Below are 132,459 nucleotides of genomic sequence, written 5' to 3'. Positions count from 1 at the left end.
TTGATCAACTCCTAGTCATCAAAGATGCAGATTAATTTCAGAGTGCCATGAACTGACTGTGCATCAGTCGCTGCGAGGTGCATTCAGGGACCGTCGTAAATGTGCAATACAGCCCTATCATGGCATTTTTCTTTGAATCAAGAGAATCAAAATACAGTCAGTGGCCACATCAAGAATGTTTTCTAAAAACATCTGTAATTTAGCATATTTACTTGCCCCTGAGATGTTATTGGGGGACAAAAGCAAAAAAAAATAATCGCAACTTTCACCGCAATTTTTTTCAAAAAGCTGTCGCAAATTCAGGCTTTTTGGGACGCAACAATCACAAAAAAATCCCGCGAAATCCTGGAGGGACTGAATATTCATTCACTTATTAAAAATCCAAGAGTTAAAGCTGGGGTTGGTAGTCAGATTTAGATACACTTTTTGTTATACTGGCAAAAATGAACTTTCTCTCCCGATGGCAATCAATACATAATGTGTTCTTTAAAAAAGAGCAGGAAAAAAAGCTGCTATCTACAGCCGCTGTAAACCTGGGAAAACACCAACTAATCCCTGCCATCAAGAGCCAACCTATAAAACCAATCAAATCCCGTCCTGCCGTTCTGCCCGCCTCCTGCGCGTACATTTCATGTTTGTTTGTGTTTTTAACTTTCACTATGATAATGTTTTGGTGTTTTCTTACCGCTGAGTGAGACATGAGTTGACGTAGTGCAAAACAATGTGCTGAGGACCAGTCAGTCATGATCATATGGTCGCAAAACAGCGGCGCTTGTGCATGTGAGCGGCCGGCTGCGTCGTTTTGGAGGAGCTCCAAGGGGAGGGGTGGAGGGATTAGATGGAGTCCTGAGGTAATGCTACATTCAAATTCATGCTAGTTTTCCGTGACTACCAACTCTAGCTTTAATACGAATATTATCTAATTTCAAAAGTTTAACTTTTCATCGTTTTACCGGTGCCTGGATGGAGGCTAAAGAGCGGGTTAAAGCTGTTCTCTAACTGCATGAAGTAGCAGAAGAAGAAGAAAAGCATTAGCGACAGCTGCTGGAAATCTGTGTGTAGTGGTGTGAGATTCAGAAATGGAGAAACTGCAGAAACTGAGCATGGCTGTAAACATACACGCCACACTGCTGCATCACAGAAACACCGGCATAAAGGTCGAGATCATAGACGGTATATTTATTGGATGTAGTATCCGTGACGTCACACATCTGTTCCTGAAGCGCTGTTTTGAAGCCAATCGTCGGCAGGTGCCATATTTGAAATGCTGAACTCAAACTTCTGTCGAGTTATTGTGAAGTAAAGAGGCGGGCTTTGAGCTTCCCCGTCAACAGCTAGTGTTCCCGCCTGTCAGTCATGTCCTTAAATGGGCAAAACTCGTAAACATGTTTATTATTGCTGTAAAGATCGTCTTTTTTGAATTGCTGTGAATGTGGTTTCCAGTGTTTCTGCAGCCAGCCTCAAGCAGATTCTCCATGAACTGCAGTTTATAAAACTTCCGCCTGGGCTCCATATTTTGAGACCGGAGGTTGTCGCTTGGTTGAGACAGACACTGCCAGTGCTCACTACTAGCAGCACCTTGCCCAGGTAGTGGTTAATGCGACTGCAACACAAACGGACTGTAATCGCTGAATCGATGCCAATGATTATCAGTATTATTTTAGCTTGAAATGCCCATCCCTAGTAGTTGATCGTTTTTTATTAATAACAATAGTTGTCCTTTAGCTTTGTAATAACTCAATCAGATACTTTGATTTTTTTTTTAAATTTTATTACTCAAACAAAACTCCGATTTACAAAAGTATTCCACAGCTACTCCACTCGTGGTTTAACTCACAAGTTTCCCAAACACTGACGCCACGGATACAGTGATATCTCATGTTTTAATGTGGCATTCATCAAACTTAAATTATGAAGTGCAGTTTTACAACAGCTGCAAAAAGGACATGTGAACTTGAAACAGGAAAAAAAACTGTCAATACATACACTGACCTCTGACTCTGCAGAGAGAAGCTCAGGAATCCATGCCTGAACACTTAGGAGACAGTCTGTCACGAGCCTGAAACTCAAAGCCAGTCTTTCTGATCACGTTTCTTCTACACGAGGTGTTAGAGGAGTCGTCTCACAGCTTGAAACCAGAGTGAAGAGCCACAACTCCACCAGTGAGGTTGTAGTATTGCACAGTGTAGAAACCTGCATCCTCAATCATTCCTTTAAACTCCTCCTGCACGGAAAGAGAAGAACAGACAAAAGAGAAAAAGGTGCTGTGGTCAGCGTTGTGTTCAGAGCATCTAATGATTGAAAGTAATTCTAGGAAGACTGCCGAACCAGCAGATGTATGGTTGAAGATGTCTCCATGGATGAGGACTTAGTGGACGTTTCTAACTCTTGTCTAGCCATTAAATCATTAATGGGGTTGATTGTTGAAACACTACAGCCTTTTTTTACAGAGAGAGACTGCAAGAGTGACATAAAGAAGCTCCAACATGTCCCATGAAGACATCTCCATTAGTAAATACAGAATATAGCTCATGGGGATAAAGTTAAAGTTCTATTTCTTCTCACCTGATCCGGGAACTTGCGGATGCTTTCTACCAGATACTGGTAAGATTTCCAGTCTCCTGCAATCACCTCTCCCAAAACTGGGATCATCTGGAAACTATAAGCGTCATAAAGCCTGAAACAAAAAAACAGATAGAAGTGATCAGGAAGGCAAACAGACGATTTCCCAACGCAGGAAACTCCAGCTAAACCCCAATTTATCAAGACTGTACACACACAGGCTGTCTCACTTAACCAAGCTCATGTTTGTGTATGTTGTTTGGAAATCTTCAGCTGGACTGATATCAGCCTCAGACTATCTGCTGCCTGTAGCTGACAGGTTTCTCTGCACCGTCTTCTGAAAGAGTTTGAGTTTCAAAACCAGAAGAGGGCAGTGTTCTTCAAAACTACACAGCAAAGGTTGCTGAGTTTCTGACGGATGTTTCAATATAAGTACATCTTTTTATATTTCTTTAAGGAGGAGCATTTCATTTTAGCAATTTCTTTTTTTTTTTTAAACAGTCCGTGAAACCCTTTGAGCCACAGCACTTCACAAGAAAGACAATCTGATACATTTCACGACGCTACAAAATCGACTGTGATACTTCAGGAGCAACAAGAGGCTCCAAATCCAGAATATGTCGTCAGGTGTGAGCACTCCTTCTCACCTTGCCAACATGGGATTCGTCACTTTGCTGAACTCTAAGCACATGAACCTGCCGCCAGGCTTCAGGACCCGCAGAGCCTCCTGCAGTGCCTGAACAAAACAGAGAAATCACACGGGCTGTTTTTGAAACCGCCTACTATACCAGCAGTACGTACTGATCTGGGGGAAATTCAGTATGTAGCATGTGAACAAGAGCAAAATCTGCAGTATGCCAAAACTACCCGGATGCCCTACTGATTCAGGAAAATGTCTCAGTATGCAGTGGACCAGTTTCCCTTGCATACTGTTTCCCATAATGCACAGCTCTAACGTTCTCCTTAGAGAACAGACCCTACAAAACAGTCATACCACATACTAAATTCAAACGAATGTACGCCATACTACATTTGTAGATGGTATGCAGTAGGCGGATTCAAAAACAGCCACCTGAGAATAATCAAGCATTTTCATTGATATACACTACCAGTCAAAAGTTTGGAAACACCTTCTCATTCAAGGGTTTGTATTTATTTTAATTATTTGAAACACTGTAGATTAATACCAAAGACATCTAAACCAGCGGTGTCAAACATAAGGCCCGTGGGCCAAAACCAGCCCGCCAGAGGCTCCAATCCGGCCCGAGGAACGACTTTGTAAAGTGAAAAAATGACACAGAACTGTACTATTTTAAATTTGTTCTCTGGGGGTCGCATAAAATCATAGTGCTGACGGAGCGCACCTGTAATGGAGCTTTTTTTTCAGGACTTTTTATCCAAAGTAAGAAAATAGATTACTTGCTGTTTGCATAATCTGGATGAGATTCATAAAGACTTTTTAGAGCACTAAAATGATCCACTAACTACTAACACTAGCACTACACCCCTGCATACAACACTGTCCAGCAAGCAAACTGTTCCTGCTGGAGCTGAGGGGTCCAGAATAATCAACTTTACCTTCTTCATTATTATAATCTCTGTTCTTTTGATGTTAACATTACAGTCTGAGTCAGGTGACTAGGAAACCTGTGTGTTTGGTGTGTGGGCAGCAGGTTTCAGGGTTAAAGAGGGAAATATTCGGCCCACTATGAGACTCATCATAGCAAAAAATACAACAGCTCTTTTTGTAGAAAGATAGTTCATTAAATGTGAACATTTTCAGAATGTACTTGTACTTTTTTGCGCTAAAACAAAGAGAAACATTTGGAGTTTTCATTATTTATAGGTTATCATGTTATGATTTTACTGGTCCGGCCCACTTCACATCAACTTGGGCTGTATGTGGCCCCTGAAATTAAATGAGTTTGAAGCCCCTGATCTAAACTATGAAAGAACATATATGGAATTATTTAATATCAAAAAAGTGTTAAACAAAGCAGAATGTGTTTTATATTTTAGATTCTGTAAAGTAGCCCCCTTTTTCCTTCATGACAGCTTTCCACACTCTTGGTATTCTCTCAGTCTGCTTCATGAAGTGGTCTCCTGGAATGGTTTCTAATTAACATGAGCCTTGTCAAGAGTTCATTTGTAGAATGACTTGCCTTCTTAATGTGTTTGAGACCATCAGTTGTGTTGTTCAGAGGTAGGGTTAGTACACAATGGGTTGACCTATTTGACTACTATTGTAATCCAGATTATGGCAAAACCAGATTATTTCATAGTTTTGATGTCTTCTACAAAAAACATTGAATAAGAAGGTGTGTCCAAACTTCTGACTGGTAGTGTAGATGAGAACAAACAAAATTGCAGCTCTGAAGAAATTCATCCATTTGCTAAAAATGTGTTCAACTGTGAGCTGCTGTCATGAACGTCCAGGAGCAGAAGGTGGAAGCATCAAGTGTAAGACAAACTGTTGATTACTTTTTAAAGGATGTAAAACTTTTCCATCTCATTCTGCAAACTGATTTGAATGATTTATCACAAAGTATTTAAAAGTGCAGCAGTTTCACTTTTTCATGTTGCTACCTCTTATTTGAAAAGTGAAATCTGAGTGCTTTTTTGGGACTTCTTATTTACTAACTTCAATGATTAACCTGCATCAAGTTCTCAAGAATCAATCTTGGGTTCATGTATTGTGTCTTTTTCCTTATTTATAACTGAACAACATAAAAGGAAGACTGTTGTTACAAAAACCTGACAAACTGATAACAGTTCAGAGGCTGAGAAAAGTAAACATGTAGCTGCATGCGTTTTCAATAAATGCCGTGCTCACTTTAAACTCTGTTCCACAAGGAGGCTGAGATCACTGAATCAGGAGTGTGTTTATGTTCATGAGACTATTCAAATATATCAGGTATTATTATTTGGGGGGGGAGCTTACCTGATCTATGTGTGTGACGTTTCGAATGCCAAAGGCGATGGTATAAATATCAAACTGGTCATCGTCAAAGGGCAGCTCCTCTGCGTCTCCAACCACCCACGACAGACCTGACACACACACAAACACACACACACCACAAGTTTGCAATTTAAGTAAGACACGTGAGGTTAAGCACCTTTACAGCCCAGATGTGCTGTCCTCAAGCGTGAAGTCATGACACCCTCTCTACTTTTAAGGATAGGCTTCAATCTTTCCTTTTTGATAAAGCTTATAGTTAGAGCTGGCTCAGGCTTGGACCAGGTCTTAGTTATGCTGCTATAGGCTTAAACTGCTGGGGGACTGACAAACTGAGATCCTATCTCTCCCCTTTCTCTGCCCATTGGTTACTTTAACTCTCCTTGTCCCATTAAAGTTACTAACCATAGACCTTTCGGGAGTCCCTTAGCTCCCTTGTCTCGTAGGTTCCTCTGAGTCGCTGCTGTGGACATGCTAGACTCCAGCTGCTACTATTATCAGTCTCGCCACTGTCATCTCTCTCTCTCTTAATCTCCTCTACCCCTCTTTCAACCCCAACTCAGTCTCAGCAGATGTGTGTCTAACATGAGTCTGGTCCTGCTGGAGGTTTCTGCCTGTTAAAGGAAGTTTGTCCTTGCTGCTGTAACTTGCTAAATGCTGCAAAGTGCTCTGTTGCATGATAAGAAATATCTGGTTCACTGACCAGTGACAGTGAGCATGTTTTTATTCTGTGTTATTTTAACTGCTTTGATTGACTCTGGCTGAGGTTTGTTACCTAGTTCTGCAGGCAGGGATCAGAAACCTGGATAAAACTTCCTCATGCTACAGTATCTATAAGATCTGTACAAATAATTTAAGTACATTGTGTTGTTTTCTTAAAGCAATGATAAGAGTAACTCCAGGCTCATGTGCCTGCTGGATCTTGACATGATGATCATGAACAGGGGACCCACAAACCTCATCTTATTGAATGTAAACATGCCTAACAAGAACCCCCAGTTAAGAAAAACAGGGATCTGTGCATCTTACTTCAGTCTGACAGTAAACGACTCACCAGCGCTGACCCCCATGCCGTCAGCTTTCTGCTTTCCCACTTTCAGCATCTCCTTGTTGATGTCACAAACCACAGCACTGGATTCCTGGGACTCAATCACATCCTCAGAGGAGTAATTCGAGGAAATGTCCTCCCATGATGGCGTCTGCATGGACCTGGCGGCACGCCTCTGCTGCCGCTCCTGCTGGGAGCGAACATACTCCAGAAATCGGAAGGCAATGTCACCTGAGGAGGAGCATCATCACAGACCAAAGAAATGTTACACACACACACACATCAGGCTGCTGAATTATAAGTTGCTGAAGAGGTGCACAAAAAAACGCTTTACCTGTTCCTCCTGCAACATCCAGAAGCCGCACCCCAGGCTGTGGGTGCATGACGTGCAGCAGCATGTCCTTCCACAGACGATGAACCCCCAGACTCATGGCATCGTTCATGACGTCATACTTCTCTGCCACATTCTCAAACACCTTATAGACTGAGAGAGCAAAGAGGGAGGAGAGAAATCATCATGAATTAGGTTTTTATTGCACTTAAGACAACTCAAATATTCTAGAGCACTCAGGTTTTCATGTATAGATGTTTACATAGTTTTCTAATGATGCATTTTTTTGAAATATGCTGATTTTCTCAATTAAATTCTACTTTTATTTTTTAATACTTTCTTGTGTCAATATTATACATACATGAGATACATTTTTTTACAGGTTCAAACCTTTTTAACACAATATTTTGTTTGAAATGTTGTGACCCTCCACCCATATAATTCAGAAAGTAAATTATATAAAAATGTTTTTAAAAAAAGAGAAAGAAAAGGAAACGAAAGGGGGAAAAATGTTAATTATAATCAAAACTAAGATTAAAAAAATACATAAATACATGAATAAATAACCAAAAATAAATTTAAAAAAAAGATATAGGGATACGAGATGTGGAGGCTGTAACAAAACAACAAACACGCTGTAAAGAAGAATTAATGTTAACATCAGTGTGTTTCATAACCAGCAAAAAACTCCTCACAGGAGCTTTAACTTAGATTACTGCATTTTTTTTAATTAATCACTACCAGCTAACTTGATTACATACTCTTTAAATATAATGAGATTTTTTTTTTTTTTTTTTTAAGGGATTAGTAATTTTTTTATTTTGACTAATTTAACAATGGCCTGCCTGAATTGCCAGTCAGACTCAAGATAGTCAAACAAACTTGTATTATGTAAATGGAGGCGTGGTCTTTACAGTGTGCATGCACCATAGACTGTATGCACAAGGAAAGGACGGATTTAGATTCCTACCATGACTCGATGCTATTATAACTGAAAACGAGTCAGCATCAGTCTGACAATATCAGAGGATGTGTATAAAATGCATATTGTGGTCTTCCTTAAAAAATGTGTATATTTTTATATATTTTGTATTTTCTGTGCTTACCTTTGAAAACTATTCTGCTGGAATAAAACGATGTAACGCATCACAATTCATTGCATTCGCCTCTTTAATTCAGTGTACCTGTATTACCCCAGATATGACCTGTCATAGTGTAAATCCTGCTGTACTTGAGCCCACAGAGCAGAGCTGCACTGTAACACCAGCTCACCTTTCTTCGCCTTCTCCGTCTCTGGCACCGTTTCGAATCCAAAGTGTGTGTTTCTGTCTCCGGCTGCATCACTGAAACACCGACAGACCGACGGACCCCGACAGGAACCGGACCGGGCTGAGAGTCCTGCAGGGGGTCCGGTAATATTTCCATGAGACAGACGTATCACCCTCCGGACCAGCAGTCTGATGGACGCGGCCATGTTGACTGATTATACAACTGTGCGACAACGTGACGTCATAAAAAGGCGACAGGAACATGTTTTAACCCTTGATAAGTCAGAGAAGGTAGAAGCAGTTAAAGCCTACTGTGTATAAGATAAGTAAAAGTTGTATTTTCGAGTTGTTGTTTTATTCCAGTTTCAAGTCCAATGCAAATTTACAAAGAATTAAAACACTTGTACTAAGTTGGAGGCAAATAAGTTGGAGGTGGGTGAGAGGAGGATGTTAGCCAAGCTGACATCCATCATGGACAATCCCTCTCACCCCCTCCTGCATGAGACTGTGGGGGTCCCTGAGCAGCTCCTTCAGCAGCAGACTGCGACTCTCACCCTGCAGGACGGAGCGCTACCGCAGGTCCTTCATCCCATCTGCAATCAGACTGTTTCACACCAGCACTGCTGTGTCCCGTTAATCTGCTGTTCTCATCTTTCATTACACTACATGGAAGTTACTATGTGACTTGACACATTCACAAATAACTACTGTATCCATCTGAATGGCAATGCTCTTCATACTGTGTATGTTTGTTTTTAAATAACCTGGTGCAATTTTTATCGTGCAATAACTTACCTTATCTATCAGATAGAACTGTACATAGTGTGTATATATCTGTAATAGTTGCCATATTTTATATTATTTTTACTTTATTTTATTTCATTCTATTCTATTTTATTCTATTTAATTTTATTTTACCCTTGTCATTGCTATTATTGCTGTTATTATATTTTTTAACTATGTTAGTACATTGTTGTATTCCCCTGTCCTGTGTTGTAAGCTGCTGTAACAAAAGAAATTTCCCCCAACGGGGGACAAATAAAGTATATCTTATCTTATCTTAAATTTAGATTTTGGGTAACAAAATGACTTTAGAAAACACTTTAACAAAATCAGAAACACTTCTACAAGCGGTGAGACAATTTTACCTGTCCAGAAACAAAATTAAAAACAGCAGATTGTACCAGAAAAAGGAATGTGTTATTGATTTTCAAAATAAAAGACGTCTGTAATATGAAAATGTGCAACAGTCAGAGAATTCATATATATTTGCAGTGGCAGTTCTGGGGAGGGGCCAACAGGGGCCAGTGCCCCTGTGACACTGAACCTGGACCCCCCCTATGGCCCCCCCTCCACACCAGACAAATGTTTTACAATAAAAAAAGCTTTGAGCACTAAGGGACTCATGTTGAGTCTAAACAGCCAAACAGCTGCTGTCAGTCTGCATTTTGATAAAGTACACAGTAGTATATATGTCTAGTATAAAGGGATGCACTGATGTTTTGCCAGTTTGTTCTGAGCCGGTCCTCGCCCTTCTCAGTCTCTTTTGTCAGGGTTGAATGTGTCCCTCTGACAACACCCTTGGCCCCAGCCTGCCCCCCCGAGTAAAATTGGTCTAGAACCGCCACTGCATATTTGACGTCAACAGCCCTGTTTCCAGCCCCAAATCTACCATATGGGCAATATGGGCACGTGCCCAGGGGCCCCTGAGCACGTAAGAGCCCTCCGCGATGGGAGTGGGGGGGAAAAAAGGTGCATTTTCATCCTATCAGATGGCTAAAAAAAAAGTGATGACTAATTAGCAAACTGCAATGCACTTTAAAGGTTGTAATAAATAAGTTTCTCATGAAAAGTCTGTATTCAAAATGTAATTCATTTAACCTGACCCACTATCAGTTAAGATGTTTGAATGTGTGTTAGAGTAAAAGAGGGCGTTGCAAAACAAAGTGGAGACAGAGGATGAGCAGCTAACTGATGATTGCATCTGTGTGTGTGTGTGTGTGTGTGTGTGTGTGTGTGTGTGCATGTGTGTGTGTGCGTGTGCATGTGCGTGTGCGAGTTGTACATGAGCCTCAGTGCCCCGGGGCCCCTGGGGTTACTAATCCGGCCCTGCCTGTCTCCACTAAAATATTTTGATTCAGACTGATAAGAGAACACCTCAAAATGTGTTCCTGCTAATTACAGCTATGTCTTATTTGGAATTTCAAAATAAAAACCACTGACAATTTAGCATATAATTTACTTAATTTATGCTTTATTATTTATTCATTTAGAAAATCATCGGTACATTGCTTTTCCGTCAGATTCTGCCATTTGTAATTTTGTTTTTAGACTTGTAAAAATGTTCATGTTGTTTGTAAAATTGTCTCACTGCTTGTAAAAGATAGATATGAAAATTTTAAAAACTGCGAGGCCAAGATTATGGCTATTCAAATTCTCATTTAACCTTTATTCATTGATAAATTAATGTTTACCTTGCCAATGTCTTCCCAAGAAATGAAATATATTATTGCATCACATTCATCAACATGTTTTCTTTCTTCAGTGTCATACTTAAAGGTAGAAACCTGAGGGGCGCTGGTGGCCTAATGGTCCAAGCACCCCACATATAGGGGCTATAGTCCTTGTCGCAGAGGTCGCCAGCTCGATTCCCGGCTGTGACCTTGCTTCATGTCTTCCCCACTCTTCTCCTCACATTTCCTGTCTATCTGCAGCTGTCCTGTCAATAAAGGCAAAAAAAGCCCCAAAAAAACATAACATTAAAGAAAACTGTAGCATTAACAACCAACCTGCTCTACCACCTGAGCTACAGCCTACAACATTACCAAACTGTGAAAAGCTGCAAGTCCTCAACATATGAGACACTGGACATTTTTGCATTTTAATGACTAAATTGATACATAATTATCTGAATGGCTCCTGATTATTTTCAGCACTTTAATCATCAGTCTTGAATGCAGAGGTGAAAAGGTTGTGTGTGTGTGTGTATAAACAGCTTTCAGCAGCATTAAGCTACAATAATACAAGCAAAATCTGCAGCATTAAACAGGCCAATGCATGCACTCAGAAAACACTGAAGGGCATGAGAGTGTTTTAATTGCAGCAGGGTCACAGGCAATATCGCAGAGTGAGGTGGATCAAATCAGACAAGTTCCTGCACAGCCTGTAAACCTCATCCACACAAATCTTTTTCAAATCCATCAAGGGAAACCAGCCTCTTTTTTCCCCCCTAACTGCTCCTCTCTCCTAATCCACCTGACTTCAGTACCCTGAGTGCACAAAGTGGCAGGTATTGTCTTCCATTCTTCTCACTTTCTCATTCTGACAGTAACCAGACACTGCCACCTATTGTCCCTTTGTTGCCTCGATTACTGGTTGACTGGGGTTCAGAGGCTTCAGCTTACATCGCTCTCTTTTTCTTGGCTATGGGAAGTTTGACCAGAGGGGGGTCTGCAGGCCGAGGCTTTTTCACGGGGACCCAGGGGAGTGGTGATAAGGCGCCAAGTGTAGTTAAGGATTAATGTTACAGCTGCACAATTGCTATTGAGAGGAAAAAACATTTTGGGGTCAGAGGGAGGGTGTGTAGAAGGCCACACAGATTTGATATCAGTCTGTGAACCTTTGAGGATGGCTTCTCAAAACCTCAACTGAAAAACATGACATTCATAATCAACAGTACCTTTAATAAATCAGTCAGTGAACATTTAAGAAATGCTTTTTGTCGTTTCTGGCACGTGAATGTTATTTTAGAAAGCAATAGGAGCACAACAGGCACCAAGCATTGCTATTGGGGTACTTGAGGACATGTGCTCAAACATTTTCCACCAGTAGAGGGAGTAAGAGGATAATTTCAAACACTGTGTGTATGGTTTCCTCTACTTGAATGTGTTTATATCTCAAACGAGATGATTTTATCAGACCTCTTAAATCATCCTAACAGTCACCTCTTTATTCTGTAAGAGATTACACTTCATAAAGGAGTATTAGCATAATGCTGTAGCTGTGCATAATGTTATGGTGTACTTTGCAGAGCTGTAATTTTCAAAGCACTGTGTTGTCAGTCTAAAGTCTCTTAAAGCCCCCCCACTGACCTTTGTTGTGTTTCACAGTTTCAGTGAACTTGATGAAATTTGTCTTTTACATGAAATTCACTAAGTTTGGATTGAAAAGATTTCTCAACACACTCTTTCTTTATATAAATAATGAAGTGCAGTAAATGAAAAGCAATCTTTAAAACAATGCTGAGACAGAGAAGCTTTGTGCTTTATCATTGTTTGATTTTTTTTAGACTCACTGGAGAGTTAGCATGAAACTGAAGGACAATTTGTTTGGAGTTTGTTGAATAATGCATTGACTCAGAGTTGAGTCTTGGTCAGTCAACAAAAATATGAAACTTTCTCTGTGATAAACAACTTGATTTCTCTTAATCTGAGGCTGCAAAACTCTCCTCTGACCTGTCTAAGTGCACAGGGGCGGAGCCAAAGCTTTTTGACTGAGGTGGCAAAACTGGGGCACCAACTTTCATAGGGTGGTATGAAATATGATGCAAAAATGTACATATGAAAGAGTATTTACTGAAACTACAGATATTGAAGTGTCGTAATATTCCTGTGTATATTTGTTAACTTTAAAATCCATTATCTTGACTGCTTATCCCAATAGGGGTCACGGGGGGCTGGAGCCTATCCCAGCTGGCTTCAGGCAGAAGGCAGGGTACACCCTGGACAGGTCGCCAGCCCATCACAGGGCTAACACAGAGAGACAGACAACCATTCATGCACACACTCACACCTACAGGCAATTTAGAGTGATTAATTAACCTGTTGAGCATGTCTTTGGACTGTGGGAGGCAGCCAGAGTACCCGGAGAGAACCCACGCATGCACGGGGAGAACATGCAAACTCCACGCCGGGGATTCGAACCAAGAACCTTTCAGCTGTGAGGCAACAGCGCTACCCACTGCACCACCACGCAGCCTCATCTCAATCAATCAATCAACCTTTATTTATATATAGCACCAAATCCCAACAAATATTATCTGAAGACTCTTTACAAACAGAGCAGGTCCAGACCGTACTCTATGTTCTATTATTAACAAAGACCCAACATCAAGACAGGATAAGATCCAGTCCCCTCTTACAGACAGGACTCAGTCTGATCTCATCTTAATCCACCATGAGCAGAGCACTTTGCAGCATTTAGCAAGTTACAGCGGCAAGGACAAACTTCCTTTAACAGGCAGAAACCCTCCAGCAGTCTGGTTTCAGCTCTGGTATGGGGCCGACTAGTCTGAAAAATAAAAACAGACTATTGTGAAGACATGCAGCAGGGTTGTGGGCACATCCCTGCCTGACATGTCAAGCCTTCATCGAGGCAGGACTGTTGGAGGAAGCCAGAGTACCCTGAGAGAAACCATGCATGCACGGGGAGAACATGCGAACTCCAAACAGAAAGGCACCTGCCCGGCTGGGGATTCGAACCAGTAACCTTCTAGCTGTGAGGCAACAGCACTACCCACTGCACCAACTTTAAAATCTAATACAACAAAATGTCAACATGTAAATCTTCCTGACTAAAATATATAAAAACTGAAAAAGATTTGTCCCCAAAGTCACAAGTTAAAGTGTTTACAAAAGAGAAGGTGCTGCTGTTACATGCAAGGAAAACTACCAGCAGCCTGTTGGGACCAAGCAGCAACCTCCAGCTGTGAGAGTTGAAGCCAATGCAGAAGTGTTAAAAACTGCAGTTCCTCGAGTGTCTACTTGAGGCTGGCTCTGGAAGAACCGGAACCACATACACACCCATTGTAAAAGAGCCGATCTTTACAGCAGAAATTAACATGTTTACATCCTGGTACAAAAAACGAGTGCAGTCTGGATAGCTCATTCCTCGATCGGCACACACTGTACAGGGGGTGGATTTTTTCATAACTCTGCAGTTTAGAAGATATTAAGGTTACGAGTTTTCCATAATGAGAGGCAGAGCTGATTTGACTGACAGGCGAGAACACTGTAGCTGTTGGCTAGGAGGCTCAAAGCCCGCCTCTTTACCTCACACTAGCTTGACAGAAGTTAGGTTGACTTCAGTAACACATGGCACCCACAGACGATTGGTTTCAAAACAACTCTTCAGAAACAGATGGGTGACGTCACAGATATTATGTCCATTTATTACAGAGTCTATGGTTGTGACACAGCCTCTGACCCCCCTGACATGGCCAGAGAGACAATCATTCATGGTGTAGGACTTTGGAGCTGCTGCTACTTTTGGGGATGGCTGAGGGGTTTGGCCACCATGATCTGTCTCTGAGAATACAGCACATCAGGTTCCATGTAGTCAAATTATTGAGGATGAGGATGATAATTCAGTTGCTGATTTAACAAAATAATAACTGTCATGGTGTGCACTATCCTTGACACAGCAGTGATGTTAAAAATCAAAGATATGCTGTGTTATTGCTTTGTACAGCATCTAGATTCTCAGTGGTAGCCTATCTGTAAATACTGGAACACAGGCCGGCTGTGGAGATTCTGATTTGTTTTTTGACTCTTCCTTCTCTTCACAGCAGTACCTGGGCCGGGCAGAAAAATCTCCTTCCTGTAATCAAAAGAGCCTGCAGAGAGAACGGAAAAACCTGACAGTCCTCAGCGTGTGAGATGACACTGATACAATAGGAAAAACAACACATCAAACTTACATCAAATAATGCTGGTGTGTATGACAAATGAAAGATAACAGGGTAAATTATGGGGTGTGGGAAATTAAAATAGTTTCTATCTGAGTGTTTAAATGCAACATTAGAAATATCATGCATTACATTGTTTTGTTTCATTTTAAGTTGCAGCCAGTGTAGTTGGCACAACTACTGCTGTTGCAACACTGTGTCTATGAACAATATATCTGATTATATCCTCCAATGGCTGATGAAAAATCAATCAATCAATCAATCAATCAATCAATCAATCAATCAATCAATCAATCAATCAATCAATCAATCAATCAATCAATCAATCAATCAATCAATCAACCAATCAATCAATCTTTATTTATTTAGCGCCAAATCAAAACAAACGTTATCTCAAGACGCTTTTACAAACAGAGCAGGTGTAGACCGTACTCTATGTTCTATTATTAACAAAGACCCAACATCAAGACAGGATCAGATCCAGTCCCATCTTACAGACAGGACTCAGTCTGATCTCATCTTAATCCACCATGAGCAGAGCACTTTGCAGCATTTAGCAAGTTACAGTGGCAAGGACAAACTTCCTTTAACAGGCAGAAACCTCCAGCAGGACCAGACTTGGCTAAGACTGAGGTGGGGTTGGAAAGAGGAACAGGGGAGATGAAGAGAGTAAGAGAGAGAGATAGAGAGAGAGAGAGAGAGAGAGAGAGAGAGAGAGAGAGAGAGAGAGAGAGAGACAGAGAGAGAGAGAGAGAGAGAGAGAGACAGAGAGAGAGAGAGACAGAGAGATGAGGTGGATAGTAGTAGACTGTAAGAAGTTACAGTGGCAAGGACAAACTTCCTTTAACAGGCAGAAACCTCCAGCAGGACCAGACTCATGTTAGACACACATCTGCTGAGACTGAGTTGGAGTTGGAAAGATGGTTAGGGGGAGATAAAGAGCGAGGGGGAGTTGATAGTGGTGAGATGGATTGTAATAGTAGTTGCCGCTTGAGTCTGGCATGTCCACAGCAGCAGGCTGTCTAAGGCAGCGATCCAGAGGAACCTACGAGACAAGGGAGCTCAGGGACTCCAGAAAGGTCTATGGTTAGTAACTTTAAAGGGACAGTGAGAGCTAAAGTAAGTGATAGGCAGAAAGAGGGGAGAGATAGGATCCCAGTTTGTCAGTCCCCCAGCAGTTTCAGCCTATAGCAGGATAACTATAAGCTGGTCCAGACCTGAACTAGCTCTAACTATAAGCTTTATAAAAAAGGAAAGTTTGAAGCCTATTCTTAAAAGTAGAGAGGTTGTCATGACATCACGCTTGAGGACAGCACACCTGGAACTGCATTGAAGACAGATTAATTCGATTTTTTATTGTCTGAAATTTATCTTTTTCTTCAGCGACTCAGAGGAACCTACAAGACAAGGGAGCTCAGGGACCCCAGAAAGGTCTATAGTTAGTACCGTGAATGGCACAGGGAGAGTTAAAGTAAGTGATGGAGTGGGCAGCATAACTAAGAGCTGGTCCAAGCCTCAGCCAGCTCTAACTATAAGCTTTTTTATGTAATTTTGGGGTTGGCAGTAGCTCAGTCCACAGGGACTTGGCTTGGGAACCGAAGGGTTGTTGGTTCGAGCTCCAGCATGGACGAAGTTTAGCAAGTGGACTGGTGGCTGGAGAGGTGCTGGTTCACTTGCCTGGGCACTGCCGAGGTGCCCTTGAGCAAGGCACCAAATCCCTAACTGCTTGGGGTGTGCTGGTTGATGGGAGTATCCTCACTCTGACATCTCTCCCTAAGCATGTTCACTGCATGTGTGTGCAGTTGTATGTATATACCCCAAAAAAAAAGCTGTATGTGTAGCATGTCCAAAAATAGCATGAGTGAAAAAATTGAATTTCCCCCCTAGGGATCAATAAAGAACCTTTCTTCTTCTTTCTTCTTATCAAAAGCTTTCTATGCCGTGAAGCTCTGTGTTGATACTGATGCCACAGTGAAATGCTGTGTTTGAGACCATCTTCAGGATAACTTGATGTTGAAACAAGTTCTGCAAAAAGTTTTTTAAAGTCAAATGTGATCTAGTCAGAAGCATTAAAGGTTCTCAGGGAACTATTTGGGACATTTGAAAGCCTAACAGACAAACTATTTGTTAGGAAACACTGTAGATCCATCAAAATACAACCTAAATAAATGATAAATTGGTTTATGATTAGTGTTTCAATTTAGTGACTCATCTATGAATTGTATTTTAAAACACTGAAGGTGAAATCAGCAACAGTAACCTTACATGTCATTGTTTTCTTTTCCTTAGTCTTGCAAAGACCTGCCTGATGTCTAACTTTAAAACATGCAGAGATCGCATGACTTGGCAAAAAGGTCTCTGAGTGCTCACTGTATAATCCCAGTAGTCAGAAGTTCCATTCAGCTGATAAAATGCTGACGTATCAAATAACTTCTCCCATATGATACATATACCTTGACATTTCAGTAAGCTCATAGCAGCTTTCTTTGTTATTATCACAGGTGTTGATATGACGTGAACCAACACGAATCAAAGATGCAGTTAAAATTGATTCATGTTTGTTGGAATCTTATAAAGGGCGGCATTCTTGTACAGCAAAACTAATAAAAAGTGGTTTCCTGCCTTACATCATGGTTTGAGCTGATTGTTAAGATGATTTACCCGTGAGCAGTAACTCTTGCCTGTATTGATGAATGAAAACGGTCTCCCAACTTGTTTGTAATAGTTTATAGTGACATATAAAGTGTCTGGAACCTAATAGTAAAGCATTTATACATCCTTTATAAGGTTAGTCTTATTGTAAAGTGGTACCAGTAAACCTCATTATTGCAAATGCACATCTGTCGGCGTGTGTTTATGAAGCACTTGCAAACATTTTAGAGGATTATTTTGCTTCGCCACGGAGACCCAGCCATCTTGCCAACAAACAGCGAGCACATGCCGCTGCATTTTCTCGGAAAGACGAAAGAAAGAGTCCATAAACTGTTCTGGAGCGAGCGAAGGATGAAAGAAACACCTTTCATGAATTAAGAAATCATCACTGCAAACATCTGAGTGTTCCTGCTTATTACACGTCCTTCCCTGTTTGTTTTCTTCCTCATGGTGTTCCAGTTGTAAAGCTAAACTCCTGCTGTTTCCCTCTAAAATGTGCAGGTTGCATGCTTGACCTCATCCCGGAGGGGAACCAATAGGTTACACATGGCGCTCCAAATCCTTGCTCCGTGTGTGTGCATCTCCACACAGTCTGGGAGTCATTTCACATATCTGATAAGTATTTAACTCTGCAGGGAAAAAAGGGGAGTCAAAGGGGGTGCAGATGTCCCACCATGCAAACACCATGGGCTGGTTTAAGATGGAAAACTATACGGGATTAGCTTGATCTGGGTTTTGTGGTTTCATGGCCCATATGCTTCTCAGCCACTTGAGGACGTAATATTGTGTGCAATTGTTGAATAACTGGATTTTTATTGAGTAGAAGGAATAAAACTCAAGAACAACACCAGCTTAAGAAACATGCATACAGTGTTTATTTTGCAACCAGGACACATTAAATAAAACTACAAAGATACTTCACTTATACAAAAGATAGATTATATCCCATTCACATACAAAATAACAATAATTTACTGTATAAATTAAACATTTCACTATTTTTGCTATTTACAATTTCATGAAAAAAAAAACAATGTTTTGACCCCTCCAGATCATTTCCCACAGGGTTTCTCGTGTTGTTTTCACACCATTGAGCACTCCATAAACTTCAGTTTTTGGGTGAGGGACTTTTTCCACAGCTCAGGAGATAGTGTAGAGTTTTCCGATTGAATGCAGGACGGGACAGAAAATGTGAGTTTGCATAATTCACTGGGCTATCCAAACAAACATGGGCCTTGTTAGATTTGAACTGTCAGATTTCGTTAGCTTGTGTTTGATTTGGACGCACATTAATTTGCCATCGCTCTAACATCCAGGCACTCGTTTCTCCCCTTCTCTCTCTCCCTCTCTCTCTGTACGCATGGCCTGCTCTGAACATCACAGACCCAGGGGCATGTGCTCTTGTCTTGCAATAATTAACATAAGTTACAGTTGAGCAGGCGGGCAGTGTATGACAGAGTCACAATTTGATAAACTTCTATTTGGTGGGAAGTTTTACCTTGTGGAGCGTCAAATTAAACTATCTTTTGAAAAAATATAAATCTTCTGATTGAACGTTTCTGTGCGGGCATCATGGGTAAAACTAAACCTTTTGTCTCAAGTGCTCAGGTTGCTGCCTAAAGTTTTTTCACCATCACAAAATGCAAAAATCTTTAAGTACTGTTTCGTTCTGTAAGTGGAATTGTGTTTAAGTGCATTGATGTAAGTACAAATGCAAGAACGATGATGTTTCTGTGAGAGTTTTTGTTGTTGAACTCCTGCTCCTGGAAAAGCCAATTGCTATGCCAATGGTGGACCAGGAGAGTTTGACCTTTCACAAGTCGTTTAAATGCCACAGCCATGCACAGAAAAACCATCACAGCTGCAAAACTGCTGTCAGGTTGAGCACAGCACCGCTGACTCTCCTTTATAAATCTGTCTTGGTTTATTGTTGGCGTTCAACCTTTTGGCCCGAAATCAAGGTGACATGTTAAAGCTTCCAGGTCTGAAGCGTCTCATTGAGTTTCGGCGATTTATTGCTGTCTCAGGAAGGAAAAAACTCTATCCCACATTTGAGCCAAGTTGACGAAAGCACTTTGACGGATCTCTCGTATGCTAGGCCGAGACACAAAATGAAAGAGAGGACATATACATCACCCCCACACTGAATTACATAATATACAATAATATTCACCCCTCCCTTGTAATCAAAAGACAACTTAATGTGAACAATATGTTCCGTAAATGTCCAAGACTACACATAAAACGCACAGAAAATCAAACAAACATTTATTTTAAAGCCTTGTCTACAACGTGGAGAGCTAGAGTCCAAAAAAAGCTATGTGTTCCTTATTGGAACAAAAAATGAATCATCTAGTGTTCACCCTGTAATAAAAATTTAAAATATCCAGAGTGGAGAGGTGTTCAGTTGAGTGTGCTATGTTTGAAAAAAACTAACAATAAATGTTTTCCATCACTGTACAAAATGTGGCATCATTTTTTTCCTTTACATCTCAGTGGTGGAAATCCTGTTTTCTGGACTGAAACTCTTCACCACCACACTGATTCTAAAGAAGAGCAGACTCCTGTGAGGGACCCCAGTCCCAGCTTTGTCAGAGAAACAGATGTGAGGAATCTGAGACAAGCAAAAGAGGAGATCCTTAAGGCACTTGAACACCATCAAACCGGAAAGACTCCCACCCACAACCGAGCAGAAAAAGCCCTCAGATCTTCCCAAGCCTCCCTAAATGGCAGTTTGTCTGCAAACTGCACCACCCAACCCCCCGAGTGAACGACGCTGCTTCTCCTCTGCATCCGAATCCACATGAGCGCTGAGTGATAGAGTGGGCGAGCGCACTCTCTTTTATCTCTGATCTTTTTTTTTTTTTTTACATCAAGTCGAGTGATTCATCCCCAAAGTGCTGTGATATCTAGCATCATGTGACGTTTCCATGTCCTGTTGCCCTCTCTGTAGAAAGCTAACTGTGGCGTGAAACACAACAAAAAGAGACTTTGCATATGGAATCAAAAAGACAAATAAATACACGACTCTTTGGATGGGAGGGTTCTGGTTTTTGGCTGCAAGAGTTCAAAGTCCATATGAGGCAGATTGAAGAGTTATATAAAACTGTTAATGTGAGTGTGTGTGTGTGTGTGTGTGTGTGTGTGTGTGGGTATATCAAAGACTCCATTTCTTCATCCTCTTCTTGATACTGAAAATGATTACCAGTGACTGTGAAGCACCAGAAAGAGGCAAACCCAAGTGTCTCACACTAAAGAACAGAGAGTGAACTGAGCTGCATCCAGCTATGTTGTGTTTTCTCTGGTGAGCCTGCAGTCTGGAGGGTTTTTCTGGAGGTATGTTGAGTGTTTGGGACATCTGTGGGTGATGGAAATCGAGCCTTGCTGAAGCAGCAAAGCTTCCCGCATGTTAAAAGCGTCCTTGAATCGTTGTCAGAGCTGCAGATCTTCCTCCGTCTACTTCTTTGCTCTCCTCTCCCACATTAAGTTCTCTGACAGCCCTGCCTGCCCTCCCTCCTCTTTGTTGCAGAGTGGGATGGGAGGGTGCAGCCACTCTGGCTCACGACGGGCCATTTAGTAGCAGTCACTCAGTCAGTTGTCATTAGCCACTCAGTTGTTGGCTTGTTAGCATAGCGCCTCGTAGAGTTTCATTGTCTGAGGGGCCTAGCATCTGACGGCCCTCATACAGAGAAGTTGTTGGCGGCGGTAGCATTCGGTTAACAGTGAGCGCAGGAGTGGCGCTAGTTACCCACCAGGGGGCTGAGGTCTCCATGGTGGTTCTTTAGCTTCTTCTTGAAGAGGGAGATGGTGGAGGGTCGGTACAGGATGATCCAAGGCTCAGAGGATGCTGTGCTCTGGCTGCAGCTGTCGGAACCGCTCACCGTTGGGATGTTCGGGGACCTGAGAGTGAAAATAGAGAGAGGCAAGGAAGAAAAAGACAGAAAGATGTAAAATATGAAAGAGGACAGAGAGGAGTGGGGGAAGAAAGATTATTTAGAAAGGAGCCTTCTAAATGTTTAGCCCTAATTTTGTCCTCATCCATGTTTTGTTTAATGAAATCACAAACTTATAACATTGCATGACACTGCAAAGACGTAATTGAACATTTATTTGATGCTTGGTTCATCACACATGCATACAATCTCTAAAAAATAGTATGGGAGGTAGAGCCTCAAGTTATCAGAACCCTCTCCTTTGGAATCATCTACCAGTCAGGGTCCGGGAGGCAGAAACCCTCTCTACTTTTAAGATTAGGCTTCAAACTTTCCTTTTTTCCTTTTTTTCAGGCTTGGACCAGCTCTTAGTTATGCTGCTATAGGCTTAGACTGCTGGGGGAACTGACACACTGGGATCCTGCCTCTTCTCTGTCTGCCTGTCTCTTACTTTAACTCTTCCTGTCCCATTATAGTTAGTAACCATAGACCTTTCTGGAGTCCCTGAGCTCCCTTGTCTCGTAGGTTCCTCTGGATCTCTGCCATAGACGGCCCGCTGCTATGGACGTGCCAGACTCCAGCTGATACAACTACGACTGTCCCTCTAATCACTATCATCTCTCTCTCTCTTCATCTCCATCTATCCCTCTTTCCAATCCCAACTCAGTCTCAGCAGATCTGTCTACCATGAGTCTGGTCCTGCTGGAGGTTTCTGCCTGTTAAAGGAAGTTTGTCCTTGCCACTGTAACTTGCTAAATGCTGCAAAGTGCTCTGCTCATGGTGGATTAAGATGAGATCAGACTGAGTCCTGTCTGTAAGATGGGACTGGATCTTATCCTGTCTTGATGTTGGGTCTTTGTTAATAATAGAACATAGAGTACAGTGTAGACCTGCTCTGTTTGTCAAAGCGTCATGAGATGGCATTTGTTGTGATTTGGCGCCTTATAAATAAAGATTGATGGATTGATTGACATGCCTCAAACACCCTCCTACTTACTTGACTGTGATGTGCAGCAGCAGCTTTGCCACCATGGCTATGACTGTCAGTATGAGGAGAGCGGCCAGAGCGTAAATGGTCCACACTGCAGAGAGGAGACGACAAAGTAACAAGACATCAGATATCAAATCACACTTATGAAAACAAACTGAAGCAGACTGAGAGGATTAGCAAGCGAAGAATTATTCAAGCACTGCTAGGACACCTGTTAGCAGCAATCAGCCAGCAAATTGTCAAGAAATGGTGTTGCTTTATCACTGCACATCTGTTCTGTTCAGGCTGAGAAATACATCTGATGGCCTTCAGAGACAGAGCGCTCAGAGTTTGGAAGGAATTATATACAAAGGAAGCAAAAAGCAGAGAACACGTCAGTCCACCTGCGTAGCTCTGACAAGAGGCCTGATTGTGATCAGCAGGGAGACCTAAAGTAACTTCCGTTATCTGAGTCACTGACAGGAGAAAAAAACCTCATCTCGCAGCATATGTGCGATCACAGGGAGTCACTCTGGGCTGAAGCCTCGAGAAGCTTCTCATCAAACTCCGATTATTTTTTACTTTCAGAGAAATCAGGTCATGCTCAGTGGGAGCTGTAGCCGAGAAACCTGCTACGACATCCCTGCAGAGGTAGAGAGAGGTGCAGAGGGAGCTGAGTAACATGGGTGTTAACATACTAGCGCTGTGGCCGGTGGTCTCGCCGCGTCCAGCCCACTGACCTGGCATGTTGTGCTCCGGTTTACCGGGGCTGGACGTGATCACATAGAGGATTTGGGAGGAGCGTCCGTTGGAGGTGCTGTTGGATCTCTCTGTGACGCCGCCAGCTAGCTGAGGCCCCGCCGTGCTCGACACGTCTTCTCCTTCGTCCTCGTCGTCACCCTCAGACTCAATCATTTGGCTTCTCTGAGCTGTGGGGAAAAAAAACATGAATGCAAAGTGATTTAGACGGCTGGTTGGTACAAAGTAACGGATTATTACTCTCTCACTAGAGCTACAAAGTCAAACACCGTTGGACCCCCTGCACTCAGGCAGGTGCCGCAGGTCACCAATAACACCTGCAGTAGTAATATTTATTGCTACAGCACTTTCACCACACTCTTTACCTTATTATTTATTCATATATTATGTGTGATGATGCTATTTATGTTATATTTTAGCATTTCATCCATGTGACTGCATTTAACATTTGATGCTAATGTATCAATTTTACTTCTATGCTCTAATCAGGACTAGGAATCTTGTTCTCACTGGATCCTCCTGTCGTACAATGACAGTAAATCCCTTTCAATTCAACTCAGGAGTTAAGCTTTCTGACCTTTTCAAAGCAAAGTGTGCTTTTTAAAAAAAATCTCTCCACCTTTGGATTCACTTTATCTGACAACAATAAAGATTTTTCACCATTTGAGAGGGACTGAAGAAATGCAGAGAACACAAGTGAAGCTGTTGTTTCATGCATGACTCCCGTTAGTACATGATCTACTTGGTAAGCAGCAATAATGAAACATTAATTGAACAATTTGGGTTTATTGTTCACTATTTTAACTACTTGTTCTTTGTTGCATATCTAATTATTACAAGGTTACAGCTAGGGATGTTCCAAAGCAACTTATGTTCAGACTGTTTAAATGTAAATGTAAATTTGGACTGACACACTCATCTAAAGGTTAGTAAACATTCAGAAAACAGTCAAATAATTTAGCACAATTTATTAGGGAGCTGTTTGCCTAGCGGTCTAAGTGTGCACCCCATGTACTGAGGCTATAGTCCACATTAGGGCTGTCAACGAATATTCTAAATTCAAATATATATTCGAATATTAAAAAAAAACGGAGATTCGATTGTGAAAATTAATATTCGACTGTGGAAAAAAAACCACATCAGCGGCTGCTTTGCGAGTGGGCGCACTGCATGACAGTTCAGGGACAGGTCACAGGAGTTGCACACGCACAGCATTAAGCAGACGGCAGAGAGAAATCCTTCCGTCTCCCGATCCTCAGTGCGCTCTGAACGCGTCTTTTCCTCCGTTTGGAACATAGTGAATAAAAAGAGATTGGGCCTCTTCACATGTGGACTGTCTTGTGTTTTGGGCAAATAACCTGTCAGGCCTAAGACCCTACATTAACAGTGGACTAAAAGAGCCCAACAACAAGCGCCAAGAATGTAAGTGGACTACTTTTTCGTTTTTAACTTCAATTAATGTTAACAATATTTGCTTCAATCACTGAATGAAGCCTGCCTATATTAGGGACAAGAGTCAGGACCTTTAATTGCTCGCACAAGTCTTGTTCAGCTCTCACTCAGCGCATTGCGCACAGAGAGGGGAGGGGGGCGAGCGAGCGAGAGGTCAACAGTCTTAAAAGTGTTACGGTACAGACCATTAGGTCATTTACTTGTTTTGTAATGTGTAGGTATGTTTTAGGCATGTAGTTATGTCTCCTTGTATTAGTTTGTCCACCTGTTATTGACATAATGCGCAAATATAGATATTCGAATGGTTCGAACCTATGGGATTTTTTAAAGCGAATATTCGAATGTCATTTTGGAGCAATTTTGACAGCCCTAGTCCTCGTTGCAGTGGTGGCGAGTTCAACTAATGACCTCGACCATTTGCTGCATGTCTTCCCCTTAGACTGTGTAATTAATGGATGTAGTATCCGTGATGTCACCCATCTGTTTCTGAAACGCTGTTTTGAAGCAAATGGTCGTCATATTGTAAATACTGAACTCAACCTAACTGCTGTCGAGCTAGTGTGAGGTAAAGAGGCAGGCTTTGAGCCTCATCAATAACAGCTACAGTGTTCCCGCCTGTCAATCAAGTCAGCTGTGCCTCTCATAATGGCAAACTCTTAATCTTAATATCTTTGAAACTGCAGCGTTATGTAACAATTCAACCACTGTGTGCCAATTGAAAAATGAACTATCCAGACTAAACTCGTTTTTTGTACCAGGCTGTAAACATGTTTATTTCAGATGTAAAGATCATCTTTTTTTAATTGCCGTGTACGTGGTTTCCAGTACTCCTGGAGCCAGCCTCAAGTGGACACACGAGGAACTGCAGTTTTTAACACTTCTGCATTGGCTTCAATTCTCGTACCAGAAGGCTGATGCTTGGTCCTCCCTCACTCTCTGCTCCCAGCATTTCCAGTCTCTCTAACCTGAGATCAGGTCTCCTGACTCAGTGAGCTCTTTTAAATCCCTTCTTAAAACGTACTTTTATCGCAGAGCCTTCCCGGATTTTATCTGAATTTTATTTGACTTTATTTTATTTTAACCGTCTTAAGAAATATATTTTGAAAGAATTTTATTCCTTTAGAGTTCTTTTAAGGGAATTTTATGTCTTTTAAAATATGTTTTATTTCTTTATCTTGACTTGTCAATCAATCAATCAATCTTTATTTGTTTAGCACCAAATCACAACAAACGTTATCTCCAGAAGCTTTTACAAACATAGGAGGTCTAGACCACTCTATGTCAAATTATGAACAGAGACCCAACTTCAAGACAGGGTAAGACTCAATCTGACCCCACCTTAATCCATCATGAGCATTGCACATCGCAGTATTTAGCTAGTTACAGTGGTGAGGAAAAACTTCCTTTTAACAGGCAGAAACCTCAGGCAGAACCAGACTCATGTTAGACAGCCGTCATGCCTCGACTGAGTTGGGTCTGGAAAGACAGATAGAGGGGAGTAAGAGAGAGAGGTGATAGTGATGAGACGAGTCGTAGAAGCTGTTGCCGCTGGAGTCCAGCACGTCCGTATCAGCTGGAGTCCAGGTCGTCCGCAGCAGGAGGACGTCTACGGCAGCTCAGAGGAATCTACAAACAATGGAGCTCAGGGACTCCAGAAAGGTCTTGTGTGTTTTTATGATCTGCCTGTTTTATTTGCTACCCATGTAAAGCACGTTGTAACCTGGTTTTGAAAGGTGCTCTACAAATACAATTATTATTATTATTATTATTATTATTATTATCCAATAAAGGCAAAAATGCTCAAAAATAGAACTTTTTTTTAACACAACGTATGAAACACAGCAGAGTCTGCTAGTGAACAATGTCAAACTAGTTAGCCGACTATGGCTAACGTTAGCAGAGATAGCACCCACCAGCCTTTGGTCCTACTTTGGGATTAATTCCACATACTTTTACTGGTTACACATTGCTCTGGTCGAGTAGTTATATGCCAGTTTAACCAGACACAGTCAAGAAACCACCTAGTAAGCTAGGGTTCATTTCCTCTGGAGTCCCTCAAGTCCTACAAGGACTCATTTTGACCTTGTGTGCTCAAGATAACTCTTGTGTGCACAGATGGTAACTTGTGCGCACAAGATATGGACTTCAAGAGCTCCATAGTAACTTGCATGATAAAGAAATAGATACAACTGTTCTTGTTAATAAAGTTTCGTGACACTGTGACACAACAACTCTTTAAACCGTGATTAATTCTACATTTAACAGGCTTTCAGCATCGAGGGACAGGAGTGGTGATTCGTCCGTTCTCTGAGCCGGAGCAAAAGGTCAGCCATGTTGTTGTAATCTCGACTAGTTGAGTACACACATCACTTAACGCCCCTTTAATGACTCCCCCGGGTAAGATGGGCTGTGGCAGCGAGCATGCAGTAATAGGATACATCATGTTGATCATGTTGTTGAAAGTATACACAGAGTCACGAGCCAATATTTAATACTCACAGCGTTTTTTAAGAAACAGAACTACTTTGTAAAAACACTCAAGCGTGCTGTAAACATGTGGTGTTGAGAGCTTTTTTCTCTGCTTCAGCCATGATTCAAAAAGTGTTTGCAATAAATTCTGTTTGTTTTAAGCCCCTCACAGAACCAGATGGGCCGAGTTTGCTTCATAAAGCTACAGAGCCAGAGAGCGTGCACTGTTTCAACTAATTTATGTGTTTCCAGTGGAAAGCAATATCCTAAATAAGATCTTCTCTGCCTTTCATTTACTTCTCCAAAACAAAGGTGTGATTTATTTAAAGTCACAGTATGATTTTGATCTGTTTCCTTCTGCTATGAAACACTGCTCCCAGGAAATAAACCAAGGAATGCATCACCCTGATATTTATGTGCCTCACATGACTTTTTCATTATTTTTCTTACATCTCAATTTCCAGTAAGGCTTATTGAAGAGAAGCAACTCAGAAATATATCAAAAATTCATATGCTTTCCAAATTTGTCTCAAAAACATTTAAAGAACAATTGAGGTGTTTGTGTCTCTTTCAACTGTGACAGGTGGGCATGAAGCAGAAAGAGATATGTTTATGCACTAAAACCAAACTATAAGTATGCAGGGAGCTGAAGGCAGCTCAGATGACTCACTTTAACACACTAGAAGACTTTGAAACAAACTTTAAAAAGACAAACTCCCTAGCTTACAACATTTTTGCAACAGGCTGCAGGATTGTGCAAATCAAAGGGTATCTTAAGCGATCACTACTTGAAAGAAAAAAACCTACATTCATGTTGAGATTAACGCTGCATTCATGTGGTGTCAGACACGTCAGAAAAAACGAATCATCCGAGTTTGAAAATGCACATGAACGCCTGCTGAAGCTGGAATAATAACATCAGACTTCCACCAGACCTGTGCTCTCTGGTCTGTCAACACCCTCCGGTTGCATTTTGAGAACGCAGCATGGAGTAGGACTGCCGGACAGCTGGACAAAAATAGAAGGCTTACGGCCAAATTCCACCAGATCCGTTTCCGGTCCGTCTCCGATCCGTCACGGCACCCAATCTGAGTTTCTATTCTAGTCAATGTGTTAACTTCCACTGGATCCGCTCCGTTTCTCTCCGGCTGCGTCTCTGATCCAGCACGCTGGAAAGCAATGGATCAGATACACAAGACTTCTATTTCTGCCGGATGCTGGAGCACAACGCATCAATCTCAACAGAGCAGATGGAGCGGGACAGGAAGTCAGGCACCAAAACAAAATGAAAACATACGGTTAATTTTCAGAATAAAACACTGTGTTATCACACAGGACTTCCACCAGATCCGGATCCCGTCTGTCTCTGATCCGCTGCGGTCCTGATCCGTGCTCTCTCGTCCGTCAGCTGGAGTCATCTGACCAAGGTTTTCCCACAGCAATCACTGAATCAAGGATTCTCCTCCTCCTCTCCTCATCCATGTTGTCTTTCTGGTCCTCTGAAAACCTCTGACCTGTTGACTCTAGGCCTGGATCCGCTCATCATGACGGTTTGTTGTTGTAGTTAAGTGAAATACGATCTGGTGATAACACAGAGTGTTTTATTCTGAAAATTAACCGGATGTTTTCATTTTGTTTTGGTGCCTGACTTCCTGTCCCGCTCCATCTGCTCTGTGAGATTGATGCGTCGTGCTCCGACAGAAATAGAAGTCTTGCGTATCTGATCCAGAGGGCTCCAACCTGCCAGATCAAAGACACAGCTGGAACATTATGGAGCTGATCCAGTGGAAGTTAACACATTGACTAGAATAGAAACCTATCAGATCCAGTGACGTGACGGATCAGAGACGGACCGGACATGGATCTGGTGGAATTTGATGACAGGGGGCCAGGCCTGGAGTCAACAGGTCAGAGGTTTTCAGAGGACCAGAAAGACAACATGGATGAGGAGAGGAGGAGGAGAATCTTTGATTCAGTAATTACAGTGGGAAAACCTTGGTCACATGGATCCAGCTGTCCGGTGGTCCTGCTCTGTGCTCTGTTCTGAAAACGCACCTGGTGAGTGTTGATGGACGAGAGAGCACGGAGCCGGACCGCAGCGGATTGGAGACGGACCGGACTGGGATCTGGTGAAAGTCCTGTGTCACATATCTGATCCGGATCAGATATGTGACACAGGACTTTCACCAGATCCCAGTCTGGTCCGTCAGAGACGCAGCCGGAAGCAACGGAGAAAATCCAGTGGAAGTTCACACATTGACTAGAATAGAAACCTATCAACTCTGGTGCCGTGACAGATCAGAGACGGACCGGACACGGATCTGGTGGAATTTGGATGCAACTTGGAAACTTGGGCAAGAATTTGGGGCCTGACTTACCGACTTCATGCTCTGTAACATCTTGCCTTGGATGTAAATATCACAGAGGCGTAAAGGGGCAAAGTCATCCTGCCCCTGACCAGGCAGCGTAGGTAGGACAGAGGTGAAATGGCCAAGACCAGACCATTGCAAAAGTGCAGACAGGGCAGAACAGCGCTTTGTGAGTGTGTGAGAGAGAAACACTCTTGCTCTGTTACTGATTCACTGTAAAAGTACAAAGGCTGAGCTTCTTTATGGCGATGCTGCAGACTCGCATTTCACAAATAGGCTTGTGTTTAAGTCATTACTCTTCATATTTAGATGATTGAAGACAAAAAATTGAATAACATGCATGAGGTAGTCAAGAAAAAGACTGGTTTAAGGCAGCCTGGGCTGAGTTTTAAGATCCCCTTACCAAAACAACAAACAGCAACATACCTAAACTCCAACTAAACTCTAGTGATTTCATCTGTCCCTAACAGCGAAGTCACAAATTTAATGCAATGCAATAAATGTTTGAAAATAGAGTGAAATTTATTTTGAATCACGTTTTGTTCATTTCAGCACACCACAGCTGAGGCGTGGCAGTGTTTTCCTGCTCCCTGCTGCCAGCATGATGGATAATAACAACAACATGGTGCTTTTTGAATGTCACATTTCACCTCTCAAAACTCCCTGACAGCTCGGTTATAAAATCAAAAATAATATGCACTTTGGGCTAAACTGAGTTAAGTATCACCCAAGCACTTCAAGTCTGAGCTTACCACCAATGAGCTGAGCATACAGGTGCAGCTAGCTAGATCGATGTCAGCAGGAAACCGCATCACAAAAACCAGCAGAGTAGTTTTTAAGCGTGTGTGAATCTCATAATTTCTGGGGTTTTTTTTTTTTTAAAGTTATATTTTTGCCTTTATTGTATAGGACAGCTGAAGAGAGACAGGAAATGTGGGGAGTAGAGAGAGGGGGAAGACATGCAGGAGATGGTCGACTGGCCAGGAATCGAACTGGCGACCCCTGTGACGAGGACTGTAGCCTCTGTACCTGGGGCGCTTAGACCGCTAGGCAACCAGCGCCTCCATAATTTCTGTTTTGACCTGCTGGGACTACGGATGAAAATTAGCCTTCTGGCTTCTGGCATATTTACATTGATGCAACGCTGAAATGTTCATTAATGTGCACTGTCCCTTTAAATAAATAAATAAGAATAAATAAATAAATTGCCACAGACCTGAGGATGAAACTAAACTGAAGAAGTTAAAGGTGACACATCACGCTTTTTTCATCAATACATATTGGTCTAAGAGGTCCCCAAAACATGTCTTTAAAGTTTATGCTCAAAAAAACACTTTGAAATCAGATTTTGGTCTGCCTGAAAAGCCCTCTTCTTCAGTCCTCCTCAGAACACTCTGTTTTCCCTCTGACCCCGCCCCCTCAGGAAGTGGATGTGGGTCGGCTCTCCAGCACATTGATCTAATGTTTACATGTTGGCTGAATATACACGGCTGCTCAGAGATCGCGTTACTTCAACCCTCTGAATTTGATCCAGAATCTGATCCTGACGCCTGTAGCAGGACCTTTCTGAAGGATTGGTCACAGATTTAGTGTTTCTTGTTGTTTTATTTATCAGTATGTCGACGTGTGTCTTGGGACACAGCTACGAACATGTAGCTATGTGGCTATGCTAACAAGCGCTAGCACTTATCCATGATAAATAAAAATCATCCACTAGATCTTCAAATCTGCAGACGTGGGGAGTAAAACCAACCTCTGCCAGAAAGGCAGCAGGACCTTTTATGAAGGATTGGTCACAGATTTAGTGTTTCTTGTTGTTTTATTTGTCAGTATGTCGACGTGTGTCTTGGTACACAGCTACAGCTACAGCTACAGCTACAGCTACAGCTACAGCTACAGCTACAGCTACGGACATGTAGCTATGTGGCTATGCTAATTAGCACTAGCACTTATCCATGACAAATAAAAATCATCCACTAGATCTTCAAATCTGCAGACGTGGGGAGCAAAACCGACCTTTGTGTTTATTAAGACAGCCTACAACTAGCATGCCTCCCTCCTAAGCTCCTTGTTAGCACACATTTGTGCAGGTAATGAAAAACAGGGGAGGGATTCAGTATTATTTTATACAGTCTATGGGCTGAACAAGCTCCGAGCTCTGACTCCCTGACACACCGGATATTGTTGTTACGTAACAAAAACACTGAAGTCTGAAATGGCTCGTTTCAGCACACATTTACAGAAAGGTGGAGAAATCAGAACAGGGGCAGAATGGATTTTTTTCATTCTCGGGGGGTTTGTAGACATGCCAGGGAAACATATTTCAGGTAGAGAACCATTAAAAAGTCCATTTTGCATGATATGTCACCTTTAAGGGCAGTCAACACTGTGGATGACTTGTTCTCAGGTTTGCAAGTCGTTTCATGCTTACAAGGTTCCCTTTTTATTTCACATTCATTAACAGAGATCAGTCAGCCAGTATCTAAAGACAAAGTAAGCTCATTCTTGAAACATGGTGTCATCCATCCCAGCAGAGCACACCCCACTTCTTTTCTTGAACACACTTTCTTCATTTTGGAGGATTCATACGCTCCTATGATGAAATCCTGACGAGCTGCACCCAGAACGGCCTCTAAACACTATTTGATCCAGGCCTCTTCCACTCTTCCATGAATGGTGGTTGGATCTTGAAACAGCGTGGGATCTTTTTTTTTTTTTTTTCTCTTCATAAAATTACTCAACCTGACTGTGATGTTCCCACAACTCCCCACATGTTCCCCATTTGCAAACAAAATACCACACTTCAAACCCGGGCTCAGCTCTGCCGTCTCTGTCATCTGCGAGCGTTTATCCTGAAATTACCGTTTCGACCACTCAGTGTGCCACGGAAGATCTGCTGTGTACTTAAAGCTGATACCCGTTATAACCGTCGTCTTCTTCTCTCAGTTTCAACCTTTTTCTTTCTGAATTTGTGTAACTTTTTATTTTCCTCCTGTCTGTGAAAAAAAAAACCGTATTAAATCAGAGGTTGACCTTTTCTTATATTACTTCTCAGATTTCATTTCGTGGCTACATGACGCCTCACGCAAAAGCAAGAAGCAAGAAGCAGTGCAGAGAGGACCGTGTCTATCCAGAGGTGAAGAGAGTTTTGACCTTTGAATATTGTTTTTACTGTAATGCCAGCAGGCAAGAAATATAACAAATGGAGGCAGAGAGGGAGGAGCGGGGACAGATCACCTCCCGGTGTAACGAGCTGTGAGCTTGAATGTCACCTACACTGAATTATGTCAGGTCGTGCTTCTGCCTCCTGAAATTAATCTATTAAATCATTTCTGGTGCATTCAGACACTAAGAAAACAAGCAGAGGACAGCTTTTCTTTCTTCACTTTGGTCTTATCACATTAGTCTGGCATTAGAAAATAATCTGCTACAAAGTCTTGGTTTAGTTTGCCTACATGTCTGCTCAACACTGGAATCACGCTATCAGAGGGTGCAAAGCATCATATCACAGCATTTGGTATGTAGGTGGCATAAAACTTGCTGTGCAATTCCCTGAGCAACACTCTAGTGGAGCAGAGCAGCCTGCTGCAGTTTGATAAGGGAGCGAGTTCCTAGAAAAACAAAACATTATTTAAATATGCAGTATCACCCTGGGGCTGTGAGACATCGACCAGCAAATGAAAAGCGAAAAAAGGGCCTGCCAGTGGTGTGACAACTGCCGCGCCTGAGCCAACAACCGGGGCTGCTATGCAAAACTCCAACATGCAGCCAGCAAGTCGGCACGCACCTGATCATGCAAATGAGGCTCTAGGTGGGTTTGAGGCGACGCACAACCTCCGGCGCTGGAAAATTGAGCCAACAATGGTGTGCTAGATCCTGAAGTGGCCACTTGAGGCTCACTCCAAGGGCAAATCAATTCCCATTTGGCCCCATATAAAATACTCAATTCTACAACAGAATGAACACGTTTCCAGGTGGGAATAAAAAATTGAAAGCTGAATGAATGTTGAATTTTTTATAATCTTGCCTATTTAAATGAACTTTACGTCTAAATTTAGGCCTACATTATCCAATTTAGTAATTTTTTTAGGACAGCTGAGGAGAGACAGGAAAAGTGGGGAGTGGATAGTGGAGGAGGACATGCAGGAAATGGTTGCAGCCTGGAGTTGAACCTCTGCAATAGCTTCTGTATGTGGGGAGCTTGGACCACTAGGCCACCAGCGCCCCTCCAATTTAGTTCTTCAGCCAAGGATTTGTTGTTTGTGCCTTTTGCAGATTCTTAAGCAGATATCAGTAAAATATTTTGATCTGCTTGGTGGTTTATTTTACTGCTAAGCTGTCCCAAAAGTCTACCTCCATTACATTTATCTTATCTTTGTATTTTGTGTATTAGGTATATGTCTCTGTACTCACCATACCTAGCTTGTCACCTGTTCAGTGCTTCTAATAAATGAATCTGCTTGTAGCGTATTATGCATGTAAGTCAGAAGTGTCACTGGCTACTCCTTGCAGAAAAATAAGCTGGCTGTAGTGATGAAAATAGATATTTTTAAATTACCAGGTACATATGTGAAGCTCTCGCAAGCTCCCAAACTTCAACAGGCTCTCTTAGGTTTTATATTCTGAACAACTCCGGTCACATTTCATCATAATTCTGATTTAATTCTGTGGGAAACTGTTGTAACTTGCTGTGAAGCTCTGATTTCTTGGCGTTTGCAATACCCTCTCGCTTCTCTAGTACCACTTTTTGTCACCTCCGGCCTAGAAAACAAAATAGGCTACGGCCAAAATGATAAACTCAGGTCTTAAAAAAGGCAGTGGATTAAATTGGTGACACCATAATGGCTATTCCTTTATTTTACAGCATAGTTTGAGTGGGTTTTGTTGATTTTGTTGTCATTAAAATCCATCCAGCAAGTGAACTCTTACCTTGGTACAGCAGAGCGAACCCCTGAGCCTGGTTGGTGCGGTCTGAGAAGAAGTAAAGGATGACAAAGTCGCCCGTGATGTTCACCGCCTCCCCCGGCGGGCTGCGCCAGTCAAAGCGTGCCAACACCTGGTTGGTGTAACCATCCAGTAGCTCCACCATGTCCGTCTGGTCCGAGATGTCAAAGAAGGTGAAGTTGAAGAGGATGGCTGAGGCTCCGGGGACCTGGATGGTCCAGTAGCAAACACGACCAGGGCTGTACTTGTCGGGGAAGTCAGGAGAGTAGATGACTCCTGTTGGGGCGGAATAGTTTCCACCACAGGCCCCGACTCGGGCTGAAGGAGAGAGCGTAAAATAGAGGAGAAATAGTCAGTGGAGGTTTGCAAAAAAGCTCAGATGTTGCTCAGATTTGTAAGATTTTGAGTCTAAGTGTGTTATTTTTGGTGGTTTGTTCCAGGCTTATATGGATATCATGTTGAAATATGATGCTACAATAAGGAAGCACCAATTTGATGTATCCTATTGGCCACAACACTGGCTTTATGGGAGTTTGGGAGTCAGAAGTGGTAAAGAAAAAGCTGGAGGACAGTTAGAGAATCAGAAATAGACAAGCTTTTCAAGTGCAGCTTTAACACAAATGCATTTATTATATCTTAAATATAGTTAACTCCAGTTTGAAGTGTTTGTTTACATGATTGTGTAAGGCCTTTGGACTGATTACTGCTGTGTGTAAGAAAGGAGGGGTGCAGATGATAAGTAAATGTACTGCTGTGCCTTCTGGTGCTGAACCGGAGCCTGATCCAACAAAACTTATTTGATTAAAGGTGTTAACATGACTAACAGATTAACAGACCTGTTCCCAGCTTAGGTTATTACCCAATGTCGGCTCAGCGCACAGATGTGTTTATCAAAGTGCATGATCTAATATTACTCTGTAAATACTCAAATTAAAGTCAGAGATCAGAACCAGTCCAAAAGCAGCGCCTGTTAACACACTTACTGTCAAAGATGATGACCCAGCCGTCTCCACCGCAGGGCTGGGTGTGGTCGCCGAAGCAAACATGGTTACACTCCATGCTGGGTGACTCGCCGTGGTCACGCAGGTCCCCCTCGTTGCCACAGAAACAAGCATATCCTGACTCCATGCCAGCGAGCTGAAAAAACACCGAAAGGGGTTATGCAAATCATTGCATCAGCAATTCAAAAACAAACTTTGGGTAACGCCTTCCCTAACGCTGTTTATTATGAATCCATTTTACCCGGGAGCTGGAGAGACAAACACAGAGGGAATCAGTACAGCTACCGGGAACTTTGGCTGTTCTGTCATCACTTCTAAAAGATTAAAAATGGCTCCTTTTCCACATCCTTTTATACTGACAAATACAAGCAAGTTTAAAGGTTGGGTTTCATTAATTATTTTGATTTAAACTAGTGTTTGAATCACATGTTTTTTAATCCCAGTCCCCACTCTCACATTCTCACAGACTTTGTGGCATGATCCCCCGAAGTGTTTGAGTGCTTCTGGATGTCCAGCATACAAATCATCAAGTGTGTGAGGGCTCCAATGAGCACTCTATGGCCAAATCTCAATGCCCTCCCTGAACCCTGAACCCTAAACCCTTCCTGAATTAAATTACGTCACCTGCAAAAGGATTGAGGGCAGGAGGCTGCGAGGGCTCAAAACTGTTGAACTGAGAATGGGACAGCACTTTGCGACTTCTCACATAACCTGGATGATGTCACGTATCTCACCTTAGCTGCGTTAGAAAGTTTTATTGCACAATTCTTATTTTCCTCAAATTCAAGGCGCTTAAAGGACAGACTGACTGTCATGTGATCCAGGCTCATACTGTACAGACTGCTTAACCACAACGTGTAAAATATGTAAATATATCACTAAAAATATATAAATTATACTGTATTTGCACATATGTGAAGATAAATACATTTAGGCTTATTCATTTTCTACATTTATACTTACAGGGAAACTTTTTTAAAACGCCAACATTGGTTGTATCTTCCTGCTTCTTGTTTGCCATTGCACTTTTTTTTAATTTCATGTTACGGCCTAAGTTTACCCTTCCATCAGAATCCGAATCCGAATCAGAAATACTTTATTTACTGCAACTCTCTACTGGCAGGCCCTCCCTGCATGCACAGTCAAACCTCTGCAAATGATCCAGAACGCAGCAGCAGCACGTCTGGTCTTCAACCAGCCTAAGACAGCTCATGTCACTCCCCTGCTCATTTCGCTACACTGGCTTCCAGTTGCCGCTTGCATCAGATACAAAACTCTAATCAGGACTTACAAAGCAGTCACCAAAACCGCTCCAGTTTACCTGGAACCCCTCATCCAGGTCTACTGCCCTTCTCGCCCGCTACGCTCAGCCTCTGAAAAGCACCTAGTGCTTCCAGCACACAAGGCCTCAAAATCACTAGCTCGACTCTTCTCTTCTGTTGCCCCTAAATGGTGGAATGAATTGGCCAACTCCATTCGATCTGCAGAGTCCCTCTCTACTTTCAAAAGACAGCTAAAGACCCAGCTCTTTAAGAAGCACTATGCACTTAGCTAGACTGTTCTCCACTGTTGTCCCCAGTGGCAGATCATGTCGTCCAGCTACAATTGACTCACACTGTCCTGCTCTACTCTGGGAATCTGTGTTCAGCTCTTGAGTGACCCAGCACTTGGTACTTTGGTCATTATTGTGGTGATGTTAATTGCTGCTGATGATAATGGAAAGTCTTAAATGGTTTGGTTGCTTCATTGTATCCCGGGGAGGGGGGGAAATTCAGTCATTACAGCATGAGCATTACATGCTTGCGGGCTGCCCCTGTGAATCCTGTGTTTCACGTCACAATGCTATGAACCATGGGTAATTCCCTTACTTGAAGTCTGCAAAAATGCCCACTTAAAGAAAGGGGGCATAAATGGCTCAAAAAGTCTGAGAGAGATCCCTCACACACTTGAAGATTTGTCAGTGGGACAGCCCTAATCCCTCACAAACTTAGTGGGAACGCGCCTCAAAGTCAGTGAGTGTCTGAGTGTGGACATTGAGATTGGGCCTAAAATGCCAAATTACACTCTCCATGAGTGTCCACATTTTTGCAGACTTTGCTGAGGGACTTACCCAGAGTTCATTGCAACATGAGTATCCAGCCCTCTACTAAATGCAAACAAATGTTTGTAAATAGAATTAGGATTCAATAAAGTGTTAACAAGAAACCTACAGGTAAACAACGCCAACATGGACTTCATTTATGAGCATGTGACGAGTATACTAGACTGTATGAAGCTATCATGGGTGAATCCAGAGCTTTTAGAGCTCCCCCTGGTGACTGGCTGCAGCATAGGTCTTAAACCCCGCCTCCTCCATTATAACAGACGAGACATGGGTCAAACTGGGACAGAAAAATAATCCTCAAACATAGCAGTTAGGTCTTCTCATGCATATTTATGTCTAACTGTTTATTGTTCTGAGAAACCGAAGGGGGAATGACCTATGGGAAAGGGCCACTGGCTGGATACGAACCCGGGCCAATCGCTTCATGGGCGCGCAACTTAGCCATTAGTCCAAGTCCGCACCCTGAGAAGCCAAGTTTTAATTGGATATTTGATGCTAAAATGTGGTGACATGACGTCATGATTGACAGCTCTGCATTCTTTATCCGATTAGCAGAGTAGAGGGAGAACACAGGGGTCATTGAACTTTCCAAAACTGTGAGTGTCCGCTTCAAATGAACACAAGAATCTGTTCTGCTGTGGACTGTACCGACCTGACGGCTTATTGGTGAGACAAATGAGTATTTTGGTTGGAGGAAGAGGAGTGACATCAGCTGACCCAACAGACAGATCGCTTGCGTGCATGCCTTGGTTCCACCAGAACAATACGGAGATGGTATTTGGGCGTCACATCTCACAATGGGAGGAAACGGAGGTCCATAATTATATACAGACAGTATATCGTGATATATCTAACCCTAACCCTACTGTAGAGTTTTTTCACAGCTTGTTTTACTTAATGATGCACATTGTGTGCAGGCGATGTGTCCCATTCCTCATTGTTGTTCCATGACAAGCCTTCAAACACTTCCACACTGCCTGCCTGATAGCATTAAAGTCAGTGGGGGTTCAGTGCTTAGGCGTCAGAGTGGAGATTGGGATCAGCCCAGTGCAGAGTTCACTGTATGCAGCTCCTTCTCAAAAATCAAGTGACCTCTGTCTAAAATGTATTAACTGCTCTCACTCCAATAATGACCTGAAGCTGTATTCTGAGTTTGGGCAGCCACAACCTCTCAATTGTTTGGACGCTCAGCTGCTCACAGGGTGGAGCGAATAACCCAAACACAAAGAGCACCTATCAATCTTTTGAATCAAAACTGTTGGTGGAGTGTTCTGAAAGCGTTGGAGCAAGAATGCGAAACGTCAAAAACGTTCACACATCGTGACCTCGCCATCACTGGCTGCTTGTTCTCAAAAGAGCTATTGTCCCCCATTTAAAAAGGACACCATTGTCCAATTCTCAGGCCTTACATGAATTCACACAACTGAAGGTACTGCATCATTTCCCACTCTGCGTCCCTTCTCATGGAATAGGAATTCGGCAAGCCCCTGCTCTTGCCAACGCGTGTCATGTGAGTTACGTCCTTGTTGCATTATTCTTTCTGATGAAGTAACACCAACGTGAATACTTCTGGAGGAGCAAACTGAGACAGCAAATACAGCCGTCTCAGTCGTCAGGCATGCTCTTTGTCAAAGAAGTCACACGGGATCCGTACTTCCGAGCACTGACTGCTCCACATGCACATTACGAACGGTGACAGTCCAAGGGTAGGCAGACGACGCCAATCTGCCACCACTTCCTGTAACATCTGCTGGAGTGAAGGGGGAGGGGAGGGGGCTGTCAGTATGTGTCAGCGCAGACAGAGCTGAAGCGGATCTGCTGAGACAGAAAGTGAACACCTGGCACTGTTTAGAGCCGGGACAATGGCATGCCAGACTCAGAGATGAGGAAAATGCATCGAGGATGAGGTGCCCACTGGGCTAATAACCATTAATTTCCAGCTGTCAGCCTTGATTGCTGTGATGATTTGTCATCTGCTGGTTGGTTTGAATCAGGGACTTTGATGGCTGAATAAAGAGGGTATAGACCGCAGTGGGCATCAGGGTAATAACTGTCAGGAAACTGCCCGTAAGTGCAGATGATTTACATAAAAGCCCGACTATTGCAGGAGACAGCTCATGTCCATTTTAGACATGACACAGGCAATTGACCGGACGCTTTTTCATCCACTCAGGGGAACTTTTAAACTTTCCAGTGTCAGTGCCAAGATAATAGAAGCAGTACTTAAATTTGAGTCATCCTTTCTCTGGAAGTTTTTAATATTTTCTCCTGGAGAAGCTGCCAACTTTTATCTGACAATAAATTTACATGCAATATGTTTGTGTCCGTCACTCCCCAGTCTTACCTTATATCTCTGTTTCCTGCAGAAGCTTATACAGTTCTGGATGGTGAGTTTGTTGGAGGTTTCGCTGGTGCCGGACAAAGTGGGCGGGTCGCCGCTGTCTCTGAAGCAGCCCAGGTTCCCAGGCACTGTGAAAGGAGAGGAAAAGAGGGAGGTGAAAAAACCATCAGTTACACACAACAACAACAACATTCAATGAATCACATGCCGGTTGTTGACCTTTCCTGCACAAACATCATTGTTATTCTTAATCATTCATACACAGTTCATCCAGGTTTTTCTGCTTGATCCATTACAGTCACTGCTTTACTTTCTCAGAACCACAAGGAACGCCGTGACTTCCTCCTTGTTTTGTAATCATGTTTGTGATTAACACTTTGCCTCGTGGACACACCCCTAAAGGAGATCTACGCTGACACACTTAAGATGTTCATGCATGTTTTTGTGTAAATTGCTAACAGGCAAGCCAACAATTTCATCTCTGAAGAAAAGAAAAGAGGAGGGGGAGAGGAGCACAGCAGTCATAGCAAGAGCTGGAATCCAGAAAATGTACTCTGTCAGATGGAGGAGCAAGCTGGACTAGATTATGGACGCAACATTTTCTACATGTGTAAGTGTTTAGGTGTTTTAGGGTTCAAATCTTTGACACAAGTATTTATGTCAAAAGAAAGGAGGAGTTGTTGTAGTTCGCATTTCAAGGGGGTATTTGATAAATTCAAGTGCTGGGAATGAGATAAAGTCCAGACCTTTAGATCTGCATTATTACACAGCTGTGTTGAATACTTGATTCTGATTGTTCAAAACTGATTACACTGGTGATTAACTCTTAACAGCCAAGGGAACACTAGGGACAACCTGATCTCACACGGCTACAAAAAAGAGTCCGGCAAAATTTCACCTCTGCCTGTTGACACTGTGTCAAAAATGTTAGGCTGGTCTTGAGAGTGGGGAAATAATGACAGTTGACAGGCACAGATGTGAGAGCAGCCTGAGGAGCTGCTGGACTCCAAACATCAATGATAGGGAAAAGTGAAGCAACATCCTGTCCTGCAATCCAGACATTGGCAGAATCTCTAAGATGCTAGTTGCTACAAACTAGCTGAAGAAGAAGAAGAAGAAGAAGAAGAAGAAGAAGAAGAAGAAGAAGAAGAAGAAGAAGAAGAAGAAGAAGAAGAAGAAGAAGAAGAAGAAGAAGAAGAAGAGCTGAATGAGGACAGAGATGTCAACATGAATATTCCTGCAGAAGTCCTGTTCCCATTGGCTAACATGACTTTGAAATGGAAATGTTTAGTTTAATGAGCAGGCTCAGACTTTAACTTGATCATAGAGTGAAATGGTCAGTTTAACATTAACGAATACTGAAAGGAGGCTGATGAGAATCCATTGCAATATGAGGGACTATTTTAAAAGAATAAAATAATTTAAAAAAAATGTCCATGTCAAAAAATTCAATTTTCCTTCAGGCACAATGTATATAACTGACAGTATTGAATAGCTACGGATCGTATTGAGGTGTACTAACACTATCCATCCATCCATCCATTATCTTGACCGCTTATCCCATTAGGGGTCACGGGGGGCTGGAGCCTAACCCAGCTGGCTTTGGGCGGAAGGCAGGGTACACCCTGGACAGGTCGCCAACCCATCACAGGGCTAACACAGAGAGACAGACAACCATTCACGCACACACTCACACCTACGGGCAATTTAGAGTGACCAGTTAACCTGGTGAGCATGTTTTTGGACTGTGGGAGGAAACCGGAGAACCCGGTGAGAACCCACGCATGCACTGGGAGAACATGGATTCGAACCAGGAACCTTCTAGCTGTGAGGCACTGTGCAGCCCTGTACTAACACTAAACACGCTGAATATCAACATGTGGAGCAGGCTCATAAACTCTGCGGACACAGTCATAAAAGTGAAGGCTCAGACTTCAACAAGGGAACTGAACAGAAACATATTTCAGACTCACAGTGTCCAGTTTTCTGTCTACTCGTTCTTATTGAGAAAAATAAGCATGTGAACGTGGTCATGTGTAAGCCGGGAGCGCAACCGGGTCATAATCAGTCCAGCAGCGGAGAAAAAAAGCGCTCGTGGAGACCTGTCACTCAGCTGCAGCCCCCAGCTGATCGTCTCCTCTGTGCACAACACCTTTAGTCAGCTGATTAAAACTTAAAACACCTCCCTGATAACTGAAAGGAATATGAGACCACATGATGTTTGTTCCATGTGATAGAGAATTGAAACAAAAACGTGTTTGAGTAAGTTCATAACAATTAATTAATCTATACTTGATTAATTGTTGACATCCCTTATCTTTACATAAACATTTTGTGTAAACTTGCTGTTGATGACTGGGTTTAAGGGGGATAATGGATAATGAACAGGTGGCTTCATGTCAGGATTCTAATTTGCATAATCACCCGTTCACCATACTGAATCCCTTACCTGAATGCAGGTTGAATTCTTAACTAAAAGTCCATAAAATGTACCAGAGCATTCACAAGAGTTCATGCTTAAAAGTTTTCACTTCAGGGTTTACTACCTGGTCAAGCCTTTATAAACTCTGCAAACAGAAACTACATAAGACTTCAATCTTTCCTCATATCCTCTTGGATTTAACTGCTGTTGCAACTATTGAACATTTAAATGTTTGTGAGTAGGGACCGGGGCATGTGCGACATAAATAGGCCAGCAATCACAAGTGGATCATAGACCAAACAAATAGAAGATAAATGTTGACACCTTCCAGACAAATCAGCCTCTTTGTCCTTAATCCAGTGAGTGTTCATCAAATACAACACATCTTCTAAATCCAGCTCAGTAATTAAACAATCCAAAGCTTTCAAGTGAAATGTAATAGCTCAGGAAGTGCCGACAAAGAAGTGATTTGTTTTTCATTTCCATTCAAACAGAGACTCGCTCTTCTTCCATTTCCACATTCGGAAGTGAAACAAATCCAACAAACAGAAGTGAATGCACAATGTGAAAGTAATTTCCACTGCAAGTATGAAAAATGTCCTCCTGAAAGCTTTTCAGTCTATTCTGATTTATTTCCATCAGACCGTAGAGATCATTAGAAGAAGACAAGAGCAAAGGCTGTGCCCAGAATAGCCGTCAGAGCAGCTCTGAGACGTGGACGCAGAAATCGAAAGCATGTGACATTAAGAAACAATCATGTTTCCGACCAAACTTCTTTGATTTCTTAATTAATTTTGATGTCAAAGCACAGACCATGTTAAGTGTGTCTTCAAAGTGTTTTCTGAGGCTTTTGGTTTTTAATCAGGTTTTCTTGTGGTCTTGTGGAACCTGAACCTGGAAATCAAATCAATGAAGAAAGAGTACAAATCTAATATTTTAATCTGCTTCAGACTCTTCAAAGGACTGACCTGTTGTTAGAAGAACAGAAAGAAATGAAAGACGGGGAATTCACCAGGACAAAAGAGCAAATCTGATTGGTGTTGAGCGTACTCTGGGAGCGGGGTTTCATGTTCCCTTTACTGTCATTCTTTACAGTCTCACCAGCAAACTGAGAGGCCAGCAAGTCCAAGAGTTTACCTGCAATCAAATGCAGATTTCTGCTTAGAGACATTAAAGCTACAGTGAGGAGTTTTTGAATGGTTATGAGACAGACTGAAATGATCACTGATGCTTCTTTATGACCAAAAAAACACACAAGACCTTTAGTGACAAGATTTCATCTTCCTGGGTGACTATTTCAACGCCTGTGTTCACTGTTCAAATAAGGCGACTAACAGCAACTTCAAGAGACAGCCTTGTTTACATTTTTCAGATCAAATATTTGCAATAAGTGATACATTTGCTTCTTAAAAGACAGCAGGAGGAGATTTTTTTTGACCACGTAGATGTGAAGGACAAGGTAAGACAAGAAATGAGACGTACCACCTTGTCCACAGAGGGCGCCAAAATCACCAAATCCAATCATCCAAAAAGTTCCTCACAGGAGCTTTAATCAAAGCTAAATCTACATTGAATGGAGGCTGATTGCTTCAGTGACTGCATTATGGCTGGCGGACTCTTTTACCCTCCACAAGGTTGTGCAGCCAAAGCCCACTGAACCACTGGTATACGACTATGACTACAAATAGAAATCAGAACACTTCTGAACACACTCTCGTATCGTAAAGAGCTCATAGTGCCCTATTACCCCTCCTGAACTCTACGTTCCCAACATGCAGGCTTGCTAGTTGTACCTAAAATCTCTAAAAGTAGTATGGGAGGTAGAACCTTCAGTTATCAGGCCCCTCTCCTTTGGAATCATCTTCCAGTCAGGGTCCGGGAGGCAGACACCCTCTCTACTTTTAAGAGTAGGCTTAAAACTTTCCTTTTTGACAAAGCTTATAGTTAGAGCTGGATCAGGCTTGGACCAGCTTTTGTCATGCTGCTATAGGCCTAGACTGCCGGAGGAACTGGCAAACTGACACACAAGTGGATCCTAGCTCACCCCCTTCCCCCCAACCCCTTCATCACTTTCTTTAACTCTTCCTGTCCCATTAAAGTTACTAACCATAGACCTTTCTGGAGTCCCTGAGCTCCATTGTCTCGTAGATTCCTCTGAGCTGCCGTAGACGTGCTCCTGCTGCGGACGATCTGGACTCCAGCTGATACGGACGTGCTGGACTCCAGCGGCAACAGCTTCTACGACTCGTCTTATCACTATCACTTCTTTCTCTTACTCCCCTCTATCTGTCTTTCCAGACCCAACTCGGTCGAGGCATGATGGCTGTCTAACATGAGTCTGGTTCTGCCTGAGGTTTCTGCCTGTTAAAAGGAAGTTTTTCCTCACCACTGTAACTAGCTAAATACTGCGAGGTGCAATGCTCATGATGGATTAAGGTGGGGTCAGACTGAGTCTTACCCTGTCTTGAAGTTGGGTCTCTGTTCATAATTTGACATAGAGTGGTCTAGACCTCCTATGTTTGTAAAAGCGTCCTGAGATAAGGTTTGTTGTGATTTGGCACTATACAAATAAAGATTGATTGATTGATAAAGATTGATTCTGATGCCAAAATCTGGCCTCATGCCTACAGAGTCAGCTTTGTTTTTACAACTATGTTTTATTAAGAGATATGATGGACAATGGAGCCAGAAACAGGGCAGAGAGTGGAGTATAACATGGGGCAAAGGGCAGAGGGTGGGAGTTGAACCTGGGGAAAGTAGCCTCTGTACTCGGAGCATGCAACTAACCGCTGAGCTGAACAGACCTACAAAGCATGGGTCGTAATATAAAACAATGCGTATTGCAATACTCTAATTTACAGAAAGTGAGGCTGAGAATTTATTTCAGGGTCACTGGTCAAGGTCAGTGGGTAGTAGGGGTGGGTAATGATTTTCAAATATCTGAATTTTCATGCACTTTGTAAAAATGAAGTTACTTTGAAAATGTTCTCATTTTAAAAGTACAATTTTTCATTGTCTTTTACCAGTGCCTGGTTGTAATATGGTATTCCTATCAGGCTTACAGAGTCTTAAAGTCTGACAGAGAGCAGAGCAGAGTCACACTCAGCGGGCAGAATGAAGAGCAGCTGCATTCTCACAGAATTCAGCTCCTTCTTGCGCGCTTGAACAGAGCTGTGGACGTGTTTATTAGTTCTTTAGAGGGTAACAACTGTGAAAACACTGAAATGTCAGATTTCTTTCTTTCAGTAGTTTCTTTATCCAGTGCTAGAACTTAACTTCCCCTCTTCCCCCTCTTTAATGTTACTCGACTGCTGTTCTCTCTGGCTTCAGGAGCTTCCTACGGGCACATACAGGAGCAGAGGTTTTTGGATTTTACTGTATTGTTTTGATTTTGTTTTACTCTTTCAGTCTTTTATTATTTTACCTACTGCTGTCTGTCTGTTCTCTGTGAAGCACTCTGTATAAAAGGTGTTTCATAAATACACGGCAAAAACTCAAAATCTTACCTTGTGAAATTGTCTCATTTTTTAATCAAAATGTCTTATCCAACTTGTTTTAAGATGCATTGACTGGATAAGTAACATTTGAGCAAGATAGAGGGACTTGTTTTAAGACAATACATCTTAAATATCTTGTTAAATCAAACAATCTTGAAATGATCTTGTTTTGAGTTGTAATTTAGAAGAAACAAGGTTTATGTAACATTTTGTACATTTTTCAAGCTGAGATCTTATTTGTAGAAGACGGATAATCTTGATTTAAGACAAACCCTTTACTTGATTTAAAGCTGCTGTGAGGAACTTTTAGCTTGTATCGATTCTGGCGCCCCCTTGTGGACAAAGTGATACCTCTTATCTCTTGTCCTGTCCATGCAAAATAAGTGTCTTCAGACTATAACCTCATCCTGTTGTCTTTTAAGGTTTAGATTTATCGCACAATGTGATTATTTGCAAGGAAAACAGCCAAAAAAGGGTGTTACTAAAGCGAGATGTCAATCATCTGTTCTGACACCTACCCCCTCAGAGCAGTTTCAGGCATTAAAAATGACAACAGAGAAGGTATCAATGTTGTTGTAGATGGTCTTGTTCGCATTTGAGGGTCATAAAGAGGCATCAGTATCAGTTTCAGTCTGTTTCTCAGCCAGTTAAAAACTCCTCACAGGGCCTTTAAGTAAATGCATTTTATTGGAGAGTCTATCAGAAAACAGCTCCATTGATAAAAGAAAGAAAGAAAGAAAGAAAGAAAGAAAGAAAGAAAGAAAGAAAGAAAGAAAGAAAGAAAGAAAGAAAGAAAGAAAGAAAGAAAGAAAGAAAGAAAGAAAGAAAAGTTGTTGTTTTTAAGGGTTTGGTTTCAGTTTTCAGACACTGTTTCTTCTAAATCAGATAAAAATATACATCCTCAAACTACATGCACACAATGAAACACCTACTTTATAGCATAGCTGGCTTATCCTAAAAAACAACATGACTGAATATTAGTATATCCAGCTCACTATGAGAAGACATTATATCTCAAAATTCTCAAATTAAACTTTGTCATCTTATTTAAAGCACAAGATGGTCTTAAACCTAGTGAAGTGCTTCTATAATAAAACTCAAATTAAGGTGATATAAATATTTTATTGAGTGAAAAAATACTAAATGTTGTTATTCTAAGACACTAAGCTTTAAACTACTAATAAAATATTGCTTAGAATAAGTTTTCCCTGCTAATTTTAAGATCACAGTTTTCTAAATATTAAGTCTTATTTTAAGAAATCTTACCAAGCAAATTTTCACTTGTTCTATTGGCAGATTTTTTCTGCTTATTTCAAGGTAAAAGTACCTTAATAAGTTTTTTTCTTGTTTTTGGAGGGGCATTTTTTACAGTGTAAAGTAGAGTTCAATTTTGGATCCATTTAATGTATCGATGTGAGGGGCAGGACAATGAATATACTACTGTGAAAACAAGTATGTTGCTACTCTGCTGCATCAGTATTCTTGCACAGCCCTGGCGTTGACTTATTCTGCTGAACTCTGATATAGATGCAAATGCAATTATCCAGAGAATATTGCAATGCAGTCTCCCCACCTAGACATCTATTTGATCAGAAGTGAGATATCACACAGCAGCATGTCGTATCTGTACGTGTGGAACAACAGAGTCCTGTTTGCTGAAGTCTGACAACATACTCTCTCCCCCCTGACTTCATCAACTCACCCTGCCCTAGAACAGACTATCTCTGGAGCTTTATCACTAGTTTGTGCCTCTCTTTTTACAATATTTGTAAGTTGAAAGCCGTCTGCTCCTCTGATGACAGCCCGTTCCACCAGCGAACAACTGGCTCCCAGTTTGTTGGCAGAGAGAAACAGAAAACACTCGAATCATTTTTTACAAGCCTGTCATGATTCAATTTTGGAATTTATTTGTATCCTCCAAAAGAAAAAAAAGAGGATGGATTAGCATGCAACTCCATTAAAATATTTAGAGCACCAGTGTAGAGGGGCATCACTCAAACTGCCTCCATGAACCGAAGTAACCCCGACAAAGACCACACATGTGCTTTGTCTTTGGGGTTGCCAATGTAAATGTTTGGTTGCCACAAAAAAATCTCCTCTACATTCATAACAGATGCCGAAGCTTCTCTCTGTTTATGTAAGAATGAGGCCGAAGGCTTTTGGGGAAAAAAGTGTGACATGTGTGAAGGAAGGAGAGACGAGAGAGAGAGAGAGAGAGCGAGAGAGAGAGAGAGAGAGAGAGAGAAGGGGAAAAAATGTGAGACAGACTGGCAGGGAGAGAGCCAGTCTTGCTCGTGTTTCACCCACGTTTGCTGACCGTTAAATGACCACTGAGATTTTTGCTGTGTCCATGATTAGCTGCTGGCGTAAACTTGTTTGACAGACGACTCAACACTTGAAGAAAAATACCTTAAACCAACCCGAGACCCGGAGGAAATCTTGTGTAATACAACCACATCTACGCCAAAGCTTCAGAAAGAAATTAATACGGCTGTTTGAATTATTTAGCCAGACTCCAGGGCGCACACTTGAGATTATGTGCAGGATTATCTGACAGGTTAAAGGCAAACATGACAGTAATATGAATGTTTCATATTTTCAGGGTGAGACAAGACAGTGCTGGAACAGCAGTTCCTTTTCTACCCCTCACTTAAGTATGCACTTGATTAACCCCGCTGAAGTGTGCAGGAGGGGAGATGAGAAGAGACGAGAGATAAACACCTGGTTGGGAACCAGCAACCTCCCTCCCCTCCGAGCAAGGCAGACAGCTACCACTTCAATGGAGCTTTTGAAAAGCAGAGGGGAAAATGCTACTGCAGGGCTCAGCAGCCAGATTAAAGGCAGCAGTGCTCCTTTTTCATTTTGCTTTGACAAGAAGATTGCAGACTGCAGTCAATTTATCTGTCTTTGTCCTCTTCTCGTCCCAGGGGCTGTGAAGCGCTGGCTGAAGAGCAGCAGGTGGTGGGATCGTATCGCAGCACAGCCTCAGAGGTTTGTATGGAACTAGAGAAGAAGAAGAAGAAGAAGAAGAAGAAGAAGATGCACATTCCTTGCATGTACATTTGTCTAAAAAACAGAGTCAAATTGTTCCTGCATGAAACTCCAGAGCAAAGTGTTGTTTCTTTAAAACATCTGCTTTGCAGGCGCAACAAGTGCAAATAACTGCGTGTACAATAAAAGCTCTAAAACACACTTCAAAGCCGTCGGAGGAATTTAGACTTTAACGAGCCAGAGGGGAGAAATGGAGGAAACACAAGGTGCATAAATGCTCCAGTCAGCCAAGACCAGACCTCTCAAAACCTCAGGAGATCTCAGCGGGAGCAGGAGCGGGAGTCTCCCACAAAGTTAAAAAAAACCCACAGACACAGAGAGCTAAACAAGGCTCGACTGCAGCCAGACTCATCTCAACCTGGCAGCATGCTGTTTAAGCTCAGAACAAAGCAGTTACAGTTGCCCTTCCCACAATGCAACACTACTGTAATGCAGACAGAAGGCAGCAGGCAAAACAACAAAGTTCATGGGAGTCTGTCTGGCAGGGCGAAGGAGACACCTCTGTGGACGCAGCAGACACAACAACAGCGCCGACCCAAAACACATCAGAGAGCGAGAGAGAGAAGGAGACAGAGAAAAGAACAACACAGAGGGATATATGTAACAACATCAAACATGAGCGGCAGGCTTTGGCAAGTGCACTTGGCAGCAAGCATGCAAACAGGTTGATGAGCTGAGGGGGCAAACATGTTATTAAGGAAACATAATTACAGTTATAAATTTCGATGCCATCTGGAGGGTAAAGAGCAAAAGAAGCAGAGGAAAAAAGAGAGTGCTTTCTTTTAACGGGACTCTGGGTGTCTCTCTTTTCAAAATAAATTTACTCCCAACAACTCTGCTCGCTCGCTCTCACCCAGCACAGCGTGACATATTTTCACTTTAAAGACGAGGAAAAAAAGAGAGAGAGAGAGAGAGAGAGAGAGAGAGAGAGAGAGAGAGAGAGAGAGAGAGAGAGAGAGAGAGAGAGGGGCAATATGAGGCCGTCTGGAACAATGAACCTTTAAAGTCTCTGTTTTATGATCAACACTGAAGCAGTGGAGGGTTTCAGTAGAAAAGATGAACTCACTCTCAGGCCAGAGTCTGTTTTATATGAGAGACTTGAAGGCAGGGAAATAATGGAGGTAGAAGAGCCTGTGATAAAATGAAACATTAATTTAAAGCACCAAAATTAGGGCTGGTGATGGAACTTTTTCAGTGCTTACAAAGAGCCGGTGATTTAATTTTGTTATCATTTACCGTGAAGATTTTTAAGATTATTGGACTCCATCAATCAATTCTCTTAAATATTAAATATACAAAAATGAAAGGTCAAAATTGAGCGACGACTTTCCATTTATAAGGCAGAAAAACATTACAATCAAGAAGCTTAAAGCCTTAAATATTTCCAAACCCATGTGAGAAAAGGTACTTTAATGATTCAAAGATTGAAAAAATATGAAGCCTTTCATTTTCTTTTGACTAAGAAAATGATAGATTTGAGCTTGATGTTTCTCAATATGCCTTTTCTGTCTTGTTTGACTAATGTCAGACAATTTTTAATACAATATTAAAGAGTTTTCACATTTAATAATTCTCAAAGATAGATATCAGAAACCAGTGTTCACAAAAAAAAAAAAAAAAGTTCTGTTTTTAATACAATGCAAACAAGAAAGGTCCGGTGAGGTCCTGAAATTAAATATTAATCAAATGGTTTGAAACCCACAGACTTTAGAGTCGCAAAGCGGCTGAAAAATCCTCACATTTAAGAAGCTTAAGGCAACAAATATTTTACAAATTCTTGCTACAATAATTGCCTTAATGATTCATTTATTAATTAAATATGTAGCCGTTTGGGGCGCCGTTGGCCTAGCGGTCTAAGTGCGTGCCCCATAAACAGAGGCTATAGTCCTAATTGCAGGTTCGATTCCAGCCTCGAACATTTACTGCATGTCCTCCCCAAGCGTGCCGGATACGGCCCTGGTGGTGAGGCTTTCAGCAGTGTGACTGCCCCCTGGTGGCTGGCTGCAGTATAGGTCAAAAAATCCGTCTCCCCCATTCATTTGAATGGAGGAGCAGTCAAACTTTAAAAATTAAATACACGTCGTACGAATGTTTCTCACATCTGTATGCTGTGGTGATATGTAGTTAGTATTTGACTGTTTTGTGTCCAAGGCCTCTTTTTTCTGAAAAGTTTATGTTTCGTTAGTTATTAGAGTTTAAAAAACGGGGTTTTACTTCCTGGTTTCCTTTGATTCACAGCCGCCGTAGAACGAAACTTCAAATGACACACAGCGTCTTGTGACGTTACGCTGTAGGGCGGAGCTTATTACAAAGGCTTCACAGGCTCTGGCTGCACAATGGCTGCGCCCAGGAGAGGGATTTTTTGGCTTCAGAACTGTACAACGGGAAGAGGCGGAGCAACGCTGTCCATTTTTATTTACAGTCTATGGTCCTCCCCCACTCTCCACTCCCCACATTTCCTGTCTCTCTTCAGCTGTCCTGCCCATTAAAGGCGAAAATGTCCAAAAATTGAAAAAAAAATATAGATATATATATGTAGCCGTTACATTTTCTTTAAATTGACTAGTTAATGATTAGCATGATTAGCTTAGCAGCAGGTTTCATTTTCAATCAGTCAATCTCTCTCTATATATATAGCGACAAATCACAACAAATGTTCTCTGAAGACGCTTTCCAAACAGAGCAGGTCTAGACCGTACAGATCCAGTCCCATCTTACAGACAGGACTCAGTCTGATCTCATCTCAATCCACCATGAGCAGAGCACTTTGCAGCATTTAGCAAGTTACAGTGGCAAGGACAAACTTCCTTTAACAGGCAGAAACCTCCAGCAGGACCAGACTCATGTTAGACACACATCTGCTGAGACTGAGGCAGATGGACATATGTGTTTAAATTCTGAGTATCAAACAATGTGAAACACAGTATTTAAGACTTTTGGACTTTCCTTTACATAGGTTAGATTTTAGAAACCAGTGTGGCGTTACATTTCATCAGCTGAGTGAGTACACTGATGACTGCGCCGGCATCAGAAATGTGACATGGTCTCATTCCTGGGATCAGATACAACATTTTACAATGCTGATGTCACATAATACATACTCCAATAGGGATCATACATGGGTCATACTTTAAAATATCTGTGCTCCAGATTCTGAGGTATGGTAGTCAACACGCGTCTGCAGCTTTTGTCTGAGCAGGATCTTAGATTATAAGAAACCTTACTCTCAGCCAACATTGTCAGTTCTCCTCCTCCCTTGATTTCCACACAGGTAAAGTCATCTTTATTCATCATCTGTGCTGCACAAAGATCGCCCCTGTGAGTTGATTTTGTTTATTTAGAGGCCTGTTTGTTCTCTCGATGAGAAAACACTGAACAGACTGTAAGTAACCGTCTGAGGAATTCTGGATGTGGGAGCATGAAAGGCCGGTTTAAAGAGCCTGACTGATGTCACCCACACAGATCCTGAATGATATCTCCTCTGAGGAGGTTTCCATAATGAATGACTGCAGTCATGGGGAACTGTGCGTCTGTCCTCCAGAATAACTTCTCCACTCCTCCATGTACGCTTTGTCCCTTTTTATACATCAGATTCTTTTAAATGATTACTTTGGCTGATCTGTTTGTCGGTCTAGACTTGAAAAAGCTATTATGAGATAATATACATGAAAGCAGCTTATCTGCTAAGAACTGATCAGAGCATGTTTACTTCGGTTTAGGCCTCATTGAGAGTTTAATATCTGTTTTCAGGTCGACTTGAAAAAAGAGCAGCTCAAACATTTTGACAGAAAATTACAAACAGTCAAAGAAAACTTTTACACGTATAAGGGACACAATATGTCTAAAACTGAAGGGGCCACTGAACAGGTACAGTGTGCTTTAAATTATTTTGGTACATTTTCTAGTAGCAGAATAAATGACCAATATTTTCTCAATTCTTTTAAAAATGTAATTTAAATTTCCAACAAGTAATAAGTTTTGTCAATTTGAGGTCCTTCTGCTTATTAAAACAGGATTAAAGGGAAGCATATTCAATGTTTGCTTCTGTAAAAAGTTTAGTGGATATATTTGAGGTTTGCACTGTAATTTTTAAGTCATATTTTTCTGACTTAGTTGACCAAAAAATTGCCAATGAGCTATGAAAAGCAGATTAACAGAAGGAGGAAATCATCACAAGTTGCAGCCAACTAACTGACTGACTAACTAACTAACTAACTAACTAACTAACTAACTAACTAACTAACTAACTAACTAACTAACTAACTAACTAACTAACTAACTAACTAACTAACTAACTAACTAACTAACTCACTCACTCACTCACTCACTCACTCACTCACTCACTCACTCACTCACTACCTAACTAACTAACTAACTAACTAACTAACTAACTAACTAACTCACTAACTAACTAATTAACTAACTAACTCACTCACTCACTCACTCACTAATTAACTATCTCACTAACTAATTAACTAACTCACTAACTAATTAATTAACTAACTCACTAACTAACTAACTCAATAACTAATTAACTAACTCACTAACTAACTAACTAACTAACTAACTCAATAACTAATTAACTAACTCACTAACTAATTAACTAACTAACTAACTAACTAACTAACTAACTAACTAACTTACTAACTAACTAACTAACTAACCAACCAACCAACCAACCAACCAACCAACCAACCAACCTACTAACTAACTAACTAACTAACTCACTCACTCACTCACTCACTCACTCACTCACTCACTCACTCACTCACTCACTCACTCACTCACTCACTCACTCACTCACTAACCAACCAACTTACTTACTAACTCACTCACTCACTAAATAACTAACTAACTAACTAACTCACTCACTCACTCACTCACTCACTAACTAACTAATAGGGATGGGACATGATTTTCGAACACTCGAATATTCTTTCACTTATTAGAAAATTGAAGATTTAAGGCAAATATGATCTCATTTTAAAAGTAGAATTCTTCATCATTTTCACCGGTGCCTGGTTGTAATACATTATTCCTGTCAGACGGTGGCTATAGAGCCTCTTAAAGCTTTTTGCTAACCGCAATAAGTATCAGAAGAAGAAGAATGCTAACTGCATTAAATAGCAAAAGAAGAAGAAACTATTTTAGATTCTTTAAATTTTAAGAAAGCGCTGTGAGTACACAGCAGCTAACACTGCACAAAGGTCAAATCATGCGGAGTGTATTTTTGTCATTACCATTCAAAATGTCCCAGTGCACACTGACCCGACAAGTCCAGATATAAATCTTCTTTCAATATGTCATGCCAAAAATAAGGACTGTAATGCAACAAGCACAATGCCTTGATACGTTTTGTGAAACTAGATGTTAAACTTCATTTTTGTCTTGTAATATCTTGAAATAAGTTTGTGACTGGACTTGTCAGGCCAGTGTGGCTTATGTATAGTTAAATTAGATATTTAGACTAGTATCATACCTGCTTTATAGTTGATAAATTCTGCTTCAATGTGAGGCCCACATCTCCTTTCATTGTTGGCATTTCATATCAGAAATCTCTTCCGTTGTGATTGAATAAACATTGACATGTTTTTCTTTTTCTGCCTCATTGATCTTAAAACATGTTTGTGGACACGGGCTTCTTTCATAGATTATTATTTTACTCTGAGTTTGACGTCCATCTGATTCTTTTATATTCCGTTAGAATAAAGTGATTTTAACCTAAAGCCAAGAAAATGTCAGAGTACCTATTGTGGCAGCATGAAAGAAAATCAACTCAGCAGTTTAAGAGCAAACCTGAACATTCACTGTAGCTATGATCATCCTTAAAGCAGCACCACTGCTTTATTAACATCCAATTAAAGTGTAACCACAGACAGAAAAAGTCATTAGTGCCTCCACATTAAAGGAGAAGTGTTAAATCTGTGGGGTCAGAAGAGGAGAGGCAGGGTTTTAAAAGCACATTCCTCAAGTGCTAAAAGGCTTGATGCAAGTAATTTCACACAGGTATGTTCTTGGAAACAATCCTGCCAAACCATAAATGAACCGCCAGCAGGTTAACTATTCTACACACACACACTCACACACACCTACTGGAACATGCACGGCCTAACCAAGAATGTGACGTGCAGCAAAGCAGCGCAACAACACTTATCACACTCCATGTTTATGTGTTTTGCTCCCCACACTGTCCCGGGCTGTCCCTGTGCCTTTATTCACCACTCTGTCTTGCTCTCTTTGTGTCTCGGCCCCATTTATTACCCCTTTTGTAGTACAGTATATTCAATAAACATAAACAAATACAGCTGCTGCGTTTCATCTAGCCTGTGATTAGTCTTGCTGACGAGAACACAAAAAGAGAAACTGAGAAACATGCCACAAAGTCCCCCTAGACGACCCTTTCTGGAAACTCTGTATTGTTTTGTAAGGAGGTGGGAGTTTCTATTATGTGTTTCTGTTGGGTTTATGCTTTGCTTTTCTACAGTGATGATAAATTATCCAGCTTGGAGATGGGAACAGTTTACAGTCAGACAATAAGGTTCTTATTACTGGACAAAATGAGAGCAGTGCTTGTGTCAAAAAGACTGACTTTGCTAGTGTGAGACAGAGACTTCACTGTACGCTGCATCAGTATATCTCATACACGTTTACTGTAACTGCATGTCCTCTTTATCCTCTCTTAAACATTTCTGTGTGTGTCTCTCTCTGTGTGTGTGTGTGTGTGTGTGTGTGTGTGTGTGTGTGTGTGTGTGCGGTGGGGGCTATGTTACAACAAGATTGAGATGGAGGAGATCAATGCCCCCAGCCTGGGGCCCTGGGAGAGTGTCTAACCATCTAATTAGAGGGAAGAGGGAAGAGCCAGAGCTTTAAATGAATAATTAGTGCCCTCTCAGAGGCTGGGCCCAACAATGCAGGGAGGAAGAAGATGAAAAATGTCCGCCGTGATGCATTGCTCTGCCTCCCCCGTGACAAACCAAACAGATTGTGTACCATGGAGTCCCAGGGGACTTGAAAGCGGGGCAAAAAGATGAGCAGACACTCTGTGGCCACCACAGGCGTCAGATAAGCGCAGCGGGGCACTTCCATTTAACATCATTCAATTCCAAAGCGATAGAGTTGGCGACAGATTAGAGCAGGTTGTTCGGGTTATCTGGATGTGGATAAAAGTGACAATGTCTCCAGGAAAGTTCAGGTGAAAAGAAAGTTTGCCTCATGTGAAAACATGTATAATTGTGCAGTTTGGAAAAGTCTTATTCAGTCCATTTCTGTCACTTGTTAGATTTTATAATCGGAGTGAACAGAATCTATCTGCAACCACAACACTCTTCTACTGCTGCTGCTTCGAGAAGCCACTGTGAGGAACTTTCAGGTTACTCTAGGGCGTTAAGTTGACTAAATTATTAAGTGCCATCACTCCTGCTAGTCAGCACGAGAATAACTGGTCAGTGTCATATGTTTTATTATTGCAGCCTCGAAATGCCATGTCATATGTTGTGTCTGGCACACTGACACACCAGGATCCTATCTCACCCCCCCATCACTTACTTTAACTCTCCCTTTACCATTAAAGTGACCAACCGTAGACCTTGTCCCTGCGCTCCCTTGTCTCGTAGGTTCCTGAGTCACTGCCATAAATGTCCTGCTGCTGTGGACGTGCCAGACTCCAGTGGCAACAGCTACTACTGCTACTACTACTATCCGTCTCATTACTATCATCTCTCTCTCTCTCTCTTATTCTCCTCTATCCCTCTTTCCAACCCCAACTCGGTCAAGGCAGATGGCTGTCTTACATGAGTCTGGTTCTGCTCGAGGTTTCTGCCTGTTAAAGGAAGTTTTATATTTGGAGAGGGTCTTGAGATAACGTTTGTTGTGATTTGGCGCTATACAAATAAAGATTGATTGATTGTCTAAGTTGTACTCACCACCTGCCACTAGCTGGGGCTGTTACTCCAGTTAATGGCTATTGCTAGAATGCTATAACTCTCTGCTACCTGGGTGAAAACTAGCAATGACATCTCGTAGCATGGTGCGGTTTGGCAGGATTCTAATCCTGAAAATGGAGATAAAGTTGTATGTAGACTGTGTCTGGCTAAACTGGAATATAACTACTCGATTGAAGCAATGTGAAGCAAATACAGTGTATTTGTGTATTTTTTATAGTTCTATGTTTATTCTATTGATTATTTTTTCTTATAATTAATACTAATTAATAATAATTTATTCTACTTTAGTCTTATTCTTCTTAGGCATTTAAGAAGAAAGCAAATTCATACCGAATTTCATTGTTACACTGTACAATGACAATAAAGATATCTATCTATCTATCTATCTATCTATCTATCTATCTATCTATCTATCTATCTATCTATCTATCTATCTATCTATCTGTCTGTCTGTCTGTCTGTCTGTCTGTCTGTCTGTCTGTCTGTCTGTCTGTCTGTCTATCTATCTATCTATCTATCTATCTATCTATCTATCTATCTATCTATCCATCCATCCATCCATCCATCCATCCATCCATCCATCCATCCATCCATCCATCCATCCATCTATCTATCTATCTATCGTTAACCTGCAAGGAGGACCAGAGACTGGTGGTGCTAGCTCTGCTAGTGTTATCTACACTCTTTAACCTAATTTGAAACACCAAGAATTAATGCAAATTTTGGGGCCTTTGTGGATGAAGGGGGTACATCTTCTCCTCTCTGAACCTGTCCTGTGCATATGTAGTTAGCCTTTTCTGATGAAACATCTCATCCTGCTGTCTTTAAGCAGTCAATCATATAACTCACTGTGAATCTTTGCAGGGGAAATTGTAAATAAGGCTGCTTTTGTTGCGTGCTGTAACTCACTTTGTCTGATATCTCCCTGGTGGTTATGGCTACAAGCATTAAAAATGAATGTAAATAATCCATCTTCTTGCTTGTGGTCTCTTTTGATTTTATAGGTCGCTGAGAGGAATCAAATTAGTTTCAGTCTGTTTTATGACAAGCTAAAATTCCTCACATGAGCTTTGAAATCCAGTGGGTATGCGTTGGATACATTTAATACCAAGACATGCAAGAAACTTACAATTGACGACTCAAATAAGAGTCGCTCCTACATTCCTACATACAACTTAAATGTAGATGGTATTGTTTGTGCATCTTTTTTTAAGACAACTGGAATAAAACTACTTCCATGATGTAGAAGTATTACAAAGGACACGCAGAGTAAGAAAAATATCCTCTTTCCAAACATCAATAGACTCAGTCGTGAGTATAGGCACCAAAAGGCGTTCTGCTGCAAGTTGTAGTTATGGCAATAGTTGTAATGAGCTCCATAACAGCACTCTTATTGTTTTCCCAGAGTCAAAACAATCCTGGAACCTTAAAAGAAACTCTTTGTTCTGACTTAGAACAAGAGAAAATGCATGTGGTTGTTAATCAAAGATGTGCTCTGTTCAAGGCAAATATTAACTTGTCCTTTTTTTTTAAAACGTAGAACTAGATTTCAATAAATGAAGTACTCACGACAGAAATCAAAAGAAATATCCTCAGGGGAGCTTGAATTTGCACAGTTCATTTCATGGAAGTCTATCCAACAGATTAGTCTTTGTCATACTGTGTCATTTTTGGCCTCAATGTTGCTCTTGTGAGTCAAAGACTGATTTATCTTCATTTGAGGATGAATATCCAGAACACGTTTCATTGAAATCTGCTGTTTGGCAGATGAGGGCCTACCTTATTGAGAGCTAAATGTTTGTTCTTTATAATTTCTGACACAGTCTATGGAAGAGTTGTGTAGATATCTGGCTCTAACCAGACTGATGAACCTACCAATATTGTTTTTTAGCCATGGTGGCTGGTGTTAACTTCATTTTGTGCAAAATACTATGTTTTTAGGGAATCCCTGCTTGCATCGTCAGTGTGTGCATAGTGAGCATTCTTTCCTTTTAAAAGAACATTTTACAATGTTTTGCTTTATGGTGCCCCTTCCTGGTCATTTAGTAGCATTCCCATATAAGGAGTTAAATTTCCTCGATGCTAACCAAGCGGCAACCTCCAGTCTCAAAATATGAAGCCCAAGCGGAACTGGTATAAACTGAAGTTCATTGAGAATCCACTTGAGGCTGGCTGCAGAAACACCACAAACCACATACACACCCATTCAAAAAAGCCGATCTTTGCAGCATTAATAAATCATGTTTACAGCCTGATTCAAAAAACGGCTTCAGCCTAGTCGCTAATTTCTCTATCGGCGCGCACTGTATGGGAAGGTGATTTTTTTTCTAAAGCGACGGTTCAGAAGATATTAAGATTACGAGTTTTTGCCCAAATAAGGACATGACTGACTGGACTGCCAGACGGGAACACATAGCTGTTGGCTAAGAGGATCAAACCCAGCCTCTTTACGTCACCCTATACCTGGTTGAGTTCTGCATTTCCAATATGGCTGCCGCTAACAAATGGCTTCAAAAAAGCGCTCAGGAACAGATGGGTGACGTCATGGATACTACATTTCATTATTCATACAGTCTATGGTTCTAACGCTGCTGCTTCCCTTACTGCAAAAGATCTGAAGCGTTGTTGGCTGGACACTGTTTGTTTGTAAGGGGTGCGTTTCATTGACTTGTAAGTGTCAAAGACAAAGGCTGAGTAAATAACTCCACTTTGTTTGTTTAAGAACGCATGAATAAAGCCAAATAACAGCTTGCAGAGCTGTAAGCTTGTGGCTAGCAGTATGACTCAGCATTTTTTGTTTTTGCAAATCGAGGTCCTATTTTGTGCATTAATGTCCACCTTTGTTGATTCTAACTTCTGTGTGATGTTTTAAAGTGTAAACTCTTCATTAAATATCAAGATTGATTACACTTTGTGCTTATTGGAGAGCTGACAACTGTTTTTAGCTGTCACGCATTAAATATAAGCAGCTCAGTGCAAGGACAGTAAGGAGACATTAGCATTCAACTCAAAGCACCGGCTCTCAGAGCTACAAGGTGGCCGGCCGGAGGCTCTTAAGTTGGTCTTTCACTGTCATTATAAATCAAACCAACTATGCTAATAGGTTTTGCTTACATTGAGTCAAAACTGAAAAATTGCAAAGTCACCTGTTAGCTTTAATTGCACAAGCTGCTGAATGATATCCAACAATAAAATTACCTTTGCTGCACATGTGCAGAACCTCACTGATCTACATTTGGCTCTGAGCCCTCGTTTCTGAGAGCTAAATTGTTTGCCTTGCTATTCATCTCCTTCTCTTTCTCTAGACAGGCCCTAAACAAAAGCCCTCCACTTGTACTCATTAGCAAACAGTCTATACAACCAGGTCTCCTCGTAATCAATACCTTTAATTCCCTAATGGCCCTGGCTGATTTAACCTCAGCCATGTTGAGAGAGGGAAGGAGCCACAAAGAGAGAGGCAGAGAGATTAAATCTACCTGATGTCCTCTGGCTTGTTTTTCTGAGAGTCTCTACTTTCTAGTTTCTATCTGAGGGCTTCCTCACTGCACTGCAGTCAGGTATTTCCCCTGAGGGGAGTTGTGGGCGGGGCTTGGAGGAGGTGAGGGGTCAGGGTAAGATAAAAAGAGTGTGTTCAAAGCTCCATAGGTAATGACGGGTCTGATGCAGGTGAAAGGGGACAGGACTGACTGATAGATGTCTGCGTCACAAACATTTAAATGTAGCACCTCTGAACCTTGAATTAATAGTACAATTTGTCTCTGCTCAGTCTTGTATGTTCTTTACTTTATATTATTTCAAACTGTTCTTTTCTGCTGATACACACTCTCCTTTTCCTCCAGTGTGTGAATAGTTAACTTCTCTAATGTTGGTAGAAATTTAACTCAGCCCTCCAAGCATGAAACTTCAACTGTGTCCAGCTTTTAAATTAAACCCTAAATCTCCTGCCACTGCACCCGTGGTAATTCTATACATGTAATGGCTATATAAAGAAGAGAACAGTTGACATATTTCTATGAAAGATGTATAATAATTAATTTGGTTGGTGTAAAATAATCTTGGCAGGTAATTTTCTTATCTACAAGCCTGGAGGCGGTAAGGCCAAAGAGCTAATTCTGGCCAACAGCATTTCTTTTGAGGACTGTACATCTTTCCATTGAGGCAAAGTGACAAGCCTTTATATTCAACTGCTACAAATCTTTCACTATATGTTCACAAACCAAACAACTGATTCATTTCCTTTTAATATATGGTATATATGGGTAAAGGGGTGGGGGGGGGGGGGGACACTAGATCTCCTTGCTACAACTTCAGCATCAGCATGTGACTAACTGACCTATGAAGAAGACCTGAGAAACAGGTGAGGAAAACATTTTTGTCCTGTATTTTCTAGGTCCATTTTTCTCCTGTGTTTATGACTTGTGAAGTTGTAGATAAAAAAAAAGGTTTCCTGGATACTTTCTATATTATTTAAAATCTAAGTTCAAGTAAAAACAACAACATTTAACTCTTCAATAACTTAAATGAATTTATAGCCACTAGGGAGATGTTACAGCACTGTTAGATAAGACAAAAACGAATGCCTCTAGTCTGAAAATGTTCCTAAAAGACTAATTTCCTGGTAATTTAAACAGAAATTTAAATTCTCACCAACTAAAGTCTGAAGGTATGAAAACACTCACAAATTGTCAAACTCAGCCCAGTTTGTTGAAACAGCTAAACACAGGATCACAGAGTCTGCAGGTAAACAATGTTAAAGTCAATTTCCAGCCAGTTTAACTAAACACAACTACATCAAACTTTAACTCCAGTTTCTAAATAAAAACACTGCCAAACTGCCATCGAGGTGCCATCTGTCATCTGTGCTTGTTTACATCTGGGTAGTAGAGAATTATAGCATAATGGAAGTAGACATTAGCCTGTGCTAGTGGTACAAGCTTAGACACAACATTTGACCTACAATAACAAAATATTAATAACTTCTTTAACCGACTGGTGCTGACTAACAAGGGTGATGACGACAGAATGCACACATCCCTATTCTCTAGTCATTTTTAAACCACTGAATAGTGCTGCCATTAAGCCTCTCAATTATAACAATAAAAAATAACAACATATGTAAAAAAAAAAAGAAATCAACAATTTTTAATCTCCTTTTTATTTTCAGACCATTAATGTGCACAAAAATGAAATCCTTGGTTATTCAAAAGAACTTAATGAATGATAAGGAAATTAGAAAACGTATGCAAAATCTTTTTCACCTGTTCATGAGCCATAAACACAAGAGGGAAAACATTTAGGTCAGACTTTGAAAATGCATCAGCAATTTTTTCCTCTCTAGGTTTTCAGTACTGAGTCTCAGTACTGACCTTACTCAAACCTCAATTATCACAAACTTAACAAACAGGAGCCTCATAAAGGGGTTAGACAGAGGCCAAAGTGAGCTCACTTCAAAGATATGTCCTCACTTTGAAGCTCTAAATCTGTTTGGTTTTTTTTTACACTGTCAGAGGGACAAACTTACACACACAGCTAGACACAGACACACACCCTCCTCCTCTCAATGATGCCTGATCCTGCTGCAGTATGCTGGGCAGGACGGTTGCTTGTGATAAAAGCTGGTGCGAGCCCATCCAGAAGACATATTCAGCCTCAGAAAAACAATGAAAGAGTGAGAGAATTACAGGAGACAGCTCCCCTAGGTAGGTGACAAAAACCTGCCAGGGGCAGGGCTGTGCAGCTTCAGACCACAGGTCTGACATGTTCAACACAGCTTCTTGCCTTTTATGACGAGCACTTGTGGCGATCATAAAATGAAGAGATGCTTTTTTTTCTCAACATAAGCCATATTTTTTCTTTCTTCACAGCAGTGCAATTCAAGAAATGCATGTGGATGCATCTAGCTACTGCAAAGTCAGGTACAGCTCTTGGTACATCTATTGTTTCTAATGCAATGGTATGCTCATTGAGCGTTGTAGTATTGAACATTGATGGATTTGACTCTCTGTTCTTGTTCCCAACTCCACAATGCTTGGTCCTGGAACTGACTCCGACTAACTCTGCAGCTTTACCTGGCTTTCTTACTTATCACCTGGCTGTGTTAAATACTTGATTCTGATTGGTTAAAACCCCATAACAACGGTTATTATTTCTAAATAGTAAGATCAATGCTAAGAACAACCAGAGCACACACACATCATATCACATCAATCCATCTATGCATCTATACAGTTTATGACTTCAACTCTTCCTGTTGACAATGTGGCAAAATGTTGACAGCATCTCTGGAGGACATTTTTCAATATTACTCTTAATTTCTTTGAATGGCACAAGACTTTAGATTTGTGATGAATAGCTGAAATGTTACGAGTAGAAACTAGCTAGGAACACAAAAAGAGCTGAGCGAAAGAGACGTCGAGCAAATTGAAGAAAACAGACACGAAGAAACCGCAAACCTGCAACACCGTATTGGCTTTGGTGGTGTTCAGCACTTGCAATAAAGTATATAACTTTCAATGAGACAAACAAACAGCAGCTGGAGGAAATTTTTACGTTTCAGCCTGAGGCTTTAATCAGCATTTTACAGTCAGATGTGGGTGTGACATGTTTTTAATCACTTTATGACAGGTGAAAGAAATAAGTCATAAACTTTATTGCTTAATTCTCACAGTGTTATCTGATTGTCTAATACGAGTTCTTGAGTTGAGCATGGCTGCTCTTTCAATAAACAAATTAGGACTTGATGTTGGCTCAATGAAAACTCAGAGGAATACATACATAAAAACCTAAATATGAACATGAACCTGCAGGTGGAAACAGAAGAATACCAGTGTTCCTAGTGCAGTACCTCACAAGCAGGATCGCAAATGTGCCTGCAAAACATTGTTTTTTGCAAAATAATCCAACTGAGATATACGTCATTGCATCAACTCAAATCAAATCAACTTTATTTATATAGTACTTGACACACAACACAGCTGATCCAAAGGGTGAGCATGGATGGATGAGCAACAACAATTTTAAGCTGCTGGTGGATTAACAGGAAATATCAGATGGTTGCAAAAGGCGTTCAGATAGAGATCAGGAGTTCAAATATCATAGCCATTCATCCAATACTTGTATAGATATATTACTGAATATCGACTACATCAAAAAAGGTAGAAATCCCCATAGATTGCAGTCCAAAGAAGTGACGTAAAATCCTGAATCGCAGCCCTTTTTTTTTTTTAACCAAGGCTATTTTTCATGTTCAGTTTTTTTTCGTTTTCCTTCTTTCATCAAGCACAAAAACTACAAAGATGCAGTGTTAATTCTTCCATGTGTTGAAACTGTAAATGACAGAGCTTATATCTGAGCAGGAAGACGGCCATCAAAAACAACTGAGGCGCAGTGAAAAAAGCAGTCTCATCCTAAGACTGTAAAAAGAGCAACTTTGACAGAGACACCCAGTGAGCTCCATTCAAGACTAACTGAACGTTTACTCACAACTACATGGACTTCCATTAAGCAGCCTTATAAATCACTCCAAATGAAGATGTTATATCCTCACTGCATATTTCCATTAACATTCAGTCATAAAATGGATTGCCAAACACGTATTTACTTTGCTTTAATGTCTTCAAGGTGCGGCTCCTCAGCTCACTAGGTGAATGTGAGGCATCCTCTGCAGAGACTATTGTTCTGTGATGACAGACAAGCTCAATCAGAGATCCTCTGAATTGTTCCAATAAAGGAAAAGAGTATAACCTACTGTAAGTGAGGTAGTTGAGTCATGTATTAAGTCAGTTAAAGTTCAGTGTGAACTCACGAACAGACCTATTAAAGAGCAGATTGGGAAATTCTTTCATACAGGTTGTATAATGAGTGTCATTACCAAACACTGCAGCTATTGTAAGCTACAATAACAGTGTGTTACAGTACGAGATAGTAAAGACGTGCAGTATTCCTCTGGTCATAAAAATATAGGTTACATGTAGAGCTGTCCAGATGACAGGTTGTATGTTTGTTTAAAGAAGAAATAAAATGACGTACTTTTTGTTCAGCAGGGAAATTTGCCCCGGGCAGAAGTGCTGGAAACAGCTGCATTCACTTCATTCAATACATAACTAAAAATAGGCTGAAGCTACATGAAGACATTATGATAAATGACATAAGAAAAAAGAAAAGGAGAAGAGTTCATTCCAAACACCTGCAGCATAAATATATCAGCTAACTTTGGTTGATCATTTCTTATTAATAAGGCACCAAATCATAACAGAGGAATCTCCAGATGCTTTTAATAATGCATAAAGACTGTAATATAGACTGTATAAAACACGGTTGCAGTCTCAGTGATGTCACCATTTGGTTTCTGGAGAGGAGTTGTGAAACCTAAAGATGGTGGTCGCCATATTGGAAATACTTTCTCCAACTGAAGCTGAGGCCATCACTGAGCCGCCTGGCCAACAGCTACAACGCCCCCACCTGTTAGTCATGCCTGATCATGCATAAAGCTTATCTTTACAATAACCAAAATGGATGAGTAATAACAAAATTAACCACCAAAGAATTAAGGCATAGAGACCAAGCCCTGAACATGATTAACTCTGCTTTAAAAAATGGTGAATTCAATATGAGATGTAATGGGATTTCCTTGGCTTCAGGAACCAACCTCAAGTGGACACATGAGGAACTGCGTTTTGTTGTATTCTATCTAAATACACAAGATGCTTAGTCTTGACCAAGCAGCAACCTCTGGTCTAAAAATATGAGTTATGCGGAAGTGCTAAAAGCTGCAGTTCATCGAGAATGCGCTTGAGGCTGGCTCCGGAAGTACCGGATGTCACATACACATGAATGGGAAAAAGACGATCTTTACAGCAGAATTAAACATGTTTACAGCCTGGTACAAAAGATGAGTGTAGTCTGGATAGCTCATTTCTCGATTGGCTCACACTGTGAGGGGGGTGAATTTTTTTCTAACGTGGCAATTTTGAAGATATTGAGATTATGAGCCTTCCAATGAGAGGCACAGCTGACTTGATTGACAGGCGGGAACACTGCAGCTGTTGGCCAGGAGGCTCAAACTCCGCCTCTTTACGTCACACAGCAATATGGCTGCCGTCACCGATTGGCCTCAAAACAGCGCTTCAGAAACAGATGGGTGACGTCACGGATACTACGTCCATATTTTATAGTCTATGGTCTTGACTGTACACTTTGTTACACTATTAAAAGGAACCAACATTAAGTCATGATGATTAAGCACTTGGCAACAGCGGCAAGAAAAATCTTCCTTTAAACAGGAAGAAGCCTCAAAGAGAACCGGTCATCCAGCACAACTGGAAAACTATGTATAAACTATGCACTCTAAGGCTAGCTGAGAGCCAACAGTGCTAACATTCAAACAATCCCAGAGACAACCTTTAATTGTTATCCAGGCTGATGATTCTTTGTAAAAACATACAAAGAAAAAATAAACTGCAGTTCCCAAAGTGTCCACTTGAGGCTGGCTCCAAAAGCCCAGGAACCCCCATTAGGTCCCATGTTAAAGGCACAGTTTTACAGCAAAAATAAACATATTTACAGCCTGGTTCACCATGACTGTTTATGTCTTAGTAGCTTGTATATTATTTCTATATTTGTACACACTTTTCAGGGGATACTTGGTGGGCGCACTTTAGCTATTTGTCAGGCAGCCAAAAGCCTGCCTTAGCTCTGCATCTTTGCCTGTTTCTAGGATGACCCAAAGTTAGGTTGGATCAGCATTTCCAATATGGCGTCCACCAATCGCTGGGCGTCGTAGCCAAGCGTGCCGGATACGGCCCTGGTGGTGAGGCTTTCAGCAGTGTGACTGCCCCCTGGTGGCTGGCTGCAGTATAGGTCAAAAAATCCGTCTCCCCCATTCATTTGAATGGGGGAGCAGTCAAACTTTAAAAAATAAATACACGTCGTACGAATGTTTCTCACATCTGTATGCTGTGGTGATATGTAGTTAGTATTTGACTGTTTTGTGTCCAAGGCCTCTTTTTTCTGAAAAGTTTCTTTTTCGTTAGTTATTAGAGTTTAAAAAACGGGGTTTTACTTCCGGGTTTCCTTTGATTCACAGCCGCCGTAGAACGAAACTTCAAAGGGCACACAGCGTCTTGTGACGTTACGCTGTAGGGCGGAGCTTGTTACAGTGGCTTCACAGGCTCTGGCTGCACAATGGCTGCGCCCAGGAGAGGGATTTTTTGGCTTCAGAACTGTACAACGGGAAGAGGCGGAGCAACGCTGTCCATTTTTATTTACAGTCTATGGTCCTTTTGCATAAAAATACTAACTTAAGTGATTTTATTGGAACTTTAGAAGGTTCATTCACTACTTCCACTCCCGAGTTTTACTTAAGATCTCTTATCATTCTGAACAATAATCCATCGCAGTGTTTTCCCAAACCTTCCAGCTGCTGCGTGTGTCTTTGCTGTGGGGAATCACAGTGGCACAACAAGTTTTTCTCGGTTATAAGCCGCTGAGTGATGAACTCTCAGACACGCAGATCAAAGCTTCTTTGTCTTGGCAAACGCTGGAGAACTTCACCCTGACAGCTTCAATCTGTGTCAGTCACATTCAAGCAAGGCATGTCGTCATGCAAATGCATGTCGGCTTAAAGGAGCCAAACCAAAACAAAATGTCCTGACAGTATGGAACACTGTGAAATAGGAAACACTCAACAGGGTCTTCACATGGTTAACTGTCAAATAAACAAGATCTTGATTACTTGCAGACTCACAGCACTGAGGCGTATCGGTCGGTTATACTTGAACTATTGTAGCCAGCATGTTTTTTAATGAACTTGGTTTTCTTTAAAATGTTCACATTTTTTAAACATCTGAATCAGTAATGTGAACGGATTGTTGTGCAGAAAATATATTTTGTGGACCTTCAAGGTTACATCTGACTCCTGAACTTTTTTTAAACTTAAGACTTTAGTCTCTTAATAATAGATTGAGCTGTCAACTTCTGTTTCTATCTTTTGAACCTACCTGTTTGGCCAGAGGCTCCAATGGTGTTTTCCTCACTCCTCATTAGAATCAACATTGCTCAGTCAGACAACATTAAGCCTTTGCCGCCCTACGCACTGAGGCTTGATGAGAATACATCAGTATTGAACTGACCGACCGTGTGCAGAAAACAAACCTTCACGTTGAATTAAAGAGTCCTTGGTTATTCTCTCACCTTTACTTTCAGTGTATCTAAACTGAATCAGCTGAGGGTGGTGACATTGAGATTCTAGAAATTGAAGTTTCCAGCAGAGCAAGGCTGGTCTACTTCACAGGAAAGTGGACGTCAGTAAATAACATTTGTGACGTGGTTATGTTTGGCCGAGCATTTTGTGGCCTGGGAATAAGAAGGGCCTGAAAACCCTGCATCCGTTATGGCTCACTGTGGAAATGTCCATTTGTACAGTAGTGTTTGACAGTACATCTTTTTTTAAATGTTTGGATTCTTCCACCACATGATAATTGCTGCCATGACGGATTACTACGATCAACAAATGGCGTGACCTACACTATAATCCACCCTGTCAGAAAATGTGTCTGGCCTCATGTGACCTGCCAAGCAGTGTGTGCTCCAGCAGGGTGTGTCTCCCTCACTAGGGTGGCATGACCCAAGATGACAGGGCACCCAGCTGGATAACAGGCAGACCATTGGCAGGCTCCAGGTACCTCAGCAAGAGGCAACCAACTCCCAACCATCAAACATAAGCAAGACAGAATGAAGGCACAGACAAAACAAAAAGCCAGACAAAATGAAAACAAAGACCACTGTTGCACTCGTTCTGGCACACCAGTGTGTTTTTCACCCCTTTGTTAAAAACAGTGACACCGAGAGAGCATCGGCGTGCTTTCACTCGGCAGCTGATGCTTTGAAACGCAGCAGATTAAGAACAGGCACCGCCAGAAGGTGAGGCACCACGTGGCGATCCGTGGTTTCACAATACATGAGACAGAGCAGTCTGAAAGCTCCCTGGTATCCCTGCAGGGAGCAACAGTCTCCTCTCTTCTGAACAGGCTTGTTTTCATGACACTGGATGCCTGGCTCACAGCAAACCTCATCTCCTTTACTTACATTACAGGGCTCTGCATAACTTTAAATGCCAAAACAGAAAGAGAAACGTTCATGTAAGACAGTATTTGATATGGGCGAAGCTCTAAGCCGTTAGAAACTCAGGTTCATCATGTTGCAAGGATGAGTTACACGCTGCAGAGTACTCCATCCTGGACAAAAACAAGGCTGAACGAGCACATGGCAAACCCATCAGGAACAAAAGATAGCCTGATTTCCCCAACGATAAGGGAGCTCTGAGCAGAGATGTTTGTGCTGCTCTCTTCCCCCCCACTTAAATCACAAAGGTTTTGGATGTCGGCCTAGAAACACTAAGCTAAGGACAGTTGTCTAAAAGAAGTCGGTTAAAAGTCTACACACAAGCTCACACACATAAACACCAAGACCAAACAACACATGGATACACACAGGCTTTGCACCAAAGAGGCTGCAGATGGGTCAGATGGGTTAATGGGTCGTAGTCCATTCAAACAGCAGCCTTCAGTCACGCACGCCACTTAGGCTGGATAATGGGGGAGATGGCTGGAGGGGTTTGTAGGTTCTTTAAGCGTGGTGGTACCTACTGCAGCAAAAAAGTGTAAAACCTCCAAGTCTCAGCTATGTCTAATCCCTAATGTGCCCATGTTAAGGCCTGTTCTTACACCCTTTAGCGCAGGATTAAGAAGCAGTCACTTTAAAACCGAAGAATCAGCAGCACGTACTTCCACCCATCGGCCAACCTATGTGTTTGCATCTAAAGGAGGTCAGGTCAGGTGCATGGAGCTCCGCAGAGTGCAAAAGCACCATTAAAAGACACAAGCTGGTCTAAAGTATATGTTGCAGTCATTTCCTGCTATTTAAAGCTGCTATACGGAACATTCCTGTTGCACCAACTTCCCCCTGTGGACAAAGCAGCATGTCTTATTTTTGCTGATTATGTCTTGTACAAGTGTAAGGTAGTGTTTACTGATGAAAATCCCATCTTGTTTCCATTGAACCAACAAAAGGTATCAATAAAGACAAGGAAACAAAGGCACTTCTGGTTTGTGTTTTGTGATTCGCCTACTCTGACATTGATCCTGAGGTGAATCGTGTCCACAGTCGCAGATTGGTTAACCAATCCACAGCGGCTCAATCAATCTGTGTTAGGAGAAACATGCTGCAAATCCAGAAAAGATGAAAATGTAGACACGTACAAACACAGAAAAAAGATGCAAAGGAAGATGCCGCAAACTGAGACATGAAGACGGAAGTGCTCCATGCCTGTAACAGTCTGTATTATTGATGGAGTTTACTTGAATCAAGAAATTGTTGCTGATACAACCTTCTCATCTTAAGATTAAACTTCTGTGAATACAGAAGGTCCACAGGTCCACAATGCACTTATAATCTGCCTTCCCATCATACATGGACTCTTAGTGCTGAGGTGCTTTGGTGGCTCTGATGCATACTCCCTCAAATAAACATATAATAAGAGTGAAATTCCAGAAATGCATGTCAATGTAATATTGAGTGCATGCTGAGATAGGTTGTAAAGGTTGACACTGTCACTGGTTTATTTCTGTAATGCAGATTTATGATAACTTTTGAGACCACATACCACACCCTTTTAGCCTTGGGTCGTACTTTGCATGAATTATTTGATATTTTACATGCAAAAGCCGGCAAATAAACCTGCTGCATGCTCTGTCTACAAGTTTTTTTTAGATCATTTCAATAGTGCCCTTTGTTGATTTAGTACCTAGGGTTGTGCGTGTTCTGGCCAGGGTTTTAAAGTGCAAGGTGCAGATGGAAAGCTAACACTTTTTTTTATTAAAGAAAGTTCAGTGTTTGGAGGAGAAATAGGATATAGGAAAGGAAGAGAAGGAGAGGAATGTTTAACCTTGGGAAGAATACCAAAAAGTAGAAATATTAAATCATGAAAGTAGAAGTGGATAAAGTATTTATTTTAACTTCTTCCTTTGGAGTACGCAATGACACTTCAGACTTAATATTCCTTGAAGAGTGCAGAACACAAGCTGGGAAGTGTTAAAATGAGTAAACGTTAGGATCATAAGCATGTGAGACAGTTACTTAAAACAACATGCCTTCAGTAAATGGCTGTATCTGAACCTCCTCTGCAGGATGTCTGATCTCTGGCATTAAAAACAGTGTATGTAGGCTGATCCACCCGAGTCAGTTGTCAACAGCGGCGATTAAAAAGGTGGAGAGAATGAAAGTAATGGGATTAAAGACAGGCATCTCTTTGTAAATGTGTGCCAAACCAGTAGAGAAGACACACAGAAGCACAACATCTCCCAACATAAACAATCCGTCACACACATCCACGCAGGACGGGGGACGCTCACACACTCATGAGGGAGCAAAACATCCACAAACAGGGACACGCACAAAGTCACTCACTTAAAAAAACACATGTCAAAACAAGCTACAAAGCTAAAGGGGAAACTTCTGAACTCTCACACAGGAACACAGGAACACAGGAACACACACACACGCTCACAGGCAGTGATTGACAGCTGGTATTAAAGTAAGGGCAGGCCCAGACTGGCAGGGGGAGGGGTGACGGGAGGCAATTAGAGGCATATTTTAGATGATAATAGCTGTTTACAAGCCATACATTCTATAAAAGCTATTCATAGCTGGCGAGCAGATGAGCAGAGCGATAAAAAATGGTTGGCCCTTGTGCCCATGATTTGCCCTCAAGGGCGTGAAAGGGCAGAGCAGAAAGAGAGCGAGAAAGAGGGAGAGAAGGATGAAGGTAGGAGTGGCAGTGATCTCTTACTCTGGCATGTAGGGATGTCGCAGTATCGCCAGTAGATCCCGTCTTCGTGATCGGCTATGTAGCACCACGGCTGAACGTCCCCATCAGGATTCCTGCAGAAGTAAATGAGCAAAAGTGAGAACACATAGCTTCATGTGGTAATGTTTGTTTCTACATTATTGCTTCCCAAAGTGAGACATGAGCCTTTCAGAAACTTACTCCTGAGCAGACAGATTAAAAAACGTCGGCCTTGTACTTGTACAGAGATTAAAAGATTATCTACCACCTCCTATTTCTGTTCTCACTTGAACGCTCTGGGAGGTCTTCTCACCTGTATTTATGTTGATATTTTAATTAATGTAGTAATCAAAGATGTTTCAGTTTCATCCACCGATTAATAGAAAGTGAATCTGCAACTTTTATAACCATGATGTCAATTTTGTGAAACAAGAATGCTAAAACTCCTGTTGGTTACAGCTCCTGTAATGCTGAGATTTTATGCTCTTCTTCGTCGCATATGATGATAATCTGTTCTTTAGGTTTGTCCAAGTGAGCACAAAGTGAGATTTCCACGTTGAAATTTGGGCAGACACGGGGCGCCGTTGTCCTAGCGGTCTACGTGCCCGCCCCATATGCAGAGGCTACAGTCCTCATCGCATTTGCTGCATGTCTTCCCCCTCTCTCTACCCCCACATTTCCTGTCTCTCTCCAGCTCTCCAGAAATTTGGTGAAAAACAGTAACAGTGTCAGGATGCTAACAGAGGGTTCTGACATCAACGTGTCTTTTATTCTATAACTTTAATGGTTATTTTTCTTCCAGAGGTGAAAGGAGTATGAGTGCCACTAGTTTAAATCCTGTCTATGCAAGGACGTAACTTCAATGTATTTCATTTATCTTACAAAAATCTACAGCAAGAAGAATGTGCAGAGACATTGTAATGGGCGCAGTTTCATTCACAACAGGAGAAGATAACACTACTGCACATGTGTAGGCACTTAAGCTGGTGATGACATAACGACCGCTGGATTAGGGATGTTTCAAAGGGACTCATTTCTCAGTCGTTCAAACACAAATTCAAATTCTTACTAAACAAATAGTCTGAAGTTAAGAAGACACTCGGACACCAGTCAAAATTAAACTCAGTATATTCATAAAACGGCTAAACACAGGATCACAGAGTCTGCAGGTGAACTAGGGCTGGGCATTTCAAGCCAAAATACTATTCAATAATCATTGTCATCTATTCGACGATTATTTGAATAATCACCCCACACACACACACACCTGTCCCACTAACAGCCTGTTTGTGCTGCAGTTGCGTTAACCAGCGACAGGACGAGGTGCTGCCAGTTCTTGATCTTTACGTCTGTGTTTCTGTGACGCGGCATGGCATGTGTGTTTACATTTTACAGCCATGCTCAGTCTCTGGAAATAGGTGTGTAGTAGTGTGAGATTCAGAAATGGAGAAAATCGCTGCAACTGTTGCGAGTGATTTCTTCTTCTTTTGCTGTTTAATGCAGATAGCATTCTTCTTCTTTTCCTGTTACTTAAAGCTGGGGTTGGCAGTCTCGGAAAACTAGCATGAATTTGAATGTAGCATTTCCTCATGACACCGTCTAACCCCTCCCCTCCTCCCTCAGAGCTCCTCCAAAACGACGCAACTCACAACTGTCATACTAGCATTATCCAGTTGTACTGGTGACATGATATCAGGAGAAAAGTTATAACACATATATAATACTGTAACAGCTCTACTGTTTGTTAAACGTGTTCAGTGTAGATGTTCTTAATTCCTACAGTGTTGACGGTCAGTGAAGGCATCAGGAGAGGTGTAGAGTGTGTGAGCGGGAGAGAGGAGAGACAAGAGAAGAAGTTCTTCATTCATTCATTCAAACATTGATTGTTGTTTTGTTGGTTGGCGTGCTCACGGCCGACAGTGACCGGTCATTAAAACTCAACGTGTTCACGAATCGGCTCGTCACCCCTACAGCGTCCGGTCGGACGCTACAACATCTACATTTTCTGTAGGACTTACTGAATGTCATTAATTCTTCAGCTTGTCAGAGCCCCGTTGTGAGAGCTTTTTAGACTCTGATCCGGACTACAGTCCTGAGCAAAGCACCTCATCAGGTCAGAGGGGACAGGCCCGAGGTCGAGCGAGAGGGGCAGTCAGTAGAGTCAGGGGAAGCAGAGGCAGGAGACGGGGACTCGGAGTACACGCCGGGGAAATGTACGCGCAGGAGGCGGGCAGAACGGCAAGACGGGATTTGAATGGTTTAAAATTTTGGCACCCCAAAAAGGCTGATTGGTTGGTGTTTTCCCAGGTTTACTCCGGCTGTAGATAGCAGCTTTTCTTCGCTCTTTTTTAAGAACACATTATGTATTGATTGCCATCAGGACATAAAGATCATTTTAACCAGTATAACAAAAAGTGTATCTAAATCTGATTACCAACCCCAGCTTTAATGCAGTTAGCAAACAGCTTTAGGACGCTCTATAGCCACCGTCTGGCGGGAATACCGTATTACAACCAGGCACCGGTAAAAACCATGAAAAATTGTATTTTTAAAATGAGAAAATATTCAAAGTAACTTGAATATTCGAAAATCATTGCCCATCCCTACTGCATACAACTTCATCTACAGTTTCTACATCAAAAACACTTCACTACGAGATGCCATCTGTCCTCTGGGATTGTTTACATGCAGGTAGTAGAGCATTACAGCTTTACAGCAAACACAACACATTTTCACAGTGACCACCGACAGGTTTGTGAGCCGAAGGTCCTGGGATTGAACCTGCTCAGTTTCTCTCAAGTGCTCCTGGGGGACTGTGATGCACTGAAATACAATCGTTTAAGCTACACTACATACAAGATGAGACTTAAAAAATGGGATGTCTGAATGTGGGAGGAATCTTGTGAAGGAAGCAGATGTCCTGGTGAAATCAGGGAGAACATTGGGGATGTGATGAGAGGTGAAAAGGACGAGGGGTAGGGTGGGGAGGGGGGGCAGAGCGATGAGGGCAAAACAACAACTCAGTGACAGACCAACTGGAAACCTCGTTGCAGAGGGCTGACAACTCGATGATGTCTCAGAGGGAGATTATCTCTGTGGTGTCAGTCATCCCAGCAGCACCCTTTGGTGCTCTTGGTTTAACCTCTTCCTCTGCACTCTGGAGGCTTGACCATGCATGTCAGTCAAGGGCCAGACCTATGGTTCTTTGAAGGGTGGAGGTCATGGAGGAGGGGATGGTTCTTTGTTAGGGGCCAGACACAACCCTGAAAAAAGTGGATGGGTGATGGGGCAAAGCTTTTGTCTGAAGCTGCGGCCTCTTTTGAACCTCATCAGGGGCACTTTGAACCCATCATAATGCGACTGACAGGCCCCTCGGTGATTTGGCTTTTCAGCTTCACTTACAAAAGCCATGAGAGGTGGGACTGAAGATGGGAATACCTAAAAGCTTTGTGCTGGCTCCGTATCTCCAGGGTGATCATGCGACTTTGTAAATTATGACTCCTCACTTTGAAACTCCTGATAGATGAAAAAGAGCAGCAACTGTGCGGTTGGAGCTAATTTCGGTGTCGTTTCAGCTCTATTTCAGGAAGGGAAAAAAAAAAAAGAAGCCCACCCTGTCAACACAAGAAAGCCTTCTAAGATGACATTGCTGTTTTTTTTCAGTAGCGACTGTAATTGCTGGAGACCTTTTCTCTCCACTTTTTGACACACCTTATTGTAACATCATGACAAAGCCCCGGGGCGCTGCACTATCCCGTTTCGCCTTTTGTGAGCAAAGTTGTGAAGGGCGTTTCCATTCCTTTTCTTCTCCTATCAAAAACAATATCCAGAGTTTCCTCCTCTCTTTTCACACTCAGAATGAGGTACTGACAAAGATGTACCTGGAAATACTTTTTTCCCAGGTTGAACTGAAGTTTAACTGCCTTAAAGCTTCTGCTTTAATATCTGGCAAACAGTTATCGCTCTGTTTTTTGTTTTTTTTGCAGCCTGTCTGCAACGGTAAAGTGTGAAGGAACAGTTCATGTGGACACATTTTTCTTCCCCCTCTATCTACAGTTCTGCTATCAAAACAACCCAGAACTTCCCTCAACCTGAAACGTTCCCACGTCAACAAGAAGCCTTGTTTTCCAGCAAGTTTCAAAACCATATCTTGAGCCCAGATCTATTTGTTGCTCCACCCAGATTGCAGACAAACACCTGTTTGTTTAGCCTGAGGCTACAACTGGAACAAGAAGAGTACAAACTAAGTCCAACCATCAAAATACTGGATTATATACCTTTTCTCCCCTTCTCTCTCCCCTTCTCCTGTTCATGCGTGTCAAAGCGTAATAGCCCCCATTTGAAATAAGACTCCCATGAAGCCATCTATAGCCACTTTTGTAATTTACTGCGCCTTTTAATCACCCCCTTAGGAGGCAGACGTGAATTACAACCATCATCATTAACTAAATATCCTCAGAGGAACACCCATCGCATGTCTGACCTACCGGCAGCTTTGATCAGTAAAGGATGTGGTGTCCCTCGATAACCTCTCTGCAAAAAACTGGTCCCCAATAATGTTTCATCTCTCTTTTAAACACACACAGATACACACACACACACATGCACCAACACCTGCACACACCCTTTTAACAGAAGCATGGGAACATCATCCACAGTGCTGAGGTGAACAGGCTAGCCCGCATGTCTGAGAAACATAATCAATCCTGCCCTGAGGTGCCAGTGTGTGCATTTCTCTTACTTACTGTGCATGTGTGTGTGTGTGTGTGTGTATGTGTGTGTGTGTGTAAAGAGTGAAGGGGGGGGGGCAGAAGTTGAAAAGCAGACAGTGTCAGATTAGCTCAGGTGCCACAGTGCAGATAAGAGCAGACTTCGATGGATGGAAATCCATTTGTTTAACCCGGCAGCACAGTGAAAGACTTCAGTCCTCGTGTAGATAAAAGTTTCTGCTAGTGTGTGCGTACGTGTGTGTACGTGTGTGTGTCTGTGCGTACGTGAGTGTTTAGGGTTGTTTTTAGTGGGGGTTGCATTCACGTAGGTGTGCGTCAGACATGGCTCTGAGCAGAAGAGCTTGTTGAAACACTCCCGTACCCAGAGGTAGATCACAGAAGATGTTTGGACACTTAATTGGCACAATTACACTGATTGACTCATTTCGCTCCAAGTGAGCCACACACTTGGGTACAGAGCCAATTATAGCCACATCGGGGTTTGTGCCTCACAGGCTCTCCGATCCTGCCATTGAAGGCAAGAGCAGCTTACATCTGAGCACGGAGAAAAGCAGCTGCTCTGGGCTGGCTGCTGTTCAAAAGGTTCCTGTAATAACTATTTTTCCATGTACCTTAATCGGGAAATTTACGAACATCTTAAAAATGCCTGGCACTGTGAAACGTCATATAAAACGTTAAAATAATCACATCAAAGTATGTGTGCAAATGCTGGAAATAACATGCTGCTAGGTGTTTTTCACAAGTTCAGTCAGGTTTTAGAGGAACTCTAGTTTAGTTAAATGAGTACAAAAAGATGAAAGCTTTTCTTCATTTTGCAGAATTGGAGAGAGAGGAGAAATGCTGATTTGAAAGTGGTGCTGAGAGGTTGTCTGGGTTTGGATTTGAGGTCAACAACAGATCAGAGTCTGGCTATTTACTGCCTGGGAGAAGACTCTTTAATTGACTTGGATGATTTAGCATGCAAACTGCTGCCTGCTGCTGTGCCGCATGAATGCATGTATTGAAAAAGATTGGCTTGTTGGGTGTGGGACGATATGTATAGTCTACTGTGTATTGTTGTTCTCTCACGTTCTGCTTGTCTGAAACACGAGGTTGTGATATCACTGCGTCATGCTCGCCGGGAAACATGTCACTACAATCCTTCATGGTGCACGTCACCAAATTCACTTTTGTGGTTTCATTTATAGAGCTTACAGTTATATGAAATGATCCAATGACTGTGTCTTTAAAGGAAAACAAGCCGTGTTACATTAAACTCTTAGCGGTTTTCTCTGAACCTATGTCTTTGGAAAAGTGCAGACAACTAATAAAAACCAGGAAGGGGCTTTTATTACAAGAGGGGGATGTTAGCTTCGCAACAAACATTAAAGAAGGAGACATTTTGGATGCAGCTGTTTACTAAATAAAGGTCCTTTTTTATCACGGACAATGTCACATGATTCGTGGCAACTTAATATAAATAGATATAATGAACAGTTATAAAAAAAAGCCATCAGATACATTCTTGAAGAAAACTCTGGTTGAAGATAAACAACTGCACATTAAAATGAGTATACAGGCTTTAATAAAAGTCCCAAGGTGCACTTCAACAGAACACACCCAATGAAAGCTTAAAGGTGACATATCACGCTTTTTTCATCAATATATATTGGTCTAAGAGGTCCCCAAAACATGTCTTTAAAGTTTATGCTCAAAAAAACACTTTGAAATCAGATTTTGACATGCCTGAAAAATCCTCATCTTCAGTCCTCCTCAGAACACTCTGTTTTCTCTCTGACCACGCCCCCTCAGAAAGTGGATGTGCCTCGGCTCTCCAGCACGTTGATCTAATGTTTACATGTTGGCTGAATATACACGGCTGCTCAGAGATTACGTTACTTCAACCCTCTGAATCTGATCCTGACAGAGAGGCGCCTATAGCAGGACCTTTCAGAAGGATTGGTCACAGATTTAGTGTTTCTTGTTGTTTTATTTATCAGTATGTTGACGTGTGTCTTGGTACACAGCTACAGCTACAGCTATGAACATGTAGCTATGTGGCTATGCTAACTAGCGCTAGCACTTATCCATGATAAATAAAAATCATCCACTAGATCTTCAAATCTGCAGACGTTGGGAGTAAAACCGACCTCTGCCAGAAAGGCAGCAGGACCTTTCTGAAGGATTGGTCACAGATTTAGTGTTTCTTGTTGTTGTATTTGTCAGTATGTCGACGTGTGTCTTGGTACACAGCTACAGCTATGAACATGTAGCTATGTAGCTATGCTAACTAGCGCTAGCACTTATCCATGACAAATAAAAATCATCCACTAGATCTTCAAATCTGCAGACGTGGGGAGTAAAACCGACCTTTGTGTTTATTAAGACAGCCTACAACTAGCATGCCTCCCTCCTAAGCTCCTTGTTAGCACACATTTGTGCAGGTAATGAAAAACGGAGGGGGGATTCAGTATTATTTTATACAGTCTATGGGCTGAACAAGCTCCGAGCTCTGACACCGTGACAGACCGGATATTGTTGTTACGTAACAAAAACACGGAAGTCTGAAACGGCTCGTTTCAGCACACATTTACAGAAAGGTGTAGAAATCAAAACAGGGGCAGAATGTTTTTTTTTCATTCTTGGGGGGTTTGTAGACATGCCAGGGAAACATATTTCAGGTAGAGAACCATTAAAAAGTCCATTTTGCATGATATGTCACCTTTAAAGTTTGGATTTGCATACCCTTCCTGTATCAGTAATCAACTCAAATAAAACAACTGCTTTTAGAAAACGCTTTGTTCTCCGAAGATGCAGTTAGGAGTTTTTGACTGGTTATGAAACAGACTGAAATTTACAGCTATCCTGAAATCCACAGCAAGCGTGCGCCGTGGTAGCATGTCGCAAGCGTAGCACAAGGCCGGAGCTCACAGGTAGTACAGTAAATAAATTGCAGTGTTGCAAAGTGAAGCCACCTTGGAGAGGCAGAAAGTGTCAGCTTAAGGATGTCTTCAATCAAAATGTTAAATTTTACAGCAGAATTAAAGGGATATTTCAGGGTTTTTTGAAGTTATGTTGTATGACTTTTATGTTATGGCCACTAAGCTTGGCCCCTGTCATTAGCAACTCCAGGGAGAAACAGCTGAAAGTGGGGGAAAAATCCCAAGTAGAGTGCTCGGGTCAGAGTCTTTCCAAAACTTGCTAAATTACGTGGCAGAACCGGCCCCGTCTGCAGAAATCTGTAGCCTAGCTTGGGTGCTGTTTCTCCCTGGAGTTTCTCATGACAGGGGCCGAGCTGAGCTGAGCTGCAGTCGTTGTGGCGCCTACAATTACTAGACATAAAACTCAAACAACCCCACTTCAAAAAAACTGAAATATCCCTTTAACATGTTTACAGTCTGGTGGAAAAACAGAAAATAAATATCAATTTTGAGGACGGTAAGGCTAAGAGTTATGCATACATTTGCAAAAATTAGGAAAGTGGCTGAGTTGACTGACAGGTGGGTGCTTTGTAGCCAAGCGGCAACCTCCAGCCAATGAGGAAGTGTTAAAAAAAATGCAGATTGGGCGCGGATTTAGCTTCATGGTTAATTTGCACGCCCATAATGCTGGTGGCCCGGATTCCTTTCCAGCCTGTTGCCCTTTCCTGCATGTCAGTCCCTTACCCTCTCCCAGTTTCCAACACCATCCTATTCCCTTTCCTCTGTCAATAAAATGTGTAAAAGCCCAAAAACATAACTGAAAAAAAAACAGACTGCAGTTCATCATGTGTCCACTTGAGGTTGTCTCCAGAAGTACCAGAAACCACATAAACACAAATTAAAGAAAGACGATCTTTACAGCAGAAATAAACATGATTACAGCCTGGTACAAAAGTAGTAGTCTGGATAGCTCATTTATCTATCAGCAAACACTATTCAGGGATGAATTTCCTAATGCAGCAGTTTCAAAGGTATTAAGATTACGAGTTTTCCATAAATGGAAGCACAGCTGACTTTATTGACAGGTGGGAACACTGTAGCTGTTGGCAAGGAGGCTTGAGGCTCACCTCTTTACCTCACACTAGCTGGACAGACGTTCAGTTGAGTTCAGTATTTCCAATATGGCTCCTGCCCACGATAGGCTCCAAAACAGCGCTTCAGAAACAGATGGGTGTCGTCACGGATACTACGTCCATTTATTATACAGTCTATGGTTGTAGCCCGCCTGAGCTCCACCTCTAAGCCTGTCCAAGTTGACTGAAAGTTAGTTGGAGTCATCATTTCCAAGATGGCGACTGACATCAATGAGCTTTGAAAGGCCTCTTCTGCTGGTGGTCATAGCTTAAAACCACACACCTGGGATTCTACCAGAGATTCTTTGTGATTGTAAGGCTAACCGTTCATTTTAAAAACAAATATTGAACAGGAATAAAAACTATGACCCTTTCAGTACTTATCATTTTTGGTTGTAGACTTGAAATGTAAAAACTGATGGCCTAAACCCTGAGAAATAAAACTGAAGCATGGTTAAATAACAGCTTGTTGTGATTTCACTTACTCTCTCTTGCTCTGTGGGATTGTAATACAGTCGTTCCAGTGGTAGACAACTTGTCCGCTGTTTGTCTGATTGTCTTAGATTTGAACCTGACATCATGGAGATGCAATTGCAATCAACTTGAGGTGCACTATTCACTCTGGCATTTCCATTATCTCATCGATGTAAGAGGAGAGCATTACAGGCCATAGTAGACTCTCATAAATTGTACACTGCACATACACACCTGCATATAAATAGCCCAGAAATGGCTCACAAAGCTATTGAACCACGCACTGAACCGCCATGCACTTCACACCCTCATACTAATGGGCAAGGGGGAAAGGGTCCAATATCACCCTGTAGGAACCGTAGATTGAAGGGAACAATAAATGAAGCATAAATCAGGGCATTGATTTGTAGGGAGTTCATCTTGTGGAAGTTCTGAAGTCTTTTGAAAAGGTCAAAGAAGTACTAAAGGAGTGAAAAACGTGACTTCTTTACGTGTAAAACAGCCAGAAGACTGCAAATCAACCTCAGAGCTCAACCTCAGACTTAAGAGTAGCTGATTTACTTCTTCTCTGTGATACGAAATGTATTCTGTTATGTGATATTCACTCTGAAAATGAGTCCCTCTAAGTCTCAGCTTAGACACGAGAGCTGTTGTCCTTTTCCTGAGGCTTTGTGCTTCTTTTTTTTTTTTTTGCAGGGGGAACAATGTGACATTTCCCCTCTGCCCAGTTTTTCCCCTGTTTTCACTGGAGTATTTTATAGCAGGCAATAAAGATGAAATGTGGGGGCTGTTAGGGCTCTTTCTGCAGCACCACTCTGGTGCCCTCTGGACTAAATCACAACCGGGAAAACACAAGCGACGGGATGAGAAGTGAATGTGTAATCCTCTCCTTCTATGCCTCTCAACATCTGATATGTGCTTAGAGCCGTGTGTTAAAGTTAAGACATGCAGTGATTTCCAGCTTTGCATTATCCACCTGTGTCCTGGCCTCAGCTCTCGTCTAATAAAACCACAATTTGCCCCGGTCAGACATGCCAAAACTGCCATGGCTCTCCTCTTAAACCCCTCCCTCTGGTGTTCATTCTGCCGCCTCCTCTTTTTGTCAGAGAATTACCCCCTATTGTGAGGTTATAGCCTGAAACGTCTGCAAAAATTAAAGCCTCAGATGAAAGACGGACAAGCTAGGGGGATGAGAAGAAGACTGAAAGGTAGAGGCAGTTAGAAAATGTGGGACGCAGAATTTGAATTGCAAGATGCAAATCATGTAAATACAGACATTTGCAATCCAAATTGAGCAAAACGGCAAGCCAACTTTCTGTGATCAAACAAATCAAGTGCTACACAGATTTCGCTCTTTGCAGTGGGGTAACCCCTTTTTCCCTGCAGGCATGTACATGCTCACAACATGTGCATGCAACATTGTGCGCACACATGGGTGGACACATGCTCAAATACTTGACCCTGTGCAGACATGCCATAAATACCATCCCTCATCTTTTCACAATGAAGTGGCCACTTTTGTCCTCATAGCGCTGGGTGATGGGTGAATCTGTATAACGAAGCTGTAGCTGCGACAGAAATCCCTCTGTCAGACAGAAACAAAGCTACGAGCTGTCAGTGAGTTTGGAAAGCTGCTAACTGCATCTGGTGCCAAGAAAACAGCCAAATCTAAACATTGGATGCGTCCACTCTGAACCGCTTGTTGAACATAAGACATTCCTAATGTGAGGGGAAAGCCTCTCTCGATCATCTGCCTGTATCCTCCTCGTAAATCTTCTGAATTCCCATCCAGTTCAAGTAAAAACAAATCAGTCATGTGCCACTTCAAAGCATTGCTGCGTTATGAGTTTACAACCATGACATAGGGAAATGTTTTGGGGGGCTTTGGCTTGGGGAGAAGGAGAGAATAAGGAGAGGGGGGTTCTGTTCTTATGGATTGGAGAACCGGCCAAAGCCACTGTTCTGGACGTCTCTGTGAATTTGAAGAGATTGAGAAAAGAGTGTGATTCGCGGTGAATACAAAGTTTGACAATCGTGCAAACAACACAGAGAGTCGTGCTTGGATACAAAGGGTTTTCCAGACACCCAAAGCCACCGTGTCCCCTCACATTCCAGGGATGAGGGATGGAGATTTGCTAACACAAACTCTTCAGGCGTGTTTGCATCCTCGGGATGACAGCCCTCAACGTTCAGGTACCACTGATTAAATATTCAGGGTTGAATGTCTGAGCAGCTCCCCTGAGCTTAGACCCTCTGCAAAACACCAACGACCTGTTTCTAAATTATTAACAGAGTCAAATGCTTTGTCTGCAAAGTTCAAAGCACCATCACCAACACCGTCAAACATCAGGATGTCTCAGAGAGATGAACTTCAAAGGTGCCACTCAAAACACCTTCACATCAACAGCAATAACTGTAACTCTCATAAACATACAAGGTAACCGCTAAAAGACAAACTCAAATGTGAGCCACTGCTAAAGATTTGTGTTGAATTAGCTTGATTCCATGCAGAAGGAGCTTTCTTTACAATAAAAAGTAACATAACAGTTGGTATGCTTCCTGTGCAGAGATAACTGAAGAGCTTTCGAATGCTTGGTGATTCGAAAATGAAAAGCTTAATATATTAAAAATTACATTAAAATTTTAATTTAAAGTGGGTTAAAATAAACTAAGATAGGAAGGCAGTGGCAAATAAAAAAGTCTTAATCTTTGGTTTAAAAGAGGTGAGAGTTGGAGCAGACCTACAGGTTTCAGGGAGTGTGTTCCAGATATGTGGTGCAGACTAAACGCTGCTTCACCATGTTTCGTTCTGACTCTAGGGACTGAAAGCAGAGCAGTACCTGATGACCTCAGAGGTCGAGGTGGTTCATAGAGTAGTAGCAGATCAGCAATGTATTTTGGGGCTAAACCATTCAGTGCTTTAAAAACCATCAGCAGGATTTTAAAGTCTATTCTCTGGCAGACAGGAAGCCAGTGTAGGGATCTAAGAACTGGAGTGATGTGGTCTACTCTTTTGGTCCTTGTTAGGACTCGAGCAGCAGCATTCTGTATGAGCTGCAGCCGTCTGATGGACTTTTTAGGGAGTCCTGTAAAGACCCCGTTACAGTAGTCTAGTCTGCTAAAGATAAATGCATGGACGAGTTCTTCTGCATCCTGCTGAGACATAAGTCCTTTAATCCTTGATATATTCTTAAGGTGATAGTAGGCGGACTTTGTAATTGTCTTAATGTGGCTGCTGAAATTAAGGTCAGAGTCTATGACTACACCAAGGTTTCTGGCTTGGTTTGAACATTTCATCGTTGCAGATTGGAGCAGAGCAGTGACCTTTAACCTTTCTTCCTTGGCTCCAAAAACAATCATTTCAGTTTTTTCTTTGTTTAACTGAAGAAAGTTCTGGCTTGTTCGATGCATTTACTCAGTGTTTGTATGGGACTATAATCCCCTGGTGATATGGTGATGTAAATGTGTGTGTCATCTGCATAGCTATGGTATTTTATTTACTATGCTCTCTTGTCCATCAACACCCACCGGCTGCGTTGTCAGAATCGAACACGGAGCACGAAGCAGGACCGCTGGACAGCTGGAGTCATGTGACCGAGGTTTTCCCGTGTTAATCACTGAATCAAGGATTCTCCTCCTCCTCTCCTCATCCATGTTGTCTTTCTGGTCCTCTGAAAACCTCTGACCTGTTGACTCCAGGCCTGGCTCCGCTCATCATGGCGGTTTGTTGTTGTAGTTAAGTGAAATACGATCTGGTGATAACACAGAGTGTTTTATTCTGAAAATTAACCAGGTTTTATTTTGGTTTTGGTGCCTGACTTCCTGTCCCGCTCCATCTGCTCTGTTGAGATTGATGTGTCGTGCTCTGGCATACGGCAGAAATAGAAGCCTTGCGTATCTGATCCGGAGGGCTCAGACCTGCCGGATCATAGACGCAGCCGGAATGCAACGGAGCGGATCCAGTGGAAGTTAACACATCGACTAGAACAGAAACCTATCAGATCTGGTACCGTGACGGATTGGAGATAGACCGTAAGTCACCCACCTCAAGCACTACAGCTTCTTTACATGGGGCGCTTGTTTAACCATTAAGCTGAACTGGTGCCCTGAGCTGGTCTTGTGAGTGGGGAAAGGGATGACAGTTAGCGGGCACAGATGTGAGAGCAGTCTGAGGAGCCTCTGTTCCCAAACCATCTCTGATAGAGATAAGTGGAGCAACATCCTGTCCTGCAATCCAGAGCTGAGTGAGAGCATCTCTAAGTTGGCGATCGCCACAAAGCAACTTAAACCATACGTCAAAGTGATAACAGCCACAACGTTTAAAGTTATGACATTAGTGTCATTTATGTCTAATCATTCAGATCCTATTTAAATCAACACTTGGTAGCCAGGCAATGAACAGTATTGTGTGTAGCTTTGCTCGCCCTTCAGGATTCTAACTCACATAACCACCCGCTCACTATACAACGTCCTTTACTTTACGTTACAATGCACTCACAAAGAGACTCCATGTGATCCACTGCATGTAGAGTCCGCTAAGGATGGGTTTATGAAGAACTAAATCGTAATTTCTGTTTCATTTATTGCACACATGCTGACAAGCTGTTCCCCACCAGTTCTTAAAACTCAAACACTGTGTTGTGTAAAAAAAAAGTGTTAACACAACAAATCTCAATTTATGAAGGATTATTTAATTGACATATTCGTCATGGGAATCGTTACAGAGCACCTGCTGGGAAGTAACTCAAAAAGTGTGTTTTTGTAAAGATCAAACAAACACTCAATGATAATAACTCAGTGTGATAATAAGTCATTTCAGGAGATGTATGTAGGCGTATTTTGTTCCCTTTGAAACAGAGCTTGGTGAGTTACTTCACTCTCTTTCCCACCTTTGTGCTGCTCCAGTGTGCTCACAGAAGCTCCATATTGCACACAGGCATGAGAAGTGGTACCAACCGATTCATCAAACTCCTTTTTTTCCCCAAAATGTTGAAATTTCTTTATCAAATCACAACATGAATCAGAGGGATTGTGAGATGATTGATAGAATATGAAAGAGAAACATATTTCAGCCTCATGAAACTTTTGTTTCTCATCAAGTTTTTACTGTTTTCTCACATGTGATTCTTTGTTTGGGAAACACTGGATGGTTTAGATCAGGGCCAGTACTCATGAGATCGAGTGTCTGAATGTCCTGAACCAAATTGCTCCAGAATGTTGAGACAAAGGAGCAGAAATGCTGATGTGTCCTTGCATTGATCACATGCAGGTGCTTTTTGGATACACAAAGAGGTGGTGTTTTCTTCTTCATATTTTAAAAACATGCACTACCAGTCAAACGTTTGGACACACCTTCTCAATCAATGGTTTTTATTTATTTTAATTATTTTCAACATTGTAGATTAATACTGAAGACATCAGAACTGTGAAATAATCTAGTTTTTCCATAATCTGGATTACAACAGAAGTCAAATCGGGCTATCCATTGTGTACTAACCCTACCTCTGAACAACACAACTAATGGTCTCAAGCACATTAAGAAGGCAAGTTATTCTACAAATGAACTCTTGACAAGGCTAGACTCAGCGTGGGCAAAGTTTCTAATGGTGGGGGGGGACCCTTGTTGGAGTAATCCCAGGATGAGACTGCAGGCTGCTCTGAACAGCTTGTCCAAAAAGTCACACGAGAATCACACAAGAGGGGCACGAAATGTTCTCAATTTTTACCACCGGTTGGGGAATCTCCTTAAAGGAACATGACAAACTTAGCAAACAGAACGTCCTGATCTGTTCTTTGTTGTTGGGGAGTCTTTTGTTCTTCCCTTTCCGAAACGTTCCGGGTCTGATTCCGAGTCCAAAACAAATGGCCACATATTAGAAACACTGGTTAACTCAGTGATGATGACTTTGCAGATAGGCAACAGTGGAGGAAGCTTCTGGAAGAAAATAGGCTTGTTTTTTGGAGGCTGAAATGAGTGTTTTCAAAGACGTTTACCTGAGATAGAGTTGTTCTGAGCTGTAATCAAGTAAGGTTACAGCACAAAGCCAGAGACTGAGCATAGTAGTCCCTCTTTAAGGCGTGCTGTGCTTGATTCGTCTTGCATGGGTAAAAAGTGAGCTAGGTCAAAAAAAGGAACCGTCAAAAAATGAATCCGAGGCTCACTTTAGGATTTGTGTACAGTTAAAATGACTTTATTTTAAAAATCTAAGATTTTTTGCAACCTACTCAGGTCTTCATCAGGGGCATTGACAGCAGACAGAATGTCATTGTGAATGGGGAAAACAGCATGCAGCACAAAGTGCTTTGATGAGTTGAAGGACTATATGATGTCTAAGAAGAGCGGTACATTTAGTGTAACCTGCAAAATGTTGGCCCTGCTTTGCATTAAGGGGTCAAAGGTCAAAAAGATTAGAGACCTCTGCTTCAGAGGTTGACTACTTGCATAATGGTTCATTCAGCAGGCGCTGATGAAGCACAAACATATTAGGGATGGGCAATGACTTTCGAATATTCAAATATTTGTTCACTTGGTTACTGCAAATATGTTCTCATTTTAAAAGTTTTTTTCATAGTTTTTACCGGTGCCTGGGTGTAATACGGTATTCCCGCCAGATGGTGGCTATAGAGCGTCTTAAAGCTGATGCTAACTGCGTTGAGTAACAGAAGCAGAAGAATGCTAACTGCATTAAATAGCAAAAGAAGAAGAAAACATGAGCAACAGTTGAAGCGATTTTCTTTGTTTCTGAATCTCACACCACTACACACATATTTCCAGAGACTGAGCATGGCTGTAAAATGTAAACATACACGCCACGCTGCGTCACAGAAACACAGACATAAAGATCGAGACGGACGCTTCCAGTGCCCACTACTAGCAGCACCTCGTCCTCCTAGCCCAGGTTTGAGTCCAGCCTGCATCTCCTGTCCTGCATGTCATTCCCTCACTCTCTCCCAGTTTCCTACACTATCCACTGTCCTCTCCCTCTGTCAATAAAAGCCAAAAAATATAACTAGAAATATATAGTATATATTAATATGTATGCTACAATAATGCTTGGGTTGCAACTATATCAGTGAGTGGTTGCATCTTGTTATCATTGTTTCTACAGAGTAACCCTTTTCCATGTGATTCATTCAGGTAAAGAGAAGGGACTCACCTGCAGTAGTTGTGTCTGCCCAAACCCCCCTCTCCATTGGGGTACTTGAGGGTGTTGTAAGGGTGCTGGAACGTCTCATTCCAGAAGAGGCAGGGTTTACCACCATGCAGGCTGGTCTGGTTCTGGAGGCCCCTGTAGTCCTCTCCGTTTGCAGTGTAACACTCTGAAAAATAAGATAGAGAGAGTTAGAGGATAGAGATGTGTCTGAGTTAATGGGAGGAGACGTTGAGTAAGGTGGAAATCAAAAGCTTGCCGAGGGCTTTTAAACATGCATGTGAAAGGCAGCCACACGTGTGACCTGCTTTATGAGGAATCTGGATTCAGTGAAACACTCTTGCACTATTAAAATGTTGTAATGTGTTTGGAATGACCGTAGATGTTTGGTATAATTGCGTTTTTAGCCCAGGCTCTGTTCATTTCAGCTCTAGCCAAGCGTGCTAAAGTGAGATCAATCACTGTATTGTTTCAATTAATGTCAATGCAGGAGCGTACCAAAAAAATGGCCCTGCAGATATACAACAAAAGCAAACATGGCTTGAATTTCCAGGAAGTGTATGACAACCATATGGCAGAGTCAGAGGGAGGGAGTGAGAAAGAGAGAGAGACAAGTTCCCAAGGCAAAACAATGGCGGGTGGAAGGCTTTTCTTCCCTGAGAGAGAATTCAAATAAACAATGGCTGATGGGAGCGTGATGAGCCCTCACCGCTCATCATTTGGAGCCTCGGGGGGCTCCTGTCAAGGGAGGTTTCACAGCTACAACTGAATTCTTTATATGATTGCATTAGCATGGAAAATATCAATTTATCATGTGACTGTTATGATTACTCATACTGCAGGTGTTCATTATTACCAGGACTGGTGATGGTGACTGTGACCCACAAAGACTAAAACAGGTTCCTCTGCATATGTCAGTAGATTTCAACTCCAGTTTTGAAGATTTACTTGCACCACATTACTTATTCACCACACTTTTCAAAGTACATATTCTAGTGCATCTGTATCCCAATCCCTCTTCCCTCCACCTATTCCATAGACTGTATAAAACACAGGCGTAGTCACAGTCACACATTGGATTCAGATCAAAATGATGGTGGTCGCCATATTGGGAATGCTGCTTCAACCTAACTTCTGATCTATTTAGACCCACAGAACAGGTGGAGCTAAGGCCAACTCTAAGCCCCACCTTTAATTAAGCATATCTAGGAGTGACTCTTTGCTTTAATATCTTCAAAATCAAAGTATTGAACAGTTTTGATCTTCGGCACAGTGTGTACGAGTAAAGAAATGAGCGATTCAGACTAAAGATGTTTTTTTTTTTCCAGGTTGTGAAATGTAGGCGATTTAACATGGGTGTTAATTGGGCTTCCCTGGCTTCTGGAACCAGCCTCAAGTGGACACTCAAGGAACTGCAGGTTTTTGCACTTCCACTGTGGCTTCATTTTTCAACACTGGAGATTGCTACTTATTAATACTTATTAATATTCCTTTTTCTTTATTTTTTAAAGTTATAATTTTGGGCTTTTTTCGCCTCTATTGACAGGACGGCGGAAGAGAGACAGGAAATGTGGGGAGTAGAGAGTGGGGGAAGACATGAGGACTACAGCCTCTATACGTGGGGCACTTAGACCGCTAGGCCACCAGCGCCCCATACTTGACTTATTCCTATCCATCAGATCAAATTTCCCACTCCAGAAAATACTTAACCTCTGGAGTAAAATGAGGAAGAGGACAGTTGGGAGTAGGGTGTTAAACAAACAGAAAAAAAGTAGGAGAGGGGAACAGAAACTAAAGGTTTGTACTACTGACAGAGCAGCTCAATTATTCTTCAACAAACTTAATTTCGCTAAATCAGAAAGGTTACCTCAGTTGAAGCTGCAAGTCGTGCAGCCTACATGTCATCCTCCGTGATTGCTCTGGCACACTGTTGTGACCCAAAGGGTGTACTTCAAAGGTCATGAACTTCATTGGAGTGTTCAGCTGTACTGATTATTGTACAAAAGCACGACATCAGTACGGCTGGATTTGCTCAGTGGTTAGAGTTTGGGCCCCATGTACAGAGGCTCAGTGCTTGATGCAGTGGCCCTGAGCTTGACTCTGACCCTCAGCTCATTGCTGCGTCTCTCTCTTCTCATATTCTGAGCATAACCACAAAAACTGAAAAATTAAGAATACCTACAACTTGGTGATACTTAATCGAGTATTATGCATAAATAGTGTTTTCTGGCTTTCTGAACTCTCACTGTGAGTTTTTCAACGCACAGCTTGATTGTCTGTCTCTGTCACTGTTGGCTAGTTTGCTTAGTTAGTGCCAGGACTGGAAGCTGGGAGCACCAGAGGGGTGTCAGTGTTGATGTTTGTAGCACAGGACCTTTGGACTGGAGGGAGGAGGTGTTGCAGAGACCCAAGGAAACAGTGTTCGGGTAATTGGCACAGACAAGTTATAGGAAAACCAAATCACACCCGGGAGTCTCCCAAACTGGTAACAACAGAGGGAAGTTGGAGGACAGGGATTGCAGAGCTGAGGTGATTTAAGGGGGCCCCAACCAGGACTCTGAGTACCGTGAAGATGACTGTATTACCTCAGAGTCTGTCTCAAGGGGGGCTAAGAGCCAAACACAGCAAGTTATCAACCTTGTTTCTGCAAAATTTCTCCACTCCAGTTTTTGTGCAGCACCTTTCAACTTCTGACATTTTTAGATAATTTCCAGACATTCATGCCTTGATATTTTTGGGAACTCGCCATGCACACATGCACCTCACAGCCAGAGATTTTCTCTCTTTCTCATGCTCTCACAACTCAAAATACTCTGAGTTGAGGTGAAGGGGGGCAGCTGTGTAGTGCATGCAGAAGAAGGAGGAGGAGTCTTCTTTCATGTTGGCTGTTTCTGTTGAACACATGCAAGGACACTTCTGCAAACAAATCAACAGTAGAAATCACAGCTTTAACAACATCATCACTTGGCCCACTCGCTCACTGCCTAGACTATTACCTGCTGCATTCAAACATCTGCTCAACCTGACTTCTTGCAGACATTTTACCTTGGAGCTGGAAAGGTAATGTCTGGATTCAGTCAGGTTGATAAATTCAGGCGTTCACACATGCAGCTCACCTGGATAAATCGGAAAATGCCAGCTGAGCAGTGCATGTGTGAAAGAGGCTTCAGAGAGACTGAATCCTAGTGTGTGAGACCTCTGACGTTAAGAATCGCACATTCTAAATGGTCTATTTTGTTGCTGATGGTCTTGTTTGCTTTTGTAGGTCATAAAGAGTCGTCAGTGTAAGTTTAAATCTGTTTCACAATCAGTAAAATACTCCTCACAGAGGCTTTGAATTACAATCAAAAGATCATAAACTCAAGAACTTTTCAAAATTTCCCAATTTTTTTTGAAACCATCCAATAAAACTGTCAAAAACAACTTTACTGCCTTTCAAAATGTCAGCTCAGGGAAGCACGGAAGTATCACAACGTTCTCACATCATGTCTGTCAATCATAAATTTTAAGAAACAAAGAAAAACAATACTCGCTTGTTTGGCGTGCCTCCACGGGATCTTGTTGCTATGCACGTGGTTAGCCAATGACCGGCCTCTTTCATCAAGTCAAGCAGTCTGGGCTGAGTATGAGCTAATGCATTGCAATATGACAGTCATTATACCCCTCAGTGAGCCAGCTGTGCTCCACAACTCTCTCAGTCATTCTCTGCCGAGCTCAGTGTTTCCAAACTTCCTCTCTCTCTCTCTCTGTACTCTCCTGCTCTTTCTTCTCTCCTGCTTTTTGACTTTTCTGTTTTCTCTCTTTCAACATGTACACAGGCAAACATTTCTCTGGGGATCACTTAGCCTCACTGACTTTGAATGCAACTTCTGTCGTGTGAGGCCAGGTCCATCCTCAGATGCTATTTCACAGGTTTGGAGGATCCGCAAGGTATCAGTGAGGGGAGAAAGACTTTATTAAGTTTATGAATAAAGAGTGGTGGACAGTAACAGAGACAATTTACTTGAGTACTGTAATTAAGCACAGTTTTTAGTATCTGTAGTTTACTTGAATATTATTTTTTGTGAAACTTATTACTTTTTTATGAACAAAAATGAAACAGAGATTATTTTATTTGGCCACCAAAATTATTAGATGGCTATGATAGCGCCATTGGCACCCTTAAGCCTTACTGTCATCCTTTTGCAAGGAACCTCTGTGTTGTTTTGGACATTGACTTTAAGTCTGACAAGCAGATAAGCTCTATTGTCCAAACGAGCTTCTTTCAGCTAAGACTATTAGCAAAAGTGAAGCCTTATCTTCCCAGAAATGATTTTTGGGAGAGTTATTCACACCTTTGTTACATCACGCTCAGACTACTGTAACTCTTTGTTTGTTGGTCTCGACCAGTCAGCATTGCGCCATCTACAGGTAGTCCAAAATGCAGCCTGACTGTTAAGAAACGGCGTGATCACATCAGTTCTGTCCTTGCATCTTTGCACTGGCTGCCTGTTAACTTTAGGATCCAGTTCAAGGTCTTATTAATTGTTTTTAAGAGTTTAAATGGTCTGGCGCCGTCTTATGTATCACATCTTGTACAGCCTCACTTCCAGAGCACTTAGGTCATCAAACCAGCTGCTCCTGGCAGTACTTCGGTCCAGACTCTACTCCTGGGGACAGAGCCTTCTCAGTGGCGGGCCCCAAAGCTGTGGAACAGCGTACCTTTCCAGGTTAGAGCTACACAGTCTGTTGAGCACTTTAAAACACTTCTGAAAACCCATCTTTTCTACTTGGCGTTCAGTCCCAGCGAAACAAGAATCCTTGGCTTTTTACTTTTTTTTACTCTTTTTATTTCCTAAATTGAGCTCTTACTATTCTTTAATTGTTTTTATTTATAATTATATACTGTATCTTAATAAATGTACAGCCTTTGGTCAACTGAGTTTGTTTTTAAATGTGCTTTATAAATAAAGCTTGACTTGACTTTTACTCCACTACATTCTGAAGACAATTATTGTACTTTTTGCTCTTCTACATTTCTATCAATGCTCTAGTTACTCACTACTTTTGCTTTGAAGTCAGCTCATGAATTTCCTTCTCTTTTCTGAAATCTGATCCCTAAGACAGCAACATGTGTTTGTGTAGTTCTGTTTGTCTCAGTGGTTTAGTCGTACCTGCTTATCGTGCGTCTCCACGGTTGAACGTGGAACAAACACAGAGCAGATTTCACTCAGATCAGGCAGTTCATTTAGAGGTGGTAATGAATGATGGCTATAAATTAGTGATGTGTCGGTCGCGAACAATTCGGCTCTAAGAGCCGACTCTTTGAAGTGAACGACGGGAGCCGGCTCCTGACTGGGAGCCGTTTTTGTTGTTTTTCCTCGTCTTTTTCTGTGAAAGCCTCACGTGATTGGTCAAGACATGGTGGCGTCTTGACCAATCACGTTTCTACATTGAGCAGAACGGGGAGGGGAGGGGTCAGAGACACAGACAGCACAGTGAGCACACCAACAGGAGGGAGACGAGAGGGAGAACGTGTGCGACAGAGAGAACGCACTGGAAAGGTGAGAAAACGAGTGACTGCAGAAAACACAGAAAACTTTAGACACATTTAAAAAGGCATAGACTGTTCAACGGCAGAGGGAAGACGATGTGCAAGGTGAAAGTGTCATCAATCAGGCTCCAAAAAAACCTGCAAAGGCACATTATAAGTGTCTGTGAAGGTTCTCAGTCATCCAGGTCATGGACATTAGAACTATTTATCCATCAGTGCAATAAGTGAAGAATAAAGACAGTGAAGGTAACCTGCTGTTAATGAAGGTGTTTAAAAGTTTATAAATAATATACAGACAGTCAGAGATTGGACCTTTTTGTCTAATTGAGATGAGTCTTGTTTTTGTACTTTATAATTTAATTTCTGTAGAACTCTGCTCCATGTTGAGAATATGAATAAAGCCTTTTAAATGATGCACATTTCATATAATGTATGTTTTTTACATTAGTAATTAATTTTACATATAATTTTACATTATTTTAGTCATTCAAACAAGAAAAAATCTGAGGAGCCACTTGGGAGCCGAAAGAGCCGACTCTTTGTAGTGAGCCGGGCCAAAAGAACCGACTCTCTAAAAAGAGCCTGAATTCCCATCACTACTATAAATCTCCACCTGAGCACCCATGGCCATATCTTCAACCCGTGTTAGAGGTTTTTGAGACGAAGAATGATACGTATCATTTGAAATGTTCTCCCAATTTCCCACTCTGCCCAAACATACAAACATTCACTGTCCAACCTGAGAAAGCGTGTTGAGCTACATAACATTTGTTTCATTCCAGATGAACATTTCAAACTAAGTTGTCTGAGCTTGGAGTAACTTAGTTTCTGTTTTTATTCCATGGTATAGTTTTTAGAGATTTCAAGTAATGGTTTCTAAATAAACATAATGTACTATGTATTCTTGACTGCACTTATGTATTGTGAAAATACAATGTTTTTAGATTTTTTAAAAAGTACTTTGAATACTTAAGTATTTTTAAAAGCTAGTACTTCAGTACTTTAACTTAAGTAATAATCTGTGGGAGTAATATTTGACCAGGAGTATCTATACTTTGACTGAAGTAATGAAGCTGTGTACTTTGTCCACCACTGTAAATGAAGAGCTGTCGGCCTAAAATCAAGAAATGAATGTTGTGAGAGTTGAATCTGTTCAGTAATTAGCTTTCCATACTTTGAACCATGCTTTGGGATATTTACAGCAGTTAGCTTGCATGCAAACAAGCATTCCAGGCCTCTCGCAGCCACCACAAAAGTACTTCTAGCACTTAATTTTAGAGTAAATCAGAGGCCCCGGCTGTTCTCAGTGTCTCAGTCAAAGTTGCTTTTAATTAAAGTTGTTTGGACTGTGTTGTGCAGTCAAGCTTATCAGCCATTCGTCGTCAGGCTGACAGGAGTTCAACAGCAGCAAGAGAGCTGCAGGGTGTCGGGTTCCTGCAATTATGATGCCACTCTTTTGTCTGTAAATGGCTCCCCTCTCTCTTAGCAAATTAATACTGCCTCGGCATGCAAGGATGTCAACCACTGGATCGTAAATCTACTGGAGAGAGGCTGAGGCTGAGCACGACTCCATAAAATTAGAAAAACAGCTTCATGGTGTTACAACAGGGGTCATGCTCTTGCTACCCGGTGATAAGAGGCGGACGAGTTATTGTCAGGCAGACACTCAGAGGACAGGCATGGCCGGTTCACGATGAGCATTTGGAAGGTCTCACTTGTTGTATGATGATCAATCAATCAATCAATCAATCAATCAATCTACATTTGTATAGCGCCAAATCACAAGAAACGTTATCTCAAGACGCTTTTACAAACATAGGAGGTCTAGACCATTCTATGTTAAATTATTACCAGAGACACAACACCAAGACAGGATAAGATTCAGTCTTACCCCACCTTAATCCACCATGAGCATTGCACCTCGCAGTATTTAGTAAGTTACACCCGCGAGGAAAACTTCCTTTTAACAGGCAGAAACCTCGAGGAGAACCAGACTCATTTTAGACACACATCTGCTGAGACCGAGTTGTGTCTGGAAAGAGGGAAAGAGGAGAATAAGCTGGAATGTCCAAAGCAGCAGGATGCCTACGGCAGCTCAGAGGAATCTATGAGACAATGGCCTCTGGGACTCCTGAAAGTTCTATGGTTAGTAACTTTCAATGAGACAGGTAGAGTTAAAGTAGGTGATGGGGGTGTTGGGGGGAAGGGGGTGAGATAGGATCCCAGTGTGTTAGTGCGCCAGTTCCCCCGGCAGTCTAAGCCGGGGGAATTGCCCCAAATCCCCAAAACGCTATCTCAAGACTCTTCACAAACAGAGCAGGTCTAGACCGTACTCCATGTTATATTATTAACAAAGACCCAACATCAAGACCGGATGAGATCCAGACCCATCTTACAGATCATCTTTTTAATGGGGGCCAGACACGCTTCTAAAATGTTTGCACTCTGGGATGTCACTTAATGAACATTTCACTGAACTGTACAACCAAAAACAACAAGCAACATTTGAGTCAACCCCAGAAGAGTGACGTCTTACATTGTCGGATTAAATCGGGATGCCTTAATTCCTAAACCAACATTTGCATCAGCTGCTCTGCTATAGTTCAAGAAATGTGATGGTATTTGGATGTGTCTCGTGCATGATTGTAACTCTAGGAAAACAGACTTCAGACGATGTGTTTTCACATTTTTCTGGATGCCGGGAGCGACTACAACAGAGCGACAGAGAGGGAAAACACTGCTATTGAGAGTTTGGCAGCAGCAGAAGCACATTCATGAGTCACTGCTCCCCAAAAGCAATCAGGACTGTTACTGCTCCACTCAGAGAGGATAACATCAGGCAGGGACAGGGCAGCCGGCTGCATCCCCAATGAGCTCACGTCCTTCAAATATCTTCTCCCTCTCAAAAGAGCGAGTATTAAAATGACTGCACTTGGCTGCATGTAGCGGGGCTCAACACACTGTATCAAACAGAAAGAGCCAAATGACTTTGTAAATGTCTCCTCTCCTCCTTCAGGAAACTTTACTGGAGTTTTTGGATGAAGGAGAGCTCGTCTGCACATGGTCAGCTTGGAACGAGCTGCTGCTGGCAATCAGTCCGCCCTGCTGCGGCCAAGTTAGCTTTCCAGGACGAGATGGTAAATATGGCAGCGTATTGCCAGCAGGAGGGAGACAAGGGGGGTGTTCCATGTGGTTTCGGGGCACCATTTGCTTGTGGTGGGAATGGGAAGTAGCAGATCTGCAAGGACTCAGAGATAAGTGAGGCCATCGTAAAGATGAATGGTCCATTTAAGAGCCCTGCGGATGGCCACACATCTATCAAGCTTCGGCGAAAAGGCCAGTCTTAAATTGAAGCGGTGTGGATATGAGTGTTTTATCCTTGTCCTGCAGAAAATGAAGAGCTTTCCCGCTGATTGGACCATCACCACTTCTGGCTCACTCTCATTCGAAACACCCAGCCCCCCGCCTCACACTCCTTCCCTTGTCACCAAGCAACTGTTGCGCTCTCGTCACATGGGTCTGCGCTTTCTTGTGGTTTCATCATGGGCCGTGATGGGAAACAGAACCATCACCGCATGAAAGACGGGGAGAAGAGGGGGAAAAAAGCCTCCAATAAAATGCATGCACAGCTACAAATAGAAAAAATCCGGGAAAGAGTAGAAGAAGAAGAAGAAGAAGAAGAGGAGGAGGAGGACTCGCCCTTGACCAAGCCCTGCGCTCACACAATCCTGCACCACCCCAGCAACGAAAGAGAGGAAAAAAGGAGCAGAGAATGGCTAAGAGAGAGCTAATCACCCTGTTATTATATTTGTTGGGCTTTGTGGCTAATGACTTCCACATTGCAACTTCACTTGAGAAAAGAAAGAGGAAAAAGAGTCTGTTTTGGTCATGTGATCTCAGGAACAGAAACAAACAAACAAGGTTATAAACAAATGATTCCCTTGAAACGCGTTGCCAGGTCACACAAGAGCCCTATTTGTTGTTTGCAACAAGCGATGAAAAGCAGCGATAATTACAGACGACTGCTTCCTCACTGAGGGCCTACATAAAGAGCTTCCTTCCATCTTTATTATGAGCTTCAAAGGCGGGGGACAGCATCAGTGCATGAGCAATATTTCCACTTTAATGAAATTATACAAAATGAATTAAGTTTAAAAACAAGCACGAGTATGCACGGGAACTAATTTGTACAGGCGTTAACACCAGCAGAAGTGGAGGCTGCACGCAAAGCACATAGAGGGTTTAAGAGACTGCAAACAAAGATGGCAGAAATGTCAGATTATTAATACATAATCTGCCTAAATAGGTTTCCCTTGCACTGTGTCCTGGTAGCCATTACCGCTGTGGGGCTTATTAATGCCAGTGTAGTATGAACAGAGGCTGTAAGGACAGGCCAAACCAGGCCAGATGTAGAAGGGAAGAGTTTTTTTCTGGGGGGGCACAGCTGGTTGCAACACAAGTCTGGTTCCCCTTTCGCCAGCAGCATCTATTTCCACATCAAAACCACCTCAGACTGCAGGCAGACTGCTCCACATTTATTATGCTGGTTTCACAGATAGCCACAGATTCATTGAGGCTCTTTTAAAGTCGGATGAGGAGAGGGAGAGTGGGTGTACCTCTTACATACTCACACAAGTGCTGCCCCCATGTGAGAGGGTCAATGAAAGTGCACAAAATAGGTCAAAGTGGCGAGTACAGATGCTTCTAACTCATTAATTCTGCAAACAATGACCTCTCAAGGAGGTCCAATAGGCCTTTCTTTTCGTTTCATGCTTTTGTCACAGGTTGTAGTGCCAGATAACCAGGCCATAAACCAAGACCTCATTCAGTCCCAAAATAGCCTCCATTACCACCATTCTTCCTGCAAAAAAACCCTGCGCCGCACCACCTCCTGAGTTCACCACCACAGTAGCCACAGACCCGAGGGCCTCCCTGCCAAAGCTGCTGGTAGCACCTATAAAACACGGCCCCATCTCGGTCTAGTGCGGCCCCTATTATTTAGCTCTGTAATGGAAAGAGGCTAATCTGCTGGAGCCAGCGGTGGGCTGAACTTGCTGCCAAAAAAGAAACCTCTGTTTGAAGTTGCTCGTCACAAAAATGGAAACATCGAAGGCTTTTAACCACATGCTGCTCTCTGGCTCGAGCTTTCTAAAAGTGTCATGTGTGGAGAGATTTTGAGAAATCAATCAGAAAACAAACCGACACACATCAAACATCCATCTTTGTAGGATTTCCCGCAGTAGTCGAGATGATATCTCAAAAAAAAGAAAAAAAAAGAAAACACAGCAAAGATGAGCCAAGTCGGTTTTGGCTCCGTGAGCGGACGAGGATGGAACGAGGTGGGACGATTTCGAGTTTTGCTTGGCAGACGTTCAAGGAGTGAGTGATGGGCTGCAGACTCCAGAGATGACGTAAAGGACATTCAGGGACTTGGTGAAACCCTGGGGGAAAAAAGCAGCTGGCATAATGTCGACATCAGGGACCCAGCAGTCGACCTGACATGAGGGCGGATGAGGTGTCGCGTTCAATTACCTCCCTGTGGAACATCCGCACTGCTCCCTGAAGTCATGATAAACATCTGCCGAAAAAAAAGGCCTTACTGACAAACATGATCCAACGCTTTTCAATACAGACTGTCCACATTTGAATACTTTCTCAAATGCATTTTCTGTATCACACATCTCTTCATTCTGGAGCTCTGTTATCAACACATAAAACTGAAAGCAATCACATCTAAACAGAGCTAGAAGTATACCGTACAGCTGTTATCATTTGTAAGTCTAACATCCGACTTCCATCTCTGATTCGCCGCTCTCCTCATCCATGTTGTCTTTCTGGTCCTCTGAAAACCTCTGACCTGTTGACTCAAGGCCTGGCTCTGCTCCTCATGAAGGTTTGTTGTTTTAGTTAAGTGAAATCCGATCTGGTGATAACACTGAGTGTTTTATTCTGAAAATTAACCGGATGCTTTCATTTTGTTTTGGTGCCTTACTTCCTGTCCTGCTCCATCTGCTCTGTTGACATTGATGCATCATGCTCGGGCATCCGGCTAAAATAGAAGTCTTGTGTATCTGATCCAGAGGGCTCCGACCTGCCAGATCAGAGACACAGCCGGATCGCAACAGAGCGGATCCAGTGGAAGTTAACACATTGACTAGAATAGAAAGCTATCAGATCCAGTGCTGTGGCGGATCGGAGACGGACTGGACACGGATCTGTTGGAATTTGGCCGTCACACTGGCCTCAGATTGGGACACAATATCAGTAAAGTGGGGCGGCTGTGACTCAGTGGGTAGAGTTGGTTGTCTATCAATCGGGTGGTTTGCGGTTCGATCCCAGCTCCAGCAGTCACATGCCGAAGTGTCCTTGAGCAAGACACTGAACCCCAAATTGCTCCCTCTGTTGTTCAGAGGTATGTGAATGTGAACGAATGAGATCAACTAATACTGATGGTCCCTCACTACATTGCAGCCTCTACCATCAGTGAGTGAATGGGTGTGAATGGGTGAGTGTGACGAGTAGTGTAAAATAGCTTTGAGCGGTCAGAAAGACTAGAAAAGAGCTATATAAGTACAAGTCCATTTACCATTTACCAAACAGGCAAAATGTTGGTGTCAAACATCCTGACAGGGTTCAACAAATACAACTACCAAAGATAAAATCTCCCACGTACTCAACACATGCCACTGAACCTGCCTGAAACCAGCTCTGACACCAGAGAAAACAAGGCTTGTGCAGCCAAGGGAAAGCAAGGGTGTGAGTGAGGAGCCAATACAGAAGACAAGAGCTGGGATATATACGTTTTGGGTTCAGGGCTTTCAGAAGGTGCACAATTAGTGCGTCTGGGATCGATCCATCCTAAATTGAAGCCAACTGCAAATTAGAGCAGAGCATTGGGACTCAGGGGAGGGCTGGCGAAAGACTAAGCGGTGGCAGAGGGAGCAAAAAGAAGCAGAAAAGAAAGAGACGAGGCAAACACAGAGTGAGTCAGGGTGTGACAAAGACTGTTTTTTATGATCCTGCGGAGTGTTAACCCAGGCTCTAATTTTCTCCATCTTGTGCATAGCAGGAAAGAAGTGAACACTGGGTTTGTTTCAACATTTCCGTGTGTTACAGACGAGGCTGACGAAGCCCAGGCTTGTAAAATTAACAGCGAACACAGAGTTAGCGACTTCAAGGCTAAGGGGTCTGAATTTGGAGGCAGATCTCATTCCAGAGGAGTTCTGTGGCGCAGCTGGAGCCCGTACCCTGCAAACAAACAACCGATGCAGGGCCTAAGAGGGAGACTAATGCAAAAAAAAAGAAAGAAAGCATGCCCGACATATGGATTCCTCCTCCTCTGTGCAGCTTTGGAGAAGTTGAGAAGTTGTAATACAACTCATAGTGGCTTACTGTTGCTAATGGCTGTGCGTACTTTGCATGAGGGCATTAAGGGCCTGTTTCTTCTTCTTTGTTTTTCCTGTAAATGGATGGTAATATGATCTGAACTGATATGCATAAGCAGTGACAAAACACGCATTAGCTTGCACTCATACCCACATCACTCCCGCTCCTTTTTTCTCCTTCTGACCCCCCCGCCTCATACCCATACTTCCCCCCAGATGCTCTCAGTGCAAGAATGAAAGGGAGCAATTTTCATCAGCAGTGCAGCCACAGTATTTTAAGATGGATCTGACATGGAGGACACACATTCACACACACATACACACACATCGGCATGCACACAGGCTCCTTTGTTCCACGGGTGGTAGGGCCAGTGTCATTGCGGTGATGCCATTGTCACCCACCCATCACTGCAGTGTAGATATCAACCACTGTGTGTCTGTGTGTGAGTGCACGTCTGTCAGTTCCCTAACTCCTCTCTTCACAACGCGCCGACCTCTCAAAGGCAGTAATCAATTTGTGGTGAGATTATGTAAGCAGCGCGGCCAGCATGGCTTCGGCTCGCCTCTCTCACAGGGTGATTTCCGTGTTTCATTGTGCTCCAGAGATAATATTTTGATTTCTGCACAGGGATGGACCTCAGATCCCACATGTGAGGCTGTTGTCCCGTACAAAAAGTCACTTTGAGCAACAACACGAGAGCCAGGTATATAGAGCACTTCAAAGAAAGGTGAGGCATGAAAGAAGAAGAGGAGGGGGGCGGTCGCTAAACACACCTGTTTTCGATCGTCCTGTTTGTGCTCAGGTTAGCTGGTATCTGAGGAATGTAAATTATATGTGGTTTGGTTTGGACTGAAGCTCTGTCAGTGCCGTTGCAGGGGATTGTGTGCAGCCATTCAAAGCCCCCCCACTCCTCAACACACACACACACCTCCTCCTCTGTCTCTTCTCTCTCTCTCAGTGGCCCTGAGTGATTACAGGGTCCAGAGATGATGAGGTCTGACTTGGATAAATAAAGGTCTCGGGTCGATGGGAGGGAGCGATATGACTTGCACAGCTAATGCAAGAAAAACTAGAAAACACAGCAGATCAGAGCTTCAACAGAACAGAGCCTTGTCGTCCTTTTGAGTGTATCATTACAGTGTTTCCCCCTAGGTTTTCAGCCTTGGGGGGGCAGACAGACTTTGCCACAACAATCTATCTATCTAATTTGTGGCGGAAATCTGGAAAGATAGACTCAAACAACAACGGTTTGTCTTTGTGAGCTTTATTCCGGCCTTCAGTAAGCTTTGCAAAGCGGTCAGATGGCAGAGTGATCTAACAACCGAGACAAGGTCTGCTCAACTGACCCAGAGTGAAGATACAACACGTTACTTATTCTCTTCAGAGAATAAGATTAACACATCATTGAGCAGATGACTTCTCACCTTATGGTCTGCTCCTCAACCATTAGAACAGATAACAATATGCAAATCACAGGAGGTTCGGTATGTGTGAATGTTTCTAGCTTCTGATCAAAGCAAGAACAACATACTATCATGTCTGTATTTTTCCCACCACAATCTTTAGATAATTACTGTAGTCAATCAGATATCAGTATCAGGGTTTTACCAAGTATTACAATCGTCAACTTTTCACTCTTTCAACACTTTTGCTTTTGTAATAACTTAAGTTAAATAACCTAGCCTGCAAAAAAGTCAAAAGAAGCTAAAGACCCAGCTCTTTAGGAAGCACTATGCACTTAGCTAGACTGTTCTCCACTGTTGTCCCCAGTGGCAGATCATGTCATCCAGCTACAGTTGACTCGCACTGTCCTGCTCTACACTGGGAATCTGTGTTCAGGTCTGGAGTGACCCAGCACTTGGTACTTTGGTCATTATTGTGATGATGTTAATTGTTGATGATGGGATGGAAGGTCTTAAATTGTTTGGTTGCTTCATTGTAGATGTTCCTTATTTTGAAAAAAAATTAATAAATAAATAAAATAAAATAAAATAATTCCTTATTTATTTTTGTGCATTGCCTTTACACTGCTTGGCAGTACCTGCACCCAAATGGACTTGAAGCACTTTGTTACTCTTACTGATCTTGTTTCCTCTTGTCTAGATCTTTGCTTGTGTTGTTCTTGTTCTCGTATGTACGTCGCTTTGGATAAAAGCGTCTGCTAAATGACATTGTAACATTGTAACATTGTAACATTGTAACATTGTATTGTAACATTGTAAGAAAAGATTCTTCATGTGACCACTATATCTGATTATCTTGATTCATCAAATAAAAATGCTATGAACGCAAAATACAGGTCTGCATTGCACTTTTACAACGGTCCCTGAATGCACCTGCAGGGACAGGCGCTCTAGACAGACAGTCAGCTCACGGCACTCTTTGATGCCGATGAGTTGATGAAAACGTACTAAAAGTGTCTGATGTATCACCAAACTGGATTAAATCAAGCTCTAGATGCTGAGCTTTTCAAGGTGAGAGCGGCAAAAACGGCAAACATCAAATATTAAACAGACGTCCCCCGGTTGTGTCTTTGTCACTAACGCACACCGGGGGGTAAAAATCCTCACTGAAGAGGAGACTGGTTCACACAGCACACCTGCTGCAGGTAGAGACCGAGCTAACACTGAGCCCCTCAGATAATAGCTTTCATTTCTTAAGATTAGACGCATAGCGGGGAAAATAGGAATTATTAATGTCCGACAGTCCTTCTTAAGTTTTCATCTGAGTTTGTATAATCAGTGATGCACTTTAGTTCGTCATAGTTTATTTATTCATTATTTAAAAGGACCATGCATATAAATTAACATTTCTGTAAATATGCCAGAGTTAGCCAAAAGGCTAGTTTACACCTGCAGTCCCTTGCCAAATGTTAAAAAGGCTCCCTAAAAAGATCAAGATTAAACAAAGATAAGTCTTGTTTTTCGTCTTGAAAAAACAAGTTGCTGATGAACATTTATCGTATCATTGTGCTGTGATGTGTGTATGTGAGCACATGTGTTTGTGTGTCTGTGTGCACATCGGGGCATAACTCTACCATGCGATACAGAGAGCAGATGGGCATAATGACATCCCATCATGTAAATAAGATAAATAACATAAGGATATTTAGTCTGCTTCAGAAAAGAACAAGTTTAAGACCTGATCTATAAGAGAGGTAACCCTGAATTACTTCTGCTGTGATCTGGTGCTATATAGAAAATACAATTTGCTGAACTTCCAAGGGGGGCGGCTGCCGCTGTTGGGGGGGCGTCCCGCCAGTATAATGCTAGGGGAAACGCTGCATTATAAAACTGAAGGTAGGCAAGCTCTGTTAAAAGCAGCAGGACAGATTATTCTAAGTTTAATTTTGCAGATTGTTTTGGGGATTTAGTCACTAAACTGCACACTAATCATGTTCAAGTTCATTTGCAAGATCTTCTGTTGTGAAGTGCATGAGGGTGCAGGTGTTCAAATCTTCAGAGGATCTTCAAACACTATCCAGCTCTCTCTTTTCTCCAGTTTTAACAGGGCAGTGTGAGGCGCAGAGTTAAAACATACCACTATGTCTACAGAGGGCGCTTTCAATTAAGTCATTGTTTACAGAATAAAAACAGAGACAAATGTCCATCATACACTTCTTAAATCAGAGGTATGTTCGGTTTGGTGAGATCATGAGTCAAAAACATGTATTCATATGAAGTAGTGTCCAGTTTGAGGATGGTTTGAAGAGATTGGTATCACCAGAGCTTCACAAACTTCTAACTAATGGCTCTACAGTTTGTCGTACATAAGCTAAAGTTACTGCTTTAATATGTCAGACAGTCATAAACTTAAAATCAAAGCTGCTCTGTTGAAAGTCTCAGCTTTGTTTTCTATAGCGACACCTGTGGTTAAATGCGGTAACTGCAGGTTAGTGTTTGGACCTCCCTTTGAGATCCACAAAAAACGCCCTGACTGACCCTCTTGCCTGTTTGTCTTCATCTGAAGCTCGTATTTGTTTCTCTTCCTTTGGATTTTGCATGGGTTTTTGAATTTCCATCATCAGAGGTCATCAATCTTTCTTTGTTTGTTCGAGCCAAGTAACAATTCCATTGGACTCAGCAGAGATCGGAGACACCGCTTTCGCCTACTCCCTGTGGCGGACCAAACACTGCTGGGTGATGGATTGTACTTGTGATTTTTCTCGGGATTGTTGACCTTACAACCGGTTCATAATCCCAAAGCATACTGCAAACACAATCAGCGGACCGCAGACTCATTGGCTCTTGTGTTAACTCAGCAGGCAGAGATAGAGACCATGCAGGCGTTCATGTACTGGAATATGACATTAAATAACTGTAGCTGACAATATATCATGGCAAAAAGATCTTTGTGATGGAGCAGATTTCACCCTCCCTTTCATCTGAGAATGATAATATTTGCTTTTAGGTGCCTATTTACACAATGAAATTGTCTGCTAATCAATTTTCCATCACTTGACTAAACAGTAAATAAAGTCACTGTTTAATATCTGCTGTGTTCTTCTCCTTGACGTCAGTGTTTCCTTGCAGAGTAAACTGACAAATCTTGTAAACAGTAATCTGATAACAAATAGACCTCTATCAATCTGTCAGGACATTCTCTAAAACCCTGACTGGGAATCCTGAGCTTTCAAGGCTGATTTAAAGCTCCGTGTGTACCTAACATGGTTACTGGAAATTGGGCTGAAGTTATCATATGTCTGAGTCACGATACTCAGGCTCTGGTCTTGCCTTTCACAGGAACTTGCCTTTCACACTTGGACCTCACAGCGGGAGATAATCTGTGTCAGAGCTTACCTCACAACTCAACAGGCTCTGTTCAGTTAAAGTAAGAGGTGGGAGGGTGAGTAAGGGTGTGCAGAAAGAGGAATAGGTTTCTTTGTGACTGTTTATGGATGATTCTTGTCTTATTGTGGTTGTTAAGGCTGATACTAATGTTCAGAATACCAATTCAGCTGACAGCAGGTTCTGAAACCGATGTTTTTTTTACAACATGTTTAGTCTTTTTTTTTTCGTCTCTGTTTTTTCGAATACATAAAATCAGCAGCTAGTTCAAAGTTCAAAAAGTTCAGTCTTCTTTACTGTCAAATAAACTGCAGCATGCACCAGACATACTGAGGATTTGATATTACGTTTCTCTCTCAGACCCTAGCAACGACAACAACAAATAAACATATGAAAGCTAGAAAAAGATAAGAAGTAAGCTAATGAAAATAATAAAATACAGTTTAAAACAGTGCAAAAACTTTGCTATAGTGCAATTTAAAATCAAAGTGAGTGTGTGCATTTCAGTCCTGAGGATGACAGACCTCACCGTTGATTTAGGGGGGGGGGTTTCAGTGACCGGGGATAAATCTGTGAAGGGGGCACTATGGGAAGAGGGGGCAAAACAGGGAGAGAGTTCAGCATCCTGACTGCCTGGTGGTAGTATTAGTTATGTTATGTAGTTATGCTACGTACCAGCATTAAATTGATGCAACATAAACAGATAAACATCGACAGACATCAGATAATTGCAAATTATTTGCTGATGCAAATGTACATCAATGGCGCAGATTTTGACTAATACCAGTGTTAAACATAGACTCTATAATTAATGGACGCAGTATCCGTGACGTCACCCATCTGGTCCTGAAGTGCTGTTTTGAAGCAGATCATCGGCGGGTGCTATATTGGAAAAAATGAACACAACCTAACTTCGGTTGAGTGTGAGGTAAAGAGGCGGGCCTTTAGCCTTATCACTTACAGCTACAAGGTGCCCACCTGCCAATCAAGTCAGCCATGCCCTTATTTGGGCAAAACTTGTGAGTTAAATATCTTAAAAATTAAGAAGTTATAAAAAAATGAACCCCCCCGTACAGTGTGTGCCGATAGATAAGTTAGCTATTCAGACCTAAACTGTTTTTTGAACCAGGCTGTAAACATGTTTATTATTGCTGCAAAGATCAACTTTTTTGAATGGGTGTGGATGTGGTTTGCTTTGTTTCTGCAGCCAGCCTCAGGTGGATGCTCGATGAACTGCAGGTTTTAGCACTTCCACATGGGCTGTATATTTAAATACCAGAGGTTGCCGCTTGGTGTTTAAGAAGTGCATTAGTGCGTACCAAGTGTCCACACAACAAACACATCCGAGGAAACATGATACAGACAACTGAGTCCAGCAGCAAAGATGATAAAGCAGAGAAACTCTTCTCAACATGAAAGAGTTGCAGGACAAAGTCTGTATAAAGTTGGGATGAACAGATGCACCCCATCAGGTAACACCGCTGTGCTTTAATGTGGCTAAAGCAGAAGAAGTGTGGCTGTATTCAAGCTTTTTGGACATGAGCTGTTGCCCTTGCAAGATTCAGATGGAAAGTACCAAAGGCTAACTAACGTTTACCTCTTGATCTCAGCTGTACATGAACAGGCCCAACACACTCCCATCTGCAACCAATAAATCTCCAGCATGCTGGTTCGTGTAGAGTGGCATCCAGCACATTTCTTTGTCCTTCTTTGTAAACTACAGATGGATGCATTGGTCTGTTCCCTCAGCATTCCTTGGCATGTTTAGATTTCTTTTACACTTTTAATCTAAGTAGATTGTGGAGAAAACCTCCCTTGTGTCAAAACAATTTGTCTTAATCTCGTTCCACTCTAAATTGCCTCTTGTTTGTTGTTAGCTTTAGAACAATCCGCAATCACATTCATTTCAATTTGCGGGTTGAACCCTTGTGTTTCTTAACATGTTCAAATCTTTCTCTTTTAATTACCTTGTCTGGATGACCTGGTCAGAGCATGAGCACAGCACATTTTCCAGCATATCAAATCACAAAAGGCTGTTAGATAAACCGCAACAGAGTGCACTTCCAAGGACACAATAACAACAGCACAATAGGCTGCTGCAGAGGGGACCACAGCGCTCAACATTCAGACCCCTTTTAACCAAGCACTTCTCTGGTTCCTGATCTTGATTGTGAAAGAGATCCCTTTTCACTGTGGTTTGTGCGGCTGTGGGAAGAGCAGCATTACTGGGAACCAGATGGCTCTGGTAAAAGATAGGGGGTATCCCACCGGCCTCTCCAAGAACAGGATCCATTACGGAGGATCTATTGAGGGCCAGCAGATTCTGTTTCATGGCACCGTCCGAGTGTGACCAGCCCTCAGTTGGCGTTGGTCGTGGGTTGGTGCCACGTAGGCTGCTGGAGACCCAGCCCTTTTTGTGTTCACCTCTGGGGGCTGTATTTACCTTCGATGGAGGACAGACAACTAAACCAGGGCCTCTCGACGACTTGGGTTTCACCCCTTTTGAGTCCAAGCCTCTTTCAAAGGGCCTTGTATTGCAGTGGGATATCACTGACTCCACAGCTTAAAGGACAATGGTTGTTTGTGAAAGAGGCTGACTGAGATGTTCCTGAACCCTGAAGTAGGCTCCATGGACTGTTAAAGTTTGGTCAACTTTTGCCGCAGTATAGATGCTTGATAGAAAACTTCTTTCCAGAGTACTACATTGAAATATGTCAAACCCCTGGTCTGCACTCTCTGATCCACAGCACGCTTCCCTGTCATGGCTTCTTAGCTCTGCAGGCTAACTTTGTTCCTTTGTTTGCAGTCCACTTAGCTACGTCCGCTCCCTTCACTTGTCCAAATGTTTGCTCTGTCCACTTAGCCATGTCCACTTGCTCGACCTTGTCAAATCTGTGCTGTCGGTGGGCGTTTCCAGCAAAGAGGAAAGGCGACAATTTGCCTCTTTGGCCACAAACTGCTGCAGCTGGACACTAACCAGACCCCGGGGCTCAGCAGGGAAATTACTCTCCATTTATTTAAAGTGGTTGCCATTACTCTACCGCAGTAGAACACAGACCTCAGTGGCCCTGACCCAAACAAAACTGCAGTATAAAAAGAACTAGGTTCCTCGGACAGGTCATGTCTCACACAGTAGCAATTCAATATCCTCCCTTTATGTTCTTGGTTACGCTTCTCAAAACTCAAGACTTGCATGTGACACCACAAAAATACATGGTTGCTTTGAAAGTCAGCCCGTGGAGATTTTCTGCAAAAACACCCAAACCAATCACTGGCATGATGTTTGGAACATGTTACACATGTTTAAATCAAAGGAAGAAAAACAGCTAATTGACCTCAATCATACGATGTCAGGAGCTTATTAATAGTATGTTCAAACAGAGACAAACAGAGCCAGGAAGCCAGAATGGTTTGGGGCTTGTACCAAAGCAAATCAAGCTAAAGAATAATCATTTTTCCCTGCTCTCCTTGAAATGCAGAAACAATACACGAGCCAATAAGCACTATTAGGGCATAGCAGAACTCTGCTTCCCTTTATACGAATGCCTTAAGCTGATAACCCTCTATTTGAATTTGTATCTGCATATAAATCCAGCGCTGAGTCAAAAAGTTATATTTTTTATAATGTTTTAATGCATCAGCCACTTCCTCCCCCGGGTCTAAAACCCGCCTTTAAAATTCAATTTCAGTGAGTCAAATTGAGTTTTGATAATGACAACAATTGTTTATTTGCGAGTTCATAGAATTCATAGAGGAACATAAGGCTCTATGGTATTTCATTACTGTTCTCTGACTATTTGATTTACCCTCCTCGCCCTGGAGTGTGTTTCAGCTGATGGGCTCCGACTGCTGCAGACAGCGCCAGCAAAGCTGGGAGTGAATGTCATTCGGCACTGACTGGAGTGGGTCTCTTCATGCATACGCAAAATGTCAAGGTACACGGAGAGGCCAGGAGACGATGCTCATGCATAATAGTATTCAAATGTGCACTGGGGGGAAAGGATGAAGGGTGAATTGGTTACAAGAGGGAAAGAGAAGGAAAACTTTAAGAATAATCAAGATAGTTTGAGACATGGCCTGTTTATTGGAAGTGATTTTAACCTCGGGTTTCAAAAGGACAGCAGATGCATAAGTACCTAAAACCTGTGTCCTTTAAAACTGCCAGCAGGGGGCGACAAATTGTTCTCAGGACAATGAAAAATAAGCAAACTTCTCAGACGATTTAATAGTTTCTAATATCAGTTTTTAAGTCTTCATCAATACAACATTATAATCATTTTATAAACTAATGTCTGACTGTCACTGAGGGAATTCTTCAGAGTGAAGCTGACAATCACAGCAGCCTGGAAAGAGGCCTGGGCTGTAGAATAAGTTTGACAACATGACAGCTCCCCAAAAGTGAAGCTAAAAGATGTGAAGGTCCCCACACTGATTTGCTGCAGAATAGTTAATAGAGTCTGCTCTCTCCATGTAAACAGATGGGACATGGGTCAACTTTAAACTCAAAGACACATCTAGCATGCTCATAATGTCAGTATACTTCTTATTGTGCTGATTAATGTCCAAGTTTTACTTTCCTTAAGGGGCGTTTTTGAGTTTTAAATAGAAATGTGATCATTTAAAAGGGTATAAACCTCATTAAAACATAAAGTCAATGCTGCCAAGAAAAAGTGCTAAAAACTGCAGTTCCTCAAGTGTCCACTTGAGGCTGGCTCCAAAAGCCAATGAAACACCATTAAGTCCCATGTTGAAATGCTTGTTTATACATTTACAGCCTGGTTCAAACACATTTTTGTTCTAGGTAGCTTTTTTTTAAAAATTGATACACACTTGAAGTGTGTTTTGTTTTGATAACGTATCTGTTAAGATAATATAAGAATAGGAGTTAGACATAAAGTTGTATAATAAAGGGCACAACTGAGTCGATGTAGCTGTCTGCTATAGGAGGCTGAAATCCCGCCTCAGCTCTACCTCTTTGTCGGGATGACTGAGAGTTTTGTTGAGTCAGTATTTCTAATATGGTGCCAGCCATCATTGGGCTTAAAACCAAGCGGCAACCCTCCAGCCTTAAAATATGATGCCCATGCCGAAGTGTTAAGAACTGCAGTTCATCGCAACACCAGAAACCACATACACACCAATTCAAAAAAACATTTTTGCAGCAATAATAAACATGTTTACAGCCTGGTTCAAAAACTGGTTTAGGTCTGAAAAGCTCATTTGTCTATCGGCACACACACTGTACGGGGGCGGAAATTTTCTCTAACTGTGTTTTTGAAGATGTTAAACTTAAGACTTCTGCCCTAATGAAGACTGACTTGATTAAGGCTAAAGGCCTTCCTCTTTACCTCACACTAGCTTGACAGAAGTTTGGTTGTGTTCAGTATTTTCTTATATGGCACCCGACGACTGGATTCAAAACAGCACTTCACGAACAGATGGGTGACGTCTGGGATACTACTCTTTTTTTATACAGTCTATGGTTTAGAGTAGAGGAGGAATGACCAGAGACACCGTAAGAAACACCAACCCAAGAGTCATTGAATTCCCCATAACTGGCAGTTTCTGCTTCAAACCAACACAAGAATCTGTTCCACTGTGGACTGTACTGACCTGAGGGATTTTGGCCTTTAATTTGTAAGGTAAAATTTGTGGGTGTGACGTCAGTACTGGCTCCATGGACCAATCCCGAGTGCACAGACTCTGACTTCAACAAACACCAGCAAGAAGATCACAGCACCCAATTCAAGGAGTATTTTAGTATTACTTTTGTGCAATGATAGGAGGCAAAGACGAGCTGTCCATACAGTCAATGGAAGAATCAAGCCAATGTGTTTCAATCCTGTTGCCCAAATATGGTTGCGTCTACTTCCAAAAACACACAAACATAGCTTGGAGCTTCAAAACAGGGATTTACAAACCAATCCATGATGTCAGAGTGGTTACATCACCTTCTTTTGTACAGTGCAGGGAGTCGTGAAAGAATAAGAAAGAGATGTTTCATTGTTAAACAGAACTCCATCCAAAGTCCTGTCACAGCTCATTCAGAAAAACACAGGCTGCTCTTGACTGACCTCTGAGCAACAAAACCTCACAAACCACTATTGTGGCCACATGTGTGCACTCTCCCACCTAAACATTGTTTATCTCTTTAAAGCCTGACAGTTGTGTACACCCGGCCGTGGCCTGACAGCTTAATTTCAGGTTGTCTCACTGGACCGCCTCCATGGATCAGGGACAGGAGTGACACACTCAACCTCACTCCACTTTGTTTGAGGGACGCCTCTTTCTCTCGCTGCCCTGTCCTTCACATGACTGTCCCCGCGGTCATGCCTCATCACCTCTGAGGGAGGATGACCATGCACGAACCGTCACTATCCCAGACCCTGATGCCGGGACTGGCAAGGGGCTGTTTTGCATGCCGAGTCGCCTGACTGACTGCATGAGCAGGTGGTAATTTGCACAAGGTGAGAGAGAAAAGTGGGTGGAAGTTCAAAAAGAGAAATGGAGGGAGCGGAGAACGACACAGAGAGATGTGCTTTAATAAAACAAATGTAAGCCTTTGAACACGACAGGACAGAATCACAGTGGCATGATAATAAGCATGATTGTGTTTATAATAACAAGGTCTGTTTCTCCGTCTTAGCGGTTGGTGGTTTTAAGGGCGTTCCAATCCCTTGGCATGGAAGAACAAGGGCGTCGCCCACAACTTGACCTCTGTAAGGCACCACCCAGAGGTCAACAGGAAGTAAACTGGCAGCGGCTTGACACAGAAGCCCACATTTCTGACCTGCAGCTTTTTTTTTTTTCCCTCCTTCTGTTACCCACTGTGAGCCAGATACAACTTATTTTCAGCCAAGAAAATGAGGGAATTCTTCAAAAACTTTGGCCTGTCTTCACAAGTCAAGGCATGCTGAGTATCGTGAGCACTGGGATACCAAAAAAAGGAAAATACTGTTCTCTATTTTCTCCAGTTTCAGACTTTCTACTGTCTTTGTCTGCATGCTCAATGAGTGCAGCTCTTTCTTATTCTATCACTGCTGTGAAGCCACTGTGAGCTGCCTTTACTGCCACTGGAGAACGAGATGTGGACGTTTGTGTATCTGTTTTGACTTCATATTAAATTTCCTTCCTCTTAAAAAGGACAATGCTGATGCTCAGTGATATTGAGCAATTCTTAGAGAGGGGGTCTCGTACTTGACCTCCATGTAAAGACTGTTGCACACTTTGAGTCTACTAAAATGATGTAAGAATTAAAAAGAAGGCTGCAACTAACTTTTTTTTCATCCTTAACTATGTAATATTTTCAGATTTGGCTTGATGATTTGTCAATCTCATACATGCCTACATAAAAATGATAAACTGACATCAAAATTGTTCTTGTGTTGGGGTCCAGGTTTGGCTGAGGGGTCAAATCGCACCACATGTGCAGAGACAATAGTCCTTAAGGAGGATGCATGTGTGATTACAGCCTGCCATCTTTAGTTGCACGTCACTCCCCTTTACCTTCTTCAAGTTTTTAACTAAATCCCCTGTCCTCTTTCTCTCTATAAAGACGTAAAAGCCAAAAAGTAAACTTAAAAAATATATAAAAAAGAAAAAAAAGCAACCGTTAAGTATTTTTTTCCATATTAAACAATGACTCTAAATCAAAGTTATAGCACTAATTAATTAATTTATGAATACCTCTCCTCTGCAGCTTTAATCTGATCTCAATCTTCTGCTTTTTTAAAATATTATGTTAGAAAGTAGAGCGTTAATCTTTTATATTGATACCAGCCTCTTTAGTGATTGGTCTTTTCTTGATTCATTATCAATTCTTTCCTGATATCTGCTGGAATATCAGAAAGAGATGAGAATTCGATCTCGACAGAACCGATAATGATGACCCTTTATTGACCTTTGCCTAAAACTAATTTTACCGACCCGACCTTGAACACCCCGTGCACCGGCCCTCTTGCATCCAACCTTATGTCACTTTGTTTAATTAGCTAACAAGCTGATGTCATCACAGACTTCAACATAAAGTTACTGTTCTGATCTAACGGGGCTCTCACAATAAGAAGAGGAAGAGGAAGAGGGGGACGGTCCTGCAGCAGCAGTTGACAGAGTCATTTCTGCACAAAGACAATGAGAGGTCCTGCTTTTTGGTTTCATTTGATGCACATTACAGATCATCTTGGCCTTGAAGTCTATTTTGCAACATATGTCCCACATTGAGCGCACAACTTTGGGCGGCAGTAGCTAAGTCCATAGGCTTGGCAACCGGAGGGTCGCCGGTTCAAGTCCCAGCATGGACAAAGTTTGGCAAGTGGACTGGTGGTTGGAGAGGTGCTGGTTCACTTGCCTGAGCACTGCCGAGGTGCCCTTGAGCAAGGCATCGAACCCCCAACTGCTCGGGGTGTGCTTGTTGATGGCAGCATCCTCACTCTGACATCTCTCCCTAAGTGCATGTCCACTGCATGTTTGTGCATATGTATATACACCAAACTGTGCGTGTAGCATGACCAAAAAATAACAAGAGTGGAAAAATTTAATTTCCCCCTGGGGATTAATAAAGTACCTTTCTTCTTAAATTGCTTTTCACTTTCTCTTTCTCTTTAGCTTTGGTATAATAAAGCGAAACTTCAGACCTCTTCCCAAACTCAGCCATTGTTACAAGCAACTGGCCCCCAGAATTGTCCTCTGTGTAGTTAAAGTCCTGCTGTCTGGTAATTAAATCCAACTGAAAAACTTTATGAGACACTTGATATATGTTCATGCACCAGTGATTTGATTTTAATGATGTGACTTGACTTGAAATATAAAGTTACGTCAAAAGAAGCAGGAGATGTGGTAGAAGAAACAACAACAAGGTCTTCAATAGAAACGGATTTTTGATCCAAATTTCTACAAGCAAGGAAACTTAGAAGCTCAATAAAGCACAGGAGCTCCTCCCTTAGCATGATGCATTTAGATCAAAGAAGCACCTCAGTCGGGTCACTTAAAGCCAGTTAAAGGTTAATACGCATAGTTGATTTTTGTCAGCGTGTTTGTTGTCTTGGTAAACCTAACCTCCTCTGGGCTGTGAGGCTAATTATGCGTGGTCACAACATAAAGTGGAGACAGTCTGACTGCGTTTACTGTGAAAACAACCAGGACATACTCACTGAACTTACATGCAGCCTAGAGGACATTTTAAAGGGGTGTAAAGTTTTATAGACTATCTAGAAGTTAAAGGAAGATCAGCCCATTTGTCAACACACTCGTGATTCCAAAGAGTGATGAGAAAATAGGCAGTACAGCAACCATGTGATCCCCGTAGATTGCTCTGTCCTGTGATGGATGCTTACACTTTTACATGCCTTTGTGTGAAAGACGAGGGACTCGCATTATTTCAGTTGTTTGGAAACAAGAACAACAGTGACAGAACTTTAAGTTTGCTCCTTCCCACAGAGTAATCTTGTCATATAACCAGGTTTTCTGTGATATACTCAGGTTTTTGTGACAGCTCTACAGAGCACAATGGGGATTAAAGTCACTCAGCACAAGACTACCAAAGGGCCAAACATTGTTATTTGAATAATCCAAGCAAAACCTTTCCTTTATGAAGCTACTCATGCTAAACTTTAAAACAATCCACAACTATCTTGTCTTATGTCTAACAGATCCTGCATCCAAGAAAGAACACAGTGTTCTTTATTGGGATTAACTATTTCCTGTCATTTGTTTCTGAGGATTATCGGTGCATTTTTCTTTCTCCTTTTGATCATATCAGACTGAGAGGGGCACAATAAATTATTCTATCAATAGACAGATTATTTCTTAGCAGTTTGTAACTATCAGGGATGTGCGTCTAAACATCGCCACCCTTGTTAGTGTAAGATGAGATTTATTTTGGTCGAAGTATTTGTATCATTGAGTTCTTTAATGAAGTTCAAAAGACTTCTATTTCAGATATTGCACTGCCTCTTTAAGGTTGCTCAGGGGGATATGGTTTGGAGTTTAAGTAAATGTGTCACAACTTCTGCTGTGCGTCGTGATGCCTTTAATGACTCTTCATACACATAGGACAACAGCACATTGAACTCGTGACATATTTACTTAAAGGTGACATATCACGCTTTTTTCATCAATATATATTGGTCTAAGAGGTCCCCAAAACATGTCTTTAAAGTTTGTGCTCAAAAAAACACTTTGAAATCAGATTTTGGCATGCCTGAAAAGCCCTCTTCTTCAGCCATCCTCAGAACACTCTGTTTTCCCTCTGACCACGCCCCCTCAGGAAGTGGATGTGCCCTCGGCTCTCCAGCACATTGATCTAATGTTTACATGTTGGCTGAATAAACACGGCTGCTCAGAGATCGCGTTACTTCAACCCTCTGAATCTGATCCAGAATCTGAACCTAATGGAGAGGCGCCTGTAGCAGGACCTTTCTGAACCATTGGTCCCAGATTTAGTGTGTCTTGTTGTTTTATTTATCAGTATGTAGACGTGTGTCTTGGTACATAGCTACGAACATGTAGCTATGTGGCTATGCTAACTAGCGCTAGCACTTATCCATGATAAATAAAAATCATCCACTAGATCTTCAAATCTGCAGACGTGGGGAGTAAAACCGACCTCTGCCAGAAAGGCAGCAGGACCTTTCTGAAGGATTGGTCACAGATTCTGTGTTTCTTGTTGTTTTATTTGTCAGTATGTCGACGTGTGTCTTGGTACACAGCTACAGCTACGACATGTAGCTATGTGGCTATGCTAACTAGCGCTAGCACTTATCCATGATAAATAAAAATCATCCACTAGATCTTCAAATCTGCAGACGTGGGGAGTTAAACCGACCTTTGTGTTTATTAAGACAGCCTACAACTAGCATGCCTCCCTCCTAAGCTCCTTGTTAGCACACACGTGTGCAGGGAATGAAAAACAGAGGAGGGGCTGAGTTGTATTTTATACAGTCTATGAGCTGAACAAGCTCCGAGCTCTGACTCCGTGACAGACCGGATATTGTTGTGACGTATGAAAAACACGGAAGTCTTAAACGGCTGGTTTCAGCACACATTTACAGAAAGGTGGAGAAATCAGAACAGGGGCAGAATGGATTTTTTTCATTCTCGGGGGGTTTGTAGACATGCCAGGGAAACATATTTCAGGTAGAGAACCATTAAAAAGTCGATTTTGCATGATATGTCACCTTTAAACTCCAAACCATATCACCATGAGCAACCTCAAAGAGGCAGTGCAATATCTGAAATAGAAGTCTTTTGAACTTCATTAAAGAACTCAATACTGATACTGATGATACAAATACTTAGACCAAAATAAATCTCATCTTACACTAGTTTGAACCATAGACTCTATAAATAATGGACGTAATATCTGTGACGTCGCAAATCTGTTTTTGAAGCACATCATTGGCAGGAGCCATATTGGAAATGCTGAACGCAAGCAAACTTTGTCTGAGTTAGTGTGAGGTAAAGAGGCGGGCTTCGAGCCTCCACACCAACAGCTACAGTGTTCCCGCCTGTCAGTCAAGTCAGTAATGTCCTTAAATGGGCAGTACAAGTAATCTTAATATCTTCTGAACCGTTTCGTAATAAGATAATTCACCCCTGTACAGTGTGCCAATAGAGAAATTTGCTACACAGACCTAAGCCGTTTTTTAAACATGTTTATTATTACTTTAAAGATCGTCTTCTTTGAATGAGTGTGTATGTGGTTACTGGTGTTTCTGCAGCCAGCCTCAAGTGGACGCTCCATGAACTGCAGTTTCTAACATTCCCACGTCACCTTCATATTTTAAGACCAGAGTTTGCCACATTGTGCTGACGCATGGTTACATTTCTGAGGTGGTGTCAAGCGGCAACCTGCAGTCTCAAACTATGAAGCCCATGAGGAAGTGTTATAAACTGCAATACATCGAGAATCCACTTGAGGCTGGCTGCAGAAACACCGAAAACCACATAGACATGAATGGGAAAAAGACGATCTTTACAGCATTAATAAACATGTTTACAGCCTGGTTCAAAAAACGGCTTGGCCCTACGTAGCTAATCTCTCTATCGGCTCACACTGTACGGGGGGTTATTTTTTTCCTAATGTGACGGTTCAGAAGATATTAAGATTACGAGTTTTTGCCCAAATAAGGACATGACTGAGTGGACTCCCAGTCGGGAACACATAGCTGTTGCCTTGGAGGCTCACACTCCGCCCCTTTACATCACACTCTACCTGGTTGAGTTCTGCATTCCCAATATGGCTGCCGCCGTCCATTGGCTTCAAAACAGCGTTCAGGAACAGATGGATGACGTCACGGATACTACGTCCATATCTTATACAGTCTATAGGTGGTGTACATCACGCTACGGCTTCTGTGTAGGAACAGGGCTACACGGACCCACGTCATAGGCTAAAGGCTGATTTATACTTCTGCATCAGGCCCTATGCAGCAGGGGCTGACGCACGACAAAGTTGTGCGTCGATGTGTCTGTGTCACGCAGCAATTCTCAGCTGAAACACTTGAGGGCAGTGTGGTCTCTCTGATAGCCGGTCGCCTGCTTCTGGCCCCGCTACGATCTCTGTTTACTTTTCCACAGAGATTCAGAGCGTGTTATGTTAATCTACAGCTGATGCATGTTGCTGTTTATCATACAGACATGATTACATGAAGAATAGAGAGGAGGAGATGAAATACACGGCCGATGTGCGGCCGATGAGCAGGGATCCCGGAAGTGATGTAAATGTGGGAAAGACAATGCCGTCGAGTGGACCAATCACGGGGCTTGCGGTCCGTGTCGATTCTACGGGTTGTTACATTTTGGAGGAGGTGCATGTCAGCTACCTGCGTAGGCCTCTGCGTAGGTACAGGAGCTACGTGGACCTGCGGCGTAGCCTACGCCGTCAATTCTGAGCAGAAGTATAAATCAGCTTAATTAAGGCTCGGGGTTGACGCAGATGTATTCTAGGCTTGAGACTTTGTAACTGTGACTGGTTTCTACACAGAGTTCCATCCTTAATCATGACCACAGCTACTTAGATGTCAAACAGTACAGTACACTGTTCCACCCCAGCGGTTTGTCTGAACTTGCGTCTGCAGCACAGAAGCCCATCAGCGAGGAGAGGTTTCCATCTCCATCTCTGAAACCGGAAAAGGCAGGGGAAACCACACAGCCCACATCTGAGACCCAGACCCCATGCACCCTCTTCCCATCATGCCCTCTGACACGCCCCACACTGAGCTCAGAGGGTTTCCCGGCACACCGAAAGCAGGCATGTTAAAGTCTTTAAGAACCCGCCGGGTCCCCTCAAAACAACGCTCCGTCGCCATCACCTCTGCCAACACAAGCTCGTGTTTCTCCGGCAGAAGATGGTCTGTCATTATCTGCCCAGAGAGATAATTTAGTGTCTCTCTCTCTCTCTCTCTCCCTTTCTCACACACACACACACACACACACCCACACACACATGCACTCACAAAGATTCCTCTGTCTAAGGGGTTACAAAGGTTAATGGGGGCCCATCATAAACTGCACTGTATGGACTGCGTTTACAAGTCGAGAGAAAGATTAAGTCGAGACAGATTTGATGATTGGCTTTGTGAGGAAGAAATGTGGATTGGGTGAAGACAGCCCTTTGTGTGTGTGTGTGTGTGTGTGTGTGTGTGTGTGTGTGTGTGTGTGTGTGTGTGTGTGTGCGTGCATGTGTCTGAGGAGGAGGAGGGGCATCAGATTGAGGATGTGAGACCCTGCGTTTGACATTTGACGTGGTTCCTGTAAGGCGACCCCAGATGGCCACAGCTGCCTCACATCTGCCTCACGTGAAAACACACATGTTGCGTTGACATTATAAGGTGATTTACTGACAAGACCAGTGACAGAAAACTGATCTTTTTTTTTTACAGCAAAATGTCCAACACATTTTGCAGCTCATAAATGTGAGTCTGATTCATATTGTACTTCTTTAGATTGAAAGATTTGTGAGAAAATAAGCATTTTGGAGGTATTACTACAGCTTGAAGCAAATGTGAAGGCTATTTTTCACTTTTTTAGACATTGATTAGACTTATTAATGGATTTATTATGTAAAAATGGCAATGATTTTTGAATATTCAAATATTGGTTGACTTGGCTTTGAATATTTTCTCATTTTAAAAGTACAAATTTTCAACCTTTTTACCGGTGCCTGGTTTTAATACGGTATTCCCGCCAGATGTTGGCTATAGAGCGTCTAAAACAGAAGAAGAATGCTATCTGCATTAAATAGCAAAAGAAGAAGAAGAAAACATTTGCAACAGTCGTGGTTGTAAAATGTAATCATGCACGCCACGCTGCGTCACAGAAACACCAGCGCAAAGATAGAGAAAGATGCTGTTAGTGCCTGCACCTCTTCCTGCTGCTGGTTAATGTGACTGCCACACAAACGGGCTGTTAATGGGACATGTGTGTGTGTGTGTGTGTGTGTGTGTGTGTGTGTGTGTGTGTGTGTGTGTGTGTGTGTGTGTGTGTGTGTGTGTGTGTGTGTGTGTGTGTGTGTGTGTGTGTGTGTGTGTGTGTGTGTGAGTGATACCAATGATTATCAAATAGTATTTTGGCTTGAAATGCCCATCCCTACTATGAACCCCTTTTATCAAGAGGGAAAAGTTACTCATGTGATTGAATCAAAAGCTTCTGAACAAACTCTTGTTGTGTTGCTGCTTTCTTAACCACTGTCTTGGGTTAAAAATAAAACCACTCACACCCAGCACGAAAACACAACAACCTCAGATTTGGATAAATCTGGAAAACCTTCTGGCAAACCTGATTTCTGCAGACACGAGATATATGCGTGCAAAGCACACACAGCTAGCCGATGTCTAACTTGATTTAAAGCCAAACATCTGAAAACACACCATGACCTCCTATCAATCACGAGTCGAGCTAGTTAGCACAGAAGCTGCACCACTGCTGCCAGCATCAAAAACAACAAACCTCTGTGAGCTACCGTTCAGGAGGTCGTGCACTGTTTCAGACGGCCACCTCGCCTCTCCTCCTGCACCGCACAGCTACACCCAGTTCCGTCTGCGGCCGAGTGCAATGAATCTGAAAGAGTCCAGGCCGACATGATGCCCTGCTGGACAGGGATCAAACGGGGAGCAGGAAGGAGAGAGGGTTGCCAGATGAAACAGAGGGTTGCCAGTTTGTGCAGCAGCTTCTCGGCATGTCAGGCTACAAAGGGAAATCGTAACACATGCTGTATTCAGCCCCAAATCACTCTGCTCTGTGCCTGCAGTGCTTCAAGGCAGACACGCGACGGCCAGTGTAGAGAGAAAGAACAAAACCTTCAAATCTCTGCGTTAGTCTGGAAACAATAATGTTTATGCACCTGCAGAAAGTTTCATAAGACACTTCACTGCACAGACGTCACACTTTGCAAACCCAAAGTGCAAAGTGTAGTCTTACAAGTTATGTCATGCATGTCTAGTTTGGGATTCAGTTGGTCAAGCACAGCCTGATATTAACCTGATGTTTTCTTCAGTAGGCATCATTTCTGACAGCTCTAACAGGAGTGCATTCCACATCACCTGACTGTCACAGCCTGCCCATCTTCAAGCCTCGGCTTGACGCAACCAACGCTAACAGTTTTTCATTTAAATGGAATAGAAAAGAAAGCAAAGATCTGCATGCTGGGACTCCACTTGTTTCATGTCGTTCCTGTTTGAGTTCTCAGTTATTCAAATCACTTAACACAGGAACAGATGAATCAATTGCTGCCAAATTCCCTGCCTGTAAAAAAAAACATGCACTCTTTCTTTCGGCAATCCTTTCACCGTTGTGCAGCAACGGCGTACGATGCAAAAATATTTTCTTCTGGCTCAACAAATTCGATCTTGTCCTAAAAGGTCAAAGCCATTTTTTTCTATAATTCCTGTCACAAGCTGCATATGACAACTTTGAGGGATCCAAGAGGGACATGTTCCCCTTTAGATAGCTGTCATTTGAATAACTGTTCCAGGTCAGAGAAGATAAAAGTTCAGAGGAAAATCACGCCATGAAGGACGCACGAAACATTCAGTTGTGAAGCAAAGCAATCCTTCTACACTATGTAAAGAAACAAGCTTATTTACTCTCTAGCATTAAGTTAGATGTAAAGATTGCACACCCTATGTAACTGTCTATGAAATGAGAAACTAGGGATGCACTGAAAATTCGGCCACCGGAAATTTTTCGGTTTTTGACTTTTATCACTGAAACAACACGGCCGAAACAGAATGTTGTGATGACGCAAGCACAAAAATGCGGCCAGTATGCGCTTGTCTGGATAAGGGCCAACATGTCTGCATCCATTCTTCCTTTAATTGCAGCACTGAAGCGTCTTCTAAGGAAAGAGGTTGAGATGGACCAAGGAGTGAAAACAATGAAAAGTACACTCTCAGAGTCTGTCAGCACACATTTCACTGAGATCTATTTGGATCCTCTGCACGTCATCGCGACTGTACTGGATCCGCGTTATAGAGATCATTATTCGGATGTGGGAGGAATGATCCAGGCCGCGATGGATGCAGAGAACCCGCTTGGAGACGGAGAAGCGCACAGCCCAGGAGAACAGAGCGCATAAAAAAGGACTCATCTCTCTGAACCAGATGAGGGTCAAGCACCCTCATTGTCTGATATGTTCAATGAAATCCTTGATTTTAGTGAGGTTAGTACACAGTCAGAGCCATAAATGCAATGGTAGGGGAGACCGGGGACAGTTGTAGCATTTTTGACATTTCTGTCTATAACTTTCAGCTCTTTTAACCCAGTGTGTTCAAACTGCTTTACAAACTAGCTGCAACTAAACTGAGCATGTGCAGAGTGAATCAGGTGATTCCTAACTTGTTCCTGATTGGAGCAAGTGCAAGTGTTACAATTGTCCCAGGTCTACGTACTAATAATTGGCATAATCATTTTTTTTCTGTGTTTCGGTTTTTGGTTTTTGGACAAGAATTTTCATTACAGTGCATTCCTATCAGAAACTATAGCCAGCAGCAGTTTTGCATAGCTTAGCATAAAATACAGGGACAGGTGGAATCAGTCTGCCTGCATCTGCTGAAAAGGGACAAAATAAGATCTCCAACAAAGCCAAAGCTTACAAAATTTGCATAATTCTTACAAAAAGCAAAGTGTAAAAATGACAACTCACAATACAGAACACAATGTCAGATGTTATGATGTAGTTTTTGTAAGAATGTTCAGTTCCAGAGATTCATAAAGGTCATTTTGTTTCCTTTGAAAGAGCCAGGCGAGCCGTTTCATCCCGTTTCCACTTTGTGTGCAAAGTTAAACCGACCAGCTGCTTGTTTTAGCCTCATGTTTAATGGACAGATATTAGAACCGTATTGATCTCCTCATCTAAATCTCCATAAGAAAGCGAATAAGCTTATTTCCCAATATTTCAGACTTCTCCTTTAATCATCCCAGCAGGGAAACCCCTGAGATAGATTATAGATGATCCCTGCCTGTTCTGACAGGAAAACATCTTACTCACCCTGACACTGAGTTTAAAGAGGATCACTTTGAAGGTGCAACAGCTACACTGGCAGCTTGATGAAAAGGCTGCGTCAACTTTCATTGAAATACAATGATGCACCGTTTATACAAACAAAAGACACACGCATGAGAGCACAAGTGCACTGTGGGACTCTCACCACTGCTTCCACCGCCGTCACCCTCGCTGTCACCCTCGCTGTCAATCAGAGCGGCCATGGATCCGAGGCAAAATCAAGAACCAAATAATTCCCCACTGATTAACCAGCTCAAGCTTGTTCACGACACCATCAGCTACATCATTACCGGCTTACAGAGCAACTCATTTACGCCTCATCCTGACAGCTCTGACAGGATTCAGCTTCCACTTAGTGTGTACGTTTGTGTGAAGGGCCTGAGCCACTGCCAAGAGAGCAACGGGAGGCTGCAGTCAGACAAAACAGACTGCTGGAGTCTGGATGAGTGTCTTTATAAAGCTTCAGAGGTCAGGTAGGAGAGACATCCTACACACTGATAAGAGCTTTTGGTTAACTCACACTGTATACTGGGAGGGTGAGGTGTGTTGCATGGGGGAAGAGCACATTCTCATATTATAGCTTCTACAAAAAGCACTTAACCACTCAAAACACCTTTCTATATTTTCCCTCTGATATAAAGAGGGATGGAAAACATGTAGCTAAATAAAACAATGTGTATTGCACAGTGAATAATGAAAACTGCATGTTTGATTAAGTCTTTGCACTAGAGCTGGGCGATATTAAAAAAGACATTATCACGATAACATTTATCATATCAGTTGATTTTGATAATTATCCAGATACACATGAAATCATTATTTTATTTAAGGCAGAGTTTTGCCCCTGAGTGAAAGTTGAAGAATCCAGACAGTTTGATAACTTGAGTCTCTGATAAATCTTTTCCGAACGTCTTTAAGCCCCGCCTTCCTCTCACCCTGCGTCATGATTGGCTGTTCAACACCTTCTTCTTCTTCTTCTGTTTAATCTTGGTTGGCAACTAGTGTTTAAGGCACAGTAGCGCCCCCTCTCTTTCCAATGGATGGGGGTTGTTATAACAGGTTTCAATCAATCAATCAATCAATCAATCAATCTTCATTTGTATAGCGCCACATCACAACAAATGTTATCTCAAGACGCTTTTACAAACAAAGAAGGTCTAGACCACTCTATGTTAAGTTATGAACATGAGACCCAACACCAAGACAGGGTAAGACTCAGTCTGACCCCACCTTAATCCACCATGAGCATTGCACATCGCAGTATTTAGCTAGTAACAGTGGCGAGGAAAAACTTCCTTTTAACAGGCAGAAACCTCGAGCAGAACCAGAGTCATGTTAGACAGCTATCATCCCTCGACTGAGTTGGGTCTTGAAAGAGGGATAGAGGAGAGTAAGAGAGAGAGGTGATAGTGCTGAGATGAGTTGTAGAAGCTGTATGAATATATCTAATTTTTAATGCCCATTTGTTATATGTATATTGAGAAAAATTATGTCAGGATAATTATTGTAATCAAATTATCGCCCAGCCCTACTTTGCACATTGATAATGTATAAATCATGGCAGATAATGTAAAAGGTCATAACTAACATAAAATCCACAGGAAATGATGCAAATTGCACGTTAGCTTAAATAAATTGCACAGAAAAAAATGTGTTTTGGACGTAATTAGTTTAATACTGCATGATAAAGAGTGTATAATATAGGCTACAGTATTTACTTATATTGCTCAGTAATCCATGTATCTTTCATGGCTTATGCAGTAAATAAAGTATATTGCACAGTAGAGCTGGGCAATATTGAAATTGATTATTATCATGATAAATATCAAATCATTATTTCATTTAAATTTAAAGGCAGATTTTTATTTTCTGATAAGCTTCTTTTATCCATCATTTCTGATGCTGCTAACAGGTCTTTTGTATAAAATGAGATTTTTGTGATGTTTTACTTAGTACATTGTTATTTTTCTCAGGTTGAGGTAATTTGCATAATTTAATTTGAACTTACAACAAAGAAATAGCAAATTGTTTTACTGTGTGTAATTACAGGTTTATTTATATCCATTTTTTATCAAACATTTTTAATATTTATATTCAGAAAAATGATATCACAATAATTATCGCTACTGAATTATCGCCCAGCCCTATTGCACAGTAAATTATGTACATTGCATGAGAGATAAAGCATAATGTTTGGTATGTAATGTATATTGAACAGTAAATACAGTATATTGCATTGCAGATAATGTATGCTGCACAGTAAATCATGTGTATTGCACGGTAGATAATGTATCTTGCATAGTAAATGACATATAGTGGAGTAGATGTTCATTGCACAGTAAATTAAATATAAAGCACAGTAGACAAATATTGCACCAGCATTAATGTGGTTGATGCATGATGAAAAGATTGGTGTGAGGAACTGTGTGTGTTATAGTTCACTACTGAATGCATGACTACCTCTCAGTACAAGATGAATAAACACTTGCTGCTGACACACCTCTGCTGGATGTGAAGCCGCAGCCTTGAACACACTCGTGTAGTGTAAAGCACTCTGTCACAACAATGACTTTACCAAATTGTATGACTCAGCTTTAAGTAGTAGTTTACATTAAGTTCAGCTGTTATAAGAATTCCAATCAGCACATGCAGAGATTTTGCCTCATTTGCTCTCCCTGTCCAGAAAAGTTTGTATCTGTACAATGCTCAGGAAGAAATTTAGTAGCCAGCCAACCATAGGATACAATTACAGTAGTTCAGTGCAGTCCAGGAGTCTATTTAGAACTGCTCTTGTTTCCCTCAACCTGGCTCATTTTTATCCCCTGAGCAGGGCTGGACAACGCTTTTAGGGGGCTGTGGTAGGATATGATTTGGAAGCCCCCTCTGTGTTTGCATCTGGCACCTGCTTTTCCATCAGTGCAGGAGAGAGCTAAGTAACGTCACCTTAGTTTACTGCATCAAAATGTAGTATGTTGTTGCTCTTAATGTGGATGCAGAAAGTCAACAAAGGGTGTAAAAAAGGCTTGCAGACTTGACTGAACAGGGTATTCTGCAGTGGTACATGATGCACTGACATACCAAAGTGTTCCAGTGTTTCTGAAGTACTCTTCGGTACCTTGATTCTCCTACATTTACCAGAATGCCTTTCACTGGGCTCCAGAGCGTGAACATGTTGCACCAAACATAAACTATGGCAACTCAATGTTAAAGACAAGTTCCTACTTAAATCATGAGGACCATACACTCATATTTTTTGTTTTTGTGTAATTATTACTTTAGTTGTGGGTTAGTTTGATGCTATGGCTTGATGTGCACAGTGCAGTCATGTGGAAAACAGAGCACAGAGAGACAGAAGCAGTCACTCTGTGCCCTTACAGCCAGGGACTGCCTCCTTGCATGAAATTATTGTTTTACTGTACAGTAAATATGGCACAGCTGACTTCAACTAAACATAAACTTGGCCTTTCTTCTCCCCAGTGTTATGAGGGGGAATACCATTGCTTTAAATACTTTGTTAATACATAGGTACACATGGGAGTACTTACGCACTAGCCCAGATGTTGGACCCTCTAATTTGAAATCGGAGGGTATAATTAAGAGACAAAAAAATTAAAAAGGAAAGCATGAGGATTTGCTGCTCCGACATGAAACGCAGCGCAAATTACAGCGAAGAGAAGCCTGGTTAGTGTGGTCATCATTATTAGATATTCACATTCAGACCAAATAGTCCCTTTGAACGCAAAGCTTTGAATGGTTGTAACTTTGAAGTTTAGCAGATAGACGAACGCGTAACTCCGCGCATTAGTCTGAACTTGATGGCAAATTAAACGGATGATATCAGATGACTGATCTGATCTGATCTGATCTGATCTGAGGGTTTTGAGTTCATTTCGGGGGGGAACAGATCTTTTTTTCTGGTTCAGTTACAGACCCAGCAACCAGCAATGCGCGGCAGCCAAAAGTCATATTTTAATCGAGATAGGGGGAAAAATGCAGATGTTCTACCATAGCTGTTTAAATGTGATCAATCACAGCAGAGTGAATGTAAAGCAGCTGATGCAGAACAGGTAAAAACGTCAGGACCAGGCGCGCGGGGGGGAGTCGGGTGCGTAAAGCTGTTGGTTTGGGTTACATAGCTCGTTGTTTTCATTATTAACCCGAAACGACGCTTTCAAGTCGACATTACAGGGGTTCCCGGGGATTTCTAAGCTTTCGTTTTAGCTTTACATTTGCTCCTAAACGATATGGGTTTACTTACTGCCGCGGGGGACTCCAGTGTGAGTGCACATTTGGATACGGTTTGGACAGTGAGTGTTTATCCTTTAGGTGTGGAGGTTTCACTGAAACTGTAGTCGAATCACTCTGCACACTGTACTCAGAACATCCAACATATCCTTCTGTCAAACCAAGTAACTTAAACAGTTCTCTGTTTTGGCTTTTGCTGCCTTCTGGAAACATCCTAGAGAAAGACGTCATGTTTGAGAAACAGAGCCGGAGAGGGATTCAGACCAAGGCGAGGAACTATGAATGAAGTTACTGCGGCTGCTGTCTGTGACATGTTTGAAACAGAATAGTGAAACATCACCAAAACATCAACATGAACCTTCTTCATCGTGTTGTTTATGCAATATCTGGTAGGGTAGCTGCGTGTCTGGTGCGCCAAAGAGCAACTTTGGAGACGCTTCCTTACAACGCAGATTTATCGAAACAGATCCTCAAATAAAAAGGGCGAGCAGAAAAAAGTTTCACTCACCGGTTTCGAAATGACTAAAAGCCGCAGAAGAAATAACCCCAGCGAGAAGAAGTGCAGAGGAGACTGTCCAAGAATCCATGGTGTGATTTAAAGAGTCTGGACTGGCTCTCAGGTGAAGAAGTGCAGCCTCGCGGACAGATGCGCAGACCGGCGGGCTGCTGGCTGGCTGACTGACTGCCTGTCCGGGTGTGTGTGTGCAGGAGTCTTTGGCCGGCGTTAAAAGTCCCTGAACTTCAAGGCAGGTCCCACAGCTACTACCACACTGACACCAACACAGACGGGAACAGATAGTAGAAAGCAGGGATCCGATTTCCAGCCCATGTGACAGGAAATAGGGGCAACAGATTCAACCTGCAGAAAGAAAAGAGGAGGAGGAGGGGGGAAGAAGGGTGGTGGTGGTGGTGGTGGTGCTGGGGTTTGAGGGTGGACCTATAGTGGTGCAATGAACAGCAGCATTGCCTGTTTCCCTCTCTGTAAGGGATGGATTTGAGATAGTAGGTTTGGTTTAAATGTTTTTTTATTGAGGTAACAATAATAGAACATTCAATGTTACAGATATTTTCATCCTTTTCAATTAAATGAAGAAAAACATAAACAACAAACAAACATACAAGTGATGATAATAATAATAATAATAATAATAATAATAATAATAATACATTTTATTTTGGGCGCCTTTCAAATCACCCAAGGTCACCTTACAGATAATAAAAACAGTCATCATTAAAACATCATAAAAACAAACGAACAAATGGAAAGAGTCATAAATAAAAACTAAAAACTAGGGAAGTGCAGAGAGTCCAGTTAGAGGGAGTAAGCCAGTTTGAAAAGGTGAGTCAACAGATGTAGAGAGTAACACTAAAAGAAAAACAACAACAACAACATAGAGGAAAAATAATACTCAAAACCACCCACCCCTCCCCACCTCCACCATACCCACCCACCCTGTCGGGACTGTACTTGCTATAGTAGCTTTAACCCTCCTGTTATGTTGTGGGTCAAATTGACCCTTTTTAAAGTCTATTTTAGGCAATATGTTCCTTCCAAACCTGCTAAATGCAGCATAACAATCTGGGCAGCATATGACAGAAGAGATGTCAAGAAAAAAATTCAAAATGTAAAATAAAATAAACAAAAATCTATGTCATGTAAAAGTATAGTATTTATATTTAGGGCTTTCCAATGTACATTATAAAAAGTTTAACATGAATTTTAATGAAAAACAAGCGAGTTATCCTCATTGAACCATGATCTGTGAGATTAAAGAACACCAATGTACTAAATCTTGATTTAAATGGTTAGTAATGGAGTTAAAAATTAGATTAAAAAAAAAGTTTATTGGGATTTTTTTGGGGTTCTCACACTTTTGGATTATTGAATATGCCCCGGGTTAAATTGACCCAGGAACATTATTGCTGTTCCAGAGAAACGAACATAACAGGAGGGTTAAATAAGTTTAAAAAGACAGAAAAACTAAAATTCAAGATGGAATTACATGACGAAGAAAGCCTATCTGTAAGCACCTTTATGTGTTAACTGGTATAATAATAGGACCATAGAGTTATAAGAAGCATAGATGTGCTGTAAAAAGGGGATCAGAAGTAGCATACAGTGTGAGTTAACTGTAAACACAGTGTGCAGAAATAAAGACGCACCATAAGTCGCTTCTGGAGCATCATGGGAGCACTGTCGTGTTTTTTATGAGGGGTCTAAATCTACGCAGGGGTATTCTGCATTTGGACAACCCTAGACTGTGACATAGCCTACAATGTCACAGATTTATGGACAATTTAGTGGGAAAAACTTGAACCTTGCACAGCTTTTCTGGGGATTGCAGACTTCTTTCTTTGTGCAGATCTTTCTTTACGTCCACAATGAGTTATTTTTCTAGTTTACAGAAATGCATGGACATATTTTATATATTTCTGCAAAGTAGGAAAAATAAAAGTAGTTGGGCTGCAGCAGTAGTAGCTAAGATGATACTGAAAGTTCAGGCGCTCTCTTTAAAGCTGGCGATGTGCCAGTCAAACATCAACAGATGATCATAAAAAAAATATCTCCTCATGTCTTCTCCTTACCTCACTCTCTGGTCAGAAGCAGGTGCACTGTCCTCGTCCCTCTCAGATCTTTGCCTTCCCCACACACACTCAGCCCCATCATAAGCCTAAAACAGCACCCTCTAGTGTTGCACTGCGAGCACCGTGCAGCACGCTGAAGGAGTGTCCAAGCCAAAGTCAGCCCTAAAAATAGAAAATCCAGCATGATCTCACCACTCTTGAAGAAAAAAAAACAAAAAACTGCCCAACATTTATTTTGCCAAAACCGACGGGGTTGAAACGAGGTGCACAGGGAGAGTAATTTAGCATGACATGTGCTCTTTACAGAAATGTAACTGTGTGGCCTTGAGGAAAAAATGGACTTATATTTCAACGAAAGGCTGAGAACATTTGAGAGAAAGAAATCTAATAAAATTTAACTATTCTGACAGTGTACAATAAGAGTGAGACAGGTCACCTTTTCAGACATGGGTTGCTGTTTTCAGAGACAAATCTGACGCAATGAGCATTAAATATCCAAAAAGTGGTGAGAAATTAACTCTGACATAACCTGCAGGACACTTTAAAGGTTCCCCATACTCGGGTGTTTCATGTTCTGCTGCTCTAATCTCCATCTCCACCATTTTTCAAAGGATAAATGAACTTTTTTCTAGCTTTAACTTGCACAAATGCAGTTTCTTCTCATTAGAAACAGAACATTTCATCTTATTTTACACATCCATCCATACTCTGTTGTAATTATTTCAATTTGAATCATGTTTTCCTTACATGAGATCTGTGTGAAGCTCAAACTCTGGCCTTTTAATGTCAAATTGGCAACACATCTGATTAAGATTATGAAGACTTAAAATGCAAAATATGACACACTTAGGAAACATGACCAATGTGATCAATGTTTTATTGACTAACCTATGGATGAGTTTATTACAGAGCTGTATATCTTTCAAGGACCCTTTACACTAGGGGTGTCAAACTCATTTCAGTTCAGGGGCCACATACAAACCAAGTTGATCTGAAGTGGTCCGGACCAGTAAAATCACAACATAATGACCTATAAATAACAACAACTCTATATGTTTCCCTTTGTTTTGGTGCAAAAAAAGTAAAAGTACATTCTGAAAAATTTCACATTCAATCAACTGTCTTTCTACAAAAACGGCTGTTGTATTTTTTGCCATGATGAGTCTCATAGTGGGGCTGAATATTTTACTCTTTAAGCCCTGAAACCTGCTGTGGATACACCAAACACACAGGTTACCCATTCACCTGACACAGAGTGTGATGTTTACTGCAAAAGAACTGATGGATTATAATAATGAAGAAGGTAAAGTTAATTATTCTGGACCAATCAGCTCCAGCAGGAACAATTTGCTTGCTGGACAGTGTTGTATGCGGGGGTGTAGTGCTAGTGTTAGTAGTTAGTGGATCATCTTATAGTGCTCTAAAAAGTCTTTATTAATCTCAACCGGATTATGCAAACAGCAAGTAATTTTTCACTTTGCAAAGTTGTTCTGCGGGCCAGATTTGAACCTCTGGCGGGCCGGATTTGGCCTGCGGGCCGCATGTTTGACACCCCTGCTTTACACGACATGCAACTTTTAAGACTGATTCAAGCTCATTATTCCACCTTCTACAACATCACGCAACAGGTGAATGAAAAATGTTGTTTCAGTAATGAGGTAACCTGGTTTGTCGCTTTTTGCCTCAAAGAGATGCAGTTGAGCGCTGTTGCCTCACAGCACAAAAGTTCCTGGTTAAAATCCACGGTCCGGGGGTGCTGGTGGCCTAGCGGTCTAAGCGCCCCACATACAGAGGCTACAGTCCTCATTGCAGGGGTCGCCGGTTCGATTCCCGGTCGGTCGACCATTTCCTGCATGTCTTCCCCCACTCTCTACTCCCCACATTTCCTGTCTCTCTTCAGCTGTCGTATCAAATAAAGGCAAAAAGGCAAAAAATATAACTTTAAAAAAAAAAAAAAAAAAATCCACGGTCGGGCGGGTGCCTTTCTGTGTGGAGTTTGCATGTTCTCCCTGTGAATGTGTGGTTACTCCGGCTTCCTCCCACAGTTCCAAAAACGTGCTCACTGGGTTAATTGGTCACTCTAAGTTGCCTGTAGGTGTGAGTGTGTGTGTGAAAGGTGGTCTGTCTCTTTATGTTTGCCCTGTCTAGGGTAAATCCGTAGACTGTATAAATAATGGACCTAGTATCCATGACGTCACTCATCTGTTTCTGAAGCGCTGTTTTGAAGCCAATCGGCAGTGGCAGCCATATTGGTAATGCTGAACTCAACCTAACTTTGAGCCTCCTCGCCAACAGCTACAGTGTTCCCGCCTGTCAATCAAGTCAGTCATGTCCTTCTTTGGGCAGAACTCTTTATCTTAATATCTTCTGAACTGTCCTGTTAGAAATAAATTCACCCTCCATACAGTGTGTGCATATAGAGAGAGCTACATAGAC

The 132,459-nt window shown here is 42.0% G+C and overlaps 2 protein-coding genes across 2 annotated transcripts; both read right to left on the bottom strand.

Annotated features, from left to right (window-relative positions):
* Nucleotides 1–1,756: 1,756 nt before the first annotated feature.
* coq5 (coenzyme Q5, methyltransferase) lies at nt 1,757–8,404 on the bottom strand. Its single transcript, XM_034691936.1, has 7 exons — nt 8,170–8,404; nt 6,901–7,050; nt 6,573–6,797; nt 5,504–5,610; nt 3,210–3,298; nt 2,566–2,677; nt 1,757–2,224 (listed from the first exon to the last, which is right to left on the bottom strand). The coding sequence occupies exons 1-7, from the start codon at nt 8,369–8,371 to the stop codon at nt 2,123–2,125; spliced, it is 987 nt and encodes a 328-aa protein (XP_034547827.1). The 5' UTR covers nt 8,372–8,404; the 3' UTR covers nt 1,757–2,122.
* An 11,908-nt stretch (nt 8,405–20,312) lies between these two features.
* Nucleotides 20,313–128,099, bottom strand: kremen1 (kringle containing transmembrane protein 1). Its single transcript, XM_034692302.1, has 9 exons — nt 127,946–128,099; nt 87,993–88,155; nt 71,602–71,693; nt 39,847–39,971; nt 35,381–35,534; nt 34,383–34,715; nt 23,103–23,333; nt 22,432–22,516; nt 20,313–21,402 (listed from the first exon to the last, which is right to left on the bottom strand). The coding sequence occupies exons 1-9, from the start codon at nt 128,022–128,024 to the stop codon at nt 21,243–21,245; spliced, it is 1,422 nt and encodes a 473-aa protein (XP_034548193.1). The 5' UTR covers nt 128,025–128,099; the 3' UTR covers nt 20,313–21,242.
* Nucleotides 128,100–132,459: the final 4,360 nt, after the last annotated feature.

Source organism: Notolabrus celidotus, chromosome 9 (genome assembly GCF_009762535.1).
Source record: "Notolabrus celidotus isolate fNotCel1 chromosome 9, fNotCel1.pri, whole genome shotgun sequence".
Lineage (NCBI taxonomy): Eukaryota > Metazoa > Chordata > Actinopteri > Labriformes > Labridae > Notolabrus > Notolabrus celidotus.
The sequence above is the reverse complement of the archived record's forward strand: the minus strand, read 5'-3'. Positions and strand labels throughout refer to the sequence as shown.

Bases quoted from the DNA above. Each gene is read 5' to 3' on its own strand.
- coq5 (XM_034691936.1), bottom strand. From the start codon at position 8,371: ATGGCCGCGTCCATCAGACTGCTGGTCCGGAGGGTGATACGTCTGTCT. The intron at 5,611-6,572 runs GTGAGTCGTTTA...TGTGTGTGTCAG, and splicing joins CGGCATGGGGGTCAGCGCTG to GTCTGTCGTGGGTGGTTGGA. The intron at 3,299-5,503 runs GTAAGCTCCCCC...TGTTTTGTTCAG, and splicing joins ACGTCACACACATAGATCAG to GCACTGCAGGAGGCTCTGCG.
- kremen1 (XM_034692302.1), bottom strand. From the start codon at position 128,024: ATGGATTCTTGGACAGTCTCCTCTGCACTTCTTCTCGCTGGGGTTATT. The intron at 35,535-39,846 runs GTAAGACTGGGG...GTGTTTTTTCAG, and splicing joins GCAGGAAACAGAGATATAAG to CTCGCTGGCATGGAGTCAGG. The intron at 34,716-35,380 runs GTAAGTGTGTTA...TCTCTCCTTCAG, and splicing joins CTGGGTCATCATCTTTGACA to CCCGAGTCGGGGCCTGTGGT.